The sequence below is a fragment of the Hyperoodon ampullatus genome, assembly GCF_949752795.1.
Source record: "Hyperoodon ampullatus genome assembly, contig: scaffold_514, whole genome shotgun sequence".
Taxonomy (NCBI): Eukaryota; Metazoa; Chordata; class Mammalia; order Artiodactyla; family Ziphiidae; genus Hyperoodon; species Hyperoodon ampullatus.
In genome coordinates, this window is record NW_027640759.1 from 42,820 (window position 1) to 152,428 (window position 109,609).

A 109,609-nucleotide genomic window follows, 5' to 3' on the forward strand; every position below is an offset into this window, starting at 1 on the left:
GGCTCAGCCGGTGCTGGGCCCTCCTGGAAGCGGGTTTTTCACAACGTTGCTTAGGATGACAGTCTGGAGGGCAGAGAACACAGTCCACAGCCTGTCTGCTCCTCAGTTACACCTGACCGAGGCTGGCCTGGGCCAGGTCACATCCTCGGCCTCCCCACATTAGAAGTTGGAAGAGGACTTGGGAAGACGACCTGTTGAATAGCCAAGACCCTGAGTCCCAGCCCGTGGGCAGCTGTTTGGCTTTGGGTGGGAGGCTCTCGGATTTTCACTTTTCACCTCTGCATGCTCTAAAGGCAAGGGCACAGATCTTCCTGTCTGGTAGACTTAGCAGGCACTGCTTCACCAGCGGTGTCACCCTGGGCAAATAACTTGTCTTAATCTCCAATTCCATACCTGTGAAAACCTACCTCCGAGGTTGTGGGAATTCAAAAGAATGTATGTATAGCAACAGTTGCGTGGTAGGAAGCTACTGCTGTAGGAGGTTGAACTAAATGGCTCTTGAGGCCTCCTGGGTCACTCCCACTCTCCCTGTCACCAAGAGTGCCTTGTTTGAGGAGTTTCCACTCCCCCAACCCAGGTTCTAAGTCCACTCTGTGCACAACAGGGCTGGAATAGCAGGATCAGGTGATGTCATGACACGCCAATCTGACTGGCTGTAAACACACACTGAAGGTGAGGGGACAAAAAGGAGAATGCTGGCCCAGCGAACCTGGGCAGCACTCATTTGTGACCTCACCCACCCGTCCCCAAGGCGGCTGCCAGGGAACAGCTGTCCCAAAGCAGGAGTGGGGCCCCCAGAGGCACCTAGTGGGCACCAAGCAGGTGGATATCTGAACCACTCAGAGCAGGAGAAGAGGCAGCTTCTCGAATATTTCCAGGGCCAGTAGCCCAAGAGCACTCAGCCCAAGACCTAAATAGTCACCCCAGAGTCTGAGAAATTTTTGCCTGTGCCTTACAGAAGTTCCTGCTGGTTGGGAGAGGCCGCTTTCCTTACAGTCAGCCTTGTGAAGAAATAAGCAAAAACCGAGTGTTGTCCTTTCCTTAGAAGCCTCCCCGGTATTGAGGCAAAAAAAAAAAAAAATGTCTCTTATTTTTCCCAAAGTGAGCCTACTTGTCTCCTTCGACTTTTCTCTGGGACTCTTCCGTCTTCCCCGAAGTTGATCAAGCTCTCTGATCTTTGCCAGTTTCCTCACTCTCTGTGAAGTTCAGTGACCCAGACTGGATCCACGTCTCAAATAAGGGTCTGACTAATGCATAGTCTTAACAGAAAGATTATTGGACATGCCATGCCCTATTAATAGCTGCTGTTATCAAGGGTTTATTTTGTTGGGTTTGGTTTTTTTTTCACAACGGGAATGAACAGAGTACTGACTCACTCTAGGTTTGTGGTAAATTGTGGATCACTTTCTGCTTAATTTAGCCTGAGTCCCTGTCACCATCTTTCTCCTCTAGCTCTCTGCCTTCATAATTATCATGTCTTCACCAAACATCCTTCAGCCTTGAATAGGCCTAAGTACTTAGAATGAGTGACAGCACTCTTGTGTGGTGCTGGGGATGCATAACCCCTTGGACAAACACTTGGTGATCTGTGCCAAGAGGCTGAACAATTGTTCAGGCCTCAGAGCCATGATTCCATTTCTGGTAACATATTCTAAGGAAGTACGTACCATGCACTATGTGTGAAGATCTTTATTCCAGCATTAGTTATAACAATGGAAAACTGAAAGCAACCCAAATGCCCAAGAAAAAAATAATCATACTATATCCATTGGGTGGCATAGTAGGAAGCCATATAGTAAGCAGTATAGGAAAATGTTTGCTAAATTAGGTGAAAAAATCAGGATACAAAATAGCAAGAGCTGGGAGTTCCCTGGCGGCCCAGTGTTTAGGACTTGGGGCTCTCACTGCCATGGGCCCAGGTTCAATCTCTGGTCAGGGAACTAAGATCCCACAAGCCCTGCCCCACAGCATGGACAAAAAAAAAAAAATAGCCTGAGCATTCTCCAGGGGTGCAGTCAGCAAAACAAACACAATTCCCTCATTAACAAATAAATTGGAAGAAAAAAAGGAAAGGGAGAGACTTACACTTAAAAGAAATTAAGCAATCTGTCAACCAAAAGCCTTATCTGGGTCCTCATTCAAGCAAACCAACTTTTTTTTTTTTTTTTTTTTTTTTAATTTATTTATTTATTTATTTATTTTGGGCTGTGCCGGGTCTTCGTTTCTGTGCGAGGGCTCTCTCCAGTTGTGGCAAGCGGGGGCCACTCTTCATCGCCGTGTGCGGGCCTCTCACTGTCGCGGCCTCTCTTGTTGCGGAGCACAGGTCCAGGCGCGCAGGCTCAGTAGTTGTGGCTCACGGGCCCAGTTGCTCCGCGGCATGTGGGATCCTCCCAGACCAGGGCTCGAACCCGTGTCCCCTGCATTAGCAGGCAGATTCTCAACCACTGCGCCACCAGGGAAGCCCCCAAGCAAACCAACTTTTAAAAATATATATATATTTTATTAAATTATTGAGGAAATTTGAATACTAACTATTCAAATTGATGATCTTAATGAAATATACATTTTAAGGCATGATATGGTACTGTGGTAATTTTTCCAATAAAAAACTTCGGGCTTCCCTGGTGGCGCAGTGGTTAAGAGTCCGCCTGCCAGTGCAGGGGACACGGGTTTGAGGCCTGGTCCGGGAAGATCCCACATGCTGTGGAGCAGCTAAGCCCATGAGCCACAACTACTGAGTCTGTGAGCCACAACTACTGAGCCCGCATGCCGCACTACTGAAACCCCTGTGCTTAGAGCCCGTGCTCCGCAACAAGGGAAGCCACCGCGATGAGAAGCCTGCGCATCACAACGAAGAGCGGCGCCCGCTCGCCGCAACTGGAGAGAGCCTGCGCACAGCAGCGAAGACCCAATGCAGTCAAAAATAAAATAAATACATTAAAAAATAATAATAATAAAATTAATTAATTAATTTAAAAACCTCCTTATCTTTTGGAGATAAATACTAAAATACGTGTGGATGAAATGATATGATGACTGGATTTGCTTCAAAATAATATGGGCTGGGGATGGGGGAAGGAAATAAAAGAAACAAGTTGGGCCATGAGGTGATAATTATTGAAACTGAGGGAGGGGAACATGAGATTCCTTATATTATTTTCTCTGCTTTTTTGTGTTTGAAATTGTCCATAATAAGTTTTTATAAACCTGCATATGCATTAACAATTATGATGAGACAAAATAGAGTAACACTGGTAAGATCCTGGCCCCAGACTGCCAGGGTTCAACTCCCATCTCCTGTAGTTACCAGCTGTGTGACCTTAGGCAAGTCACTGAACCTCTCTGTGCTGCAGTTCCTAAAAATGGAGGATGTTGATGATCATGGTGATACCCACCTCATGTTGTTGTGAAGATTAAATGGGTTATTAAGTGTGAAGCATTTAGAACACTTCCTGGCACATAGTGAGTACTCTATATATGTATCAACTTTTGTTAATCCGTTCCACATTTGAGTGATATTTGAGCATCTACTTTACTAGGCTGTGGAAATTCAATAAAATAAAAACAGATCTTGTGTTAGGATGGAGGGGTTGGGAGTGATCTTTTTCATTCTCTAGTTTCAAACTTTGTGTAATGTGAGATTATTCGTTTTAAATTTTTTATGAAAACTGTTTGTGTTTTTAAAACAGAGTGAGTCAACTTTGCAGGCTCTCCCTGCCCTCTGGGAGCTCCTTAGTGTGCTCAAGTAGACGTGTTCCCAGCCTTGGGGTATTTCCATCTGGCAGGGTGGTGTGGCCTCTGCTTGCCATAGATACACTGTGTGGGCCAAGATAGCAAACACGGGCAGGGTAATAAGCTGGGAGTACATTCCTGGGGTGGTGGTAGTGGTGGGAAGTGAGGAGGTGGGGCCTCAAGAAACAGACCCCCTTCTTCTGACCCCTGGGGGAATGAATGGCACCCCTCCATTCTTACCACCTCCTACTCCGCTCCAATTCATTCCTACCCTGCCCTCCGGCTCCCCCCACCTCACCTCCCCCCTTCCCGAAGGGGAGGTTTTGAGGTCACACCCAGAGCAAGTGCGAGGAAGCAAGGAGCTGTTTATTTCATTGGCAGTTGCTTTTATTTGGGTGGGGGTACCCTGGGCATGTAGTGGCAGCGGAAGGGAGGGGGCAGTGATGCTGAGCAGACAGAGCACTGAGTGAGAGCTACCAAGCTGATGAGAAACAGGAGGAGGTGCCGGGACGGGCAGCGTTGCCAGTGGGCACTCCGCTCTCCACCCCTCGCCCAGCCCTGTGTTTGGCTATTTTGGGCTGCAGAGGGAAAGAGCCAAGCCTGCCAGGGCCTCCAGGGCCAGAGCGAAGGCCAGAGAACCAGAACCTCCCTCTGGGAACCAAGAGCAGGCTGTTCTTTAGGGACCCCTCAATCTGCATATTCTCGGATACAGACAATTGAGATTTTCTCTCATGAAATAAAAAGAGTTTAGAAAACTGTAAATCTTACAGATCAAAAGGGCAATGGATATACAAACAGTAGCTTCAGGAAAAGCTCGCCTCGCATCCTTCCAGTCGCATTACTACCCCTAGCAGGCCCCACCTCTTTAGAAATTCTGGGCGGTCACTGCCCCGATCAGCTTCCTCCTCTTCCTAACACAGCTCCTCCTTCAGGGACAATCACAGCCAACATTACTAGCGTTTGCTGTGTTCCAGGCACTGGGCAAAGGCTTTTACATATGTAAGCTCTCTTAATCTTTAAAGTAGGTATTTTTATTATCTCCACTTTACAAATGAGGAAACTGCCGTACAGTGAGTTTAAATATTTTGCCGTGGGTCACACAACTAGGAGTGGCATTTCTCCCAAAACTCAATCCTGGACACAAACACTCCTCCAACCATGTGTCCCTCATGTTTCCACAGGTGCCTTGTAAAGACTTCTCTCCTGGGCTTCCCTGGTGGCGCAGTGGTTGAGAATCTGCCTGCTAATGCAGGGGACACGGGTTCAAGCCTTGGTCTGGGAGGATCCCACATGCCGAGGAGCAACTGGGCCCGTGAGCCACAACTACTGAGCCTGCGCGTCTGGAGCCTGTGCTCCGCAACGAGAGGCTGCGATAGTGAGAGGCCCGCACACCGCGATGAAGAGTGGCCCCCACTTGCCACAACTGGAGAAAGCCCTCGCACAGAAACAAAGACCCAACCCAGTCAAAAATTTAAAAATAAGTAAATAAATAAATAAATAATATTTTTTTAAAAAGACTTCTCTCCTACACTGAGGGTGCTGTATTTAAGTTACCTGTTACACGTCCGCTTCCCCTGGAGGCTGCTTGCTTCATATTTCTTACTCATATTTGCATTTCCTGCATATACTGAGTCTTCAGTAAACATTAGCTGAGGGAGGTAATAGACCCATACATCCCAAACTACAGTCACACCAAGCCCCTAACCAGTCTCAGAACACACCTTACTCTTTCTTGCTCTTGTCTCAGCCTACAATGCCTTTGTCCATCTGGTAGACGCCTACTTGTCCCGCAAGGGCACCCCTCACCCGTCACCTTCTCTGTGAAGCCTTCCCCAACTGTCCAAACAGAATCCACTGCTTCTCCTCTAGGCTCCTCTGATGCCTGCAAATACCTCAACTAGAGCCCACCCCTAGGCTATCAGGGGGCTGTGTTTGTGCTCGCATCCATCTTCACCATTGTCTGGGGGCTGTTCTACTTCTCTCTGCATCCCCAATGCCTAAGGAGCCCAGGAGGTGTGTGTTGAACAAATGAGAGAGTACGTCGGAGGATGGGAGCAAGAGGTGTATACACCCTTGTCAGTTTCCTCAAGGAACAGGAATGGCAGAGGCCTTTGCTGTCCCTCCAGCCCACACTGCCCAGGAGACTGGCGTTAGATGGGTCCCTGGCTGACATGATGGGTAAAGTAGCCAGCCCTCCTGCTTTCCTTTTGACCCCCCTCTAACCATGCTGGATCTGGGAGCTTCCAACATCAGGCAGATAGGGTCCTAGAAGCCTGCTGAACTTCCTTCCAAGGTCACATCTTTGGGGCATGGAGTTACTCCCCTTGGAGGAAGGAGTTGTGACTCAGTCCGCCCAGGGTGGGGGCCTGAAGGACCTACTTTCCAGGCCCTGACATGCCTCAGCCTCTTCCCTGTCCCACCATCATAGAAACATTGAACATCAGGCTGGCGGGGATCTCAGAGGCCATGAGGTCCAGAGAATCGAAGGCCCAAGGGAATTAGGAAGGGATGTGCCCAGTGGCACAAACGTCTGATGATCTTGGGCTCCTCCAGGCATAGCTCCTTCAGTCCCATGCTCTGGCGTCCACCCAGGCCCTCATCACCCCCCACCTGGACTGTTGCAGTAACTGGTCTCTCTTCCACCAGTACATCCCCCACACAGCCAGCAACATGATCCAAATATCAAAGGTAATTTTAAAACCCTTCCATCGGGCTTCCCTGGTGGCGCAGAGCCCATGCTCCGCAACAGGAGAAGCCACTGCAGTGAGAAGCCTGCACGCAGCAACAAAGACCCAATGCAGCCAAAAATAAATGAATAAATTTATTAAAAAAAAAAAAAACCTTCAATCCATCAGCCATGGAACCAAGTCCTAAATCTTACATGGTGTATAAGACCACAGGAATTGGTCCCTTTCCACTTTAACTGCAGCCTTTGACACCACCCCTTCTGCTCTACTGTCTAGGAGAAGCCAAGCCTTCTCATGCTCCCTTGACCCTGCACATACTCTGCTGCTTCACCTGATGAACTGAGCCTTAAAGACCCAGCTCAAGCGCTACTCCTTGGTAAAGCCTTCCCTAATACCCTGGAAAAGTTAGTGTATCAGGTAGGAATGCTCTCAGTTAAAAGCAACAGAAAACCCAAGCAAAGGAATTTTTGCGACCCTAGGTTGCCATCAGAATCTCTTAAGGATCTTTAAAAAGTCCCATCACTGTACACATGCCAGATCAATTTAATCAGAATCTCTGAGGTGGAGCCAGGCATCTGTAATTTTCAAAACCTCCCATATTCGAATGTGCAGCCAAGTTGAGAAGCACTGAATGAAGCAGGAGATTATTTTCCTCACATAGTGAGTCCAGAGGTAGGCGGTTGCCTGTGTCGGTGGAGCGGCTCAGCAATATCCAGGCCAGTGTCTCAGTGATACTGTTCACCTTTCCTTTCGGCTTTGCTGCCTCAAGGTCACAAAAGACTGTAGTTGGCCCTTCATGTTCAAAGCCTGAAGAAAGCTGTACGGAGAAGGGGAGGGCCCAAACCATCCTCTTTTATGAGCAAATCAAAGGCTGTCCTAGAAACCCCTTTAGCAGACTTCTGTTTAGACGTCATTGACCACAGTGGACCACGCCCAGCTGCCAAGGTGGCTGCGAAAGTGGACGAGATTTCTGACAAACTGAGAGGACCAATCAGCTCTGTCATGAGGGACGGAGCACGCTGCTACTCCCAAAACAGTGTGTGTTATCAAGGAAGGAGCTTGGGAATGGATACTGAAGGGTGGCAGAATACACCACCCTAGGGGCTTCCCTGGTGGCACAGTGGTTAAGAAGCCGCCTGCCAATGCAGGGGTCACGGGTTCGAGCCCTGGTCGGGGAAGACCCCACACCCCGCAGAGCAACTAAACCCGTGCGCTATAACTACTGCAAGCCGCATCTAGAGCCCGTGCTCCACAACAAGAGAAGCCACTCTAGAGCCCGTGCTCCACAACAAGAGAAGCCACCGCAGTGGCAAGCCCACGCGCAGCAACAAAGAGTAGCCTCCGCTCGCCATAACTAGAGAAAAGCCCACGCGCAGCGACGAAGACCCAACGCAGCCAAAAGTAAAATAAATTTATAAAAAGAAAAATACACCGCCTCAAAATATGCCACTTGGGCTTAAGGATTATTTTGAGCAGATGCAAGAAGAGCATTCTAATCACCCCTTTTCTTCCAGAAAACTGGAGACCAAACCCCCATGTGAAAGATGCCCTCCCAGTATGGGGAGAAAAGAAACAGTCTTCAATGGAGAATCAAAGCCAAGAGAATTCTGTACAAACAGGCCTTGTTAAAATAGTTTTTCCCTTCCTTTAAGCTCCCCATATATTTTAGTCACTTCGCTACAATCACTGTTCTTCATTCAACCTAGTGTAAAAGTATTAATGCTTTACCATTCCCTAGGTCTTCATTTCCTTATGAGGGCTCCCATGTCATTAATATAAATTTTTAAAAAAAATTTTTAATTGAAGTATAGTTGATTTTTTTTTTTTTTTTTGGCCACGCCACACACCTTGCAGGATCTGAGTTCCCCGACCAGGGATGGAACCCGGGCCCCCTGCAGTGGAAACGCGGAGTCCTAACCACCGGACCGCCAGGGAAGTCCCATTGAAGTCAAGTTGATTTACAGCATTTCAGGTGCACAGCAAAGTGAATCAGTTACACACACAGTAGGACTTTACAGTAGGACCTTGTTGTTTATCTTTTTTGTATATAGTAGTGTGTATCTGTTAATCCCAAATCCCCAATTTATTCCTCCCCCTCCAAGACATATAAATGTGTACGCTTTTCTACTGTTCATCTGTTTTATGGTACTTTAATTCCCAGGCCCACCTGAAAAGCCCTAACTGGGTAGAGGTAAAAATGTCGCCCACCCACCCACCCACCCCCGACAACACCAGCAGATTCTGCCACAGTGACTTAACCCCTCTCTGGGCTTCACAGCTCTGGGCTTCACACATTGGTTCTGGCAGACTTCACATTAAAGGCACTGTGCAGACGTGTGTCCACACGTCCATGTCTCCCACTAGACTGGAAGTTCTTTTTTATTTTTTTCTTTCAAAATGGCACCATACTGTTTTATTTCAGCCCTCCAACAACATAAAGAGGTAACAACTTCTGATGCCATGCAACTAACGATAAAGGAACAAAAAAAGTATTTTATTTTATTTTTTTATTGGAGTATAATTGCTTTACAATGTTGTGTTAGTTTCTGCTGTAGAACAAAGTGAATCAGCTATATGTATATATATATATATCCCCTCCCTCTTGGACCTCCCTCCTCCCACCCCACCCCTCTAGGTCATCACAGAACATCGAGCTGAGCTCCCTGTGCTATACAGCAGCTTCCCACTAGCTATCTATTTTACACATGGTAGTATATATATGTCAATGCTACTCTCTCAATTCATTCCACCCTCACCATCACCCCCTGTGTCCACAAGTCCATTCTCTACATCTGCATCTCTTTTCCTGCCCCGCAAATAAGTTCATCAGTACCATTTTTCTAGGTTCCACATATATGCGTTAATATACGATATTTGTTTTTCTCTTTCTGACTTACTGCACTCTGTATGACAGACTCTAGATTCGTCCACATCACTACAAATGACCCAACTTCATTCCTTTCTATGGCTGAGTAATAAGGGAACGAAAAAAATATTAACAACAAAAACACAGTCTTTGAAAGGTTGCTCACAGCAGTAGGTTGGCAGCACTGGCAAATATTTCTGGCCAATGGCTTCCAACAAGAGGGGTCTGAACGAACCCCCTCATCTCAGCAAAAGAGCTCCCACATTCTCCCTCGATTTTTTTACACACTCTGCATCACAAGTGCCACACCACTACACTCACCAGACTTTTGTAATTCACATCTTAAAACATGTAACTGCATGTTGTGCGTAATCGCAACAAAAACTGAAAACAAAACAGTGTGGCAGAAAAGTAAACAAATCCAGTGTTTCCAGTAAGGCATCAGGGAATCACTGCTGGCTGCGTCCTTCATTTCACCAGTTTAAAGAAAAGTTTGATTTAAATCTCTCAGCAAACCCAACATTCAGAAGCTTAACCAGCAGCCTCAAGTTAAAAGTTTAAAAGACAGTCCTCCTTTCTTTTGGTAAATGGTTCATATACAACATGAAATCAAGCTCTACTTTATTAAAAAAACTGAGTATTTTTAACAGCAAAAATATATATGTTTGTATTTCTCTTTTTTAAAAAGACATTTAATAACAATAAGTCAGAGGACAGGATTTAACCCTCAACTCCCCACCCTGCCAAGCTGTCTACATGGCACAGATACATTAAGGCAAAGGCTCCTGGAGAGGCATGTCCGCCTCGGCAGTGGGCTGGGGACGTGAGGGGAACACACTCCGCTCCTGCAGGGCTCCTTTAGAAAGCCTTCTCCCTCATGTTCACCAAGCCATCCTGCATCCCGAAGTAGACCCTCTCCGCCATGCTGATGAACAGACCCGTGTCCACCACACCTGGGATCATTTTGATAGCTGTGTTCACTTCACTCCATTTGTGGACCCCGTCAAACTTCCAGTCCAGGATAAAATTCCCATTACAGTAAGTCCCCTACATACGAACCTTCAAGTTGCGAACTTTCAAAGATGCGAACGTGCATTCACATGTCCAATCACGCAAGTTAGTTCATGTGTCTGGCGTACATTGTCACATGTGTGCATCCTCAGCAAGTTGTTGTACTTTTGTGTACTTTACTGTACAGTACTGTTGCTATGCAACATGAGGAGGTCTTACTAATGAAGACCTGGTGGAATTGGAGGCCCAGAGAAAGGACAAAGAGAGACAAGAGGAAGAAGTAACTAAAGAACCGAAGAGATTCAGGATGCAAGAAATGACAAGGGGATTTTCTCTATTTGAGGAGGCACTGTTAGTTTTTGAAGCACAGGACGCGTACGTAGAAAGGTTCACGAAGGTTGCAGCTGCCGTTCAGGATGCAATCCAGTGCTACCATGTCATCTATGATGAGAAAAAAAGAGCTACTACCCAGATATCACTGGATCATTTTTTCAAGAGGGTAGATAGAATTGAATCCAGCAAGGAACCAGAACCTGTGCCATCGACATCAGGCATGAGAGAAATGGCAGCTTGCCCTCCGTCTCCTACTGCTGACGACCCTTCAGCTCTACCGTTTCCCACCTCCTCTCCCCCTCCTCTAGTCAGTAACTCTTCTTGACTGTTCACTCGATGCAGCCCCTGTATGCCAGCTGTTGTACTGTACTACTGTACTTTTCAAGGTAATGTACTGTACTGTAAGATTAAAAATGTTTTCTTTAATTTTTGTGTTTGTTTTTTATGTATTATTTGTATGAAAGGATTATAAACCTATTACAATACAGTACTATATAGTCGATTGTGTTAATTGGTACCTAGGCTAACTTTGTCGGACTTATGAACAAATTGGACATATGAATGCGTACTCAGAACGGAACTCATTCGTATGTAGGGGATTCACTGTTATCCATCACCAAGGGATCTGCCTTGTTGATGGCCATTCGAAGTTCAATCATGCCCCCAAACTTCTGGGTCACAGCTCAGCTCACTGGGACATAGGCCATCGGGATGACCTTGATGGGCGTTCCCCTTGTGCCACTGATTCCCTGAGGTTCTTTGAATCTTTCCTGAAATCGGTGATCACGATGAAGCAACTGGCATTGCCAGCCACAATTTTCTCCTGAGTCAGGCAGCCTCTACTGCCCTTGATGAGATTGAGATCAACATCTTCCTCATCAGCACCATCGATGGTGAGGTCAGTCTCTGGGTGTCGGTCCAGGTCACCGAGAGTTCAGCCATACTGCAGGATGAGCTGATGGGCCTGGAAGGAAGTGGGAATACAGACGGGGTTCAGATTCTCTTGTTTCACCCTTTCAGCTATTTGCTGCACAGCGTGGACAACTGTAGAACCACTCCCAATTTCCAGCACTTGGTTATTCTTCACGTGGTTCTCCACCGCTGCGCGGCCTGCCAGCTTCTTGGCCTCTTCAGCCTTGGACATGATGGAGGGGGCCAGGCAGATACTGTTAGCATCCCTGCCGCCAGTACTTGTCTAGACCAGCAGTTCTTAACTCAGGCTGCACATTAGAAATACCTGGGGAGCTTTTTAAAATACACCAGTGCCTAGACCCCATCCACAGAGATTTTAACTAAATTGGTCCAGGTAAACCCAAGCATAACTAATTTTAGAAGCTCCCCCAAGTGATTCTAATGTGCAGACTGGGAGATCCACTGGGTTAACCACAGCCATCTGAGACCCTCAGAACAGGGGCTGAATCTTGAGCACAGTACGACTTATAACATGGGGCTCACGGGAAACCCTCACTGAACGAATGGATGAGTGAATGAATGGCAAGGAAGAACTTCTGCTCCAACCCTGTCAACCCCCAGTCTGCACCGTGCACCGTCCTGAGTGTGGTTCCTCCCTCCCCTCTGTTCTCCCTTCTCTACTGAGCGCTGCACTTAACCACCCTCAGTGGACCACGTCCATGAGCCAGCTGGACCCTCCTAGGTGTGCAGACTTCCTACTTCTCCAGCAGCTGCTGTGCTGGAAACCCCAGTCCCACTCTTTCCTGGTAGCTGGCCTAGTCGGAGAAGGAGATAACTTACCTCTTGTGCCTTAGCTAAAGCCCCTGCCCAGTATGACGGGAGAGCAGTGGGAAGGGTAGGCTTCCATGTGCTTCCTCTTCTGCATTCAGGCCCAATCCCAAAATGGACTCCCAAGTATTCAGTGGCAGAGTGCCTGGCCTAACTAACAAGCAACCACAGACAAAATGTTCACTTCTCCTGCCCAGGTGTAAAAAATGTGTCTTATCTGATTCCTTGGACAAACGGGAGTCTGAGAAATGACCCTGTTGATGTCACCAGAATGAGTCAGTGGTAAATACATGCCCAGAGATAACATCATCCAGTATCCTACCCTCTGATTCTGGCTTCCATCTCTCATCTGAAATTGCTCGTTCAAAGGTCACCTGCAGGGCCAGCTTGAGCAGCCTGCAACCTGTGCGGTCCCACAGGGCCTCACACCCTGCATTCAGAAGGGCCCTGCACCTGGTTTTACGATGTGCTGTTTGTTGTTGCCGTCTTGAAATTCTTAACAGTTTTGAACAAAGGCGCCCCACATTTTCATTTTGCACTGGGCCCTCACTTCTTGTCCGATCCTGGTCACCCATAGCCTCTTACAAAATCCAGCAAGGTTATCCTTCTCAGAAAGGTCTCCACAGCGTATGACCTCAGTCTCCTTTGTGCAAATCTCTGTGACACCCAGTCTTCTGTTCCCTTCCTTTACATTAAGAAAGGGTGGTGTTGGGCTTCCCTGGTGGCACAGTGGTTGAGAGTCCACCTGCCGATGCAGGGGACACGGGTTCGTGCCCTGGTCTGGGAAGATCCCACATGCCGCGGAGCGGCTGGGCCTGTGAGCCATGGCTGCTGAGCCTGCACGTCCGGAGCCTGTGCTCCGCAATGGGAGAGGCCACAACAGTGAGAGGCCCGCGTACCACCAAAAAAAAAAAAAAAAAGAAAGGGTGGTGTGATGGGGTGGCATGGCTGCAAATGATGGTAGGGCTCAAAAGGCCCTGGGGAATAAGTCGTACAAGCCCTCCTTGGCTCCCGGGCCTGAAGGAGAGTTAACAGTACCAACTTGGGAGCTCAAGGCCCCAGCAAACGTAAGAGAATCTGAGTCAGCTCCAATCCAGAACAGAAAATCAGCGTGAAAACTTGTAGATGACCGTATTGGACTTCAGAAACCTTGAAGAACCCCTTCCAACTCCTTGAGGGGCTGTCTACCAACAGTGCAGAGAACTAACGCAGTGCCCCCTGCCAGGCAAGGAGATCGGGCACCCTGCGAGGAGCCAGGAGATGAGGTCCTCTGCAGAGAGAGAGACAAGTTTCCCAAGGAAAAGGCTGAGGAAAGTTTGTTCACCATGGAAGAAGGTTCACGGTAGGAGGGCAGAAGGGGAGTATGGAGCTGAAGGGAGATGAGCTCAGGGGACCGTGGATGTGAGAGGGGGCCCACCCCAGTTCTGCCCCCCAGGCCTGCCAAGCAGGGATCCTTCTGCTCAGCCAGGCTCTGGGCACAGGGCAGAGGTTCTAAGAGGCTGAGTTTCAGCCCCGGCTGGGAGAGGAAGGATGGAGGATAGTATGTCAAGGCCTTGGAAGGGGAGCCTGAGGCAGGGAATGGAATTGGGGCCCAGTCTTCCCAAGGCAGAGTTCATCAGGGTCCGGGATCTGCCCTCTCTTGGCATCGCCTGGCCAGGCCATGGCTCAGGTATCTGACACCTGGGGCCTAGAGTCACATGCCAGGAAACCCAACACTCTTGGGCCCCAGCCCCCAACTTCCAGCAGCTACAAGCAAGCTCGCAAGGCTTCTGGAGGAGGAAGCGGGTCTCCAGAGCCGAGCAGCAGGGAGGCTACTTCCGGGGAGACGGCAGCACAGGAGAAGGCTCTCCCACCAGCAGGGGTGAGAGGCTGGGAGGAGGAAGGAGAGGACAGGGAGGAAGAGTGGGACGGAGAGGAGAAAGCCGGGATGGGCGGGGGGCTGACGTTCCGGGAGAAAGGGTGACCGGGTACAGGAGCTGGGGCCTGAATCACCTAGCCTAGCTGCATGCTGCAAAGCCCTGTTGCTGATCGGGCCCTCTGGTGCCTACCTGGCCCACCTGGCAGCCATCCAGGCAGGCTGGCAGGAAAAGCCTGTATTCCAATGAAGGAAATCAATACATGAGCAGAAGCAGACACTGAGAAGCCCCCAGACCCAGAATGACCAATAGGGCTCTGGACCAAGAGACTTCATCGATTAGCCTTCCAGAATCAAAGAGACTCTAGAAGAGTCTCAGGCCCAGGGGACCCTCTACCCAAAGTGCCCAATAAGGAGTCTTGGACCCCAAAGAAGCAAAAAAGCCACCCAGGCCTGAGAGAGCTCCCAAAGGAGAGGCCCCGGCCCAAAAGGAATCCACAGGGGGACTTCAGGAAGAGAATGCTGGCCGTGGGAATGGAATTCTCTTGACCCATTCTTCATTTATGGGGTTTTTTCTTCCCCAGATCCTACTCCACTCCAGGACTATGCCAATCTGTGGCCATGCTCCCACCAGCTGGTCACCTCCTGTCCCTGCTGCTGGTGATAGGCACAGGGGGTACTGTGCCCAGCCCCCGGCTGGCTCCCCAGGGCTGCTACATGGCAGAAGAAGCTGGGGAGCAGACATTCCGCTGCAGCCAGGCAGGCCTGAGGGCTGTGCCCACCGGCATCCCTAACGACACCCGCAAGCTCTACCTGGATGCCAACCGGCTGGCATCCGTGCCGGCTGGGGCCTTCCAGCACCTGTCTGTCCTGGAGGAGCTGGATCTATCCCATAATGTCCTTGCCCACCTCTCAGGGGCCGCCTTCCAGGGCCTGGAGGGCACGCTGCGCCACCTCGACCTCTCTGCCAACCAGCTGGCCTCGGTGCCCGTGGAGGCCTTTGTGGGGCTGCAGATCCAAGTGAACCTGTCTGCCAACCCGTGGCGCTGCGACTGTGCCCTCCAGGAGGTGCTTCGGCAGGTGAAGCTGGCACCGGGCACTGGGACGGGCATCGTCTGTGGCCCGGGAGCCCGATCAGACCTCGTGGGGCAGGAGTTCCTGCCGCTGGTCGGGGAGGAAGAGCTGTGTGGGACGGGGCGGGGCGGGGCCCGGCACAGCACCGACGTGGCCCTGCTGGTCACCATGGGGGGCTGGCTGGTGCTGGTGGTGGCTTATCTGGCCCAGTACGTGTGGCAGAACCGGGATGGGACCCGGCGTCCCCTCAAGCGGGCCCCCGCGCTGCCTGTGCACTCTGAGGACTCCTCTACCCTCAGCACAGCGGTCTGATGACCAGGGCTGCTCTTCCGGCCCTGCACCCCACACCCCTGCTCCTACGCCCTCTCCTCTCCTCCGACCCCTTCTGCCTCCTCTGCAGCCCCTTCCCATCCCCCAATTCCACCTCCTTCCTCCTCTGTCTCCCCGAAACACCTGATCTCTCTCACTCCACCAACACCGTCTTTGGTGCCTGGGAGTTTTGATGCCGACTCTGGGTCTGGATTGTGCTAGACTCAGAGACCCAGAGCTTCTGAGTCCACAGTGATGGGGGGACCCCAGAACAGAGAATGAAGGTAGACGGTCACGTATGCCAACCTGGAGGTAGGAGCAGGCAGCTAGAGAGCGTGGCGGAGGTGACCTCAAAGCCTGCGCTATATGCATGTTTGAACTGACTGTGCAAGAATGAGGGGGGCTTTGGGCAGAAGAGAAAGGCCCCCAGCTGAAAGCTGGTGGACCAAGACGAAGAAGATGTAAAACAACTTGGAATGTCTGGGCAGCGGCAAGACATATCTGGGGGCTGGAGAGGAGGGCGCATAGAGGGGCGAGGGATGGTGGGACCAGGCTGGCAGTGGGGTCAGACCCCGTGGGCTCTTCCTCTCTTCACCCGCCGCCTCTGCCGAAAAGCCCCCCTCCCCGCCCCCTGCCCCATGCTTCTTGCCTCTCTCACGGCCCCAGGCTCCTCTCCCTGTACCTTCTATTGTGACCCCCTGGCTTAGGGTTCCCTGCTTCCTTTTCCAGAGATTCCCTATCTCTCTGCTCTCTCCTTTTTACCCAGAAGGGCTTCCTGAACCCTTTCCCTTAGGGGAGAAGAAGTGTCTGCTCTGCCTGAGCTGGGGATGAGTCACTAGAGAGCTGGAAGGGAGCTGGGGAGGTTTCCCATCCCCAGAACATGACTGGACAATTCAATAAAGCCCTTTTATTAATGCCCCGATCTCTTTCTTATCATTCAGTTTATTGAACACATGTGGCCCCGCAGTGAGGCGTGGGAGGGTGTTGAGACCTTCTCCGCTACCTCCACCACCCCTTTGGTGCGGGTGCTCCCGCCGGGCTGGGTGCCAGCTCCTCTCTCCCATGCTACCTCCCAGCTCCTGACACCAGAGTCTGTCTGCCAGGCATGCCAGGGCCTATGCATTAATGATGATGGAATGGAAGAAGGATGGGGAGTGGGAGGGGACATGGAGGGAAGACAACAAGGGAGGAGGGAAGGAGGCAAAGCCCAGGCGTCCGCCTCCAGGCTGCTCGGGGTGCCCGGGAAGCACAGGAAGAGGGAGCCGGGACTCTCTGAGCAGTCTGTTCCTGTTCTCAGCGGGAGTCTGAGCAGGGGGTAGGGAGAAACTAGATGTGCCCAAAGTTAGTAACAGAATTCCTGGGCAGAGACCAGGTTGGCTGAAGGAGGGGGCCATATGAGACATCCCTATCACCAAATAGGCTTTTCAAGGGACCCAAAGGGGCCAACACTCCCTGTCCCTTGCCCCTGTGAGGGTGATTCATCATGTGGCTTCCATGGAGGAAACAGCCTAGTTTCAGCTTTGGGAAAGCTCTCGGGAACCCTAGTAGAAACTGAAGATAAGAACCACTGAACCAGGGTTCCACCCAACTTATGGCAGAGCCTGGGGCAGACTAGGAGGCCACTCAAGGAGTGGCAAAGAGGAATCCGTCACCCGCCCTCGTCCCTCCGACCCATCCTGACTTCCCTGCCTCCCTTCCAGCCCTGCCCCCTCCCCTCTCGATCCCTGAGGCTCTTCCCACCACTCCAACGCTGAGCTTCCTCACCTCATCCGGGAAACCTCAACTTGACTCATCTCAGAAGAACATGGGACAGCCCCCCACCTTCTCTTCTCAGGAGACACGGGCCTCCCTCATTTCCAGAGGTGCTCAGGGATGGAGGAAAGAACTTGGATGTGGGAAGTTGCAGGCTGTACCTTTGACCGTCCACCCAGCCACATCGTGGCTTAGAATCCTGGCCCCATCCCTATCAGACCCTCCACCTCTCCCTCCCCTGCCACTCTCAGAATCTGTCCCACTCTGCTCACCCACCCCCTTCTGGAATCAGGCTGGGACTCATCTCCCTAGGTTCTGGGAAATAGATTGTGGAGATCCATCGGGGTGGGAGGGTGGGGGTCGGGTGGGGCCCCGTGTCCCTATCGTTGATGCCCATTCCTGGAGGCTCATTCAACTCCCTGTCATCCTGAGCAGTGGAGATAGCATCTTTAAGGTCTGCAGAGAGTGGGTTCCCCTACCGTCACCCCTAACCCCAATGCTCAGAGGTAAGTTCAGGATGGGAAAGGATCCAGGGAGGGAAGCTTTGCTTGGAGCCCAGATCAGGAGGGGGCCTGGAGCCCTGGATAATAAACGTCCCACCAGTTACATTATGGCTCCCCTCTGGCTCAAATTTCTTTCCCTCTCTGGAGCTAGGACAGGAGGGAAAGGAGAGGGAGGACACGTGGGGCAGAAGATGGGGGTGGGCAGGGTGGGGAGGTGGCAGACAGGTGCTTCACTGGCTCTCCTCCCCAGGGAGAGACCTCTTCACCCGAGCCAGTTGGGGTCTCTGAGTCAGAACTTGGTGCGAGGTGGGTGTCCAACGCAGTAACTTCGGCTCAGCCCATCACAGGAGACTGGGCAAAGTGGGGCCGCCACAGACTCAGAGAAGCTCCTGCTAGGACAACAGTTACTGAACCATCAGCACCCTGGCCTCTGGGTCGTGCTTGTTCTCTGGGCGGGCAGGAAGGGGTGGCATAAGTGGTTTCAGCCCCATCCTTATCTCTGCCGGAGACCAGTGATCATAGGACCAGTGTTCCGAGACGCCACGTGGGCCCTGGCAAGGCAGCTGGATGGCCTCGTTTTTGTTGCCTGCTTCTGGCCCCTCTGCCTGGTACAGAGGAAGGGGGGACATGTTATGTCAAGACCAACCTCTCCCATCGGGATGTGCTGGAGCCAGGAACAAAGCTGCTTCCCTGGTGGAGCAGTGGGTAAGAATCCGCCTGCCAATGCAGGAGACACGGGTTCGAGCCCTGGTCCGGGAAGATCCCACATGACGCGGAGCAGCAGCTAAGCCCGTGCGCCACAACTACTGAGCCTGTGCTCTAGAGCCTGTGAGCCACAACTACTGAGCCCGCGTGCTACAACTACTGAAGCCCATGCGCCTAGAGCCCGTGCTCTGCCACGAGAGAAGCCACTGCAATGAGAAGCCCGCGCACCGCAACGAAGCGTAGCCCCCGCTCGTGGCAACTAGAGAAAGCCCGTGCGCAGCAACGATGACCCAACACAGCCAAAAAAAAAAAAAGGCTGCCAGCTACCAAGAGAGCCCAGCAACCTGCCTGGTCCAGCTCTGATGCAAGAACCCAGGAAGGCAGATCCCGGCTTGTCATCCATGGGCAGCACCCTGGAGCCGGTGGTCTGTGGGTGGGGGTGGGAGGAGAGGAGAGTCCCTCACTCAGCCCTTCCACCACCAGCTTCTGGAGCAGCAGAGAAAGCAGATGCTGCCCTCGGGGAGCCCCAGTCTGAGGAGGAGAGCTATGACCCTATCTCTCAGGGAACCCCCAGACTGATGGAAGAAAGAGGGTCCTTTGTCTTTGGGGAGCTCTGATACTGGTGAGACCAAGACATGCCCCAGACACACAGACTGAAGCACCTACAAAGCCTAGTTATCTACTAAAGGAAGTGGAGAGAGAACAAACCGAGTACAAGGGAGCTGAGGGAGGCGGTTAAGAAGCAGTGCCCCACCCTTCCTGTCCTGGGCTCCTGTGCAGACATTCCAAGTGCAACCCTGAATGAGGGGTGTCAGTATCAAAACCAGGAGAACCCGGGCAGCTTCTTCCAAGTACCTCCCCCATTAGACTATGGGGAGTCCCAACCAGAAACCGTTTCCCCTCGTTTCTCTGGGGCCCTGTTATCAGCAACCTCGGTTGCCTGTAAGGCATGATTTCCCAAACCAGGAAGGCAGAAAACCAAGCAGACAGAGCTAGGCGTCTGAGCTGCCAAAGCGGATGCCACCACAAGTCCACTGGCTCGTTCAACAAACATTTATTGAGTTACTACTACATACCAGGTGCTGCAGATTCAAAGATGAGGAAATTGTGGTGCCCATCCTTGGAAGACCTGGCAGTTAGTGATGACAGCCCGGGCGACAGAGGTGTGCGCAGGGGCCACGTGAGCCCAGAAGGGGCATCTAAAGCAAAGGTTCAGGTACTTTGTTCACAGGAGCACTCACTCAGAACCCATTTATTTTGCCTATTTTTTTAAATCTTATTTTACATAGAGTTCTAATAATTTTGGAACTATGGTTTCCTTGATGCAACAGGTTAGAAGCAGTATATTTGAAGTAGGAAAAAAGTTCACTACAGATAGAATAACAGCAGGGTGTATCAACAGCCTGACAGCAGGGAGAGACATTACTAAAAGTATTTTTAAGAACTCAAAAAGCAATGCAGGGCTTCCCTGGTGGCACAGTGGTTGAGAGTCCGCCTGCCGACACAGGGGACACGGGTTCGTGCCCCGGTCCGGGAAGATCCCACATGCCGCGGAGCGGCTGGGCCCGTGAGCCATGGCCACTGAGCCTGAGCATCCGGAACCTGTGCTCCGTAACGGGAGAGGCCACAACAGTGAGAGGCCCACATACCACCAAAAAAAAAAAAAAAAAGCAATGCAGTAGGGCCCTGTAATGTCTTCTTTTTTAAAATTTATTTTATTGAAGTATAGTTGACTTACAATGTTTTGATAGTTTCTGGTATACAGCAAAGTGATTCAGTTATACATGTATATACATTCTTTTTCATTTTTAAATATTTATTTACTTATTTATTTGGCTGTGCTGGGTCTTAGTTGCAGCACACGGGATCTTTTTAGTTGCAGCATGCAGGATCTTTAGTTGTGGCATGCAAACTTAGTTGCGGCATGTAAGATCTAGTTCGCTGACCAGGGATCAAAGCCAGGCCCCCTGCATTTGGAGCATGGAGTCTTAGCCACTGGACCACCAAGGAAGTACCTACATTGTTTTCCATATTCTTTGCCATTATGGTTTATTACAGGATATTGAATATAGTTTCCTGTGCTATACAGTAAGACCTTGTTGTTTATCTATTTTATATGTAATAGTTTGCATCTGCTAACCCCCAACTCCTGATGCATCCCTCCCCCACCCCTCCTCCTCCTTGGCAACCACAAGTCTGTTCTCTATGTCTGTGAGTCTGTTTTTGTTTTGGAGATAAGTTCATTTGTGTCATATTTTAGATTCCACATATAAGTGATATCATATGATATTTGTCTTTCTCTTTCTGACTTAGTACAATAATCTCTAGGTCCATCCATTTTGCTGCAAATGGCATTATTTCATTTCATTCTTTTTTATGGCTGAGTACTATTCCACTGTATATATGTACCACATCTTCTTTATCCATTCATCTATTGATGGACATTGAGGTTGTTTCCATGTCTTGGCTATTGTAAATAGTGCTGCAATAAACATTGGGGTTCATGTATCTCTTCAAATTACAGTTTTCTTCAGGTATATGCCCAGGAGTGGGATTGCAGGATCATATGGCAACTCTATTTTTAGTTTTTTGAGGAACTCCGTACTGTTTTCCATAGTGGTTGCACCAATTTACATGTAGTGTCTTCTAAATGACCCTGTGTGGACAAATTATTCTCCCCGCCTCTAAGGGGCCTATGGATGTTGGCAAAATGCATAATATTAATCTCACTGACTTTGAGTTACCTGCAAAAAAGGTCAAATCTTGGAGTGTCCACTTTCAGGGACAGGGAGCCGGTGATGCATTTGAGAAAGTTTCCCTCCTATCAGGGCAGAAGTAAATAATGCAGAACGACTATTGGGAAAATGCTTGTTCTACCAGGGCTGCCTCCTTGTTCCTTCCGCCACGGGACCAAGATCTGCCCTGAGGCTGTGCAGAGCAGCCCAGTCTCTCCTGGAAACGACAGCCCTTTGAATGGGTGAAGATGGCTCTCCAGCACCTGATTCAGCACATCATGGCCCTTCTCTGTTCTTGTCTCTCTGTCCCCGATTAATGTCCCACAATCACCACCACACCCACACACCTGCCTCAGGTCTCTGGAAAATCCAGCTTATCTCCTCCCAGTCACAATACTCATTTCTGCACTTATGATGATTACTCTCTTCCTCTTTTAGAATGTTTAAAAAAAAAAACAAAAGGGCTTCCCTGGTGGCGCAGTGGTTGAGAGTCCGCCTGCCGCTGCAGGGGACGCGGGTTCGTGCCCCGGTCCGGGAGGATCCCACGTGCCGCGGAGCGGCTGGGCCCGTGAGCCATGGCCGCTGAGCCTGCACGTCCGGAGCCTGTGCTCCGCAACGGGAGAGGCCACAACAATGAGAGGACAGCGTACCGCAAAACAAAAACAAAAACTCAAGTCCCCACACTAAAACTAATGTCTGAAGTCAGCACTCAATTTTCATTCATTTTAGGGGTCAGGGCAATTTATCATGCAGAGTCAAGCCATCAGGGAAGGTTCTCTCAAAGGATGTATGGGAACAAGCACAATGGCATGGTGTCTGTCCTGGAGAACCAAGAAAAGACTCCAAGATCACCAAGACTGCAGTCGCAGGGCTCCTGGTGAATATCTCTGTCACAGTCAGCAGCAAATGTTAAAATTCCATGGACATCCAAAACCTCAGCACTGTGAATGATCTGGAAAACCTAAGAAGGGGTGAACTGCTGAGGTAGGTGGGGAGGCAGGTTGAGGATGCCAGGCCGGCCAAGGGGGCTGGCACCAAGGGGCATGCCCCCGCCCAGAGTGGTTCAGGCTATCAGAGCTGGCAGGGATCTTTACTTTACAAAAAGGCCCAGAGAGGGATGGTGAGTTGTCCAAGATCACACAGGGAGTCAGGGAAGAAGCAAGACTAGAACCCACAGGTCCCCTGTCCCTCTGAGATACACACACACACACACACACACACACACACACACACTTCCTTCCAAGGGAATGGGCTGAGGGAAGGGTAGACCTAGTGGTGCCACTGAGGGAGCTGGACATGGATCGGAAGAGAGCCCCACCCACTCAGAGCTAGCTCCACCCCCGCAGCACAAGAAGCTAAGAAGCTTCAGGAGCATGGGGAAAACCTGTCTGTACATGGCGACCGATGCTGTGAGATGCTGAGGGAAGCCGTCCTGGAGGAAGGGAGCAAGACTGGAGAGGCCATTCCATCCACTTCCTCACTGCTGCTGGATTCAGAGTTGGGAACCTCCAAGATGCTTCCCATGCCCCACCCCATCCATACACACGCTTGCCCCCACTCCTTCCCTGCCACAGCCCTTGAATCTCCCCTGCATCCTTGCCCATCATTAGGGCATCCTAATGTACCTCTCTCCCGTCCATACCTGCCTCTCATCCAGTTCCCCTAATAATGGCGTCTTCATCTTTTATAATACCGCTCTTCTCTTTTCTAAGGACTTTTCCATCTATTATGTCACATGAGATAGGCAGGCTACTTGCTATTGCAATCCCCATCTCACATGTTTAGGAAACTACCTCGGAAAAGTCCATTGGCTCACCAGCTACTCAGTGGGGAATCTGTGAGCAAAACCCAGGCTTTGAGACTCCAGCCGGTGCTTTCCCCTCACAGCTCCAGCCCCTGCCAGAGTCCTCACCTCCCTCTGCCGAGTTCCCCTCTCTTCATTTCTCTTCCATCTTCCCCCCACCACCACCTGCCCCTTGACGACCTGTCTTTCCCCAGGGCTCTCTCAGTCCCAACACCACCATCAGCCTACCCCAAGCAGTAGTCACTGGGTAGAGCAGGGGGGTGCCCTGGGCGGAAGCCGGGTGAACGTGAGGAGAGGACGGGAGGCAGACAGCCCAGGGCTGGTCCCCCAGTCTCAGGGCTGAAATCTGGGCAGTGGGGGACTTCCATTCCTCTTTAGGCTCTGCCCCCCAAACCAACTGATGACCCCAGCCCCTGCCTCAGGCCCTTCCAACCCTTTCTGTGCAGCTCCCTAAAGCATACACCTCTCACCACTCCTCCCCTCTCGGAGACCACACTACGCGGGTATGTGTGATGAGGCGAGCTGGCCAGGAAAGGCAAGGAGGAGCAGGGAGTCAGTGACAGCCAGTGCCCCGTTTCTGAGCCCTCACACACATCCTCCCATTCAAGGACTGGAACCTGAAGCTGTTCCCCTCCGAAGGTGAGAGAAGCTGAAGGACTCTTCTTCCCTCCACATCCCATAATGTGATGGGGGCTGGGGAAGGGTGGACAAAGTCTCAGAAGGCGAGAGGGACACAAAGGTCCCCCTTCTCCAGCAAAGGAAAGAAACCGATCAAGTGAGGAATTCAAGCCCAGAACCCTTTCTCAAAACCCTGGGGTGGTGGTGGGTGGGATGCAGAGTGGTCTCTCAGGATGCAGTGATGACAGGCATCCCAGCCACGGGTTTCCTGGGCCTTTAAGTGCATCCTCCCCCTGCCCCAGGCTCCACCAGGCTCTTCTAGGCAGGATGAGGCTGAACCCACCCAGGGCTGGACCGGCGGTCAGGACGATGCCTCTTCCTTTAGGGCTCTCAGTCCTCCTTCTTCGGTCACAGTCACCCGTGCAGTCCCTTTCCCCTCTGCAGGGTCCTCAACGTCCATCAAAAAATACTGTAAGGAGCTGAGCTCCCCCGTCACCCCACACCAGACCCTGCCCTGATCCTCTTTCCCTGGGGAGGGGTATTTGAGGGAGACACAGGACACCAAGCCTCAGAAGGGGGCCTCTGTGCCTGGGGGTGGGGGGACTCTGTGGGTGAAGTTATGTGAAGGCAGACGGAGCGAGGTAGGGTCCTAGTCACCACTGTCCTGTCCTCATAGCTCTGTCTGGGCCTGAGCCGGTCCCCCGGGAGCCCACGAGGTTTCGGGAGCTACAGGCTTAGGTGGAGGAGGAGCTCCTGGTGCTGAAGGGCCTGACCCGGAACAGCAGACAGCCGGGCTGAGGGAAAGATTGGCGGATTGGCGCTGCTGGGCCAGGGGCGGAGGCTGCAGGAGCTGTGGGACGCGGCGGGGGCGGGGCTGGGGCGCCTGGGGGCGGGGCCGGGACGGAGTGGGCGGGATTGCGGGAGGCTGGGGGCGGGGTGATGAGGGAGTTCCGGAGCACGCTGGAGTGGTGACTGCAGGACTGAGGGGGCGAGAGGCGGGGCTTAAACGGCTGGTGGGGATCTCTGGGGGCGGGGCTAAACTGGTGATGGCTAGACTGTCTGCCGCGGGGGCGCGGCCGGATGGTGAAGGCGGGACTACGGGAGCGAGGGGAGGGGCTTAATATGGCTGGGGGCGGGTGTGGGCGGCCTGGGGCGGGGCTACGGGTTGCAGGGGCCAGATGCAAGTTGGATGGGGCGTGACTGGCCTTCTCCTGGGAGATCTCAGCCAGCACGTCCAATCGAGGGAGGATTCTTTATGCTAACGGAGAGACTAGGCTCCTGCCCTGAGGGAATCTTCACTCTGAGTGGGGAGACCTGCTCCCTCTCCCTCGTGGAGCTCTCTGTCTCACTAACTGCAGGAGTATCTAGCTGATCACTTCCCATCTCTCTGCCAGGTGGATGGGGCCCTGGATCTTAACAAGCCAGAGGTTCTGGGAGTCCGAGGGGCGGGCCCAGTTACTCAGTCCTCGAATGACTACAGGAGACTTCTAGCAAACTCAGTTCCATACTGGCTGGATACATCCTCTACGTGCTGGAAGTTCTGAGTGATGAGGGTCGGGAGTGGGGATGGGGTCAGTCTCTGATGTGACTGATGGGCCTACTGGGTTGGGCCCAATTGTACCAAGAAGGACCTGCAACATAATTCACGAGTCCCACTGCAAAATGAAAACTACAGGGCTCCTTGTTAAAAATTTATTAAGAAATATTCAAGATGACAACAGCAGAGCGTTAAACCAAGCATGGGACCCAGTGCAACTGCATAGGTTCCATCAAGCCAGCTGTGGTACCAAGCTACAAAGCAGAGTGTCTCAGGGTCCAAACCCAGGTGTCACCTCGCGGAAAAGGCAGGACGTGCAAGCCCTTCTACCCCACCCACCAACCCACCCATTTTTCCTAAAAGAAAGGGGAATGTATCCTCTTAGGAATCTTCTCTTATCCTCTCCTGGAGGGGATTGAATCTGCTGCCCCCAACACACACACACACACACACATACACACCCCAACTACCAGAGCTGCCTTACAATCCGCTGCCCACCAGAGGGAGAGACTGTGCCCCTGTCCCTCACGTGGTCTCCACTCCTTTACCCTCTGCAGAGCTGAGCACGGAGCAACAGCGGCTACTAGCTATGTCCATGGAGAAAGTTCCTTCCCCAACAGATAGAGCTGATGAGGATCTGAGGGTCGCAAGATGGGTGTCGGGGATGACAACTAGGGTAAAATTGAACACTAGAAACGATGTGGGAGCGCATCCAGCTCCACCCCACCTCTCATTGATGAGCACTCTGGACCAGAGAGTAGAAGGTACTTCAGGGCCACACAGCAGGCTCTTGGCAGGGCTCTCTACAAAACTCAGGTTTCCAAATTGTTCACCCATGCCTATTTTTCCTCTGCTCTAGCACTAATGGGCAGAAGGGGTCAAGGATGGGGACAGGGGCTGAAATTTAAAATTTTACTTCAGGGACTTCCCTGGTGGTCCAGTGGGTAAGACTCCATGCTCTCAATGCAGGGCACCTGTGTTCCATCCCTGGTTGGGGAACTAGATCCCACATGCACGCTGCAACTAAGAAGCCCGCATGCAGCAACAAAGATCCCACATGGGGGCTTCCCTGGTGGCGCAGTGGTTGAGAATCTGCCTGCCAATGCAGGGGACACGGGTTCGAGCCCTTGTCTGGGAAGATCCCACATGCCACGGAGCAACTGGGCCCGTGAGCCACAACTACGGAGCCTGCGCGTCTGGAGCCTGTGCTCCGCAACAAGATAGGCCACGACAGTGAGAGGCCCGCGCACCGCGATGAAGAATGGCCCCTGCTCGCCGCAACTAGAGAAAGCCCTCGCACAGAAACGAAGACCCAACACAGCCATAAATAAATAAATAAATAAATAAAATTAAAAAAAAACAAGAACAAAAAAAGATCCCACGTGCCACAACTAAGACCTGGCACGGCCTAAATAAATAAATAAATAATTTTAAAATAAAATAAAATTTTACTGCAGACCACCTCCGAAGTTGGTAGGTCCCCAAATGCAAAGCATCTTGTGATGTTTATTCTCTACTGTGCAGGTGGTGATCATCCTGGACCAAATTTTTCCAGGGGGATGCAGTGCTCTTCTGTCTTCACTTCAAGCTGCTCAGGGGCTTTTAGGGTGAGGAGCTGAAGGTCACCCAGCCCTAGTCGGACTCTGCAGCCTTGACATACAAGGGGATGGACACCATTATACCTGGGACCCCAATGCCTTGTCACCATTCTGCGCCCTCCATGCCATCCTCGTCATATTTCAGGTGTGGCCAACAACACCTGGCTTTCCCCAACCAGAACTGGGGGAAACAGAGTGGGGCTTGGCACAGGCCTGGGGGAGCTGGTGAAATGGAGAGGAGCTTCGACTCCAAGTTCTCCTGGAAGCAGAGCTTCAAAGGCTCCATCTGGGACCCAGTCTCTTCCACAAGGATCTGGGACCTTTGTCCCATCACGAGGGCCTGGCAGTCACAGCTGAGGAGGAAAGCTTCTCTTTCATCAGCTGTGAGTGGACAGGAGCTCCAGCACCTGGCGCAGCTGCATCTTCAGCCTGACTATGAGTAGGGGGCCTGGCAGCAGAGGGCTGGGGGCAGCGAGGGCTGGCACCTTGTAGTCTGACTTTGAGTTTGACGTACTTCTTCAGTGATTCAGCACAACTTTGAGTAAGTGTCACAAGCCACTGACCAGTGTCTGCTCAGCCAGGATTTTGGAGATGTCTTAGGCTCTAAAGCGGATTTGAGAATTTGGGAAGAACATTTTTTTAGGGGATAAGAAAAGGGTCTGAGGGTTTTACTCCATTCAGAAAAGAAGTATAGTTTATTTATGGAAGTATAGCTCACAATCGGCAATCTGCACCCCAAAACTTCCAATCTCCCATGAGAGATATAATTTTTTTTTTTTGGCTTCGCATGGGGGATCTTAGTTCCCCGACCAGGGATCGAACCCTCTCCCCCTGCTGTGGAAGCGCAGAATCTTAACCACTGGACCACCAGGGAAGTCCCCCATGAGAAATATAAAATGCAACGCCCTCACTGCACATTCTTCTGCTTCTCCACCACGCCAGCCTGTCTTCATCCCTAGCTAGTCCACCTCCTTTTACTCAGCAAAGGTCTGGGAGTATGTCTGTGCAGGGGGTCCCTTCCCCCAAGTGCTCCAGGCTTCCCACACCCTACAAATTGGCTCTGTCTGCTACAGGCACATTCCTTAAGCTCCTTCCTGCCCTCATGACTCCCAGGGTGTCAGCTTCTTCCCATTCTTGCCAGGATCAGTGCCTTCCACCCTCCTGAACTTCAGTAGCCTACCCCTCTCTCCTTCCTCTTTGGCCCCTTCCTGAGGAGAAAATTAAGAATAATAAAGAAGGACTTCCCTGGCGGTCCAGTGGTTAAGAGTCCACACTTCAAATTCAGGGGGCAAAGGTTCGATGCCTGGTCGGGGAACTAGGACAACACATGCCACGCAGCATGGCCAAAAAATAAAATAAAATAAAATCTACAACAGAAGGAAACCCCACCCCACCCACCAAAAGAAGAAAAAAAAACTGTAAAAAAAAAAAAGGAGAACAAAGAAGAAAATGGGTAAGTAATTAATGTCCTGTCCCAATGTCTGTGTCTGTCTTCAGAGTCTGCAGTGTCCTCTGTGGGTCAGGGTCTTAGAGAACAGGTGGCTGGGGCTTCCTCCCCTGAGTCGATTGCCTTACCTGACCCCCATCTCCTAGCAACCACACACAAATCACAAGATTGGAGCAAACCTCGGGGATGATTACCTCCCTTAACTGACCACCAGAGGGAGATACAGAGCAAAGCCTGTTGCCTGCATCAGCACCATGCCCTACCCAGGCTCCTGTTTCAATAAATCACTATTAATTGACGTAAAGAGTACTTACACATTAATCCAACTTAAATTTCCTCCAACACAATTTGAATTGTGTCCAAGATTTCCCTGAACATAAACAAGGACTCTGAGGAAAAGAAGTCTCTGGACCCTAAAGTGATTCTGTGGCTTATCCCTAAGGACTTTACTGGAGGTTTTCTTGAGGAGCTGGTGCTGAATGGGGTAGAGGGTGACAAAAAGACAGGATATGCTGGGTGGGAGGAACAGCACTGGGACAAGCCTGGCATGGATGTTTTTATTCCAAAAGCACAAGACCTTCCAACCTGACTGACCTCACAAGCCCTTATTTCTTCTCTGCGCCTTGAACCCTCAAAGGCTCCTGCTTGGAACACCATCATGCAGTTAGGGGGATGGTGTGATGGGGTGAAGGTGGGGTGGGAGCAGGACAAGGAGAATAAGGACAGGCCTGGTAGAGTTCAGAGGGAATGAAGGAGGGCAAGAGAAATAAAGAGGCAAGATTTCTAGGTCAGAGGAGAGAAAGCTGGCTTGATGGACTTTCTGGGTCCTCAGGAAGAGCAGAAACAGGTGTGACTTATTTCTTTTTAAATATTTATTTATTTATTCTTGGCTGTGTTGGGCCTTTTTTAAAAATAAATAAATAAACTTTTTTTTTTTTTTTTTTTTTGGCTGCATTGGGTCTTTGTTACTGCACGCAGGCTTTCTCTAATTTCAGCAAGCGGGAGCTACTCTTCGTTGCGGTGTGCGGGCTTCTCATTGTGGTGGCTTCTCTTGTTGTGGAGCACGGGCTCTGGGCACGCGGGCTCTAGAGCTCAGGCTCAGTAGTTGTGGCGCACGGGCTTAGTTGCTCCGCGACACGTGAGATCTTCCCGGACCAGGGCTCAAACCCATGTCCGGCCAGACTCTTAACCACTGCGCCATCAGGGAAGCCCCTGTGTTGGGTCTTAGTTGCGGAACACAGAATCTTTTTGTTGCGGCACTCGGGCTCTCTCGTTGAGGCGCCTGAACTCAGTAGTTGTGGCACTCAGGCTTCGTTGCCCCATGGCATGTGGAATCTTATGTCCCTGACCAGGGATGAAGCCCTCATCCCCTGTGTTGGAAGGCGGATTCTTAACCAGTGGACCACCAGGTAAGTCCCAGGTGTGACTTCTTGAAATCACTCTTCTCCAAGTCTTTGGAGGATGAGCTGAACTGGAAACCTTGGCTTGCAGTCAGTGGGAGGAAGATAGACACGAGGAAGAAACTCCCAAAAGTCTGGCTGAGGCAATGGTGGGCTGGGAAGAGGGTGGGAAGTGGAGCCGCCTTCTCTGGAGCTGATTAAAGGATGGGAGACTGCACAGCCCAGGACCACATGCTGGATTGCTGTCGTATCACATCAATGTGCTGAATAAGAGCTACAGAGAGGAAGAGATGGAAATCCAGGAAGAACCAGGAAAAGAGAGATGGAAAGGTGATTACACAGACACACATTTCTGCATAGATGTGCAATTGTGACAGGAACTGCATGACTAATGGCAGCCTTCCCCCACGCCCAAGCTCTGGTCCCACTGCCTAAGGAGAAGGGATGTTTGTTTAAGGTAATGGTTAGAGCTGTCGAGGGAGGAGGTATTAGGTAGCTGCACAAGACAAGCCCAGGGTGAATGGGAAGGGAAGTGAACCAAAAGATGGGGGCAGGGACCAGAGGCCCAGCAGGGGCAAAGTCTTGTTTTGTTTCAAGACAGGGGAGAGAGATTTGCAAGCAGCTGTCATATTGAATGAGACTTTGGGGACAGAGGAGGAACAGTCAAGTTTTTAGGACTTTCACTGAGTGTTATGTGGTCTAATCTCCCCCATTCACCACCAGCCCCTCAAGAAAATCTCCAGTAAAGACCTTGGGACTTCCCTGGCGATCCAGTTGTTGAGTCCGCGCTTCCAACGCAGGGGGGCACGGTTTTGATCCCTGGTCGGGGAACTAAGATCCCGCAAGCTGCGCGGTACCCCCCCAAAAAAACAAGTTCCTAACTTACTGTTCATAGCCTTCAAGGTCACATTTCATTTGTGATGGATGATACTGAGGAGACCCTAAAGGTGAGTGTATGAAGGCTCAGTGGTATTCAGGTTATACATACAGATGTGCAGACACATATCCCAACACCACAGGAGCCTTGCTTGTAAATGTCTTGGTTTGTCATCTAGAGATCTGCCATGTGTGTAAAGTCCCCTTTAAAATTCCATCCAGGCAGGGATTTCAGATAAGAGCAAGACCTTGGTAGGGAGGGATAAATTAGGAGTTAGGGATTAGCAGATACAAACTACTATATACAAAATACATAAACAACAAGGTCTTACTGTATAGCACGGGGAACTATATTCAATATCCTATAATAAACCATAATGGAAAAGAATATGAAAAGAATATGTACATATATGTATAACTGAATCACTTTGCTGTACACCTGAAACCAACACAACATTGTATTGGGTTGGCCAAAAAGATCATTTGATTTTTTCTGTAAGATGGCTCTAGTAGTGCTTAGTTGTCTTTAACTTCATTCAAAACAACTTTGTTAGATGTATTGTGACAGCTGTCATATCAGCATGCGTTTAAAAAAAAATCAAAATTGGTGAATTTTTAAAATTATTTACTTATTTATGGCGCGTTGGGTCTTCGTTGCTGTGCGTGGGCTTTCTCTAGTCGTGGCGAGTGGGGGCTTCTCTTGTTGTGGAGCACGGGCTCTAGGCACCCGGGCTTCAGTAGTTGTGATACTTGGGCTCAGTAGTTGTGGCTCTCAGGCTCTAGAGCGCAGGTTCAATAGTTGTGGCGCACGGGCTTAGTTGCCCCGCGGCATGTGGGATCTTCCCGGCAGGGCTCGAACCTGTGTCCCCTGCATTGGCAGGCAGATTCTTAATCACTGTGCCATCAGGGAAGTCCAAAATTGGTGAATTTTTGTGTGGTCATTTTAATACTGAAGATGGAAGGAAAAAAGCAACATTTTCTGCATATTATGCTTTATTATTTCAAGAAAGGTAAAAACGCAACTGAAATGCAAAAAAGATTTGTGCAGTGTATGGAGAAGGTGCTGTGACTGATCGAACGTGTCAAAAGTGGTTTGCGAAGTTTCGTGCTGGAAATTTCTTCTGGACAATGCTCCAAGGTCAGGCAGACCAGTTGAAGTTGATAGCAATCAAATCGAAGCATTAACTGAGAACAGTCAATGTTATACCACGTGGGAGGTGGCCGACATATTCAAAATACCCAAATCAAGTGTTGAAAGTCATTTGCACCAGCTAGGTTATGTTAATCATTTTGATGTTTGGGTTCCACGTAAGTTAAGCGAAAAAAACCTTCATGACCCTATTTCCTCATGTGATTCTCTACTTAAACGTAACGAAAACATTCTGTTTTTAAAACAACTTGTGACGGGAGATGAAAAGTGGATACTGTACAATAATGTGGAACGGAAGAGATTGTGGGGCAAGCGAAATGAACCACCACCAACCACACCAAAGACCGGTCTTCATCCAAAGAAGGTGAATGTGGTATATATATATGGTGGGATTGGAAGGGAGTCCTCTATTATGAGCTCCTTCCAGAAAACCAAACGATTAATTCCAACAAGTACTGCTCCCAATTAGACCAAATGAAAGCAGCACTCGACGAAAAGTGTCCAGAATTAGTCAACAGAAAATGCATAATCTTCCATCAGTATAACGCAAGACCTCATATTTCTTTGATGACCAGGCAAAAACTGTTACAGCTTGCCTGGAAGTTCTGATTCATCCACGGTATTCACCAGACATTGCATCTTTGTATTTCCATTTCTCTCAGTCTTTACAAAATTCTCTTAAAGGGAAAAAATTTCAATTCCCTGGAAGACTGTAAAAGGCACCTGGGAATAGTTCTTTGTTCAAAAAGATAAAAAGTTGGGCTTCCCTGGTGGTGCAGTGGTTGAGAGTCCGCCTGCCCATGCAGGGGACACAGGTTCGTGCCCCGGTCTGGGAAGATCCCACATGCCGCGGAGCGGCTAGGCCCATGAGCCATGGCCACTGAGCCTGCGCGTCCGGAGCCTGTGCTCCGCAACAGGAGAGGCCACAACAGTGAGAGGCCCGCGTACAGCAAAAAAAAAAAAAAAAAGATAAAAAGTTTTGAGAAGATGGAATTATGAAGTTACCTGAAAAATGGCAGAAGATAGTGGAACAAATCAGTGAGTACGTTGTTCAATAAAGTTCTTGGTGAAAATGAAAAATGTGTCTTTTATTTTCACTTTTAAAACGAAGAAACTTTTTGGCCAACCCAATAAATCAACTATACTTCAATAAAATGTTTAAAAAACTATACTTCAATTAAAAAAAAAATAATAAGAGAGCCCTGAACCAAGATGGTGGAGTAGAAGGACATGCTCTCACTCTCTCTTGTGAGAATACCAACTAGGTGCTGGACAATCATCGACAGGAGGACACTGGAACTCACCAAAAAAGATACCCCACATCCAAAGACAAAGGAGAAGCCACAATGAGACGGTAGGAGGGGCACAATCACAGTAAAATCAAATCCCATAACTGCTGGGTGGGTGACTCACAGACTGGAGAACACTTATACCACAGAAGTCCACCCACTGGAGTGAAGGTTCTGAGCCCCATGTCAGGCTTCCCAACCTGGGGGTCCAGCAACAGGAGGAGGAATTCCTAGAGAGTCAGACTTTGAAGGCTAGTGGGATTTGATTGCAGGACTTCAACAGGACTGGGGGAAACAGAGGCTCCACTGTTGGAGGGCACATACAAAGTAGTGTGCGCATTGGGACCTAGGGGAAGGAGCAGTGACCCCAGGGGACACTGAACCAGACCTACCTGCTAGTGTTGGACGGTCTCCTGCAGAGGTGGGCGGTGGCTGTGGCTCACCGTGGGGACAAGGACACTGGCAGCAAAAGTTCCGGGAAGTACTCCTTGGCGTGAGCCCTCTCAGAGTCCACCATTAGATCCACCAAAGAGCCCAGGTAGGCTCCAGTGTTGGGTTGCCTTGAGCCAAACAACCAACAGGGAGGGAACCCAGCCCCACCCATGAACAGTCAAGTGGATTAAAGTTTTATTGAGCTCTGCCCACCAGAGCAAAAGCCAGCTCTACCCATCACCAGTCCCTTCCATCAGGAAACTTGCACAAGCCTCTTAGATAGCCACATCCACCAGAGGGCAGACAGCAGAAGCAAGAAGAACTACAATCCTGCAGCCTGTGGAACAAAAACCACATTCACAGAAAGATAGACAAGATGAAAAGGCAGAGGGCTATGTACCAGATGAAGGAACAAGATAAAACCCCAGAAAAACAACTAAATGAAGTGGAGACAGGCAACCTTCCAGAAAAAGAATTCAGAATAATGATAGTGAAGATGATCCAGGACCTCAGAAAAAGAATGGAGGCAAAGATCGAGAAGATGCAAGAAATGTTTAACAAAGACCTAGAAGAATTAAAGAACAAACAAACAGAGATGAACAATACAATAACTGAAATGAAAACTACACTAGAAGGAATCAATAGCAGAATAACTGAGGCAGGAGAACGGATAAGTGACCTGGAAGACAGATGGTGGAATTCACTGCTGCGGAACAGAATAAAGAAAAAAGAATGAAAAGAAATGAAGACAGCCTAAGAGACCTCTGGGACATTAAGTGCAACAACATTCACATTATAGGGGTCCCAGAGGAGAAGAGAGAGAAAGGACCAGAGAAAATATTCGAAGAGATCATAGTCAAAAACTTCCCTAACATGGGAAAGGAAATAGCCACCAAGTCCAGGAAGAGCAGCAAGTCCCATACAGAATAAACCCAAGGGGAAACATGCCGAGACACATAGTAATCAAACTGGCAAAAATTAAAGACAAAGAAAACTTATTGAAAGCAACAAGGGGAAAACGACAAATAACATACAAGGGAACTCCCATAAGGTTAACAGCGGATTTCTCAGCAGAAACTCTACAAGCCAGAAGGGAGTGGCATGATATACTTAAAGTGATGAAAGGGAAGAACCTACAACCAAGATTACTCTACCCAGCAAGGATCTCATTCAGATTCGATGGAGAAATCAAAAGCTTTACAGACAAGCAAAAGCTAAGAGAATTCAGCACCACCAAACCAGCTCTACAGCAAATGCTAAAGGAACTCTAAGTGGGAAACACAAGAGAAGAAAAAGACCTACAGAAAGAAACCCAAAACAATTAAGAAAACGGTCATAGGAACATACATATCAATAATTACCTTAAACGTGAATGGATTAAATGCTCTAACCAAAAGACACAGGCTTGCTGAATGGATAGAAAAACAAGACCCATATATATGCTATCTACAAGAGACCCACTTCAGACCTAGAGACACATACAGACTGAAAGTGAGGGGATGGAAAAAGATATTCCATGCAAATGGACATCAAAAGAAAGCTGGAGTAGCAATACTCATATCAGATAAAATAGACTTTAAAATAAAGAATGTTACAAGAGACAAGGAAGGACACTACATAATGATCAAGGGATCAATCCAAGAAGAAGATATAACAATTATAAATATATATGCACCCAACATAGGAGCACATCAATACATAAGGCAACTGCTAACAGCTATAAAAGAGGAAATCGACAGTAACACAATAATAGTGGGGGACTTTAACACCTCACTTACACCAATGGACAGATCATCCAAAATGAAAATAAATAAGGAAAGAGAAGCTTTAAATGACACAATAGGTCAGATAGATTTAGTTGATATTTATAGGACATTCCATCCAAAAACAGCAGATTACACTTTCTTCTCAAGTGTGCATGGAACATTCTCCAGGATAGATCACATCTTGGGTCACAAATCAAGCCTCAGTAAATTTAAGAAAATTGAAATCATATCAAGCAACTTTTCTGACCACAACGCTATGAGATTAGAAATCAATTATAGGGGGGAAAAATGTAAAAAACACAAACACATGGAGGCTAAACAATACGTTACTAAATAACCAAGAGGTCACTGAAGAAATCAAAGAGGAAATCGAAAAATACCTAGAGACAAATGACAATGAAAACACGACGATCCAAAACCTACTGGATGCAGCAAAAGCAGTTTTAAAAGGGAAGTTTATACCTATACAAGCCTACCTCAAGAAACAAGAAAAATCTCAAATAAACAATCTAACCTTACACCTGAAGGAACTAGAGAAAGAAGAACAAACAAAACCCAAAGTTAGCAGAAGGAAAGAAATCATAAAGATCAGAGCAGAAAAAAATGAAATAGAAGCAAAGATCAATAAAACTAAAAGCTGGTTCTTTGAGAAGATAAACAAAATTAATAAACCATTAGCCAGACTCATCAAGAAAAAGAGGGAGAGGACTCAAATCAATAAAATTAGAAATGAAAAAGGAGAAGTTACAACAGACACTGCAGGAATACAAAGCATCCTAAGAGACTACTACAAGCAACTCTACGCCAATAAAATGGGCAACCTGGAAGAAATGGACAAATTCTTAGAAAGGTATAACCTTCCAAGACTGAACCAGGAAGAAACAGAAAATATGAACAGACCAATCACAAGTAATGAAATTGAAACTGTGATTAAAAATCTTCCAACAAACAAAAGTTCAGGACGAGATGGCTTTACAGGTGAATTCTATCAAACATTTAGAGAAGAGCTAACACCCATCCTTCTCAAACTCTTCCAAAAAATTGCAGAGGAGGGAACACTCCCAAACTCATTCTATGAGGCCACCATCAACCTGATACCAAAACCAAAGATACTACAAAAAAAGAAAATTATGGACCAATATCACTGATGAATATAGATGCAAAAATCCTCAACAAAATACTAGCAAACAGAATCCAACAGCACATTAAAAGGATCATGAACCATGATCAGTGGGATTTATCCCAGGGATGCAAGGATTCTTCAATATACGCAAATCAATCAGTGTGATACACCATATTAACAAATTGAAGAATAAAAACCATATGATCATCTCAATAGATGCAGAAAAAGCTTTTGACAAAATTCAACACCCATTTATGATAAAAACTCTCCAGAAAGTGGGCATAGAGGGAAGCTATGTCACCATAATAAAGGCCATATATGACAAACCCACAGCAAACATCATTCTCAATGGTGAAAAACTGAAAGCATTTCCTATAAGATCAGGAAGAAGACAAGGTTGCCCAAGCTCGCCACTATTATTCAACGTAGTTTTGGAAGTTTTAGCCACAACAATCAGAGAAGAAAAAGAAATAGAATGAATCCAAATCAGAAAAGAAGAAGTAAAACTGTCACTGTTTGCAGATGACATGATACTATACATAGAGAATCCTAAAGATGCTACCAGAAAACTACTAGAGCTAGTTAATGAATTTGGTAAAGTAGCAGGATACAAAATTTATGCACAGAAATCTCTTGCATTCCTATACACTAATGATGAAAAATCTGAAAGAGAAATTAAGAAAACACTCCCACTTACCACTGCAACAAAAAGAATAAAATACCTAGGAATAAACCTACCTAGGAAGACAAAAGACCTGTATGCAGAAAACTATAAGACACTGATGAAAGAAATTAAAGAGGATACCAACAGATGGAGAGAAATACCATGTTCTTGGCTTGGAAGAATCAACATTGTGAAAATGACTGTACTACCCAAAGCAATCTACAGATTCAATGCAACCCCTATCAAATTACCAATTGCATTTTTTACAGAACTAGAACAAAAAATCTTAAACTTTGTATGGAGACACAAAAGACCCCGAATAGCCAAAGCAGTCCTGAGGGAAAAAAAACGGAGCTGGAGGAATCAGACTCCCTGACTTCAGATTATACTACAAAGCTACAGTAATCAAGACAATATGGTACTGGAACAAAAACAGAAACATAGATCAATGTAACAAGATAGAAAGCCCAGAGGTAATCCCACACACCTATGGTCAACTAATCTATGACAAAGGAGGCAAGGATATACAATGGAGAAAAGACAGTCTCTTCAATAAGTGGTGCTGGGAAACCTGGACAGCTATATAAAAGAATGAAATTAGAACACTCCCTAACACCATACACAAAAATAAACTCAAAATGGATTAGAACCCTAAATGTAAGACCGCACACTATAAAACTCTTAGAGGAAAACATAGGAAGAACACTCTTTGGCATAAATCACAGCAAGATCTTTTTTGATCCACCTCCTAGAGTAATGGAAATAAAAACAAAAACAAACAAATGGGACCTAATGAAACTTCAAAGCTTTTGCACAGCAAAGGAAACCATAAACAAGACGAAAAGACAACCCTCAGAATGGGAGAAAACATTTGAAAACGAATCAACGGACAAAGGATTAATCTCCAAAATATATAAGCAGCTCATGCAGCTCAATATTAAAGAAACAAACAACCCAATTCAAAAATGGGCAGAAGACCTAAATAGACATTTCTCCAAAGAAGGCATACAGATGGCCAAGAAGCACATGAAAAGCTGCTCAACATCACTAATTACTAGAGAAATGCAAATCAAAACTACAATGAGGTATCACCTCACACCAGTTAGAATGGGCGTCATCAGAAAATCTACAAACAACAAATGCTGGAGAGGGTGTGGAGAAAAGGGAACCCTCTTGCACTATTGGTGGGAATGTAAATTGATACAGCCACTATGGAGAACAGTATGGAGTTTCCTTAAAAAACTGAAAATAGAGCTACCATATGATCCAGCAATCCCACTACTGGGCATATACCTAGAGAAAACCATAATTCAAAAAGATACATGCGGGCTTCCCTGGTGGCGCAGTGGTTGAGAGTCCGCCTGCCGATGCAGGGGACACGGGTTCGTGCCCCGGTCTGGGAGGATCCCACATGCCGCGGAGCGGCTTGGCCCATGAGCCATGGCCATTGAGCCTGCGTGTCCGGAGCCTGTGCTCCGCAACGGGAGAGGCCACAACAGTGAGAGGCCCACATACCGCAAAAAAAAAAAAAAAAAAAAAAAAAAAAAAAAAAAAGATACATGCCCCCAGTGTTCATTGCAGCACTATTTACAATAGCCAGGTCATGGAAGCAACCTAAATGCCCATCGACAGATGAATGGATAAAGAAGATGTGGCACATATATACAATGGAATATTACTCAGCCATAAAAAGGAACGAAATTGGGTCATTTGTTGAGACGTGGATGAATCTAGAGACTGTCATAGAGAGTGAAGTAAGTCAGAAAGAGAAAAACAAATATCGTATATTACCGCATGTATGTGGAACCTAGAAAAATGGTACAGATGAACCGGTTTGCAGGGCAGAAGTTGAGTCACAGATGTAGAGAACAAACGTATGGACACCAAGCGGGGAAAACCGCGGGGGGGTGGGGTTGGTGGTGTGATGAATTGGGCGATTGGGATTGACATGTATACACTGATGTGTATAAAATGGATGACTAATAAGAACCTGCTGTATAAAAAAAAAGCAAAAAAAAAGCACCAAGTCCTAACCACTGGACAACCAGGGAATTCCCAATCATTTTCCCATATATACATATATCAAATCATTACATTGTAGCTTTGGTGGTACAGTGGTTAAGACTTTGTGCTTCCAATGCAGGGGGCACAGGTTCAATATGTGGCCAAAAAAAAAAAGAAAGAAAGAAAAATCATTATGCTGTATACCTAAAAGTAGTACAATATTATATGTCAATTATATCTCAATTTTTAACAATGTTAAAAGTAGTTGGAAATGAGGACCTGGAGCTCAGGAGAGGAGTCAAGGTGAAGATACATATGTGGTGGTCAGCAATTTAAAGATTTAAACTATAGGAATGACTTAGCTGGTGGCGCAGTGGTTAAGAATCCGCCTGTCAATGCAAGGGACACGGGTTCGATCCCTGGTCCGGGAAGATCCCACATGCTGTAGAGCAACTAAGCCTGTGCGCCACAACTACTGAAGCCCACACGCCTAGAGCCCGCGTTCCGCAACAAGAGAAGTCACTGCAATGAGAAGCCCACTCGCCGCAACTAGAGAAAACATGCACGTAGCAATGAAGACCCAACGCAGCCAAAAATATAAGTAAATAAATAAATAAATTTATTTTTTTAAAAAAAAGAAGGGGAGGGCCCAGATGAGTAAAAGCTCCGGACGGGTCCCTGATGTTTCTCCTGCCACAGGAAGCTGGCAGCAGAGCGCCCATTCCTGGAGGAGATGTGAGGGCGAGGAGAGAGCCTGTACGTGGAGGTGGAGGTGGTACAGACCGCACAGGAGGTGACTGGCAAGAGCTGGCAAGGCTCCTCCCTCCCATTCTTCGCCCCGCTGGGGCTACAGGTTAGGTACACACACACACACACACACACACACACACATTCAGTTTACCCTCAGAGGCTGCATTACTTAACCCGATCAGTGCCCCCTCAGCATACCAAAAAGGACCCACTTCCTCCCCATTCTCTTCAACATCCAGACCCCAGTTGGCCAGAAACAAATCATCCCCATGGTCAATGGTGCCCAGCTGGGTAGAGTCCTGTGCCAGCTGCCACAGGGAGCTACCAAGGAAGGGGACACTCTTAGTTGTGGATTTTTCTTCACGATGCTCCCAATCTACAGGAAAGGCATCCTTGTTGTCAGAAAGTTCTCCGTCTCATGCAGGAGACACAGAGGTTAAAGGCCAGAAAATTCAATGTAAATAAGTAGTTCTCTACATACCTATATCTATACTGTATAAATATTCAAGGGATGAGTGGGAACCGGGAGTAGGGAGTAGTCATGGAAGGCTTCCCAAAGGAGGTGAGCATGGGACAGATGGCAAAGAGGAAGAAGGAACCAGGGCCTGGATGGAAGCTCTAAAGTGGGACAGGGATGCACAGGCAGGTGATGGAGCCCAGTTCCTTCATGTGCCTGAACCAGGAAGAGAGAAAGAGATCATTAAAGGGTTCATCAGCGGAAATGAACAGAAGAGCTCTGAAGCTCACCCCACCAGGTGGAAAGGCGATCAGGGACACCGCTGAAGGGTTCCCAACTTCTGATCTCCCCAAAGGCTCTCGGGCCTGGCCCTCCACTGGTCCCCCACCCCTCACTCCCAATGTCTCATACTTAGCATCTCTGCAGAGTCACAAATCCTCATTGTCGGCTCCTAGGGATCCATAAACCACAAGGAGGCTGTTACCATCCCCAAGGGCTGCGTCCTGGCATTTCGAGTGAGACAGCTGATGGTCAAAGGCAAAGATGAGTGGGGTGAGCACATTCTCCCCTCAAGACAAGAATTACCCGCACCACTCCTAAGGCATCCTGGTCCCCTCCTGTGGCAATGCCAGGAAAGGAGTAAAGGAGTGTATTGTATTGTGGTCCAACCGACAGAGCCAGAACTGCAGAGGCTGCTCTGGAGAGGGAGTGAGGAACACCTGGGTTCTGAGCATCTCCTGAGTGCGAGGCCCTGTGTAGATGAGAGAAGGGAGTACAGGGATGAATGAGCACAGCCTCTGCTCTCAAGAAGTCAGGGGCCACTGGAGGAAACAGGCACACAGACACCAGCACTAGAATGCAAGGTAGAAAAGAGTGGTATCATAGGAAAGGATTTAGAGAGGAAGAAATGATTACTTCCAGCCATAGAGGCGGAGCAGGGGATTAGGTGAGGCATTCGAGGGCAGGGTCCTAGCCCTTAGCAGAGCCCATGGGCTTGAGAGCAGAAAAGAAAATTTGGGACGGCTGTTAAGAGAACCTCTGCCCTCCCCTCTCTTGTTCCTTACAGATATTCCACGCATCTGCAATGATGACATGCAAACCTTCCCTCCCGGAGGTGAGTGAAATTGCTTCCCGGCTCCCCACATCTTTCTCCCTACCCCTGACATTATCTGCTGAAATCCTGCACCCTCTAATAGGGTATACCATAATCCCCCAAGGAGCCCCCTGGTTTTGTTTCCCAAGGCCCGAAAGATATCTATCCTCAACTTTCGGAAAGGCATATAGAGGCACAGAAATTTGCCCATGAGAAACAGAGAAACAGAAAGAGACCGGAAGGCACCATCAGAAGCAGAAATACTGGAGACAGTGCGTGTTCCCAAACTGCGGGGGCGGATGAGCTCTGTGTTTTTATAACGATCACTGATAAAGCTGCCTTGACAACTGCTCTAGATACAAAGGCACAAAGAGGTTTTATGCTGACATATGTGCAATGTTTCTGTCTTCAGAAGAGCCAGAAGAGGAGAAGCTCACCTGTGTTTCCTGTCATTTCACTGCAACTTTCTTGACAGAATTTTAAAACTCCCATCTTTGTCTTCCCTTCTCTCTGGGACTGACAAGAAACATGGCAGAGCAGATCTCAGCCAACTACTGTCTCTGAAATGTGGCAGGAATTCCAACAGCTTAGGGAAAAGCAGTGGAAGGGGAAAGTCTTTGGACAAGATGCCCAGATGGTCTGATGCCTCCAACTTCTGTCCTCAAGGCCTTAGTAACTATAACCTGTCCTATGCCACCCAGCGCCCGGGGTGGGAGCTGCTGAGTCACAGTGATGCCAGCTTAATCCAGGTGCCCCTTTTCACAATGCATTAGCGTCTGTGCTGCTCCAGTCCTACCTTCCACGAATGGAGCAGGAGCATCCTTAAGGTGGCTGGGATGTCCCAGGAGACAGGATATATTTCCTCATTCAGGTCTCATCTCCTGGGTACGGCTACCGGTTTGGAGGATTGCATTCTAAATGGTTTTGTTTTGTTTTGTTTTTCCCCTCAGTTATCCAGGCATCTGATGTTGGTAAGGAATTTTGTGTTTCTCCCTAGACTTTGGCAGGAAGGCAGTGGAAGTAACCTTGGGGTGAAGGGACGGGAAGACACGTGCTGAGTCTCAGTTGCTGGGGGTTGCAGCCACTTCCAGGAAGCCACTCTTTCCAAAGCAGGCTGGACATATTCCTAGGATGCCAGGCTGCTAGAGGGACAGGCCAAGGTTCAAGCTATCTTTAATCCACCCACATCCCCGGATTTAGACCCACTGCTCTTTGGGTCAGTCCCCTCCTGGTCTTTACTCAGTCACCGAAATTATTCTTCTTTGTCAGCTAACTCTTGAGAAGGGAAAATAGACCTTCCTTATCAACTCTTAGCTGGGGTCTTAGAGAAAGGGAGGTCAACTGTCTACTGATCCAGGATGGGGCCTGGGATCTCAGGGAGAATGAAAACCTGTCTTGGATGATAATGTGGGTCCTGGCCCACCCCCTCCCGCCACCCCACCCCCAACACCTCAAGTCAAGGCTGGGGGATGACTTCATAACTGTGTTCCTTGGTCAAGCAAAAAGGGAGGAGAGCACAGCCCGGGGGGCATCAGAGCCTGGGGCCTGAGCAGGGCTGAGTGAGGGAAGCCTGCAGGGAGAGCACCGACTGAACTGATGGGGAGCGTACCACATCTACTGTCCCCACAGGGGAGGTACACGAGGACTTCAAGACCCTAAAAGAAGAGGTTTAAAAGGAGACCCGGGGGCTTCCCTGGGGCTTCCCTGGTGGCGCAGTGGTTGGGAGTCCGCCTGCCGATGCAGAGGACACGGGTTTGTGCCCCGGTCCGGGAAGATCCCACATGCCGTGGAGCGGCTGGGCCCGTGAGCCATGGCCGCTGAGCCTGCGCGTCCGGAGCCTGTGCTCCTCAGCGGGAGAGACCACAACAGTGAGAGGCCTGCGTACAGCAAAAAAAGAAAAAAAAAAATTGGTTTCATTCCTAAGGATTCACTTGGTCATCATAGCCTAGTCTTGCTAACAGAGGTTGGGAAATAACCCTAGTTTTATCAGCCATATATTTAAAACTTCTACATATAGCTAAGCTCATCACTTTTATATCGATATCTGTTAGCTTCAATTTGAGGATAACATCTTCTGATCCTGCCCCTGAATTCTCTTCTTCCCTCTGCAAGAAACATTCCCCCACCTTGAAAATCTCTCTGGGCCTTCACATGTAAGCTGAGGTGTTTGTTCCTTCAAGAAGCCTGCCCTCAAACACCAAGACCAAAGTAGACCCTCAGCTATGGCTCCTGTAACAGCCTGATTACAATTGCATGTTACTTTGTCTTCTCCACTAGACTGCAAGTTCCTTGAGTGAAGAGAGGATGATTTTTACCTAACACATCCAGCAAAGGTGCCTGCCTAGAGCAGGCATTCAACCTTGGATGAATGTATTCAATGGATGCCGACATTCTGGAAATACACCCCCTGGGAGCCTGTAGTCCCCTTTGCACCCACACATCTCTTTCTCTGCTTTTCTTCTGCAGAGCTAAGTGAAGCCCAACAGAAGCTGCTGGTACAGTCCATGGAGAAAAAGATCTTACCTTTGCAGCTAAAGCTGGTGAGAAAAAATGACAGATGTCGGGGAGAGTTTGCGAGGGAGTCAGCTAGAACCAGTGGAAAGATACAATTTCGCCTAATGACAGAACCATCCTCCAGGGCCTCTGTCTTATCCCAGGAGCTCATGCCCACTTCTCATTTCTCTCCATGTTTCTTCCTGTTTGCTATTTCACAACTAGAGGGAGAAGAGTGCACTTTGGGGCAACTATCTGGGTTTTTCAACCTGATCCTAGGAGAAGAGACAGAAAACTCTGACTTGGTTTATTCCTAGCCAAGGGATGTGAGCAAATCTTAATGTCTCTGAGTCTGCCTCAATTCACTCCTCTGTCAAATGGGGCTAAAAACAAATTGCCGTTCATCATTCAGGGCTATTAAAAGGCCCAGACAGAGTTGTCATGTAATGTAACAAAAGGGGTTATAGTAAAAGAACGGTAGCCCTCTTCATGGTTTTTTTGAGATAGGAAAAAGGAAGAAAGCTTTCTAGTTCTTTCTTTTCCTACTACTTTGGTTCCTTCCAGGTGGAGAGCACAATGGAACAGAATTTCCGCCAGGATAAAGAGGGTGTTTTCCCCCTGCAACCTGAGCTGCTTTCCTCTCTTGGGGAAGAGGAACTGACCCTCACAGAGGCCCTAGTGGGGCTGAGTGGCCTGGAAGTGCAGAGATCAGGCCCCCAGTACACATGGGACGCAGACACCCTTCCCCGCCTCTGTGCCCTTTATGCTGGCCTCTCCCTCCTGCAGCTACTGACCAAGGCCTCCTAACTTGCCTTTTCCATTGGCCTCCTGCTTTCCTAAGGCCTTCCCTACTTTATTGTGTCCTGTCCTGACATGCAAGGGCATTTCAGAGCCAGCAGGCTGAGGATGATGGAAACCTTAGCTGATTACCCAAGATAATCAATTTCCACTTGTCCAACTCTGTATATCCCCCTGCCCCATGGCTCCACAACCCATCTGCTGATGCTTAAATCCTCTAAAAGTGGAAACACTCAAACTTTTAAAACTATGAACCATTTCAGAAAAGCCGAAATTAAATACTTTCCTAGCCCAACCCCTACCCCTTTAGAACCCCCTATCTAATCAAATATCTGAAGACCTCTTTTTCTTTATACATTTTAGGTGTTCATCCATTTGTTTCACTGTTCCACTGTGCTAAATATTTAGTGATGATTATAATCTATGGAGTGTGGCTATGGACGTTTTTCCCCCATATGATCCAAATCATAAGATTGAAATGTTTTCTCAGCTCAGGAAATGGTTTATCCAGTTGTAGATCTTCCAGTGCATCATCTGGGTAAAACCCCTACCGCTTATGATTCCAAAAATCAAGCTTTACTGGAATTGATGAAAAAAAAATTATTTCATCTTGGGTGAAATGCCTTTTGGTGTTTTTCTTTGAAGAACCTATCCTAAGGAAATTTTTTTTTTTTTTTTTTGGCGGTACGCGGGCCTCTCACTGTTGTGGCCTCTCCCGTTGCAGAGCACAGGCTCTGGACGTGCAGGCTCAGCGGCCATGGCTCATGGGCCCAGCCGCTCCGCGGCATGTGGGATCTTCCCGGACCGGGGCACGAACCTATGTCCCCTGCATCGGCAGGCGGACTCTCAACCACTGCGCCACCAGGGAAGCCCCCCTAAGGAAATTCTTAATTTGTGCCAGAAAAAAAAAAATAAACATTATCATACTACGTATAGATTATATGTACATGAATACTGTCATGTGGTCCTCAGACCAACTGGAAAATGCTCAGAGAAGAACTGTGAGGGTGTGGAATATGGAGTCTAGATTCTAAAGTCAGAAGATGGGACTTCCCTGGTGATCCAGTGGGTAAGACTCCACGCTCCCAATGCAGAGGGCCCGGGTTCGAGCTAAGATCCCACAGGCTGTGCGGCGCGGCCAAAAAAATAATAATAAAATTTCTTTAAAAATGCAGATAAGTAAAAATAAATAAATAAACGGTACCCAAGAATTAGACTGATGCAAAACTTTAAAAAAGCAAGTGTGATATTATCTTCTCATTTCACCTTTCCTTCTTCTGCCCTCAATTAGCGTGGTTGTTATGTGGGTAGGTTTGGCATGTGGAAGGGCTAATACAGACATTCAGTCTCATAAAACTGCTGGGTCCATACCAGCCTCCTCTGCCTAAAGCTGGGTTTTAACATCTTTCACCAATCTCTTATAAAATAGTTTTACGGGTGGAATAATTTCTGCAAGGTTTTTGGACCCAGGAGTCAGACTCTCCCCCTTCTTAGCCACCCCCTACCCAGACTGCTTCCCTCACTCACCAAGAATTCATGACCCACTGACAAAAGCTTTGCGTTAAGCCATCCTCGCCCATTCTGGGGCATCTTCCAAGGCCTCGCTATATTGCTCAAGGACATACTGGGTAGTTATCTGCTGACTTGATTGTTTTTCCCTTGTGATGTAAACTTAACAATGAAGTGAGCTAACACCCTAACTATCCAGAAGGGTAACCTCATAAAGATGGACAACAAAACCTGTCGGTTTTCTTCCTTTACCATTCTCATGCCCACCTTCAGTTACAGATATGGTGTTACAAAGAAGAGATTTTCATGAGTTTATTCCAGTGATGATTCAAAAGTCCTGTTATCCTTCTCCCAGTCCTAGGGGGCAGGGGGACAGTTAGGAAGGAATTGGTCAGGCATTTTTCCCTAAAACTGGAGCACACACTTTTCCATTGAGCAAGTGGCTGTTTAGTGCAAGCAGCTATTCGCTGCAGTCGCATAAAAGGAGGAATACAAAGAATACCCTCTCTCTGTATAAATATAAAGGAGAATATAGTCGAAACATATTCTCTGCCCTCTAGGACCTTACAACAGGGCTAGGTTGTCTTGCAGGGTCTGACCTGGTCTAAAACTTAAAACTTCCATTTATGGAAGAGATAAAAGTTCCAAGATAGGAAGGGAGTTTTTGTTTTGTGTCTTAAGAAATTGGAACCTGTATCCTCCTCCTGCAGAATCGCTGGAGGATTCCTATGAAAAATAAGTGGACAGGGTTTCAGGTCCAATTTCCTTCCCTTGGAGGATTCTTAGGTGCTCCTTAGGTGTACTATTATTCTGTTCCCCCATTTCTCTACAGAGTCTGTCTGGATGCATAGAGGCGCCTCAACGTACCCCCTGAAGCCTCTCTCTTTCCTCCGGCCTCACAATACACAGCAGCCCAGAGCAAAGCTTCCAGCAGACTACATTCTGGCGCTGTTTTTTTTTTACCACCCCTCCCCCTGAATGTGCTAGCCCTGGGCCTCACAGAGTGGACCCCTAAATTTTATTAAACTTAAGTAATCACACACAAATGCACTCTGCCCCCATCCGCACTCCCAGGCTGCAGAGATTTTATGCCTTATTTTCAGCACGAGCTAAACTCGGACAAGGAAGTCTGAATCCCATAGGGTTCTTCCTTGTCTCCAGTTTGGTTTTATTTTAAGCCCAACAACCTAGCTCCACATCCCTTTGGGCGGCGGTTGAGGACCAGCCTCGTGGATATCAAAAGTGACCCCTTACCGGGCGCAAATTGAGCGAGTTTAGGCACGAAACCCGCCCAGCAACTCGTGGCGTCATCACGCCCTGCGTTCCGATAGGCCCTACCCACTCCACGCGGGGTGGGGTGCTCTTAGAGCCCGCGGTAACCCAGTTGGAGCCTGAGGTGACCTCTTGTGGACATATACGGAAATGCACTCGAGAGGCTCAAGAAAAAAAAATCAACACACTGGAGCCCTCCAAAGCAAGCCCCGCAAACTCATAAAGGCTCCTCCCCGCTCTTTCTGCGAAGATCCGCCTCCATCCTGCATCTCGGCGGTTGACTTTTTTCCCCTTTGATGACTCGGCCATCGGCCAGCCCGGCCTGGCGTCTCCCAGAAGGCCCGGCGCCGGGAAGGGGTTTGCAGGTGCTCCGTCATCGTGCGGCCCGACGCGAGTCCGCGCTCGTGTGCAGGCCCGGCTCGGTTCCTGGTCTCCGGTGCGAGGGTTCACGCGAGGCCCCGGCCTCGGTCCCCGGACTAGGCCGCGACCCCGGGCGCCATGAAGCAGGAGGGCTCGGCGCGGCGCCGCGGCACGGACAAGGCGAAGCCGCCGCCCGGCGGAGGGGAACAAGAACCCCCGCCGCCCCCGGCGCCCCAGGATGTGGAGATGAAAGAGGAGGCGGCGGCGGGTGGCGGATCAACTGGCGAAACTGATGGCAAGGCGGCGGCTGCGGCGGCTGAGCACTCCCAACGAGAGCTGGACACCGTCACCTTGGAGGGTAAGAGAGCCCGGGCCGGGGACGTGCCATTATCACGGGTGACAGCGCCGCGGTGATCCACCCTCTCCTTGGGATCCCAGCGCAGCCTCCACCACCTTGACTTGAGGGTTCCTTGGGATCACCCCCAAATGCCTGCCCCCACTACCCTGACACTCCCGACCCCAGCCCGGATAACTGAACATTCTCTCTAGGCTCAGGACTCCTCCCTTCGCACCCCCCACCCCCCACCGGGGATTGCATCTAGAAGTAGGTCTCACTGGGCCCATAGACTTTCTCTTCTGAGTTCTCTCCTTTCACCTTATTACTCTATTTACATCCCACCGGACTGATTCTAGTGACCCCAGTGCACGATTGATCTCTCTAAAAACCGGTGTCTGTATTTATGTTTGAAGGGGGTCAGAATGACGCCAAATACTGGCCCCTGCATTTTAAGAATGGTTTCTGTTGTCTTAACTACCTTTAGCAAACTCCCCTCAAAGAGCCCTTTCTCCCTAGTATCTTGCTTCCTTGTTGCTGTACTTGAGGTGCCCAAACGATCCCATTGCTCTTTTTCTTTCCCTGCAAGCCCTTACTCCTACTCTGTTTCTAAAGAGTTTAAACACATTACACACTTCACCTTTTTAGGTGTCGGATGTTTGTTTGAGTTCCTAATGTTCACCTTCCACGTAAACTATATACCACTCCCATTTCTTTTCTCCTAGGTGCCTGTTCCCTGTTTCCCATCATCCTCTTGTTCCTCCAAGTTCATATTTCACTTTTCCTGCTTAGAGCATCCTGTCCACATTTGGAGTGGGTAGAGTGAGAGCTTCCCACTGTGACCCTGGTGCTCTTTTCTGGTTCTGGATCACGTAGGACCGGACTGTTTATCGGGTTTTCTCTCTACTTAACTGCACGAGAAACTAGCTCGGAAACATTGAAATAAGCAAAGTTAGGCTCCTGGGTGGTGCTTTGAGGATGTGATAGTGTTGACTGCCTCAGCTTCTACTCTGAAGTTGGGTAGCAGGCTCAGTATCTAATAAAGATCCTTTTACATAAAATAACGATAGTCAACCAGTGGCAAAGGTGCCATTCAGCATTACCTACTGGGTATATACATATGTTTCTTATAAACGTTTTAATATGAGAGGTCTAAAGTAGCAGGGGGAAAAAAAAAAACCAACCGTGGTTAACATTATTTCCTCTGAATTTTTGAGCTACTCTCCCATAATTGAGATCAAGTTTATGTATACAGTTTGGAACAAGGCATAACTAAATACAGATGATTTTGTGTGTTTTCATGTAACATGTCCATAAAGCATTCAATGTATTCCAGAAACATTTATTGAATAACTGATATAATGGCTAAGAATGTACGCTCTGAGATTAGTTTCCTTATCTCTATAAATGAAAGTAATAGTACCTACTTAATTGGGTTGTTGTGAAGATTAAAATGTTTACAACTGTGCCTAATACATGATGAAAACATAGTAAAATCCTCCATAAATATTAGCTGTTATTACTATTATATCGTTAATGTGACCCCGGCACCCGATGCTAAAAATACAAAGGTAACTGAGAAACTACCAATTGATTGCATTCCCTTATTTTTGGATATTTAAGTTGTTTCTATTTTTCTCTGTTACAAATAGCTTTGCAACCATCATCTCTGTTTCCAAGTTTTTGATCTACCTCTATAATTATTTCTTCATTAGATATCCCTGAATTGAAAGGGTATTTACGTTTGTTTTTAAGGTTTTTGGTAGATACTGTCCAGAAAAACTGAACTGATGTACATTATACGAGCAGAATTGTCTTGCTCACCCCTGTACTCTATATGTTATCATTTTTAAATACCACTAGAATGGTGGTATACTGTCCAGAAAAACTGAACTGATATACATTATACAAGCAGAAGTGTCTTGCTCACCCCTGTACTCTATATGTTATCATTTTTAAATACCACTAGAATGGTAATTGAAAAATGTTTCCCCTTGCGGTTATTTGAATACTAGTGAAATATACTTTTCACGTCTGTTATTTGTCGTTCCTCTTTTTGTATTGTCCATTCGTGTTCATTTTTATTTATTTATTTTATTTTATTTTATTTTTATTTTATTTTATTTTATTTTTGGCTATAAGCGGGCCTCTCACTGCCGTGACCTCTTCCGTTGTGGAGCACAGGCTCCGGATGCGCAGGCTCAGTGGCCGTGGCTCATGGGCCCAGCCGCTCCGCGGCATGTGGGATCTTTCCCGACCAGGGCACGAACCCGTGTCCCCTGCATCGGCAGGCGGACTCCCAACCACCGCGCCACCAGGGAAGCCCCATTTTTACTTATTTTAATCCTTTATACAAGCTCCTTGTAGAAAAGGAATATGAATCTCTGGTCACATGTGTTGCAGATATTTTTCTTCTGTTTACGGTTCTCAGAAGGATTTGAGACGTCTCTTCCTATTTGAAGATATGCTAAATCTCCATGTGTTTTTGGTTTTCATTGTTTTTTTCTTTTTTCTGTCACCCTCTACTCCTTGCCCTACCCCGGCTTTATTTTTCTTTGTCTCTTGGTTATGTCTTAAAATCAATGTATGGCATCCATAACTATTGCTCTTAGGGCAAAAGCGGTGATTGGCCACATCCTGCCATTTGTAAGAGGCTCCCTAGGACTGCTGGGCTGGAGTGGCGGGGGGGTGGGGGGAGTAGGAGTTGGAATTAACATTTTTCTCCCCTCGTCCTCCACAGACATCAAGGAGCACGTGAAACAGCTGGAGAAGGCAGTCTCAGGCAAGGAGCCTCGGTTCGTGCTGCGGGCCCTGCGGATGCTGCCTTCCACATCACGCCGCCTCAACCACTACGTTCTGTACAAGGCTGTGCATGGCTTTTTCACCTCCAACAATGCCACTCGAGACTTCTTGCTACCCTTCCTGGAAGAGGTAAGTGAGTCAGGCCAGCGTGAAGGGTGCAGGCTTGGCTTGACACACACATTCCACCCTGTGTAACTGTTTCCTATCCTGGAGACCTGTCTTGTTACCTGCCATAGCAGAGTCATGAAGCAAGACAGCCCCTCTTGATACTCATTTGCCCTCTAAGAAGGTGACCGTCCTTCTGCCCTGTAGAGTCATTCTTTTTTTTGTGTGTGTGGTACGCGGGCCTCTCACTGCTGTGGTCTCTCCAGTTGCGGAGCACAGGCTCCGGACGCGCAAGCTCAGCGGCCATGGCTCACGGGCCCAGCCGCTCCATGGCATGTGGGATCTTCCCGGACCGGGGCACGAACCCGCGTCCCCTGCGTCGGCAGGCGGACTCTCAACCACTGCACCACCAGGGAAGCCTAGAGTCATTCTTCTGAGTCAGGAAGAAGAGCCAGGAATCGGGACCCTTCCAGCCACACTCATTTCCCAGCACCCCCAACAGGGGCCTATTCCACCGCCTTTTTGCCTCCAAAGCTTCACCATGATGGATGTATAGAACAGTGGTTAAGGGACTTCCCTGGCGGGTCCAGTGGTTAAGATTCCTCGCTTCCATCCCTGATTGGGGCACTAAGATCCCACAGATCCCACGTGCCGCGTGGTCCGGCCAAAAAAAAAAAAGCAAGAAAAAAAGGAACAAAAGAACAGTGGTTGAGAGCACAGGTTTTGGAGGGGGTGTTGAATTTGAATCCAAACGCTACCATTTGGTATCTGTGGGACTTGGGCAAATGACCTAACCTCCTTGGGCCTCATTTTCTTCTCTTGGTAAATGTGATGAACAGATTTGGGGGGGCGAGGAGGAGGGGGAAAGCTCTTAGAACAGGGTGCGGCACAGAGCACATGTTGATGAAGTTAGTTTGCTGGTGGTTGCGGTCTCCGTGCCAGGAGGAACGTCTCCTTTTCCTTTCTGGCTGTAAAACTCCCCTTATCATCCATGATACAGTTCGGGTCCTGCCCCCTCTCCAACCTCACTGGCCCTTCAGCCACCTTTATCTCCCTAAAATCCTGGATGCTTACAGTCTGTTTCATAGATGTAAAAACTCAGAGAATCCTTGAGGTGGACAGTGAAGACTTTACTGTCTGGGAAAAAGGAAAAGCACCCTCTCCCAACCCCACCTGGAATGTTTTTTAACCTTTACATCTCTAAAGTAACCCACCATGATCGTCTTTTGATCTATTACACATTATTCCAGTTTTGGTGACTAGATCTGAAGGTAAGTACTATGTATATGTCAGTTTCCCCAAAAATTCCTTTGTTCCCACCAAAAAAAAAATTTTGTTTGTTTGTTTCATTATTCTTTTTTTTTTTTTTTTAATTTTGGCCACGCCGCACGACTTGCAGGACTCAGTTCCCCAACCGGGGACTGAACCCAGGCCACGGCAGTGAAAGCCCAGAATCCCAACCACTAGACCACCAGGGAACACCCTGTCTCATTATTCTTGATCTCATCTCTAGAATTGTATCCCTTTATTAACCCTGCCTGATAGAATTCGCAGTGGTTCCAGGTATGGTGGTTTAATCTCGACTTAGACTGTAGGCTCTCTGAGGGGTCCTTACGTCATCCTTTCGGTCCACATTATACTCTGTAAGGATGTTACACTCCTGTAACCCTTTTCTGAATTTATTGTATTGCCAGCCTCCTTGACTGCCTTCAGAAAGAGACTGTGTCATCTTTATTTCTGTATCCCCAGCACCTAGAAAAATCTTGGCGTGTAGTAGACACTTATTAAATATTTGTTGAAATACATAGTGAGTGCTTAATAAATTCTTGGTTGACTGATCTGACTGAGCTCTTCCACGGTAACTCATGTCCTCTCCAGCCCATGGACACAGAAGCCGATTTGCAGTTCCGTCCCCGAACAGGAAAAGCTGCGTCGGCTCCCCTCCTGCCCGAAGTGGAAGCCTACCTCCAGCTCCTCGTGGTCATCTTCCTGATGAACAGCAAGAGCTACAAAGAGGTAGCCAGGGCCGGTGCAAGTGACTGACGCGCCCCAGGCGGGGTGTGGGCTTAGTGGGGGAGAGTGCCTCTAGTGAAGAAATCGACAATCGCTGGGTTATTAACTGTCCCCCAGGCTCTTCCCCCGTGTGGGAATGCACCCCGCCCCGCATCCGGGGAAGACCCCTCAACTCCTGCTCAGGCTCTGGGAAAGGGCTGGCAGTGGTCACTCTGTACCCGTCTGTGGCGCGATCCCAGTATAGTGGATGCTTTTGAGAAGAGTAGATCTGGAGACAGAAATACCTGGGTTCAAATCCCATTTGTACCTTAGGCAAATTAATTTCTCCTAGCTGTGTGTAAAATGAGACAAACTGCCCACCTTAAAAGATTATTCTTAGTATTAAATAAAATAATATCTTTTAAAAATACTTAGCACAATGATCTGCACGTGTAAGCATTCGCAACATTTTAATAAATGGTAGCTATTATTATGAAACTGAAAGACTCCATTTTGGATACCACTCTTCCACCACGCCTTCCAACCGGGGCCAGCTCCTTTGTCAGGCTTAGCTACTGTCCCAAGAGCACGCCCAAAAAATGACAGGTCTCCTCAGTCCTCTGTTTTGTTTTTTCCTTGCTCTGCCACTGGTTGGCTTTTGTTTGGTTGGTTTTTAGAGATAATTCCCTCCCTTGAAAGTGTACAACTCAGTGGTTTTTGGTATATTCACAAGGTTGTGCAACCGCCCTCACTATCGAATTCCAGACCAGTTTAATCACTGCCCCCACCAAAACACGCCGTACCTATCTGTAGTCACTCCCTGTTCTTCCCTCACCGCAGCCCAGTCATCTATTAATATTTTGTGTCCCGTGGATTTTCCTATTCTGGGCATTTTATCTACATGGAATTATATAATATGTGCCTTTTGTGTCTGGCGTTTTTCTGTAGCATGGTGTTTTCTAAGTTTGTCCATGTTGCGGCATATATCTGTACTCTGTACCATTTTGTGGCTGAGTAAAATTCCATCATATAGATATACCACATTTTGTTTATCCATTCATTGGGTGATGGGCACTTGGGTTGTTTCCACGTTTTGGTTATTGTGAATAATGCTGATACGAATGTTCGTGTGCAAGCTTTTATGTGAATGTATGTTTCCAGTTCTCTTGGACGTATGCCTAGGAGGGGAATTGCTGGCTCCGTGTTTAACTTTTTGAAACACTGACGCTTGATTCTCTTTTGGCTGCCTCCCCAGGCACAGAAGATCTCTGATGACCTAATGCAGAAGATCAGCACTCAGAACCGCCGGGCCCTGGACCTCGTGGCCGCAAAGTGTTACTATTACCATGCCCGGGTCTATGAGTTCCTGGACAAGCTGGATGTGGTGCGCAGGTACTGTGGCCGGCGGGCTGGCCTGTGGCCCGTGGGGTCAGAGACATGGTCAGGCACTACCACAGAGCTGTGGACTTGCAGGGGGCCGTGGGCTGGGAGATGTAACGTGCCCAGCAGGAAGTGGGGGTAATAGTTAACACGCCCTGAGCTGTGCGAGGGTTTGAGAGCGAGGCTGAGACTAGATGAGGAAACGGAGACGACCAGTGGCCTGTTAAGTCCTGTCTCCCAGGTTCTTCCCTTCACCACACGTCAGGGGAGGACTCGTTGGTGGGTCAGAGGTACAAGCAAGTTCAGGCTGGAAAACCTTTCACTCCTCTGCTTGAAACCTGCAGCGGCTCCCTGTTTCCCTCAGGGAAAAGCCACAGCCCTCACGATGTAAGCTGATAAGGCCCCACGGGGTCTGGCCCCCGTTCCTGCCTCCTTGACTTTATTTCCACTGCTCCCCCGACGCTGGCCGCCTCGCTCCATCGCGAGCACGCCAGCGCACTCTTCCCTCGGCCGAGAACGCTCTCCTCCCTGCCTCCTTCAAGCCTCTGCTTAGCTGTTACCTTCTCAGTGAGTCCTACGCTGACTGGGCTATTTAAAGGTGCAACCCCATCCTCCTCTCCTCCTGCGGTTCCCGTCGCACTTACCCTGATTTCGACGTCACCCCACCACCTTCTGTTGAGCTGCATGGTACGCTTATTCATCGTGATGGCTGTCATGGTACGCTTACTCATCGTGATGGCTGTCTGTCTCCCCCCACTAGAATGCAGGTCCTCTGAGCAGAGTTCTGTCCTTCTGTGCACCTGGACTAGTGCTTCATTTGTTGAGTATTCAGTGAATAACCAGAAAAGCAGTTTGAATCACTTTTTTAGGAATTGAGAGAGAATGGAGCGGTCAGAGGCAGCTTGAAGAGTTGTCGTGTGAAGGCTTTGACCTCCCGTTTCTTTCCTTCTGGAAGCTTCTTGCACGCTCGGCTCCGGACCGCCACCCTGCGGCATGACGCGGACGGGCAGGCCACACTGCTGAACCTCCTGCTGCGGAACTACCTGCACTACAGCTTGTACGACCAGGCCGAGAAGCTGGTGTCCAAGTCTGTGTTCCCCGAGCAGGCCAACAACAATGAGTGGGCAAGGTACCTCTACTATACAGGTGAGCAGGGCCCGCCCCCCAGCCGGAAGGTGTGTCGGGCTCACTCGGTGCAGATTTGCTAAGAAAGTGGTGCCCTTGGTGCATAAGAGTGCCCATTTGGCACTCTGGTTTGCGGGGGGCTGGAGTTTGGATCACACCATCCTCTTGATCAGTTCTCTTCTTTTCCACACCCAGGGCGCATCAAAGCCATCCAGCTGGAGTACTCAGAGGCCCGGAGGACAATGACCAATGCCCTTCGCAAGGCCCCTCAGCACACAGCTGTCGGCTTCAAACAGACGGTGAGCAGCAGTTCTCACCCCGTTGACCCCCTTACTTGTCTGATACCATGTTAGTGCCGTTTCCCTATCTGAGGAGCCCAGGAGGTCCTTAATCTTCTTACCCTAAAGGTGGCATCTCATGTCTGTTTGCACGTGACACTGTTCAAGGCACGTTAGGCAGACACTACCTGCACCTCTGGCAGTTTATGTTCCCAGTATTCTCCCTGGTACGTAGGTTTAGAATATTCCTGATTCCCCAGAACGCCCTATAGTCATTCCAGGTGAGGGCCTGGATTGTGTTGATAAACCCCAGGCTCTTACCTGGTCCCTCACATGCCCCTTCGGGAGCAGTGTTGTCTGTGGCCAGGGAACCCAGAGCTCTCCCTAAGGCTGGCTGACTCAGGTGGAGGTAAACCTTGGCCGTGGCAAAGCCGTCAGTCACCAGGTAGTTTTTGGAGTGCTGACCTTGACGCTGGGCATTATGAGGGATAGAAGAGAAGAAGAAGAGGTGGTGCTCGCCCTTGGAGAGAGAGAGCAGGAGCACTGGCTCAGAAGGCTGAGGGCCTGTGCAAAGGCACAGAGCCTGGTAGCCAGGATTAGGACCCAGCTTTCCCAGCTACAAACCTCTGCTCTCACGTTAACTCCTAGTGCCCTTGAAAGAGAGCAGGGTGAGCACGGGCAGTAACTAGCTCAGTGTGGTGGGAGGTTGGTTTTGTTTCAGTTCAGAAGTTCAGAGAACGGCAAATTCAGTTGTGGTCAAACAAACTGATCTTAAATAGTTAAATTTGATCCGGGTTTTGAAAGATGGGTAGAATTTTCATAGAAAGGAATGGCTTTTCCGACACATGGGGTACACTGCACAATGTGAGATTGCTTTTACAACGTAGGACACACACTAAGGCTTCTTCAAAAATTCACTAAAAATACAGGTAATTAACATAAAGGCTGTGTCGTGCACCAGGGAGAGGTCTCGTGGGGTAAAGCAGTGTTTCCAGACCAGATCTTGCTATGGATGGATAAGGTTTCACAGTTTTCTGTGGTGGAGCCAGGTCGCCGGAAGAAGGGTCAGAGGGCGCTGGAGTGCGGTCTTTGGCCTGTAGACTGTTGGCCAGGGAGCCAGGAAGGAGGTGGGAGGGTTGCCTGAGAGGGTAAGGGGCAGAGTTGGGGAACTTGCCACCCAGAGAGACTTCAGCAAATGGGCGGTGGGCCAAGGCCTTGAACAAGGTGGGAGGAATGGGATCGAGGGCCCACGTGGAGGAGCCAGCGTTAAGTAGAAACAGGGAGAGTGAGAACGCGTAAAGAGAGACATCGAATTTAACTTGGAGTCCAAAACGGAGCATGTTAACAGTGTATCCATCCGTGGAAAATCCACATTCTCGCCTTAGGTGATCTCATTTACCTTCATGGCTCAGCTGTGACCTCCATGATGCTTCACCAAAGTCCATTATGAACTGTCTTAATCTGCTTGGGTTGCTATTACAAGACTGGGTGGCTTAAACAATAGAAATTTATTTCATCACAGGTTTGGAGGCAAGAAGTCCAAGATCAGGATGTCAGCATGGCCGGGTTCTTTCGAGGGCTTCTTTTTTTTTTTTGCGGTACGCGGGCCTCTCACTGCTGTGACCTGTCCCGCTGCGTAACACAGGCTCCGGACGCACAGGCTCAGCGACCATGGCTCACAGGCCCAGCCACTCCGTGGCATGTGGGATCTTCCCAGACCGGGGCACGAACCCGTGTCCCCTGCATCGGCAGGCAGACTCTCAACCACTGCACCACCAGGGAAGCCCTCGAGGGCTTCTCTTTTGCTTGTAGTTGGCCATCTTCTGACGTCTTCAAATGGTCTCCCCTCTGTGCACGTCTGAATCCTAATCCTTCTTATAAGAACCCCAGTCATATTGAATTAGGGCCCACTCATATGACCTCATTTTACCTTAATTACCTCTTCAACGGCTCTATCTCCAAATCCAGTCACATTCTGAGGTACTAGGGGGTTAGGGCTTCAGCATATGAATTTGGGGGTTCACAGTTCAGCCCATAATACAAGTTCTGACCCCTTTCATGAAGCCAGACCTGCAAATCCGACTTCCCACCACGCATCTCTGTGTAGAGACTGCCTGACTCCTCAGCCTCGGCTTGTCCAGACGGGCCCTTCTGGGCACCCCTCCCCAGTCCTTGCTCCTGCCCTCCTGATCCAGATAGGAGCCTCCGGGCCATCTTGGACTCCTCCCCCCGCCCCCCCCCCCCACCATCACTGAGTCGTCTGTTGATTTGCCTCCATGGCTTTTGTATTGATCTCTCTGATGTTACCAGTGCCCTTGTTCAAGCCACTGACCCTGCTGGTCGCCATCCTCCCCTCCACCAGCCCAGCTTCCGCACAGCTGCCTAACTAAGCGGAGCTCCAGGCCCCTCTGCCTGGCCCAGGAAGCTCGCATTTCTCCCCATTGCCCGCCCAGTAGAGTATTCTAAGTCTTGTGAAGTAGGCAAGCCAGGTATTGTTGTTGTTATGCCCATTTTAGGGAGGTGGAAACCAAAGACTCAGTTGCTCGGCGTTTCCTAGCTGGCAAGTACAGGCTAGCTAGTTCTGTCTCCAAACTCAGAACTCAGCCTGGCATTCAAAACCGCATGTCCCCGGACGGGCCCCGCTCATCTCTCCAGGTGGCCCCACACACACCCCCTCCAGGATGCCGGCCTCTTCTCCAACCTGTTCCCTGGGCTGAAACGTCCTCCCTCCTTTTCTGCTTCATCAGAATCCTTAAGGCATGTGTTAACTTCTGCCGTCGGCATGGCTTTGCCCTCACTCGTGGGGTACGCCGAGAGCCAAGGGACAGGGCAGCCTCGTGGGTGTGTGTGGAGGAGCTTAGGGTCCTTGCCCAGGGGTGGGCACCATCAGCCACCACCCGTTTTAACCCCTTGCCTCCATCATGACACTTGCTGTCACGTGGTTTAGCTGTCTGTGCTCCTGTCCCTCCTGCCTGGTGGGAGGCTCCGTAACTGCTGGGCATCATCCCTCCACCGTAGTCGTCCTTGCACGGTGCTGAATCCACGGGAGGCGCCGTTCAGAAGTACCCACAGTGGTATTTGGAGGAGGAGGGGCCCCATTTTCCAGCCAGCCGGCTCGCACGCTGAGGTTCTGCAGGCCCTTTCCTGAGCTTCTGGCTCTACCCAGATAACTAATTTTACACGTAGTTCACCTCCCCACCAGCATCTTCGGCTGTGACTCACATTCCACTGCCTGGGCCTCTCGGCCCCGCTTCCTCACCATTTCTGAGCCATAGAACCTACCCATCTGCCTGTCCTTTAGAACTTTGCCGTTTCAGGGCGCTGTGCACCGATTGGCCAGATGAAATGCAGCTGAGGGCCTGGTGTGGCCAAAGGGTCAGAAGCTCACAAGGCCTGTCTCCCAAGGCAGAGCTTCAATTCCACGCCCAGCACAGCTTCAGGATTTTTTCCCTCTCCCTGTGGGCCTGGTCCCAGTGCCACGTTCCTTCTTTCCCTGTGTGTCTGGCTGAGTTGAAGCCCCATTTCGTTCTCTTCTCCCACCCGGCGGGGCTCCCTGCCCACTGTGTTCCTGTGTCACACTCTGCCAGGTGCACAAGCTTCTGATCGTGGTGGAGCTGCTGCTGGGGGAGATCCCGGACCGGCTGCAGTTCCGTCAACCGTCCCTCAAGCGCTCACTCATGCCTTACTTCCTTCTGACCCAGGGTAAGGGCTGGTCCCCTCCCAGAGCTTGCTGGACCCCTGGCACTGTGGCCCCTTTTTTGTGTGCACCCTGTGCAGCGTCTGATCCACTCCTCTCCCCACTGCAGCTGTCAGGACGGGCAACCTGGCCAAGTTCAACCAGGTCCTGGATCAGTTTGGGGAGAAGTTTCAGGCAGATGGGACCTACACCCTCATCATCCGACTACGACACAACGTCATCAAGACAGGTGTGGAGCAGGGTCTGAGGGGCCCCTGGCAGAGCGGGACCCGGACTGGGCTTCTCCGGGGGCAGGGACAACCCTGTGGGCGCCCGGGCGGGTGAAGGGTCTGTGCCCGCCCCATCTTCCCCACCGCACCTTCCTCTCCCAGGTGTGCGCATGATCAGCCTCTCCTATTCCCGAATCTCCCTGGCGGACATCGCCCAGAAGCTGCAGCTGGATAGCCCAGAGGATGCAGAGTTCATTGTTGCCAAGGTGGGCCTGGCTCAGGGACCGCGGTTGTCACCTTCCTGCCTTATTTCAGGGATGGGGGTGGGAGGAGGTTGACCAAGGAGGGGAATGGCTAAAGCAGTGGCCTAGTCTTCAGGGAGTGCCCGTCTTGCAGTGAAGCCAGGAAGTTGCCATAGAGAGAGAGAGGGTGTGTGTACGCAAGTGAGTGTGTGAGAGATCAGGAGGACAAAGAGGTGGGACAAGATGTTCTAGGACTTGGAAGATGGACTTTCTGGTGACTCTTCCTCCCGTTTGGGGCCTGCAGGCCATCCGGGATGGCGTCATTGAGGCCAGCATTAACCACGAGAAGGGCTACGTCCAGTCCAAGGAGATGATTGACATCTATTCCACCCGTGAGCCCCAGCTCGCCTTCCACCAGCGCATCTCCTTCTGCCTGGATATTCACAACATGTCTGTCAAGGTGCGGAGCCCTGGGCTGCAGAGGCGATGCTGGGCAGCAACATGCCTCCCTCCACACCCACGGGTTCCTCAGGGAAGACTGGCTTGGTTTGGGGCGCAGTTCCCAGACGATCTCTGTAAAATCACTGGGGGTCCAGAAGGGGCAAAGGACTTTGCTTGTGGGACCACAACACCTTCCCTTTGCTCTTCAGGGGTCTGGTTGCCAGGGAGGATCAGACAGGGATTCAGAGTGCAGTGTTCTGGATTTGGTTCCAAGTTTGAGTCATTTACCTTCTCTGAGCCTGTTTCTCCTTCTGTGAAGCTGATAATGAGGTATTACCTGCCCTGCCTGCTTCGCAGGGTTGACGGGATTACATGAAATCACTGTCTTGGGGGCACTTAGCGAAGTCTGAACTGTGTAAAAGGTAGGGCTGCCATCTCCTTCCACAAAAGGCTCTTAAGCTCTTACCCTGGGTCAGGCGCTGGGTTAAGTGCTGGTACTGTTGGGCTGCCGATTTTTTTCCTGCTCTCTTCCCCCAGGAAACCAGGGCTATAGCTTCACTTAAAACCAGGCAAACGCTGTGCTCTGCTAGACAGGAAAGGCCCTTTGTGATCTGGTCCCCTGCGTCCCTGGCCTGCCCCCCCCAGGACCTCTCCGCCGACCCCTCCCCTCCACCCCAGTTGGCCCCACTGAACTCAGGCCGGGCCCGCTCACACCCTGGATCCTCTGCCTGCAGCGCCTTTCCTCCACCCCACAGCCCGTCCATTCTTCCTCTTCCTTCTCACTGCCAGTCCCTCTCCCGGCCCGATCAAGAGGGTTAATCATTTATACCTCTGGCTTCTTCTCATTCTCCATCTTCAGCACTTATCCCGTGGTGTTGTAGTAACGAATTAGTCCCCATGCCTGGCTCCCCCACTGGACTGAGCTAGGGAGTGATTACCTGTCCCGCGCATACCCTGGCGCCTGGCACGCGGGAGCACGACGAGCGGGTGTTACACTGATGCCTCCTCTTCACCTTGTTCCTCTCTCTGTTGTGCTTCAGGCCATGAGGTTTCCTCCCAAATCGTACAACAAGGACTTGGAGTCTGCGGAGGTAAGCTGCCCTGTGCTTTGGGTAAGACTGAAAGATCAGACCTCCCTATAGCGAGGGGAGAGGGGAGGTTTCTGGAGGGGCTGGGCAGCTCCGGAGCTTGGGCAGTCTCTGGCCCTGGGTGGAGACGCAGTGAGAGAGCCCGACCCGGCCTCAGCAGCCCGGCCCCCGCCCCCTCTTTCCCCAGGAGCGGCGGGAGCGGGAGCAGCAGGATTTGGAGTTTGCCAAGGAGATGGCGGAAGACGATGACGACAGCTTTCCTTGAGCTGGGGGGCTGGGGAGGGGCGGGTGAGTGGGGACTGGCTCTTTATCCTTCCCCGTTGGGGGTCCCCTGCCCAGGGAACCGGCCCCTTTTCCCACACGCTGCACACAGACTGCATATGTGCAGGGGGTGAGGCGTGCAGGGAGCCAGGCACCCCCACCTCATCCCAGGGCCCCTCCCCAGCCAGTGACGTAGCACACGTGGGCAGGAGGGCGAGCAGGCAGCCTCCCCAGGGCAGGGTCCTGGCTAGCAGTGTGGGCAGCAGGATGGGAGGGACTAGCCCTGTGCTCTCCTCCAGGGAGGAGGGCACTGGAATTGGGACGTGTTAGGTTGTATGTTTTTTGAAGCTTCAGTTGTGATTTTTAAACAATAAAAAGTTCTCCAGGACTCTTTGTGCATCAGTTAATTACTCTTATCTCACTCTCACATGTGCAACTGTTAACAGGCCCAGATCTTTTTCTGGCCTGGGAGTGCTAACCCCAGGCATGACCCGAGGACCCAAAGCAGCTGTAGATGAAGAGGAGGCCGAGGGCTGGGTGGAGAGACTCTGGTCTGGGATCAGAGGGCCTGGGTTTACTCTTTCATAGCTAACTGGCTCTCGAATAACTGGCAGCTCTCCAAATTTCTCAGGCTCCTTTCCCATATCTGCCAAATAAATGATTAGACTCAGTGACCTCCTGGCTCCAAACCTGGGAACCTAGGCTTCCAATGGATCGAACACAAGGTGCGAGTCTGACCCTCAGGTGAGGTTCGCAGGGGAGAGGAGGGTCTCCAGCAAGGCTGCAGCCGGTGGAGAGCAGGGTTCTGCCCAGTGGGCCTTAGGGAGTGGGGGCTGGGCTCCTTCCTGAGAGCAGAGCGGGAGTCAGGCGAGAGGGGCTCCCTGTGGACCCCCAGCCCACCTCCTCCAGCTGCACGTGGTGGGAAAATGCACCTGCCAGGGTCTCTGTAAGTCTCCCAGCCGCTGCCAGCGGCGCTCCCCACAGTGGGTCCTTCGCGTCACTGATGCTCTCTGGTTGGCACCTGGGGCGTCGCCGTACACGCACCCTTCGTTCCTGCTGAGCGAGCTCTGCTATCAGAACGATGCCTCGTGGGTCTGTGCCTCTCCTCAGCTGCATTCCCTCTCCTGGCCAGCTCTCGCTCTGCTGGTTGCCACACATCTTCCAGGCATCCTGCCTCACAGTGATTCAACTCCCTGGCGTCTGAACCACTCACTGGATGATCAGATTCTCTTAGGAGGTTGTCGCTGTGAAAGCCTTATCCTCCCAACTAGATTATAACTTCTTAAAGAGCGTGAGGCACTTCTGTCCCCCCAGGGCCTTGCCCAGGACCTGGCACGCCGAGCCGGTTAACGTCTTGTTTGTTAGGAAAGGTACACCATGTGTTCATCACCAACTGCTGATTTTCATACCCCGATAGCCCTAACTTCCAGCAAAGGCATGTTCTAGACCGGCCTTGCTTTGGTTTCTGATCCCACCGCAGCCTTGGTCACAGTGATGTGGTTTTGCCCACTTCCTTTAAGCTGCTGCCACCTCCCCAGGTAGTGAAACTTTTTTTTTTTTTTTGGCTGCATTGGGTCTTCATTGTGGCACGAGCTTTCTCTAGTTGCAGCAAGCAGGGGCTACTTTTCGTTGTGGTGCGCGGGCTTCTTGTTGCGGTGGCTTCTCTTGTTGCGGAGCACGGGCTCTAGGTGCGTGGGCTTCAGTAGCTGTGGCACATGGGCTCAATAGTTGTGGCTCACGGGCTCTAGAGCGCAGGCTCAGTAATTGTGGCGCACAGGCTTAGTTGCTCCGCGGCATGTGGGACCTTCCCGGACCAGGGCTCAAACCCATGTCCCCTGCAATAGCAGGCAGATTCTAAACCACTGCACCACCATGGAAGTACCTAGTGAAACTCTTTAAAGTCTGCTTTGTGAAACGGCACTTTTTTTCCCAAGCTCCCCCTTTGATCTTTGTGGAAGATGTTATTATTCCAGCATCCAAACTTTCCATTATTTTTTTTTAAAGGATTCAATCTTTTCCCCATTTTACAGGTCAATTCAAAAATCTAATAGATCTTTTTTTTTAATTTATTTATTTATTTTTGGCTGTGTTGGGTCTTCGTTTCTGTGAGAGGGCTTTCTCTAGTTGCGGCAAGCAGGGGTCACTCTTCATCGCGGTGCGCGGGCCTCTCACTATCGTGGCCTCTCTTGTTGCGGAGCACAGGCTCCAGACGCGCAGGCTCACTAGTTGTGGCTCACGGGCCTAGTTGCTCCACGGTATGTGGGATCTTCCCAGACCAGGACTCGAACCCATGTCCCCTCCATTGGCAGGCAGATTCTCAACCACTGCACCACCAGGAAAGCCCCTAATAGGAGATCTTTAATTCCCTTCCAGGAAGGATGGGGACTAACGGTGAGCACCCCTCTGTGCCCCTTCCGGGGTGTGAGGACAGGCTTAGGTGGGACGTGAACACTGGCCTACGTGATACCAAGTTCAGGTCATGTTCTGTAGGCTGTGCAGCCTTCTCCCAGCCTCAGTCTGTGGCTCTGTTATCTGGTTGGTTGGTTGGTTGGTTGGTTTTTGTCCCTACATGGCTGTCCTTCTGGCCCATGGCCACTTTACCTGACCTCTAAAATGACTTTCTTTTTGAGTGTGTGATAATTAGTTGTAATTATTATTATTCCCAATGACACATCTTAAAGTCAGCACCCAGCCCAAAGTGCCCCATACCCTTTCCTGGTTGGTAATGGATTGGAGAGTCTATCATCCTGTTACACAGAGTTGGGGTCATTTGTCATGATTTCCTGGTTCTCAACCACCTTGAGTCTATAGACCATTTTTCTGTCTGCTCACGGTCTGGAAGTTTCTTGTAATTCATCGCCACTGGCTTAGCTTTCTTTTCCTGGAGAAGTTCAGTGTCATCTTTATGCTTGGAGAGTTCCCTGTGTTCTCTACCTTCCAGGTTTGTTTTTTAATTAGAAAACTACAGAGAAGGACAAAGAATAACATAAGAAACACCCATGTACTTTCCACACAATTTTAATAAATATCAACCTTTTGTTATCATGTCAAGTTTTTTCATGCAAGATAAAACATGACACATAAGTTAAAAGCCCATCTTCCTTCCCCAGGCCTCCTCCCTCCCTCCCTAAAGGCAGCCACTCTGATGAATTCAGTGGGTATCCTTCCAGTTTATGTTTTTATACTTTTACTACAAAATATAGTATTGTCTTGAGTTTTTAAATCTTTGTAAATGATGTGTCACATGAAAGTAAGTTCCTTTCACTCAGTATGGGTTTTGAGATGTAATCATGTTTAAACCCATGCCCAGCACTGTTCTAGGGACTAAGAATACAACTGAATAAAACAAACTGTTTTCCTCGTGGATTTTCTTTTTTTTTTTTTTTTATTAGTTTCTGCTTTATAACAAAGTGAATCAGTCATACATATACATCTGTTCCCACATCCCCTCCCTCATGCATCTCCCTCCCTCCCACCCTCCCCATCCCACCCCTCCAGGCGGTCACAAAGCACCGAGCTGATCTCCCTGTGCTCTGCGGCTGCTTCCCACTATCTATCTACCTTACGTTTGGTAGTGTATATATGTCCATGCCTCTCTTTCCCTTTGTCACAGCTTACCCTTCCCCTTCCCCATATCCTCAAGTCCATTCTCAAGTAGGTCTGTGTCTTTATTCCTCGTGGATTTTCTATTGTGGAAGGGTGGAGAGGCACATGAGGTATGAATGGGCCACAATTTATTTGTTTATTAATTTATTGGTGGCCATTGGTTTACTGTTATAAACAACACTGCAGAGGACATTTCTGTATGTCCCCTTGTACATATGTCCTGTGTACTAGTTTGCGAACTTTTCTTAAAGGGCCACGATGGTACGTTTTTTAGGCTTGTGAGCCATATGCTCTGTCACAACTACTCACTTCCGCCCTTCTTGAAAGGGGCCTTACATAAACAAAATGTAAACAAATTATTTATGAACACTGGCTTTTCATGATTTTTACCTGTGATAAAATATTCTTTTGGGGCTTCCCTGGCAGTCCAGTGGTTAAGACTCCGTGCTTCCACTGCAGGGGAGCGAGGTCCCTGGTCAGGGAACTATGATCTCGCATGCTGCGCAATGCAGCCAAAGAAAACAAATCTTTTGATTTTTTTCCAACCACTTAAAACATGTAAAACCGATTCTTAACTCAGGGTGTACCTATCTTGGCCCACAGGCCAAGTCTGCAACAAAGGCATTACGCCGGAGCCTTTATAAGGCCACTCCAAGCCCAGTTCCAGATGGAAACAGGGAGTGGAAGCCGCTCACCCGCTCTGGCCATTGAGAAATAACTGGAAAAGACTTTAGGAAGCTGGAAGGATGAATAACAGCTTCGGGGGGGGGGGGGGGTGTCTCTGGAGCCAGGACCTTTGCCAGATCATTTCAGTCTGGCTCAGCCCGCATGTGTCAGGACTGGTAACCGGGCTTTCTCTCTGCCTGGTCTTTATTCTCTCATGGGTGGGGCTGAAGTCTGGATTGAGCCATCATCCAAGAAGTACATACAGCTCTCTGAACAGGGAGACAGTGTAATAGGAAGGACGGGGGCTTGGGAAGGCTGATCACAAATCCTTGCCCTGCCCCCGACTTGTTCTGTGATCTTGGGCCTTTCGGTTCTCTCGGCTGTCCCTTGTCTATAATGGGAATAATCCACACGTGGTTGATAGGATGAAAGACAAAAGTGTAATGGAAAGTGCCTGGCATATAAGAGGTGTCCGGTAACTGCCAGCCAACGTTCGGATTTTCTCTCTATGGAATGGAGGCCAGAACACCTCCCTGGTCAGGCAGTTCACTTCCTCTGGAAGTAGCCCACCCCATCCTCCAGCACCTCTGGCGGTTAGAAAGCTCTCTCCTTGAGCTGAAAGCTGGCTAGCTGGGCTTCCACTCCCTGTGCCACTTCTAGCCCTTGAGACCACACAACAACCTCTCCTCTTGACCAGACAAAATGGCCTGTTTTCTTCAAATCATAATCGCAAGTCCTTTCACCATTCTGGCCACCCTTGTTAGAAGTAGCATTTTCTGAGCCAAACCTCTGACACACTTGGACTGTAAGTGAAAATTAAAGTTTGGGTCTAGAGCTGGCCTGGTTATGGTTGAGGAAGGCCAAACATTGGTCAAGAGATTCAATGGTGGGCACTTCCCTGGTGGTCCAGTGGTTAAGGATCAGCCTTCCAATGCAGGGGACGGGGGTTTGATCCCTGGTCAGGGAACTAAGATCCTACATGCTGTGGGGCAACTCAGCCCTCTCCCTCTAGAGCCCGCACACCACACCAAAATACCCCGCGTGCCACAAGGAAGATTTCGTGTGCCACAACTAAGACCCGACGCAGCCAAATAAATAAATAAATTTTATGTAAATAAATAATGAATGAATGAATGAAAGAGTTTCAATGGTTAAGAGTTTAAGACTCTGGCACAGTGCAGACCTTGGCTCTGCTAGTTTTGGGCAAGTCAACCTCTCCAAGTTCAGATTCATCTTCTGTAAAAGGGGAAATGGTTCTGGTACCTTCCTCATAGGCCTATTGAAAGCAGTGCATTTGCCAATGTACAGGGCATGCTCTGCACAACATCTGGGGCGGGCTGGGTCCTCTGGAGGTTCTTAGGGGGAAGGAGAGGAGGCATGTTTGTGAGAACCTCTGCCATCCCCCCACAGTTCTGTTAAACCCACCCCTCTCCTCCCATGGAGGTGGGCGCAGAACTGGGCTTAATAGGAGCATGGTGGCCAGTTGCCTGGCCTAAGGTGGAGCTGGGGGCCAGGGCTGTCCGGCAGGACCAGGGACCAGAGGCAGGATGGGAATTGATTAGCAGGTGAAGGCCCTGCCAGCTGTGGCCACCAGGGGGCACCCCCGCCCCAGAGATGGCCTGGCCCAGTCAGACACACCCACTCCTCATCCGAAGAGACTCTGTTGTGGCCCGTCCTGGGGTAGGACAACGTTCTGTTGGGACAGAACATGACAGTCTTGGGTGCGGTTGGTCAGACTTCCCCAGGCAGGCCCCCATGGCCTGTGGAAAACTCTCAGGCCCAAGGCAGAGGTCGGGATTATAACTGACTCTGCTACCCATGACCTTGGGCAAGCCTCTTCCCTCACTGGCCCGGTTCACAGGGTTGGAACAGACTCCAAAGTCCCTTCCAGCGCTAACAGTACGTGGTTCTCGGGTTTGAAGCCGGGTGGTTTCTTCTTTCTCACCCTAGCGCTTCTCCACTCAGGGCAGCACACTCATGCCCGCTGGCCGTGAACCTGGCCAGGGAAGCCACCTGTCCCAGACCCTCAACTTCAAAGCACTGCGACACTAGGGGGGAGGGGTAGTGCGGGCGGGGGTGAGGAGGAAGGGCAAGGTCAGGTGAACCTGAACCGAGAGCCTCAGTGGGTCTTACTTCATTCGGCACAGACATCCGGTTTCCTCTGGTCTCTGCCAGGATTCCGGGGGCTTAAAGGAATGAGTCATGGGGGGGATTGGGGAGTTCCCAGCTAACCAGTTCGGGACAGGAACCAGGATGATGCCTCTCAACATGTGGGGTGGGGACAGGAGGCAAGACCCCAATGTTCCTATCTCAGGCCTCTGGCCCCTCAAGAGGGCACTCAGAGAGGCAGCCTCTGGGAACTGGGGGGGATAGAAATAGGGCAACTAGTTTCTTCCTTCTCAGAATTGGGCGCCTCGGGACCAGGTGGCTTGAGAATCCCAAGGGAGAGTGGCAAATGGGGCTGACCCAGGAGACGTGCCAGGAGAGAGCGGGAGGGAGGGCCCCGAGGCCTAGGCTTGCCGCTTCCCTGGGGTCAACCAGACTCCAGCCTCCCCGGCTTTTATCATTTTATCATTGGCTCAGCTTTTGTTCAGCGGTTCACTTCAAACACTCTGGGGCAATTCAGACCTGGGTGGGGCTGAGGGGAGGAAGGGAGTTTGAGGGGGGCAAGACGTCAAAGAAGAATCAGAGATTCCACAATTTCACAAAACTTTCGCAAACACTTTTTTTGTCCCAACCCCCCTGCACTGTCCTGGACACCAAATTTGCATAAATCTTGGGAAGTTATTACTAAGCCTTAGTCGCAGCACCAGGTAATTTCCTCCCAGGCCTCCATGGGCTTGTGTATAAAGGCCCCTGGACCTGGTCCCTGACAGAACCCAGAACCTACAGACCCATCCAGACCCCTGGCTGAACCTGCTGCCCAGAGCCCCATGAAGCTGATGGGTGAGTGTCCGGGCCCCAGGAGGGGAGAGCTGCGGGGTCGGAGTGGCAGAGGGCAGGGTCCCTGGGCTCCCAGAAAGGTCTGCACGTCTCCTGAGCCCCTGTCTGCTCCCAGCCCTGCAGCTGCTGCTCTGGCACAGTGCACTCTGGACGGTGCAAGAAGCCACACCCCTCGGCCCTGCCAGCCCCCTGCCCCAGAGCTTCCTGCTTAAGTGCTTAGAGCAAGTGAGGAAAATCCAGGCTGATGGCGCTGAGCTGCAGGAGAGGCTGGTGAGTGAGGGCAGCCTGCGGAGGGACAGGGAGGGGACAGAGATACTGCAGCATCGGGCAGGGAGGAAAGAAGGTGCGCGGGGCAGAGCCGAGGGGAGAGAGAGAAGCAGAGGGAGGCAAGGGGAACCGTGGGAAAGGGATGTGGGATGGGAGAGGAGGGACTCAGGGGAAATGGGAGGAAATTAGGGGAGGCAGGGCCCTGGGCGGCTGGCGGGGAGCTGGGGGAAGAGCCTCCAGGGGACAGTGCTGGGGGGTGCTGCCTGGGGTCTGAGAAGCCTGGCGGGACGTGGAGGGAGGGGAAGATGTGGATGTGGAGGGATGGGGGCACTCGGGAAGGAGGAGCCGCCCGGCTCTGCCAGCCCTCCAGGGGACAGTGCTGGGGGGTGCTGCCTGGGGGCTGAGAAGCCTGGCGGGACGTGGAGGGAGGGGAAGATGTGGATGTGGAGGGATGGGGGCACTCGGGAAGGAGGAGCCGCCCGGCTCTGCCAGCCCCCTCACTCAGCATCCTTCCCATCCCCAGTGCACCACCCACAAGCTGTGCCACCCTGAGGAGCTGGTGCTGCTTGGGCACTCTCTGGGCATCCCCCAGGCTTCTCTGAGTAGCTGCTCCAGCCAGGCCCTGCAGCTGGTGAGTGTCCAGAGGGGAGAAGGGAGATGAGGGGACGGGCAGGAAAGGATGACCTGGAAGGCTCCCCAGTCCTCCAGGCTCCATGCTGGGGCCCTGGGGGGAGCAGCCCAGGCAGCGTCCCCTGACTTTCCTATCCCATCTCCCAGACAGGCTGCCTGCGCCAACTGCACGGCGGCCTCTTCCTCTACCAGGGCCTCCTGCAGGCCCTGGCGGGGATCTCCCCAGAGTTGGCCCCCACCTTGGACATACTGCAGCTGGACGTCACCGACTTTGCCACCAACATCTGGCTGCAGGTGAGTCTCTTTGGGAGCAGCAAGCGTTAGGGCCCCGGACCAAGCTGGTCCCCAAAGGTGGTGCTGCCAGCCTGGGGACCCCAGAGTCCTCTACAGCTGGGGCAGGAACAGTCTCGGTGGGCTGGATGTAGGAAGCTACCACCTCATCCCAGGACCCTCCCCCATTCCCCCTAGTTGAGGGCATGAGGCAGGGTCACTGGACCTTAAAGAGACCTGGGTTCGGTCCTGGCCCCACCATGAACCCTGGATCGTCTACAGCCCATCAGCCCTTCGTCTTTCCTCCCTGTGCTGACTACACACTCAGCAGGGCCTGATTGCTGACCTCATCTTCCCCCACAGATGGAAGACCTGGGGGTGGCCCCTGCCATGCCGCCCACCCAGGGCCCCATGCCGACCTTCACCTCGGCCTTCCAGCGCCGGGCAGGAGGGGTCCTGGTTGCTTCCAAGCTGCAGAGCTTCCTGGAGCTCACGTACCGTGTCCTGCGCTACCTGGCCGAGCCCTGAGCAAAGCGCTCCCCATCCAGTGTATTTATCTCTATTTAATATTTATGCTTATTTAAACCTAATATTTAAAGATGGGGAAGACAGAAAGGAGCCCCAGACTCCTGGATCCTTCCCTCCACCTCCAAGTTTCATTCTCCCGCCTACAGCAGGGAGAAAAACTCCCGTCTTCCCGTTCCCTGGACTGGGAGGGAGTTGGTAAATACCAAGTATTACTTCCTGTGACTGCTCCCTGCCTGGCTCCATGGTGGGCTCTGGGGAGAGCCACAGCGAACCCCTACCCTGAGGGTGCCTACCTCAGGGCCCTTGGAATCATCGGGAAGTCTCCCATGTGGGGGATGAGACAGCCCTGTTTAATATTTAAACAGCAGTGTTCCCCAACTGGGTCCTTGCACCCCTGGCTCTGGCCTGACTTGGCTGTTTCCCTCGAGTCCCCTTTGCCTCAGGCACGAAGCCCATCAGAGGCAGCCAGAGCCAGGACGCTTGACCCTGGGGTCCCGCGAATTTGCTGAGGAATCGTTTTAAGATTTTTTTCGGGCACGTTTTGACTCCTTGTGTGGGGAGCCCAGGCATTCATCAGCGACGCCTCTTGTTTTTCTGGATGCGCTACAGACACCATCAGGCTAGTGGCGCCTGCCCCGTCCCGCTGGGGTCAGGGTCGGGATTCTGACTCCTTTTCAGGCTGGGCAGTCATGTCTCTGCCTTGCTGGGTGGGACTGGGAATGTGGGAGGGAAAAGATGAGGGGGCTCGTGAGACGGGGTGTGAGAGGGACGCTCGACTGTTCACCTTCCCCCTCGGCCCCCACTTTCTCATTGTAGCCAAACTTCACGATAATAAAGTGTTTGTCTCCAGTAAATGTCCTTCCTCCTTCTTGAGTCCAGCTGGTGCCTGGCCAGGGGTCGCGGGCGGGGAGTTGAATGGAGGGCGAAGCCCGAAGGAGGGGAAGAGGAGGTGCGCCCACTGGGTGCAGACACTGGGCCGGGTGCTAGGACACGGCAGTGAACAAGGCAGGCGTGGTCCCTGCCCTCGTGGAGCCATGGCCTAGCAGGGAGGACGGAAGGTAGATGGGTCACCCGTACCGGGAGAGGAGAGAGTAGGGTTGGGAGAGGGAGACTGGGGGGCTCAACAGTCCAGACACGGGTGGACACAGGCCCAAAGTGAGGGCTGCAGTTCACCATCTTCCATAACCTTCACCCATCCATGCTCACAGCTGCCCACAAAGATAGAATTATGAAGGGCCTTTTACAGATCAGGAAGCTGAGGTCAAGGTGACAGCTTGGCTTGGACCCCACATTCCAGGCTCTGCACTTCTGTCCCTCGTCAAGCGCTGCCTCTGATCAGGCGGGGAGCCCGCAGCCTTCCTACCTGTCTCGGGCCTCATGGGCTGAAGAGGCCTGAGCTCACACCTGGGGAGACCGGAGGGGCCGCTTCACAGCACAGGTTCAAGACAAACCTCTCTGTGCTCTCAGCTGAAGACGCACATATGCTTCCAGGCTGCCACCACCAGACCAAGGACATCCAGGGGGCCAAGCAGTCCCCAGGTCCCCTCCCAAGACTTTCCCATCCTCAGCTCCTGAGTCACTTCCCACTTCCCTTCCCCATCTGATTCCTTAGAAGGAGGGTCTTGCTGAGTGGGGCTAGAACCCCCAGCTGCACGGCTCAGGGGCTCCCCTCTCCAGTGGGTCCTGAAGACACGGGGCTTGGAGACAAGCAGGCAAAGAAGGGTTAAACAGAGGTCCTGCCTTCGTCCCCCCCTCATCCCTCAGCCCCTCACCCCTCATACCCCCAGTCGTCCTCTTCGGGAGAGGAAAGATCCAACTCCGGGCCAGTCAGACTCTGGGTGGGGCTTGGCCGGGCTGGGGAACATCAGAACAGGACACCCTACCCCAGCACCAGCGGGGCCTTTAGCCAAAACCTCTCCCTTTTCAGAGTAAGTCTGACTTTGCGAGGTGGGGGGAAGCGGCAGGCGGGTATGAGGAAGGGAAGCTGCGCCCACCGCCCCGCCCCGCCCCGCCCCTACCGAGCGCACAGACAGGGGACCCTGAGCCCAGCCCTCCTCCGCGCACCCTCCTGCTTCCTCCACCAGGGACTGCACGGGTCCAAGGCGGAGCCAGCGTTCCCCACCCCCTCGGACACAGGCACCGAGGGATCCATGAGGTCTTTATTTACAAGCCAGCCGAGGTGAACACACCCGTGTAAAAAGAGATAATATACATATATACACATATACACACATACCCTGCACCTGTAAAGTTCCCCGGAGGTAAATCCACCCCTGGGGAGGCGCGCACAGGGGTCGGGCGGGAGGGCTGCAGTGAGACCGCCCGGAGTCAAGGAACCAGGCTGCTCACACGCATCAGGTGCTGGCAGTGGGAAAGGAAATTATGAAAGAAACTGGGAGCCGTCTTAGAGGTCAGAAGTCAGGAATAGGGGAAAGATCTGGAAACCGACCGAGGGCGGTTACATCATGTGGATATGAGCAATGATGTCTCATCTTTGCACACGTCCTTTTCTGAGGCGCCCGGGGCTGGGACCCTCCCTGCCAGCCCCTGCGGTCACTCCAAGCCCCTTAGAGGGCGGCAATGGCTTTGGCGGCCACCTGGCGGCCCAGGGGCAGGCTGAGGTCCGTGATGGCCAGAACCACCTTGGGGCTGGACATGGCTGACACCTTCACCAGTTCCGATACCTGTCAGACAGACAGCTGCTCAGCAAGGTAATGGTGGGTGTGACGTCCAGGAGGAAGGAGCCCTCCCTCCTGGCCGCCGGACCCCAAGCTCTCCTGCGATGTGCTGACCCGCTCTGAGCTGGAGGGTGGGCCAGCGGCCCGGGAGCGCGGCACTCACAGTGGTAAAGGGCATGAACTGCAGGATGCTGCCTCGGCCACCCTGTTCCAGGCAGTCCACGCAGCCCTCCATGAACCACTGCGCAAACTGCGTGTGGGGGCCGGCGGTCCGAGAGCCCAGGATGGAGGAAATGAGCAGGAACAGGTTGGCTGTGAGGAAAGGGTGGCAGGGGGAAGGAGAAGAACTCCATGAGAAGGGTTTGGGAAGAGGTCAGATTCTGGGAGAAGAAAGAAGTGCTAAGGGTGTCCCCCCACATGGGGACCTCAAAAAGAGAAGGTACAAAGGAAAGCTGGGGGCGAGCCAGAGAGGGACGAGACGGGGGCCTGGGGGAGACAGGAGAGCTGGCAATCAGGGGGGACGGAGGGCAGAGGGGAGGAGGGTGGGGAGCGGGGCTGGGAGGCCTCACCCAGGACTCGGTTCAGCGGGTCTCTCATGTTAACTGTGTGTAGCTGGGAAGCTGACAGGTTGCTGCTCATGGACCGGTCCGCTGTGGGGCAAGCGAGGGGCACTGAGCAAACGGCCTCCTGCGTTCCGAACTGCCGCCCACGGGAGCCCTCACTGTCGGGGGTGGAGGGCCCGGCCGGGGAAGATGCTTGGGTCCAGTCACACGGGTCCCAAATACAGGCTTCCCCACAAGCAGGTAAGAGACAAGAACTACCATCTGGTCAGCACCGCCAGGTGCCAATCTGCGGGCTGCATGTGGCTGAAACCGCTGATCCTCACGTCTCCATTTTACAGACAAGGAAGCTGAGACTAAGATTTGCTAAGTAACTAGCCAAAGGTCATAGCACCTTTCCTCTGTTCAAGTGCACCATTGGTCCCCTAGTCCCTAAAAGACCTCAGGGAAACTTCTAGGCTCAGGAGAAATCTCTGGAAACAGGAAAAATTAAATGCCACGTGAGAGCCCTTAGCAGGGAGAGGCGATGACATCTAGGGAAGCAGGTGGAGTTGGGGTGCTCTCCAGGCAGGAGGAGTGGGGGGCAGTCCCAAGTACCAGCCCAGGCCTGCTCCAGGTCTCGGGGCCTGCGCTAGGGGAAGGAAGGTCAGAGCCGTGAGTCGGTGGCACAGACTGTGCCCAAGGCAGTGAACTCACTGCCATGAGGAGTGGGGAAGGGTCAACTATGCACCCCGGGCTGGGACGGGATCTGGGCAGAAGAGCCTCAGCCCTGAGGGAGTGATCCACAGCAACCTTTGGTCGCTCGAGGATAGGAAACAGAGCAGCTGCAGGGGACAGAATGGGGCAGACTCCTCCCACAGCCTCTCTGACCAGCCAGCGAGATGCAGAGGAGCTCTCAGGAGTGAGTTCCCCGGAAAGGAGACAGCCCGCCCGGCCCCTGTCCACACACTCACTGGGACTCGAAAGGATATTTGCATCTTCCTCGTTGGAGCTCAGCAGTCGCATCAGCTTCGAGGGCTGCATGTCATCCAAGGGGAAGAGGCTGATGTAATCCTGGGGGGCAGGAGAGCCACTGTCACCCACAGCTGCAACCCCTGATCTTCCAGGGCCGGAGCTCAGTTCGGAGTCAAGCCCCCATGGGCCGCAGGCAGCATCTCCAGGGGGTCAGCTTCCCTCTCCTCGCCCCTCCCACTACCCTAGGGAGAGACCCTCCCACACAGTCACCCCTGACACAGTGGCCCAGAGGCAGGGACCATGCCTGGCTGCCTGTGCCCGGGAAGGCGCCTCTTACCAGAAGAGGCTCAGTGAACATCGCTGAACAAGCACAAGGGCAATGAACGGGGGAAGGGGCCCCTATCCTACCTCGATGTCTTCGCGCTGTCTCTTCTTTTGGCGGGAGGACGCCTGCCCCTTGTGGGAAGAGTAGGAACTCAGGGCACACCAGACGGCCAGCCTGGCAAAGGGGTCCAGGAAAAGGGGGTAAAATCAAAGAGGCCCCAACGCGGTTTCTGTGCCCATGCTGATCAGGCCCCACCCGACAGGGCTTCCCCACAGCGCAGCTTCCTGGGTGGCCCAGGCAGGGTGCCCCACTCCGGGCTGGGGGGACTTAAGGCTCTCCACAAAATCCTACTTGGCGAGAGCAGTGCCAGGGGGGTCCATGAGGCTGTGCCACTTGGAGGAGTCGGTGAGCAGGCCAGGCAGGATGTGGCCCAGCAGGACCAGGGTCACTTGCTGCATGTCCAGACAGAAGATGGAGTACAGCAGCTCCACCGCCCGCAGCGTGTGCTCCTTCCGCGTCTCCTTCAACAGCTCCTGGAAGGACGGGGCAGAGGAGGACCGAGGAACTGAGGGCCCTCAACGTGGGCAATGACGTCCTGCAACTCCCTTCAGACCCCAGGAGCTCCCGAGGCGAGGACCAGCCTCTGGAGTCCAAGGAATCTTCTCTGCATTCAGTGGGCCTCGCAGAGAAGCCCAGCCGACTGGGCTGGGGGCTGGGAAGCCAGAGGACCAGACCACGCTTGGTCCTGTCAGGCGTTTTCTCAGCTGTCTCCAGTGGTCTGAGGACGCCTGTTCCCCCCAGCCCACACCCACCCCCGACCCCAGACCCCAGTACCTTAATCAGGTTGTTGCAGAACCAGTAGACGCCTCCCATGTGCAGCAGGGTGTCAAAGATGTGGATGGAGCGACTGTCCACCCATCCCTTCTCCAGCACCTTAGCAAATATGTCCGTCAACACCTCCTTGATGGGTCGCTTGGGGGGCAGCAGGTTCCAGTAGGGCATGGTGTCCATGCCCGTGGATGGGAACTTGATCTGTGTGGCCGTCTGCTGCAGCACGTCCGCACACATATGCTCCAGGATGGAGCTCATGATCACCACCCTGATGGGGGGAGGGAAGCGGGAGGGCCTGTGGTTCAGGCAGCAGCAGGTTCAATAGCTGGGGTGGGGGCAGGAACAGGCAGGCCCAACTCTTCCCAGGACTCGGGTTACGGAATTAGCCCCATTCTATGCTGAGGGAGGAGACAAGGGGAAGTTGCAAACCCCTAGGAGACCTGACCCAACGAGTCCTGCTCCGGCACCGGCCTACGGGAGGTGGGGGCACTTGCCTCCCCCAGGTCATTCTAGCAATATATTCATTCATACTTTCTCTCACTCTCTCTCTCCAACTTCCTCCATCCCCCAGGCCTGGGCCCTGACAATCCTCTGGCATAAATAAATACAATCACTTCCGTCTAGGCTGAGTGCTTGCGGGGGTTCCCCACCCAGCCTTGGCCTCCTCCCAAAGTAACTGTTACTTCCAGGACAGGGGCCCAAGGGCTGCCCCACAAGACTTTTCCCGGCCGTTGGTAGCTGGGCAAATATAAGTGTACATCCAGGAATTTTCTCATGAAGAGTCTTTGACAGTGAATGCAGGCCTGGGCCTGAGCGCTAACCGTTCGGGGAACACTGGGGGGCTCTGGGAAAGTCACTATGACTTTCACGGCCACTATTTCCACCTGCCTGATGGAGCCACAGGTTTCCCAGATAGGAGTTAGGGTGCTCAGAATGGATTACGTCACAGAAAACAGCCCATGACTTTTGGGGGAGGATGATGAGGGAGGGGAGGAATAGAGGAGATGGGATTTTACAGATGCTCCCAACCTCATTTCAGCTCAGTGTTGCCACTTCTCTTAAAAGACATCCTGATGGCTACCTTGTGGGTCATCACTCATAACTCATCGCTTGGTGCATGCCCACGTTCATAGCAGCACTATTCACAAAAGCCAAGAAGTGAAAGAAACCCACGTGTCCATCAACCAAGGGAAAGATAAGCAAAATGTAGTATATACATATGATCCAGCCTTAAAAAGGAAGGAAATTCTGACACATGCAATGACATGGTTGAACCTTGGGGACATTACACAAAGTGAGATATGCCCGCCACAAAAAGACAAACACTACATGACTCCACTTACATGGGTACCTAAAGAAGTCAAATTCATAGAAACAGAAAGTAGGATGGTGGTTGCCAGGGGCTGGGGGAAGGACAGGAAGGGGTGCTGTTTAACGGGTCCAGGTTCAGATTTACAAGATGAAAAAGTTCTGGATATCTGTTTCACAACAGTGCGAATATACTTAACACACTATTGAACTGTACCCTTAAAAATGGTTAAGGTGGGGCTTCCCTGGTGGCGCAGTGGTTGAGAGTCCGCCTGCCGATGCAGGGGACGCGGGTTCGTGCCCCGGTCCGGGAAGATCCCGCATGCCGCGGAGCGGCTGGGCTCGTGAGCCATGGCCGCTGAGCCTGTGCGTCCGGAGCCTGTGCTCCACAACGGGAGAGGCCACAACAGTGAGAGGCCCACGTACCGCAAAAAAAAAAAAACTGGTTAAGGTGGTAAACTTTATGTTATGTATTTTTTACTTTTTTTTTTCTTTTTCTTTTCCCTACGGTACGCGGGCCTCTCACTGTTGTGGCCTCTCCCGTTGCGGAGCACAGGCTCCGGACGCAGAGGCTCAGTGGCCATGGCTCACGAGCCCAGCCGCTCCGCGGCATGCGGGATCTTCCCGGACCGGGGCACGAACCCGCGTCCCCTGCATCGGCAGGCGGACTCTCAACCACTGCGCCACCAGGGAAGCCCCCCATATTTTTTTTAAAAAGCTTATGGGATGGGCAAATGAACCAACACCACTGAACTCAACACAGCTGAAGTCGCTAGGGAGGTCCTCCAAGTCCCTGAAAAGCCCAGGCAGGAAAACGGCACAGAAGATAGCTGGGCCTGGAGGGGCAGGGTAGGGAGGGGGTGGGCAGGCCCAAGGCCTATAAAATCTACAGATGGGCTCACAGTTCCTTAAGAGTGACAGAGCTAAGATAACCATTCCGTTCTGGCAAGCCAGCTGCCCAGGACTCGGGCTCCTTGAGGGCAGGAATCAATGCCACGTGGGGTCTGTAGTTCTGACGCACACACAGCGGGTGCTGGATAATAACACTCCCGGCACAGAGACACACACTAAGTGTTGCTGAGTCAGTGAGTGAAGACGTGATTGAGAGCGTGAGTGAGTGAGGAAGAGAGCGAGCAGGTGAGCGGCATGTTCGGGAAGGTAAGAGAAGAGGAAGAGAGCGGTTCCTGGAGGCGCTGGCTTCTCAGGACAGACCTGCAGAGTTCCAGAAGGGAGGGGATGGGCCGCTGACCTCTCGTTGTAGAACTGCAAGGTGTTCTCGCTGTACAGCGGCCCTGCCAGCTGGCGGATCATCTGCAGCGACTTCTCACGCTCGTCCAGCCCCAGCATCCGCACGTGGGCCACAAGCCAGGCCACAGCACACACTGCCAGGCTGCACACCTTCCCCTTGATGTTATCGGTGATTTTCTGGGGGGGTGGGGGGAAGGGTGATGGGGTCACCCTCTTCCCTTCCCTGGCCACCAGTTGCTCTGGCCTCCGTGGGCAGCTCAGAGCGGCAGTGGGATCCAGGGCCATGTTCCACACCTCTTTTCACCACAAGTCTGATTTTCCCCAAGTTCCCTGTGGGGGAGGGAGCAGCTAAGACTATGACTACAAGAAAGATCAAGAGCCACACACAGGCTCCTGGATTAAGGGCCTTTTCGTTCTTATGAAACCTAACAAGCTACCGAAGACTGCCTCAGGGAAGAGAGAAGGCTGCTGGAAAGGTGGGGCTACCTGGATGGACTCAAAGGCCAGCACCCCATTCTCCCAGGCATTGAGGATTTCCAAGATGGCCGCCGAAATGTTGAGACAGGCTTCGTGCCACTTCATCTGCCTACAAGAGGGTGGGAATGGGAGAAAAATCACCACTGGGGGGCGTGGGATGGGCTGAGGGAGAGGGTCTGGGCCCTACCCGCACCACCACCCTTGGAGTGGGCGCCCAGGCCACTGACACCAGCTTTATCTCCGAGGAGTTGTTGAGCAGAGCCACCAGGGACTCCACTTTGGTGGAGTCGGGCCGGAAGCAGGGGTGGTCAGGGTTCAGGATTTTTCCCTCCTCGGGCATGCAGGTCTGCATCCAGGTCTCAAAGAAGAACACCTCTCCTCCCGTGTTTGACTCGGACAGGATCACCTGAGAAAGGAGGGGGTGGAGAGGTGCAGCACGCTGCACCTCGTTTCCTGCCCAGTGGCTCCCCCGCTCCCAGCCTGAAGAACTGGGGACAAATTGGTCTGAGGGAGAAAGACAGGGACTATGCTGCCACCTAGTGGTGGGTGTGGAACTGAAGGATTCAGGACATGACAAGGGGGCATCTATTGACTTGGGGCGGGGACATCTGATTTCTGCAGCCAGGAGAACTAACTGGCTTGGGACATTGACGGGGGTGGGGTGTGGGGGGGTGTGAGGCAGGGAGAGTTATTGGTTGTTACCTTCCCCTTTGTCCCAGGTGCCCCAATCGTGACTGCTCCCCGTCACTCACCTCTGAGCCATAGGTCTGGGCCACGTGGCACAGCATGAGAAAGGAGATGTCAAAGAGCAAGGCTCGAACTGAGGCCGCCTTGGCTGTGAAGGATGAAAAGGCTGACCCCCAGCCTAGGGCAGGGGCCCAAAGGCCTTGTCTGGGTCGGGAGGGGCTCAGGATCTGCCTCAAGGAAGGTCAGGGACCGAGGGGCTCCTTCAAAGCTCTGAGGCTCAGAATCCTTTTCTTGAGTCTCAGTTGGAACATCATCCCTTCCTTGGAACCAGAGACTCCTGAACCCTCCCTTCCCCCAACACCTGACCAAATCGTAACGGGGGATGGAGAGAGACAAAGGGTGGTTTGGGAAGAATGCTTTTCCCAGCATGACCCTCCTTCAAGGCTCCCCAAAAGCTTCAGTCAGTCACCCCTGGGGGAGAACACAGCCTCCCCAGGATGAGCAAAAGCGTCCCCTTCCCTCCCCTGTTCTCTGCCTCCACACCCCTCCTTCAGCACCACTGGGTCTGGGGGTGTGTGGAGCTGACTTACTGCTTTCTTCACTGCGGTGTGTCGTGAATTCGTTCAAACTGCAGAAGGAATGGAGACAGGTCGCATCAACCAGGACAAGGGCTGGGCAGCGGCTGGGGTCAGGGGCTCCGCCCACTCAGAGAGGCGGTCACTAGAGTCTGAATTATGGGTTCAACTTAAAAGGAACACCATTGCTACAGAAACAAGAACTCTTTCTATTTTTAAAAGATTTCCAAGGCCTAGAGAATGGCTCGCTGAATGAACAACATTCTATACATCAAATTCCAGGTCAATCCAAAAAGTCAGCAGAATTTGAGTCCCTTATTAATAAGTGGGTATGAACACAATCCCTTCACATCTGCTGTTCAACACCTCGTCACCTTGCCAAACGCCTCCACTCCATCCTCAGCTGAAGAGAAAACAGCACTTCCTGTCCAGAGAATGGGCCCTTCCCCCAGGTCTCCAGCTGGGATGCTCTGCCTTGGCATCTCTGGGGAGACTCAGACTCCAGTGCCTCACCCTTATTCTGCCTCCTCTTCCTTTGTTTTTTGCTTTCTTTCTTTTTAATATTTATTTATTTATATTTGGCTGTGCCGGGTCTTAGTCGCGGCACACGGGATCGTCACTGCAGCATGCGGGATCTTTCAGTTGTGGCATGTGAACTCTTAGTTGTGGCACGTGAACTCTTAGTTGTGGCATGTGAACTCTTAGTTGCGGCATGTGGGATCTAGTTCCCTGACAAGGGATCAAACCCAGGCCCCCTGCATTGGGAGCACAGAGTCTTAGCCACTGGGCCACCAGGGAAGTCCCCACCTCCTCCTTCACACATGCCTCCCAGACCCTGGTCAGGGGCTCAGGCTTCCTTACTTGATGAATTTCCGGGCAAAGGACTTAAGCTTCCCAGTGGCCGCAGCAGCAGCCAGCAGCAAGTCCAGGCTCTTCCCAGACAGCATGTGGCCCAGGACTCCTAGCAGCCCCTCCGGGGACTTGGAGTGGTCTGCATCCATTGTCTGGGGACAAGACAGGAAATCAAGTCCTGAAGAACACTGAAGATCCCCCCAGATACAGCCTAGCCACAGTTTCTCTCTCTGCATGTCTCCATTAAACGGGATACCAGGACCTGCCATTTAATCGACATCTGACTCCAATCTGGAAATCTGTTCCTTAAATTCTCTGCTCTCCGATCCATTCCTCTCGACTAAACTGGGACGATGGTGCTGGAGTCAGGATGGGCGAGGTCTCTGCTGTGCGATTCAGCGCTGTTTCCACACCCACCACAGCGCCTGGCTGACCAGTGAAGCTCAACAAACACTTGTTTCCAGGGGCGCTTCCCTCACCTTCCCCCTTTCTCTACTTCCAAAGTAACCAGAAGAGAGAGAGGTCCGTGGCCTATTTACTTATCTGGAAGAAGAGGGAAACTGGAAAGAGGGAAGGTGTGCCCTGGTGGCAAGGGGACAGCGCACTCACTTTGAGGATGTTGGTGACGGTGGGCTCCGCGCGGAGGATCAGCCCGGGGTTGGGCTGGATGTTGGCGTTTTCATCTGATTTCAGCTGGGGTGCGTGCTCCCGGTCTGCTTTGCTGTGGCCACAAGAGAAGGTAAGGGAACAGAGATGAATTCCTGACACGCTCCTTAGTCCAGGCCCAGAAGCAGAGGCACAGAGAAGGCGCGAAGCACATAAGCACCAGGGGGCTCGGGGGATGCTTATGAAAGTGCATCCAGTATCGCAATTGCTTCAAATTGCCTCTAGTCATTACATCTGTTTAGAAAGTTCATTTAAGACTGAAGGAAGTTTTACAATTTCTACTTCGATCACAAAGGAGGGCGAGAGTTAAAGCCCTAACAGTGCAAAACCCTGGTCTGGAGAAATCAGTGTCTCCTGTCCCTGGTAACCCTAGGTGTGGTTCCCGTCACCCACACTCAAACCCTCGACAGGAGGGAAAAGGCACCCAGTAGCCCAGTCTGGACATGAGGCGGGTGGTCAAGGGGCCCTTGGGCCAGCCCGGGAGCTCATCCTTACCGCTTGGCCATGAGGTTGTTCGTACTGGCTTCAGACAGAAGCCCCTGCTTGCTACATTCTTGGAGTAGGAAATTTGTACAGTCACAGCTGTGAGGGAAAAAGATGATGGGGGGCCTAGGCATACTGCAGGGGTTACTGAGGGGGAGCCGTGAGGCCTTGCCCAACATCCCCCCTCCTTTAGGGTGAAGGACATTTTGAGTGCCTGAGGGAAGGCAGAGGGGCTTGGGCACTCGGCAACCACGGGGCTGCAGCCTCCTGCCCCTGCCGAGAGGAGGAACAAGGAGCCGGTCCCCTGGTGCTGATCTGGCACAAGGAGCAGGGGAAGAGCCGGAACTCCTTCCAGTTCAGCAAGGTGAGCCGGGGACCTCATACTTGCAGCGCTGGTCAGCTTTGTCCAGCAAGGGTGTGAGCTTCAGCAGGAACTCAAAAGCAGAATTGACATCCTCGGTAAAGTCCTGCAAAGAGACAGAAACTGCCATCTGGCTTCCAGGTCCTCCGCTCCACCCACGGCCCGTGATGCGGGCTCACAAAGACACCCTGCTGGGTACAACAGCCTACAGGTCGGCCGCACCCACTGCTGGCTTCCAGCGACTGGACGAGGACAGTATGGGGCATCACTGCTCCCTGCCATCTCGGCCCTGGTCATCTCAGGCACCCTCGCCTCCGGAGCAGCCTGGCTGCCTTCTGTGCGTGGATGCCCGCAGATGCTCAGGGGACACCCCCCGCTTCCAGCCCTCCCTAGCACAAGAACGCACTACTGCCCAGGTAGGGCCAAGTGACCCTTCCCTTGCCCTTGTTTCTCCAGAGCTGTAACAAGGATTCACCTGTTCCCATGCCAACTCCCCATCTCATTTCTTTAACTTACCTTGTCCCCATGGGAGTATTTCTTCAACTTCACCAAAACCTGTGGAATCTAGAGGGTGAGGCAGGGGGAAAAACAGGAAGCTCAATTTCTTCTCTCTTTCACCCAGAACGAAAGGCATCCCTTCCGTCCCCCTGCTCTGGGTTGAGACAGGAACACTCCTGCCCTGGAAGTGAAAGCACTCAAAGAGCCAAATGAGAAAGCTGACGTCTACCCAAGCGCCCGCTGCCCTCAGCCTGCAGGGCCCAGGAACCCCTCACTGCCGTGGCTCAACAAGGAAATGCTCTAAGTGAAAGTGGGCTCCCGGAGCTGCCCCATGCCAACATGGCTGATGACCAAGCTCCCAGCACCTGTGGGCCAAGACATGGCAGAGGCCTGCCAAGCAGGCTGAACAGCCCTGGGACCTTCAGGGAAAATCAGGGCAACTTGTGCTGGGGGACCTGGCAAGCTGGGCATGAAGTCAGCGGGGAGAAATGCGGGGCAAAGGGCCAGGGTGTCTCCGCTCTTCCTGAGAACCATTCTGAGACTGGTTCTCCATGGCTAACACGTCCCAGGTACCTTGAGGAAAGTGAAAGCTGTCCACTTGAGCTCCCCCGTGCCCTCAGGAGACTCGATGAGGCCCACGAAGCAGGCTTTCCAGATCTCCAGGACAAAGAGCGGGGTGGGGATATGCTGTGGGAAGACCCAAGGGAGAGCATAAGAGGGCGCCCACCCCACTCCCGTCTCCTGACCCCCGGGGGTCAGTGGGTCACAGGAGGGCACCTCCCCGACTCTTGTGCAAGAACCAGGGACAGCAGGTGACACGGCAGAACCATTCCACCTGACAGAACCATGCACGTTCCACCATGAATTAGGAGAAACCCTATTTCTCCCTTGAAAGACCAGAAGAATCCTCCCTGCCGCCCCGGGGACAGAGAAGCAGCCCTGGCCTCCCACCTGCATGCGTTTCACCATCATCAGCTGCTCCACCAGGGGCTGTGTCTCGCCGGTCAGGTTCATGGTGCCCTCAAGCAGGACCACCGCGTGGACTGTGGGGAAGCCAGTCTTGTGCAGCTGCTCAGAGTGCACAGACAGCATGGTGGGGATGCTGAGGGGACACAGAGGGGACAGTGTGCGGGGGGTAAGGGAGAGTCAGAGAGGAGGTGAGAGCAGAGAGGTCAGGGCCCGAGGCCACATCTTCCCTCCGTACCCGGGCCTTTCCTCTCTCCCTTCACCGGATCACCCTGGGAGCAGGTACCTCCTAATGAGCGTGCCACACTGCTCAGCCTGGCTCCGGAGCTGCGGGTTGCTGAGGTTGGCCAGGATCTCCCCAAGCTTCAAGAGACAATGCTCGATAGCAGTCCAGGAGGCTGGCAGAGAAAAGAAAACGCAGAGAATCACGGGGAGCAGAGAGAGAGAGAGACTGGCCCCAAATGCCTTGACTTGGCACCCCCTGGGCCCACAAAAACCACGCAGGGAGGCTTCCCCCGAGGATGGCCTGGAGGCTAGGGGCCTGAGGGCAGCATGCACTGTTTCCAGAAGGGGGGTGAGCACCACTGATGAAGCCGCTAGAAACGATTCCCAGAAGCCCGATTCCTTAGGGGTCGCCCACCGCTGACTTCAGAAACTAGGTACGGCAGAAGACAGGCAGTGACAGAGAAAGGCCCAGGGGGCTTGCAGTCCAGTGGCCAGAACAGGGAGGTGACCACAGATCATTTCGAGAGTGGGCCAGCCTTGCAAGCGGCCACCGCTCTCCACCCCAGCCAAGCTGGATTCCTAAACAGCCTTCTGTGCTTACCTGCTCCCTGTCTGGGCCTTTGCTCTCGCTGTCCTCCCCTCTGCAAAGCCCCTCCTACTCACCTTCTCTCCTCACACTCTCACTGTCCTGCGAGTCTATGTTCAAGCCCCAGCTCCTTTAGCAACTTACCCAACTGGTCCAACCCACTGACCTCTTACTCCTAAATGCCTGAACTCATGGTCTATACCACAGAGTTGGGCACTTCTAAGTCACTTATCCTAGTTACACTTCCAGAGGGTCAAATGATGAATAAGGGCACCAACTAGCCCATTAACCTCCACGTAGCAGAGGGGAAAAAAAACACAAAAAGATAAGACCTGAGATCCAATCAAATTAAGTGAAAAATTCATTCATGTTTCAGCCAATAAACATTTGTCAAGCGCTCAAAAGAGACAAACTGTCAACACAGCCCATTTTTACACAGTGATCATCTTTCTGGACTTTTCATAGCCCATAACCATATTCTGAGAAGTAATAAATATACTAATCCTATAACAAGGTCTTCAACCAGGTCCTAAAGACCTGGGTGTCACTCATTCCAGCATTCTCGTTACAGGAGAACAAGAGATCCTTAGGTAGTCCCAAGCCTCATCAGCAAGACCATGGCCTTCAGGCCCCATGTCCAGAAATACCCGTCTCCCTCCCACCAGGTGATCTGTCTGATCCCGGGCTCTGGAGGGTTCCAACATTTAATATCTGCACTTGAGTCGAGAGGTGTATGGCTCAACAGGCCTGGCAGCAGGCAGGCACTGCATTTAAAGGGATGTTTTAGGCAGCACTCAAACACAAAAGTCATTTGCTTTCAGATGAGTAACATGGAGACAAACACAGCGAATGGATGGTGTGCTTGTCTTGTCCTCTCGTTTTTTCCATGTATATTATGTACTAGCCTTGCTCCCCACTAGCATGTACACTTGTTGAGGGCAGGGACCCTGCCACATGCCCGTTCGGTAGCCCCCGCCCCCACCCCCAGCACCTGGCACAGTGCTGGGCATACAATAATGCTCAGTAAATACCTGTTGGTTGATTGGCTCGGGTGCCACCCTGCCCAAGTCCCTGGGATGTATGCAATGCTTATGGGGAGAAAAAAAAGGAAGTGGGATGATTTCAGATCCTCCTGGAAAAAAGTGGGATGGCATCCTGCCTCTCCCCTCTCAATTAAAGAACCGGCTATGGGAGCAGTGACGGGTGGGGCTCAGGGAACCAGGGGACATACAGGCCTCCTCTAGTTTGGCGATGTGCAGCAGGGCCCGGTTCTTGGTGCTGCTGAGGGTCTTCTCCAGGCGCTGCAGGCACATGGCAAGCTGCTTCTCACCAGCCGCTGGGGTGCCGGCCTCCAGCCCCTCCCGGAGCCGCTCTGCAGAGGCTGCGGTGCAGCGCAGCAGCCAGTGGAGGGCGCTGAGAAGGGCCCGGCACAGCCCGATGCACTCCTCCGCTTTGCCGTGACAGCTACCGGGAAAGGATGCAAACTCTGTCTTTGATCCAAAGGCTGAAATCCGACCCACACCCATGTTCCCCAGAGTGCCTGGCGCTCCCTTACTAGGGAAGAAAGTTGGGAAGCTTGCAAAGTCCTGGGGAAGACTGCCCTGCTGGCTTTCACTGGATAAGATTTCAAATGAGCTACTCCAAATAGAGAAGAGACACTTTAGTCCTAAGGGAGTAAGTAGAAAAGGATGTGGATGGGCGGGTGCAGACAAGCAGGTGGGAAGAAGTGTGGGAACCAAGAGAGGTGGCCTGAGCCTGTATGCCGGGAGCTTCTCCTTTACGCTAAGATAATGCTGGAAGGCGGTGAGCTCCTCATCCCCGCCATTACCTCAGTCGGTCACAAAACATGTCCATGATATCCAGCAAAGCCTGGACACACAGGTCCCGGGAAAAGTCATCAAACTGTGGAGAGAACAGTGGCGATGCGACGGGGTGTCCCAGTCACACCCCGGTCTCAAACATGAGGCAGCTGGCGCATTCAGGAGTCCTGCTCATCTTTCCTCCAACCCCAGGTTTCAGACTCGGCAGCCTTTCAACATGGGAAATGGGCTCCTGATGGCCAGTGCCCACTTCCTAGGATCCCCCTCCCTCTAATGGAAGGCAGCCGTGCCAGCCAGAGGCATGCTGTGTTGCCTGCCCAGCCACAGAGGTCACTCGATCAGAGCAGTCAAGGAGGTGGGGCCCCATCTGTCACTACCGTATCTCTGTCCCCCCATCCCCCATCTAGCCTGTGAGTGGCCATGGTCATACCTTACTGATAGCTGTGAGGACGGACGAGTAGGACACCATCTGGAGGGAAGGAAGAAAGATAAAGTTCAGACAACTGGTGTCTGAGAGGAACAAAACAGACACTTAAAGTTGCTCCTAAAATCTCAACCCCTTCAAGAGGCCTTCCACAAGCCCAGAGGCCGTAACACCAGGCACTGTGTCCATCCCTGCTTCCATCAAACTATGATTGACAGCACCAGCATAAACCCACTAAGAAGATGATTTGGGGGGCTTCCCTGGTGGCGCAGTGGTTGAGAGTCCGCCTGCCGATGCAGGGGACGTGGCTTCGTGCCCCGGTCTGGGAAGATCCCACGTGCCGCGGAGCGGCTGGGCCCGTGAGCCATGGCCGCGGAGCCTGCACGTCCGGAGCCTGTGCTCCGTAGAGGGAGGGGCCACAACGGTGAGAGGCCCGCGTATGGCAAAAAAAAAAAAAAAAGAAGATGATTTGGGGGTATTCAAAGGGGCCACACACTGTCCACCGTATAGTACAAGGTTTGACTGCTGGTGGGCAGAAGAATGGACATGAGTGAGGTCATGTTACTGTCCTCCTGCAACTCCTACCAAGGGTGATTTTATCTGGACAAGAACTGGAGACATAGGACCTGTTCCTGCAATGAATAGGTGGTAACTCCACTTTGAAATAGGAAGTGAATTTCAATACACACACTCATTCTCTAGGATACCTTCAGGACACCACCCAAAGCTGAAATCCTTTCTCGGTGCTCCAAGTAATCCCCTTAGACCCATCATTACACAGTGGGTACCTGCTGCCCCCACCAAACTAGGAGCTCCTTGAAGACAAGGGTGCTTAGGGAAGGTGGGAGGGAGACGCAAGAGGGAGGAGATATGGGGATATATGTATACATATAGCTGATTCACTTTGTTATACAGCAGAAACTAACACAATGTTGTAAAGCAGTTATACTCCAATAAAGGTGTTAAAAAAAAAAAAAAGACAAGGGTGCTTTTACTCAGTGACCACCATCAACTTGTTAATGTTTGTAGAATGAATCAGTAAAACACACCTTTTGATCAATATTTCTCAAAGTAGCTTCCAAAGCTGCACTGTCCGACAGGGAAGCCACTAGCCACATATGGCTGTTTAAGTTTAAATTAAAGTTAAATAACATTAAAAATTCAGTTCCTTAGTCATAGTAACCACATTTCAGGTGCTCAACAGCCACATGGGGCTAGTGGCTGCTGTACTGGACAGTGCAGATATAGAACATTTTTATCACTATAGAAAGTTCTATTGGGGGATGCTGTTCCAAAGGGTCCTCAAGATGTTAAAAACTTTTACACATGCACACACATACACAGAGCTTCTGTGTGATATGAATTTGAGAAACCCTGAAATAAACATGTACAAAGAGCTTTTTTTAAGGGTTCTTTTAGTAAAGAGATTTCTTTAGTATAGGACTGCTCTTACCCATAATAATATACTTGTTTACAATGAGACTCTCTGAGATCACTGGAGATGAAGCAAGCAATATTTTTCCAATTTATTTGACCAAGGAATCTCATTTAACTAGTATCTGCAAAACACATTTTGCAAAATGCCATCTGAACAGCAAGATCCCTGAGAATAGAAATAGTGCTAAATTTATATGTTTCCCTAGAACCTAGTCTGGGGCCTACCATATAGTAGAACTGCTTTGGTTTGATGAATTCTAGTAACTAGCATTCTGAAAAAATTTTACCTTAAACACAAATTTCTATTAGTAGAACCTATTATCACCATTATAAGATTAGAGATGTAGTTCAAAAGAAATAATCTGTCCTGAATGAAATCAAACCTTACAGAGAGCTTTTAAGTTGTCATATTTTAAAAAAATAATTATAGCATGCTGATCAAACATGAATAATACTATAGAAAATAGTTACAATTCTATACTCAAAATCAGTGGCAAAATATACCAAAATAAAAAGCAGAATACAATGCCAGAAACTGTCAGGATAATCACCTGCCTCATAGGTTGTCTTCACTAGAGGAAAAGAAATTTCCAAAGATTTAAGAAGAAACCTAGGGCTTCCCTGGTGGCACAGTGGTTAAGAATCCGCCTGCCAATGCAGGGGACACGGGTTCGAGTCCTGGTCCAGGAAGATCTCACATGCCGCGGAGCAACTAAGCCCGTTCACCACAACAACTGAGCTTACGCTCTAGAGCCCGCGAGCCACAACTACTGAAGCCCGCGAGCCACAGCTACTGAAGCCCACGAGCCGCAACTACTGAAGCCTGTGCACCTAGAGCCCGTGCTCCGCAGCAGGAGAAGCCACTGCAATGAGAAGCCCGTGCACCGCAAGGAAGAGTAGCCCCCGCTCGCCGCAACTAGAGAAAGCCCGCGCGCAGCAACGAAGACCCAACGCAGCCAAAAACAATAAATAAATTTTAAAAAAAGAAGAAGAAAGCTAAGTCACCCTCAATGACTCAGTATGGCAAATTTTACATGCTTGGCAATGCCTTCCATGTAAAATTTCTCCCTCACATGAACAGGCTGCTCTCTGTTCAGACATTTTTTAACCAGTATTCTTGGATAAAGAGGAACAAAACACACAGAGGACTTAAATACACAATTAGCGTTTAGTGCCACTCTCAGCGGGTCATGCTGTGAAGCACTAGCTGGTGTCTGACAAGGACCAGAAAGTTGGGAGCCTGCCTGGCAGGATGACCATAACATTCCAGGCGAGTGTTTGTTTATTAATAACTGATGTCCCCATAGCAAGAGCTTGGAAGTGAACTGAACCTTGTTGGATACCAACCGGAAGGGGGAGCTGGATGTTTCCACTAGAAACTGACCCCAAACTACCACAAGAGGAAGCCCCAATTCTGTATGTTCTAAGGGATGCTGTGAGTTACCATGAATTTATCGTCTCCAAATTCCGAATTGCGTTCAGTGAATTTCTGCTAACAGTATCGATAAAGCCCCCTACTCTAAAGACCAAAAATACTTGCCACGTGGTGAACTGTTTTTTCACAGCAGGACTTATAACTTATCTCAGTCCTCCTGTATCTATCAACGTAGAAGCTCTAAACTACCACCAGCCCCCGAGGCTGGAGCCCACTGACGCAGCCCAGGGCCCACCTGGCCAGCCCAGAGAGACCCTGCAGCTACTCTCTAACCCCCTTCTCTTCTTCATATTCGACGCCTTCAGCTACTCCTAAGTGCCCTCTACACGCACAGCACTGGACCAAAGAGCCTCTTGACTCGGAGGGAAGAATAAATGACTACTTTTGCATACGGCACGTTACAAGTCAGGGAGGTCTTGCACATATATTTATTTCTCACTCACTGGTACTTCAGCCTCTTCCTCTCACCTGCCTTTGCCACCAGTCTACGCATCTCAAGATGCTTCTCTTCTTAAAAGAAACTCCCGCAGGCCCTATACTTCCAATTAACCACCACGCTCTCCTCACCGTCACAGGAGTTCTCTGCACTCCACCTCCCCATCTTCCAGTCACAGTGCGACCCACTCCAATCACTTCTGTCCTTCCCACTGCATGAAATCTCTCATTAAGCTCATCAACAACCTTGTTAAACCCCATGGACACTTCTCAGTTCTGATCTCGCTGACCTCTCAGCAGCATCTCACACCAGGAAACACCTCCTCATCCTTCGGTCCTCTCCTCCCTGGGCTTTTCTTTTTTGGGGCCACGCCTTGAGGCATGCTGAATCTTAGTTCCCCAACCAGGGCTCGAACCCCCGGCCTCTGCATTGGAAGCACGGAGTCTTAACCACTGGACTGCCAGGGAAGTGCCCCCTGGGCTTTTCTTGATACCACACTCCCTTGTTTTCCTTCTTTCCTCATTGGCCCCTTCTTTTCAGACCCTTATGAGGAATTCTTTTCCTATGTGTGTTCCTTAAATGTGACTGGCTCCTTAGAAACATGGCTTGGGTCACTTCTTTGCTCCGTCTGCACGCTCTCTCCGGGTAAATCTCATCCGTGCCCATAGCTTCAATTACCACCTGCGGCTGACAACTCCTAAACCGTAGCTCCAGCCATGACCTCTCCTCCTGAGTCCCAGACATCGATGTTCTACTGCCTACTGAGTGTCTTCTCTTTGACAGCCCACACAGGCGCTTTCCACGAAACAAGGCCAGAATGAAACAAGGCTTCTCCACCCCTCATCTGCAATGCCAGCAACAGTCCTGCTCTTCTCCCACCGTCTCCTTACGATCCCATCAGCCATCCAGATGTCCAAACCAGACACCTAGACACTGGCCTTGACTTCTTCCTCTCCCTCACACCTTTCATCCAGGTAATCACCAAGTCCTTGCAATGCCACTTCCTAATTTGTTCTTGAATTCATCTTTTTTTTTTTCTGCTGCCACTTCTCAAGTTTATGTTAGTATCATCTCTTACCTGAATCACTGCAACAGCCGAAATCAGGGGCTGGAAAACAACAGCTCACAAGCTAAATCTGGCTCATCACCTTTTTTGTAAATAAAGCTGCATCAGGACACAGCCATGTCCACTTACTTCTATATGGCCTACACGTTATAGGCCTGCTAACAGAGACCATACAGCCTGCTAAGCTGAAAGCATTTACTATCTGGTCCTTTACAGAAAAACTGTCTCCCCGCTTTCTGTCTTACCTCCCTCCAACTCATTCTTCAAATTGCAATCAGAGTGATCTTTCTAAAATTGATCCACAAATCCCACAAATCCACAGAGTCAAGGAAACCCCAATCAAAATGCAAAAGGCCTTTTTAAGGAACTTAAGTTGAGTCTAAAATCTGTCTGGAAAAGAAAATGCCTGAAAATAGCCAAGAAATTTTTGAAAAATAAAACAACTAAGGGAACACTTCCCTAACAAGATATCAAACATACTATAAAGGTATAGTAATTAAAACAGTAAAGTACTGGTACAAGAAAAGACAAATATGTCAATGAAATATACTAGAATGTCAAGAAATAGACCCTAGTCTGTAAGAGAATTTAAGATATGACAAAGAATGGCCTATTCAATAAAGGCAGTTGAGCCAATTGTCCATCTATTTGGAAAAATAAATAAATTTGGATCTCTTCCTCACACCAGAATAAGTTTTAAATGGATTAAACAAAGTGAAGTGTTGGCAGAAATTAAAGACTATATTTTGATCCTTGGAGCAGGGAAGCCCTTATGCAAGACAAAAGCCATATAGAGGAAAAAATGGTTAAATCTGACAACAAATACATATTTAAAATTCTGGGGAGGGACCTCCCTGGTGGTCCAATGGTCAAGAATCCGCCTTCCGATGCAGGGGACGCAGGTTCGATCCCTGGTCAGGGAGCTAAGATCCCACATACCACGGGGCAACTAAGGCCGTGCGCTCTAGAGCCCGTGAGCCTGAACTAGAGAGAAGTCCACGCCCACAACGAAGATCCCGTGTGCCGCAGCTAAGACCCAATGTAGCCAAATAAATAAATATTTTAAAAATTAATAATAAAATAAAATTCTGGGGAATTCCCTGGTAGTCCAGTGGTTAGGACTCCACGCTTTCACTGCCGAGGGCCTGGGTTCAATGCCTGGTTGGGTAACTAAGATCCTGCAAGGCACACGGTGCAGTGAAAATAAATAAATAAGATTCTGCATGCTAAAAAAATAAAATGATAAAGTAAAAAAGTGATAGAAAATTTAAAACATAAAAAACAGACAATGATTACAAGATAGAATACACTAAAAAGACTTAAAAATCAGTAAGAATTCTTGGAGTGATGAAAATGTTCTAAATTGACTGTGGTGATGGTTGCACAATTCTAAATATACTAAAAACCAGTGAATTGTACACCTTAAATGGGTAAACTGTATGGTATGTGACTTATATCTCAAATAAAGCTGTTACTACAAAATTTAAGAAAACAAACTAATGACAGAAAAATGGGCAAATGATATTCATAAGTAATTCACACAATATACACAAAGAGCCAATAAACATATGAAAAAATATGCTCAATATCACCATCATGGAAATACATCTTATAACATGTTGTAATTTTTTGCCTCTCTAGAAAATCATCTTAGAAGATTCAACCTTGGCAAAGGTGTGGGAAAATACTATCAAGCGCTATAGGGCAGGTGTAAACTGATACAATCCTTTTTTTGAGGGCAGTCTGCAGGATCAACTGTAATTTAATATGTGGGCACTCTTCAAATCAGCAATTCCATTTCTAGGCATCTATCCTAGGGAAATAGTCCCAGATATGCAGAGGCAAGTACAAGAATGTTCAGTGAAACCTTGACTATAACAGTAAAAAATTTAAAACAACTTAAATTACACTACATATGGAACATTAGGCAGCAGTTAGAAAGAAAAAGGTAGGGACTTCCCTGGTGGCGCAGTGGTTGAGAGTCTGCCTGCCGATGCAGTGGATGCGGGTTCGTGCCCCGGTCTGGGAGGATCCCGCATGCCGCGGAGCGGCTGGGCCCGTGAGCCATGGCTGCTGAGCCTGCGCGTCCGGAGCCTGTGCTCCGCAACAGGAGGGGCCACAGCAGTGAGGGGCCCACGTACCACACACACAAAAAAAAAGGTAGGGGCTTCCCTGGTGGCACAGGGGTTAAGAATCCGCCTGCCAATGCAGGGGACATGGGTTCGAGCCCTGGTCCAGGAAGATTCCACATGCCGCAGAGCAACTAAGCCCATGTGCCACAACTACTGAGCCTGTGCTCTAGAGCCCGCGCACCACAACTACTGAAGCCCGTGAGCCTAGAGCCCATGCTCCACAACGAGAAGCCACCACAGTTGAGAAGCCCGTGCACTGCAACGAAGAGTAGCCCCCACTAGCCACAACTAGAGAAAGCCGGCACACAGCGATGAAGACCCAACGCAGCCAAAAATAAATAAAAAATAATAAATAAATTTATTTTAAAAAAAGAACAAGGTAGATGAATATGTGCCAACAACACAGAAAGCAGACTTGATGCCAAGAGGAAAAAGGAAGCATAAGAACCATGAGCCAGCTGAGGAATACTACTCAGCTTTTTTTTTTTTTTTAAGATTTATTATTTATTTATTTATATTTATTTTTGGCTGCGTCGGGTCTTAGTTGCGGCACACGGGATCCTTATTGAGGCATGCAGGATCTTCTGTTGCGGGTGCGCGGGCTTCTCTCTAGTTGCGGTGTGTGGGTTTTCTCTTTAGTTGTGGCACACAGGCTCCGGGGCGCGTGGGCTCTGTAGTTGTGGCATGCGGGTTCCAGAGACCGTGGACTCTGTAGTTTGCAGCATGCAGGCTCTCTAGTTGAGGCATGCGAGCTCAGTAGTTGTGGCATGCGGGCTTAGTTGCCCCGCAGCTTGTGGGATCTTAGTTCCCTGACCAGGGATCAAACCCATGTCCCCTGCATTGTAAGGTGGATTCTTTACTGCTGGACCACCAGGGAAGTCACTACTCAGCAATTTAAAAAAAAGAATGAAGGGCTTCCCTGGTGGCACAGTGGTTAAGAATCCGCCTGCTGATGCAGGGGACACGGGTTCGTGCCCCGGTCCGGGAAGATCCCACATGCCGCGGAGCGGCTGGGCCCGTGAGCCATGGCTGCTGAGCCTGCGCGTCCGGAGCCTGTGCTCCGCAACGGGAGAGGCCACAACAGTGAGAGGCCCGCATACCGCAAAAAAAATAAAAATAAAAAAAAATAAAATGTTCTCCCCTTTTCAAACTAAATACCTGATGTGTGAGGCCAGATTTCCTTCATATACTTCAGCTGAAACAGCCTACTGCAACAACTGAATGCAGAAGCAGCTATGAGAATTCAGCTGTATTCTATTAAGCCAAATTAAAGAGATTTGCAAAAATGTAAAACAATGCCACTTTCCTCACTAATTTTTTTGTTTGTTTTGTAAAATATGGTTATTTTTCTTTAAAATCTTACTTATATTAATATATAATGGGTTTACTTTTTATTATTTTTAAATACATAGTTTTTACATTTCTCAGCTTTCATTTTTAAAGTGGTAAATATGAATAGATTTAATACATCTAAACAAAAGCTCTGTAGGAGACTCAATTTTTAAGAATACAAAATGTCCTGAGACCAAAACTGCTACTCTAGCCATACCACATTACTTTTTTCAGTTCCTAAACATCATGTGATGTTTGTCTCCCAGCCGTTGCATATGCTTTTCTCTCTGCCTTGTACACGCTCATCAATCTGCCTGGCTAACTCCCACTCAACACTCACGTCTTGGTTTAAACATCACTTCCTACCCGGTTGCTCAGACTGGATTAGGTATCCCTCCTATGTACTCCCATAGTACTCTGTCCGAGGCTATATCATAGTCCCATCCTGTGACTGACTGCTTATTTACATGCCTGTATTACCCACTATATTCCTTGAGTGCTTGGATTAGACCTTGTTCACAGCTAAATCCCCAGAGCCTATGGCACCGTCTGGCACATACAAGCATCTGTGAATATTTACTGATAGACTAAGTTAATGTAATATTCATCATAACCAATGAAGTATTATTATTTTCACAAGAAAACTGAGGCCCAGAGAAATGATGTGTTCAAACAAATTCACCTAGAGAGTGTGAGCTGACAACTGTATTCCAAGTCTTTTACCTTCAAACCCTCATTCTCTGGCATAGGTGGAAGAGTTTACCTGGGAACTAATGGCATACTTCAGGTAGGACAGGATGAGAGGATTGGGGGAAGGTCCAATCATGGCCTGCTCCAGTAGAGCTTCTGCAAGGGGAATAACACAGGAAGACTGAGTGGTTACAGCACTTCTGGGTTCAGCCCTCCCATCCTTCCTTCCTACTTCACTAGAGACCTGCTAGGTTGAGAATGTCCCAGGTGGCTCCTTTGGGAAAGAATTTCTTCATGTTGATCGCCCACTGGTAGTCACTCCACCGCTCCTTCCAAGCTTGCAAAATGGCTTGCTTCAGGTTCACCACCTTCATGATTTTACTCTGAGGAGGCGGGGCCGGTGGCGGTCAGCCTTGAGGGGAAGTCGAGCTAGAGAAGGGGCGAGGGGATCCTGAGGAAAAGAACGGGGGGCGGGGGGGCGTGCAGCACAGAGTTAAATGGAATGGAGAAGATACAGAACGATTAAAGGGAGGCAGAACTAGAACGGGAAAAAGGAGAAAGGGGCAAAGTAGGGATCCTGTCAGGTTTTTCCCTCCTGAATCAACTTTCTCTAAACTGGAGCACTAAGAAGAGGGTGTCAAAGGGGCTTAATACGAAGAATAAATGGGTAGCAAGGGGTTAAGCCAGTTCCGGTTGCCTAAATACGCCCTTAGCTCTGGCTGCGTCCCTCAGCCACTACCACCCCAAATCCAGATCCTCCCCCCCCACATTCCCTCCACCTTCCCCAACCCTAAAACTATAATTCCCTCTTTCCTTTTCATCCACCACCTCCCCAAATTTAAGCCTACCGGATAATCCAGTCCTAGATCCTAGCTACCGCCATTTTGGCACTTATCAAAGAGCTAATTTTCTATTGGCTGGGAGTAACAAACATGAACCAGTAGGTATGCAGCAAGAGACCGCTCATGCCACGATGTCTTCTGGGAATTGTAGTTCCTTGGACTCCGCTAGCGAGGACGCTAAGCGAGGAACCCGAGAGACGAAGCTGGTCAGCTCGCATTGTTTCTCTCCTTTAGGGAAAGACTACTAGGAGCTGAGGCATCGCAAAGACTCGGGGGGCTTAGGGAGAAAGGCTCTCGAAAGGTCTCCCGCTATCAGGCATCGTCCAGTGACGTCACTGTCGACCGAGCATTTAAATCGCTTTCCGACACCCTTCCATTACCCGTAGTTAGTAGGCACACCAAAGGTGTGGCATACGTTCAGCAATAGGTTTTCTCTTTCCTGGCCTCTTTTTGTTCTCCTAAACCCCTGAATCTACCTGAGTTCTTCTCATTTCCGCACCTGTATTCCAGAAGTGACACTGAGTCTCTGTCAGTTGTACACACCTCACCCACTACTTCACCCCCAAATCTGGAAGTCCTCTCAGAATCTCTTGGCCCAGAATACTGCTTGACTACAGGGAGACGTAAGGAGGAAACTGAGGTTTAGGATATAGAAAATAAGGAAAGTTTGAGAAACTGTTATAGTCAAGAGGGCCTAAGGAGACACGATGACTAAATGTAACTTGGTATCCTGGATGTGATCCTGAAACAGAAGAACATTAGGTGAAAACTAAGCAATCTGAATAAAGCATGGACTTTCATTAATAAAAATGTATCAATATTGGTTCATTAATTGTAACATGTACCATACTAATGTAAGAGGTTAAAGGCGGGGGGTTGGGTGTGGGGTACATAAGGACCCTCTACTATCTTCAAATTTTTTCCTATAAATCTAAAACTATTCTTTAAAGAAGTGTTTATTAAAAACAATATGATGTCTCGCTTTATCCTATGGAACCATATTGTAGATAATTATGTCCAGTGTTTGGGGTATTAGCCCTTCTTCCTCCCTTCCCCGCAGTGAGAAGCCAAAAGCAAATGCTACCCACCTCTGACTCCAACATCTGGGCCTCATCTGAGCTTCCCTATACACAGCCCTCATCCCTGTCCTGTCCCGTGGATAGGTCGTCGCTAACATTTACAACCAGAACAACATGGAAGCCTCCAGCCAGTGTCCTGCTACCCCTATTTTCAGCCCCCCATCCCATACTGTGAGGAGCCTCATATCCCCATCCATGAGTCCAAGCTCCATCCATATTTCCCAATAACCATTCTTTGGTCATACTTTCAGTGGCAAAATCAGTTCTCAGAGGGATGACTCTGGAAGAGCAGTCCACTAAGGCCCTAGAAGCAAACATGAGACCCTCAGGGCAGAGAATAACAGGATCCTGGGTATCTGGAGCATAGTCTAAACAGGGAGACAAGAACTCCTGTTCTGAAGAGGAGAGTGCACCTGGAGGAGAGCCAGATCACATCCCTCTAAGGTCATGGCTGCCTATGGCCTTCCTCCATCCCCATAACCCACCCACAACCCCTTCCATTCTGCTCCCTTTAGTGCCTGCCCAAGTGACACCACGGGGGAATAATGTTTATACAAAACAGCTGCTAAATATGTGTGGCCAAAGCTTACAAAGCAGGAAGGAGGGAGAACCCAGACTCTTCACACTTAACCTCCAAACTGCCCCCAGCCACACACACACACGCACACACACACTGGAGACAGCCACAGACCCTTTTCTCAGCAGTCCCTCCTTCCCTTCTTCTCCCAGGCCCCTCACTCTACCTTTGCTTGCTTCCCTCCTCTCATCTCTTTGCTGTTACTGCAGCTTAGGGCTCCCCACCTTGACCCATTCCTGGATCCTGCAGCTCCTTCCCCATCCCTCAGAGCCCAAACTGCCCTCTTGGAGAAAAACTGTCAACTTCGTTACTGCTCCTGACTTAGTAGGTATTTGGTCCAGTCCACATGGGAGTGGAGAATGTTTGGGCCCTGAGGATAGTGATAGTCTGAACACAAATCATCCCCTTCCGTCCGGAAGCTGGCAGATCTCCAGGGGGGTGCCTCCTCCCCACTTTACAGTGGCAGGGAGGTGGCTTCTGTGGTGAAACAGTCTGCCTTCCCTATCCCCCACCTGTCACCAGCAGCCCTTTCTCTTGGTTTGGCAGGGTTTCCCCAAGGACTGGACTCCTAAGGGTGTAAAAGAACTCCCTTATTATTATTATGTTTTTTTGGGGGGGGCCGTGCCGCATGGCTTGTGGGATCTTAGTTCCCCAACCAGGGATTGAACCTGGGCCCTTGGCAGTGAAAGCGTGGAGTCCTAACCACTGGACCACCAGGGAATTCCCTAAAAGGGCTTCCTTAGTTCTGGGCAAGGGCTCTTTCCAATTTCTCTACTTTGTCCTGACTCTCTAGTCTGTCAATTTCAGAGACAGCCTTTCTGTACACCACTGCTTCCCTCCAGACCAGAATAGCTTCCTAGGACTCATAAGCTCTTGGCTTGCCCTCCACGAGGACAGGACTCCATGATAATCCTCCTGTGGGTGAGAGAAGAGATGCCAACACACCCTTTGTGTGTAGAAGGAAACCCGCCCCACACACAGCCCCTCTCACACATCCCTCCTACTTATTCCACTTTCCTTGGCTATCCTTTCCTTCTCCCTCAGCACTGATACAGACTGGGCTCCCACTTCTGCTCTCTTAGCCCTGAGCCCCAAGCTCTTCATCTTGTTGCCTGGTCTGGCTGGGGAAGGGGTCTGGCTGGAGAAGTGGGGCAGATAGAAGCCAGCCAGGCAGAGTGACATGGCGACACTGGAGCAGTAGCAGAAAAGGAACTAGGTCAGAGTGAGGACTTGGGGTGGGGTAAGAGGCTGTGAGGAATTGGGGTTTTGGTAACCAAGGACATGGAAACATTCCTCACCTAGGGTGTAAAGAAGTATAAGGAAAAGTGGCAAGTCTAGACCCAGAAACACTGAAATACTTGGTAAGCAGACAACGCGCAAAGGGTTTCATCTTCCCTTCTCTCTATAGGGTAACTGACTCGTTTCCCTCCTCTAACTGGAACATTTTCCTTTGGATGCTTGCCTGGGTCCCCCCACTAAGGGGAGTTAATTGGCAGCAGGTGGGTGGGAAAGAAAGAGAGTTGTTCCCACACACTCATACACAGCTGGCTCCAAACCAGTTCTCTCCCCCCACCAGTCCCCACCTCAGAATCCCTGCTCTCTGTCTATCTGGGGAAGAGGAAGATGGGGAGAAGGCTACAAGGTGGTTCCAGGGACAGCTCCGGGATGCCCACAGTTCCATCTCTGTCTTCCCACTGCCCCCAGGAAAGGTCCAGAAAGAGACCAGCCAGGACAGTGAAAGGCAGAATTTGAACCAATCCTTGGAGTTGTTTCCTCCCTAACACCCTGAAGGATGCCTTCTCTCTCCACACCCTCCAGCGCGGAGAAAAGAGTGCTGTGGGGGCTTCCCTGGTGGCGCAGTGGTTAAGAATCTGCCTGCCAGTGCAGGGGACATGGGTTCGTGCCCCGGTCCGGGAAGATCCCACATGCTGCGGAGCGGCTGGGCCCGTGAGCCATGGCCGCTGAGCCTGCGTGTCCGAAGCCTGTGCTCCACAACGGGAGAGGCCACAACAGTGAGAGGCAAAGAAAAGTGCTGTGACTGCTCCTTCCTCCGGGCCCTGAGAGCCACTCTGTACTCTTGGCCTCCACATCCACCTGTCCCATCTCTCCTTTAACTGGAGGGGGAGGGCTGCAGCGTGGTAGGTAAAGGAGACTGCCCCCTCCCCCTCCCCTCCTCTCTCCTCCTGGCAAAGCAGGACGAAGGGGATTCGCATGGCAGAGAAACCAGAAGCTGGGCAAGTTTAGGGGATCCAATACCTGGCATGTATTAAATGTTCAAAAACAAGTGTCAAAGGAATGAATAAAAGTAGGAGAAACTCTGAAAGACAACCTGGAGAAGGTGTCAGCTTGCTTTTCCACTTCTATCCTCAGATACCAAAAGCAAGGCTCAGCCAGGCCCGAGTCCCTTCGCTGATTCTTTTTTTGTGACCCATAACCAGGGCACGTGATGGGACAAATGTGGTCGATAGGGGGGCATTAAGTGGCCACTTTACTCTTAGCAGGACAACTGTTTGCTAATTTCCCAGTCTCTCATCTCTGCCAGCCACTTGATCCCCAATTCCCATAAACTGACCCCCCTTTCTTTCCTCCATTTCCACCACCTTTCCTTGATTAAAAAATTGGTAAGAGGGAGAAATACCTGGGTTTTAAGTTCTCTTAGTTGGTGACACCTCAGTTTCCTCTGTTTTCCAGAGTCTTTCCAGAACTCCCCAATAAGTGCGGCTGTGTCTGCAGAGTTAAGGGGTGTCTGCTGGACGCCTCATCACTTGCTGACATCACCCAGAGCCCAGGAGGTCAAGATGAGATGGGGAGAGGAATTACTGAGGCCCAGGCCACTGAGCTAGTTCCAGGACAGGCTGGCAGAGGGCTTGTCCCCTGTTCCCCCAAACTGTTTGGGGCTTCTTGGCAGGGGTGGAGAAAGCTATGTGGGGTCTTAGCTTCCAGTCTTTTGGGGAAGCTATTCAGAAAGTAATCTGGATCCCCTGGTTTCTAGGGGTGGGACCCTTGAGAAATCTTGGGGTGCTTCCTAGCAACAGTCTGGGAGGGAGAGAAGGAAAGGGAAGGAAGAGAGGGAGGGGCCTGGGCATAGCTGTTCCAATGGGAGCTCAGAGAACAGGCTGTTCTTGCTGCCTCCTTGGCAACCAAAATCTAAGAGGGAGGGGGCCGTCAGATGTATCCCCTTGCGGGCTCTCTATCCATCCTCACTCATGCCCCACCATTCTGTTCTCCCCTTGGACTCAGCACTGAAGCAGGGGTGGCGGGGATGGTAGGAGCAGCCCGGTAGAGGTTTCATGGCCAGGAGGGAACATGAGTTGGGGATGAAATGACCATGAGGCGAGCTATAAGTTTCAAGAAATAGGGGTAGGCAGGGTGAGTGCGGTGGGAAGGGGAGTGATGCAACACAGGGCCAGGGGCTATAAGCACAGACTCGGGCTGGATCCTGGCATCTGGCAAGATGCCTGCTTTGGAGGCAGTATGCCCTGCACCTTGTCCTTGCCCAGGTCTGTTACCAGCCCACATCTGGAGCCAAGGAAAGGGAGAGAGGTAAGGAGAAGATAAGAATGGTGAACTTTTGGGGCTTCCCTGGTGGCGCAGTGGTTGGGAGTCCGCCTGCCGATGCAGGGGACACGGGTTCGTGCCCCGGTCCGGGAGGATCCCACGTGCCACTGAGCATCTAGGCCCGTGAGCCATGGCCGCTGAGCCTGTGCGTCCGGAGCCTGTGCTCCGCAACGGGAGAGGCCGCAGCAGTGAGAGGCCCGCGTACCGCAAAAAAAAAAAAAAAAAAGAATGGTGAACTTTCATCTTTGAGTTCCAGGTGCTCACTCTGGCCCTGAGGAAAAAAGATGGATCAGGAGACACTTCATTTTCTATGGCTTTGGGTCTAGGATTTCAAAAAGTCTCCCTCATCCAATAACTTTAGGGCCTTTCATCAAAAAGATGTGGTGGGGAAACCAGAATGGAGGGGAGACAAAAACCATAGCACTTTCACCTTCTCGCTCTGGACTCCATCGCCCTGCCCTACCTAATCCAGATTGCTGCTAGACTTTTCCACTGCCTCCCGCTTCTGGCTGATGGATGCAGAGGATACATGTACCTCATCTCATAAATGTATCTTATGTACTGATATTTTCTCCTAACTCCTTGGGCAGCCCAATCCCAAGGGACTATCTCCATACATGGTACAGCCTGCACCCTAAGCACTGCACACCGCAGCCCTGCCCTGCGCCCCCCCCCACCCAATCAGCCAAACCCGATCACTGAGGAGGTGGCATTGATTGGCAGACAGCCACCATCACTGCACCTCCCCCTGCATGCTGCCCCGACCCTGTGTGATCAGCTTCCTGCCCCATATTGCAGCTGTTGCATGTCCACCGTCAGCCCAGGCTGAACCCACAGGTTCATTTACTGCATGCTGACACTGCACGCTGCAGCCCCAATTCCCCACCGCAGGCTCCCTTCCCCCACTGCAAACCCCTCATCACCACCACTCCACTCTGCATCCCATGCGTTTCTCATCCCCTTGATTCCAGGGGGTCCCAAGAGAGTCACTCTCCCCTCCCCCATGCATTGCAAACCCCAATACCCCCTAAAAGAAGTGGCTCCAACAGAGCTGAGGATGCAGGTGGCTGAGACTAAGAAGACCAAGGGCAGCCCGATTCAGATAGGCTGGTGGTCAGAACCCCGACTTTGACAAGTGATTCAGGACAAACTGGGCAACTGGTAGAACAGCTCCCCTTAACTCACACACATCCACATCCACACACACACACACACACACACACCTCTCCAAGAGCAGACCCTGGAGACAGGGCCCCGCCCTGGGAGCCGTGGGAAGGCTATGGCCTTGGTAAGGTTATGGTAAAAACTGAGCTAATGACAGCGGGTGAACCAGAGGGGTCGGGTGGGGGGGGGGGTGCTGGGGTAATTAGGGCTCTGCCTGGCGCTGGGAGATCCTGAGATGAAAGGATCTGGAGTCACTGGGTTGGTTTTATGTCCACGAAGGCAGGTGTGTGTGTGTGCATGAGGGGTGGGGCTGGCATGATGGAGTCCTCTCCTTTGGGGAAGGGGATCCATCTTTGCACAGCACACCCTCCTCCTTAGACTGGCCCTGTACATTTGGATTGGGGGGGCAAACATGGGCGGAAAAACCACCTCTGTGAAGCTGAGAGTTGATGGGGTAGGGCAAGCCTTACCCCCTCCCCAGCTCGGCAAGAGGACCAGATCGTTGAGGAAATGACTGGTGACGGTGAATAGAAAAAGCCTATACTGGAGGAGGGTGACATTTGAAAGAGGAGGCAGTGGATCAGGTAATGATGTTAGAAATGAGCCTGCAAGGGAGGTAATGGGGAAGCATACCTCCAAAAGGATTAAAAACACAGGATGATTGAAGTTAAAAGGACCTCAGGGGTAACCGTGCACAATCGTCGAATTTTAAGGTTGAGGAAGCTCTACCTACAGCGGTGGTGATTTGTTCAAGGTCACACAGTGAGTTACTGGCAGAGAAGGGACCCGAACTCAAAACAAACTCTAAACCTCCTGGGGTTTGGTATTTAGACTCCCCCCCCCGCCACTCCTAAGGTGCAGGCGGCTCGCCGATAAGCCCTTCTCCATCCCCGTGGTGCATCTCCCCCAACCCTACAATTCTTCCAGCAAGGGAAGGCTATTTTCTAAATGACATCTCTTCCAAAATATGTCACCAAGTACCACTCCCGCCGGAGACGCCTGGAGTGGGGCGGGCAAGTGCGGGCGGGGCGGGGGCAGAGGCGGCCGAGGGGCGGCTGGCCGGGGTCCCGGGGCGCGGCGGGGGGCGGGGGGCGGGGGGCGGGAGGCGGGAGGCGGGGGCCGGCGGCGGCGGCGGCGGCGGCGGCGGCTAGGCGGCCTGCAGGGAGCAGCCGAGAGCCGGCCGGGCGCGCAGAGCCCGAGCCCCAGCCAGAGCGGGGCGGGGGAGGGAGGAGCCAAGAGCGGCCGCCGCCTCTGCCGGAGGAGCCGCGGGGCCGCCACACTCGCCCCCCGCCCCCCCGCGCTCACTCGCACTCACACCCGGGCGCAGGAGGCGGGCGGCCCGGGCCCCACCGGCCCCCCATGGACGCCCCCGGCACGGGGCGCTGAGACCCCCGCGTCGCTGCCCAGCCCGGTCCAGCGCGCCACGCCGAGGTAAGGGGGAGGGAGCGAGGGGGCATTAATATGCAAATGCATCGCGATTGATTATGCAAAGCCGCGGGGCTCTCTGGCCAGCTCCCAGGCGGGCTGGGGGCGCCTGAGGGGTACCCGCTGCCAGCCTCAGCTTTCCCGGACGCCCCGGTGACCCTGTCACTGGCCGGGAGCTTGCAACTTACGCCCTGGGGAAGAGAGGCGTTGCTAGGAGGTCGGTGGGCCCCGGGGTTCGCCGGCGGAGATGGCGTCCGGGCCTCCCCCTCGAGGGCCCGCCCGGCCTCTGTCCGGCCCGTCCGCTGCGCATTCCCGGGCCCGGCCCCGCTGCCGGCCGCCGGAGCTCCCCCGCCCGCCGCGCCGCGGTTTGTTTACGGTGCGCCGGAGGCCTGCCCCCCCAGCTCCCACCCCTAGCCTCCCAGGCCGAGGCCGAGTGGCCTTTGCAAAGCTGCCTCCAGCTGCGGAGGGCGGTAGGAGTGGGGTGGGGGGTGGGCTTGCACTGGCCCCGGGAGGAGGAAGTCCCCCCCTCTTCACCCGCCTCCCCAGTTGAACATGGCTCTCTGGTTGCAACACTCCTAATTTCAAAAACGCGACTGGTTGGGGGGGGGGGGTTGTGTGCGGGGCGGGGGGTGTATCTGAGGGTTCCTAGATGATTAGGGGAGTTGCAGGCTAGGGCGGTTAGGGAAGAGAGGGAGGAATGGACCCGTGTTGTGTGTGCCACCCGCTTCCCTCCCCTTGCAACGTGTCTCTGGTGCCCCTTCTCTGCCTGGGGCCTTCCCTAGTCCAGTGTGAAGGAAAAGCCTGCGGGGTGGGGGATGATAGGGGCAATGGAGAGAGCCACGCGTTTCCAGGGGTGGAGGTCGCAGAAGGAAAGTCAGTGAGATGGGAGCCCACCTCTCAGTGCTGGCTCTGGCCCCAGGAGGGGGAAGGGATGAAGGGGGCTGTTGTCCAAGATGAGGGGGGAAGCAAACGTGACATGCAGACACACAGATATGCCCACATAGACAGCCACATGCACACCCAGGGACACCCAGGCGGATTCAAGGACAGGAGCTGCTGGACACACCCACATGGGGACAAGGGAAGAGACTGGCTGCCGCTGCACAGGGGAGCTCAGAGGGGTGAGACACACCCACGGGAGACCAAGAGCAGGGAGACCAACTCATGCACATACCCATGCACAGGGTCACACGGACATGCTGTCACCCACACAGAAAAAGTCACTATCGCACGCCTGCATGAACACAGAGCAATTGCACACAGCCGCACATTACAAAAGACCCTGTCACTCACAGGCACACACGTGCTCGCATGAGCCCAGTCACACAGGCATCATCTCCTTGCCGTAACAGTCGCTGTCACTCAGTCAAACGCAAATGCAGTTACACATCAACACACGGATACAACTTAGCAACAAGTATTTTCCTGGACTCTTACTGTGGCTCTCTGGGGTTCTGTAGACCACAAAACCCCTGCTCCCATAATGGTGTAATGCATGCATTCATGATAATATTTTCCGTCTCTTTCGCTTGTCATACCCCCCCTCCCCCAGATGGTGAGCTCCTTGAGACCTGGGAGAATCCCTGGAATTGCTCTGGATCCCACCCAGAGCCTAGCATAGGAAGTACTCTGTAAATACTTGTTAATTGATTGACTGTGGGAACTCCGGACACAGGTACACTCATTTGCACACAGTCCCAGGGACTCAGGTGCAGACGGCACTTACAGGGCTCAGGACCACACAGTCACAGGTCTACAACTCTGGATGCACACAGTGTAGCTGTGCAGTCAGGCACACCCCTAGATGCACATACAGTCATAGACTTTTCCCCTCAAGCTTCCTCCTGTCTTCTTTTTTGAGGTCCTTTTTTTTGAGGGACAGAGAAGTTAGAGCAAAGAGAGTAGGGGGTCGGGGAGTTCTAAGGGCCGAGCCATGGACCTGAAGCAGTGTTCAGTGACTTCAGGAGCTGGGATGATCCTGGCTGCTGGGGGGAGGGGGGTCTTGGGGAGACCTAGCTCCTAGGAAGCAGCCTCTATCCCCACTCCAAAAGCAAATAAGGAACCTAGCCGCCCCTGCTGGGGTTGTTTGAGCCATTCCTGGGGATGCTCACGGGCCCCCAGCTGAGTTCCTGCCTCCCACCGTGAGTCGGGCCCCTTTACCCACCTCTGCCCTCCTGTCTAAACTTGGAAGCCTCCCGTAGGAGGCAGTATGTTGGTGAGTGTCTGGGTGAGTGATGTGTATTTTTGACTTGGAATTTCGCTCCAACGCTCTGTCTCCGCTGTGTCTCCTCCCTCCTCGTTTCTCTGCTAGTCTGTAACTCTCACCTGTCCCTGACCCCATCGACCCCTGTTCTGGTCTCCGTTTCTGCCACAGCCTCCTTTCTCAGAGCTGGGAACCGGTGGTGATGTTCTTCATTCTTCTCCAGTTGTTAGTCCTCAAACCCCGCCCCTCGGCCCGCCTGCCCTGCCTCTGGGGTCAGCGGGAGGTTGGGGCGGGGGGCAGGGGGCTCAGCTGGCTGCTCAGGACATCCTGCGCTTCCTCAGTGCTGCAGCTGCGGCCAGCGAGTTTGGGGGGCTGGGAGTGGGGGGGAGAAGGAAAGGGGGTCGGCCACTGCCCATGCTGACCTCTCAGGCTGGCAGGCTCAGCCAGGGGACACCAGCTGGGTGGAAGGCCTGGGTGTGCAGGCCATGGCTAGCTAGCTCCCAAACAGGCCGGTGAGGGGGTTCCCGCCACACTGACCCGCTGGAAAATAATCGCCCCCCAGGGGCAGTGGCAGGAGTTGGCAGGACCCGGCTGAGCTGGGTCTTTGGCAGGACTCACAGTGGCCTTTCTCCACACCCCTGGCAGCTGAGACCCACCTCAGAGACGCCCAACAGCTGTGCCTGCTTTGCCCAGCCTTAGAGCCTGGTTCTGAGGGTACAGCTGCCCAGACTTTGTGTGGGGCTGTGTGAGGCCCTCTCCCATGGGCTGGCCCTCCGGCCCAGAGTGGCAAGTCTTCCAGAGAGGGAGTTTGAGCAGGGGGCATCTACCATTTCTGGCCATGCTCCCCTCTAGCTGTGGCCTAGACCATGGATGAGGAGGCACTGGTAGGGATTCTACCATAGAGAATCCATGGCTGCTACTGAAAGGGAAACTGAGGCTGGGTCACAGGGAACACATAGCTGGATGAAAGAACAAGATATTGTTCCTCTAGCAGGTGATATGCTGTAATGGTTAAAAGCAGGGATATATATATATATATATATATATATATATATATATATATATATATATATATATATATATATATATATATATATATATATATGTATGTATGTATTTTGGAACTAGATTGCCTGGGTTTGAATCCCAGCTCTGCCACTTGTGGGTTGTATAATCCTGGGCAAGCGATTTAACCTCTCACTTGCCTTGTCTGTGAATTGAGGATGTTAATACCTACCTCATTCAGCTTTTTGAGGATTAGAGGAGCCAGAATATGTAAAATGCTTTAACAAGTGCCTGGTGCATAACAAGCACTGTATGTGTTAGCTGTTACAACGAGGAAGTCTGTAGGTCACTTCTTGGAGAAGCTTGGTGGAGAATTGGATCTCCTAGACATCACAGGAATGGGATGGGGATGGGGTGTGGTAGGGATAGTGGGTCCCTAATCTCCAGCCTCCTCATCCTCCATGTCCCCTGTCTCTCCCCCATGGGTTTGTGCAGCCTGGAGCCCCTCTGCCTTGCCCTCCTCTGATCCTCACCTTTTAGCTCCTTCTTAAAAGGAGCTCTTGACATCTCAGCCTGGAACACACCTCCCCAGTTAGGGGCAAATGCATGAATGTTTGGGCATCACTGCATCTCTGGTTAGGACAAGTCTGAGCACTGGGAATGGGGGAGAGAAAAAACAAGGAAAGCAGGCTCTCTCCGTACCCCCGCTCCTTTCTTATGAGTAGAGTACGGCACCCTTCCTCTCTCCTGGGGACCCAGCATCTCAGCTACCTACCATTGATCAATCAACCAGGACCCAGCCCGGGCTGACAGATTCCCCACCCCTGCATGGAGGGGGCATTAGTGTGGAGGATGGTGGCAGTGAATGAGGAGGGTGTTAGGCGTGGCACCTCGAGATCCAGGGTCTCTCCTGGGTTGCCACCTTTCCTCTGTGCGTCTGGTGATAAGCCTACTCCAGAGGCTCTCCCAGATCCCTTTTATGTAGCTCCCCCAGGACAGTGGTGGGGATATGCCTTGTGGTGGGCCACTGGGGAGCCTCTGGAGTAGGGAGCTAATCTCAACCCTGGTTCTCATGGCTGTAAAGGTGCTTGGGGGACTTTTGTGCCTCTTGGGGAGGGAGGCAAGCGTGACCGTGGTGGGAAGAGCCCTGGCTGGGAGTTGGAGGCTGGGTTTTCACCATTTGCCAGTTGCTGACTCTGGGCCTAGGTTTTCATAATCTGGAGACAGTGATGCCCACCTCACGCAGAGTGAAGGTAAATAACATACTGTGGGGTGACACCCGTGGTCAGTCGCTATTGCATCCTGGCACGGCAGACAACGCCTGTGGATTCTCCTCTTCCCAAGGCCTGGAACGCTCCAGGGTGCGGATACACACGCTGGTTGGAACCAGAGACAATCCTCAGTCTCTCACAGAGGCATCTGGGGCTGGTGGAGGGAGGGGAGCATGTGGTTTTCAGGCATATGGTGTTGCCTGCCTTCCTCCCTGGCAGGCCAGAGGCTGGGGCACCAAAGGGGACCTCCCGCTTGCATGCCATTGTGTGAGGTGGTCCAGAGGGAGGGGTCAGAAGTTCTCTGGGTAGACAAGGGGAGCAACATGGAACTTACTGGTGCCCAGAAAATGCTGTCCTTGGTCCCCTGCTTTGGAGGTGGGCACCCAGCACTGGGGACTGGGGTTAAAGGTTAGGGCCAAAGGCACAGCCACACCTCCAGCAGTGGCAAAGAGCAGCGTGATTGGACCCAGCCCCCAGCCCTCGTCTTCCTCCTCTCTTACTCTTGTCAGGAAGAGATGAGCTCTTGGCTCCTCGAGCCTTAGCTGCCTGTTTCATTTTCTCTTTTACCCAGGCTCGTGGGGCGTGGGCGAGGGAAGGGGAACGGGACCTGAGGCTTTGGTGGCTATCAGCGTCTTTGTACACATCAGTGAGTGGGTGTGTTGTGCGCGCAATCCATGTATGCGTGTTTTGTGCATGTGTGGGCTGGGGAGGGCTCTGAATATCTGCTGGAATGGGGTACCCAGAACCCGAGGCTCTGCGCATGCGGGGTGAGTGTGTGTGTCTGCACGTGTCCGTGTGTGTGCCGGAGACTCAGCTGCATTTACTTG

General features: G+C 51.2%; 5 protein-coding genes and 1 pseudogene across 8 annotated transcripts; 4 read left to right on the forward strand and 2 right to left on the reverse strand.

The window, feature by feature from the left end:
* Positions 1-10,143: 10,143 nt before the first annotated feature.
* LOC307070054 (ribose-5-phosphate isomerase-like) lies at positions 10,144-11,773 on the reverse strand (annotated as a pseudogene). The gene is made up of 2 exons: positions 11,247-11,773; positions 10,144-10,332 (listed from the first exon to the last, which is right to left on the reverse strand). The product of its transcript is annotated as a ribose-5-phosphate isomerase-like (transcript).
* A 3,030-nt stretch (positions 11,774-14,803) lies between these two features.
* Positions 14,804-15,610, forward strand: LRRC3C (leucine rich repeat containing 3C; the record flags this gene model as incomplete). The annotated part of the gene is made up of 1 exon (XM_079728653.1): positions 14,804-15,610. Exon 1 carries the CDS (start codon positions 14,846-14,848, stop codon positions 15,608-15,610), a length of 765 nt encoding a protein of 254 aa, XP_079584779.1. The 5' UTR covers positions 14,804-14,845.
* Positions 15,611-27,089: 11,479 nt separating this feature from the next.
* GSDMA (gasdermin A) lies at positions 27,090-44,610 on the forward strand (the record flags this gene model as incomplete). Its single annotated transcript, XM_079728658.1, is given in 9 exon segments — positions 27,090-27,298; positions 39,710-39,746; positions 39,750-39,863; positions 40,673-40,769; positions 41,284-41,331; positions 42,261-42,281; positions 42,940-42,977; positions 43,779-43,850; positions 44,368-44,610. Coding segments are annotated over 9 exon segments (879 nt in total).
* Positions 44,611-47,743: 3,133 nt separating this feature from the next.
* On the forward strand, positions 47,744-62,084 carry PSMD3 (proteasome 26S subunit, non-ATPase 3). Its single transcript, XM_079728650.1, has 12 exons — positions 47,744-48,100; positions 50,817-51,007; positions 52,862-52,999; positions 54,231-54,367; positions 55,311-55,501; positions 55,676-55,779; positions 59,346-59,460; positions 59,565-59,684; positions 59,827-59,930; positions 60,211-60,366; positions 61,388-61,438; positions 61,623-62,084. Exons 1-12 carry the CDS (start codon positions 47,881-47,883, stop codon positions 61,698-61,700), a joined length of 1,605 nt encoding a protein of 534 aa, XP_079584776.1. The 5' UTR covers positions 47,744-47,880; the 3' UTR covers positions 61,701-62,084.
* A 98-nt stretch (positions 62,085-62,182) lies between these two features.
* Positions 62,183-70,606, forward strand: CSF3 (colony stimulating factor 3; the record flags this gene model as incomplete). Its single annotated transcript, XM_079728659.1, has 7 exons — positions 62,183-62,233; positions 62,606-62,788; positions 68,845-68,914; positions 69,027-69,181; positions 69,702-69,809; positions 69,956-70,102; positions 70,442-70,606. 7 exons carry the CDS (start codon positions 62,183-62,185, stop codon positions 70,604-70,606), a joined length of 879 nt encoding a protein of 292 aa, XP_079584785.1.
* Positions 70,607-72,766: 2,160 nt separating this feature from the next.
* MED24 (mediator complex subunit 24) lies at positions 72,767-96,056 on the reverse strand (the record flags this gene model as incomplete). Of its 3 annotated transcripts, XM_079728655.1 has the most annotated exons (26): positions 72,767-73,290; positions 73,448-73,596; positions 73,854-73,934; positions 74,798-74,897; positions 75,207-75,297; positions 75,475-75,656; positions 75,958-76,222; positions 78,512-78,687; positions 78,997-79,092; positions 79,211-79,393; positions 79,740-79,822; positions 80,265-80,302; positions 81,111-81,253; positions 81,711-81,822; positions 82,263-82,349; positions 82,635-82,717; positions 83,128-83,175; positions 83,683-83,796; positions 84,061-84,211; positions 84,362-84,473; positions 85,918-85,974; positions 86,118-86,350; positions 86,715-86,788; positions 87,137-87,175; positions 95,732-95,814; positions 95,903-96,053. In XM_079728655.1, 26 exons carry the CDS (start codon positions 96,030-96,032, stop codon positions 73,174-73,176), a joined length of 3,027 nt encoding a protein of 1,008 aa, XP_079584781.1. In that variant the 3' UTR covers positions 72,767-73,173. The 3 variants fall into 3 exon arrangements, with proteins under 3 accessions (XP_079584781.1, XP_079584782.1, XP_079584780.1); XM_079728656.1 differs by lacking the exon at positions 85,918-85,974 and having other exon boundaries at positions 95,903-96,056; XM_079728654.1 differs by lacking the exons at positions 85,918-85,974; positions 87,137-87,175 and having other exon boundaries at positions 95,903-96,032.
* Between the last annotated feature and the right edge of the window lie 13,553 nt (positions 96,057-109,609).

What these genes read in the sequence shown, in the direction of transcription:
- PSMD3 (XM_079728650.1), top strand. Translation starts at nt 47,881, where the DNA reads ATGAAGCAGGAGGGCTCGGCGCGGCGCCGCGGCACGGACAAGGCGAAG. An exon ending in CAGAGTTCATTGTTGCCAAG is followed by an intron (nt 59,931 to 60,210) that starts GTGGGCCTGGCT and finishes TGGGGCCTGCAG; the next exon opens with GCCATCCGGGATGGCGTCAT. An exon ending in TTCACAACATGTCTGTCAAG is followed by an intron (nt 60,367 to 61,387) that starts GTGCGGAGCCCT and finishes GTTGTGCTTCAG; the next exon opens with GCCATGAGGTTTCCTCCCAA.